At 43.8% G+C, this 133,652-nt stretch overlaps 1 protein-coding gene across 1 annotated transcript; it reads right to left on the bottom strand.

Annotated features, from left to right (window-relative positions):
• Positions 1 to 13,029: 13,029 nt before the first annotated feature.
• Positions 13,030 to 92,955, bottom strand: ZNRF2 (zinc and ring finger 2). The gene is made up of 5 exons (XM_081971636.1): positions 91,479 to 92,955; positions 55,402 to 55,497; positions 30,834 to 30,939; positions 29,093 to 29,167; positions 13,030 to 18,100 (listed from the first exon to the last, which is right to left on the bottom strand). The coding sequence occupies exons 1-4, from the start codon at positions 91,948 to 91,950 to the stop codon at positions 29,110 to 29,112; spliced, it is 732 nt and encodes a 243-aa protein (XP_081827762.1). The 5' UTR covers positions 91,951 to 92,955; the 3' UTR covers positions 13,030 to 18,100; positions 29,093 to 29,109.
• Between the last annotated feature and the right edge of the window lie 40,697 nt (positions 92,956 to 133,652).

Here is a 133,652-nt window from a genome sequence, read left to right as displayed (position 1 = left end):
TGGGAGAACCTCGATCTCCCCATGATTACCCGCGCGGCTGCATTCTGGACCAACTGCAGTCTCCGGGTGCACCTCAAGGGGAGCCCCATGTAGAGAGCATTACAGTAGTCCAGACGAGACGTCACCAGCGCGTGAGTGACTGTGCGCAGGCCCCCCCGGTCCAAAAGGGGACGCAATTGGCGCACCAGGCGAACCTGGTGGAACGTCCCCCTCGCCACGGCTGCCACATGATCTTCTATAGTCAGCCGGGCATCAAGGAGGACGCCCAAATTGCATGCCCGTTCCACCGGGGCTAATTGTTCATCCCCGATGGCCAGCGATGGAATGTGCTGGTTGTATCGTGGAGCCGGGAGCCACAGCCACTCTGTCTTGGAGGGGTTGAGCCTGAGCCTGTTGTCACCCATCCAGACCCGCACGGCTTCCAGACAACGGGACATCCCTTCGACGGCCTCGTTGGAGTGGTTTGGGGTGGAAATGTACAGCTGGGTATCATCAGCGTACAGGTGGTATCCCACCCCAAAACCACGGATGATCTCGCCCAGCGGTTTCATATATGTGTTGAACAGGAGAGGTGAGAGGATCGACCCCTGAGGGACCCCACAAGTAAGGGGCCTCGGGGTCGACCTCTGCTCCCCTGCCAACACACATTGCGTCCGGCCAGAGAGGTAGGAGCGGAACCACCGCAATACGGTGCCTCCGATCCCCAACCCCTCCAGACGGCGCAATAGGATACCATGGTCGATGGTATCGAAAGCCGCCGAGAGATCTAATAGGACAAGGATGGAGGAACAACCCCCATCCTTTGCCCTCCAGAGATCATCCACCAACGCGACCAAGGCCGTCTCAGTACTGTGACCCGGCCGGAAGCCGGACTGGCGCGGGTCTAGATAATCATCTTCCTCCAGGTGACGCGGGAACTGTTGAGCCACCACACTCTCAACAACCTTCGCTAGAAAAGGAAGGTTGGAGACAGGACGATAATTTGCTAGCTCCTCTGGGTCCAGGGAAGGCTTCTTGAGCAGGGGTCTCACCACCGCCTCTTTCAAGGCGGTTGGTAAAAGGCCCTCACCCAACGAAGCGTTCATCAGCCCCAGTAGCCAGCCTCATGTACCCTCCCAGGAAGCCAGTACCAACCAGGAGGGACACGGGTCCAATAAACATGTGGTGGCTCGCAGTCGCCCGCGCAACCTGTCCAAATCTTCGGTGACAACAGGGTCAAACTCCTCCCAGCGTGGAATCTCAAGACTAGCCTCGGACGCCCCCTCTGGAACACTGGGGTGGGTCCACTCCCTCCGGATCCGATCAATTTTATCCTGCAGGTATTCCCCAAACTCCTCTGCCCTGCCCTGCAACGGGGGATCCCGCTGTCCCTGCGACAGCATGGAGCGGGTCACCCAAAACAGGGCGGCAGGGCGGTTCTCTGCGGATGCTATAAGGGTGGCACAATACTGACGCTTGGCCACCCTTATTGCCACAAGGTAGGTCCTTAAGTAGGCTCTTACCTGTGTTCGATCGGATTCGGAGCGGGAGGATCTCCACTTGCTCTCTAGGCGTCTCCTATGGCATTTCATCGCCCTTAGCTCCCCATTAAACCAGGGGGCCCGGGTCGATCGTTGCCATCGGAGAGGCCGCAAAGGCGCAACCCGATCCAAGGCTCCGGCGGCCGCACTATTCCACTCGGCCACCAGGTCCTCTGCCCGGGAGCGGGACAGGTCTGCAGGAGGTGGCCCAAGCTCCGCCTGGAACCTATCTGGTTCCATCAGACGCCTGGGGCGGAACCATCTGGGACAATCTGGTTCCGCCTCCCCGCGGCGGGGAGTAGCGCCAGGGAAGTCCAGTTGGAGAAGTGAGTGATCTGACCATGACAGGGGCGTGATGACTAAATTCCCTATACCCAGATCACTCATCCACTGGTCGGAGACAAACACAAGATCCAGTATGTGGCCTCTTTCGTGTGTGGGGTCCCGAACTACTTGAGTCAGATCCATGGCTGTCATGGAAGCCATGAATTCCCGGGCTACCTCGGATGCCTCTCCCGTCGACGGCAGGTTGAAGTCCCCCATCACTAGTAGCTTGGGGGTCTCAACCGCCATCTCCGCGATCAGCTCGAGGAGTCCGGGCAGGGCCGTTGATGTATGGCGGGGAGCCAGGTATACTATCAACAGACCCAACTGTCTCCCTGGGCCCCATTTCACGCCCAGAGACTCACAACTGGATGTCTACGACACAGTGAATTCTCTTGGAGTCAAATCTTCCCGGATGATTATCGCTACCCCATCGCCCCTACCCTGGGCCCGTGGCTGATGGAACACCCGGTAACCTGGAGGGCACATTTCACCGAGGGGCAACCCCCCCTCCGGGCCCAACCAGGTTTCCGTTATTCCTGCGAGGTCCGGCTCCCCCTCTGAGATCAAGTCCCTGATGAGGGGGGCCTTATTAACCACGGACCTCGCATTACATAACATAACATTACTGTAATTGTCACCATTACTAGTTTTGTTGTTGCTCAGACTTCCTAAGGCCCATTTGACTTCACCTTCTAGGATGTCTGGCTCTAGGTCAGTGACTGTCCCATCATGATTATCAGAGATGTTAAGCTCATTTTTGTATAGTTCCTCTGTGTAATTTTGCCACCTCTTCTTAATCTCTTCTGCCTCTGTTAGGTCCCTGCCACTTTGTTCCTTTATCAGGCCCATTTTTGCATAAAATGTTCCCTTCATATCTCCAATTTTCTTGAAGACATCTCTGGTCCTCACTATTCTATTCTATTCTATTCTATTCTATTCTATTCTATTCTATTCTATTCTATTCTATTGTTTTCTTCTACTTCTTTGCACTATTCATTTCTGAAGGCATTGTTATCTCTTCTAGCTATTGTAGCAATTCTGCATTCAATTGGGTGTATCTTTCTCTTTCTCCCTTGCCTTTCATTTCCCTTCTTTCTCAGCTATTTGTAAAGCTTCCTCAGACAGCCATTTTGCTTTCTTGCATTTCTTTTTCTTTGGTTTTGGTTGCTACCTCTTGTACAATAGTTCTTCAGACACTCTGTCTATCAGATCTAATTCCTTAAATCCATTTGTCACCTCTACTGTACATTCACCAGGGATATGAGTTTATATTTGAGTGGCCTAGTGCTTTTCCCTATTTTCTTCAATTTAAGCCTAAATTTTGCATAAGAAGCTCATGATTTGAGCCACAGTCAGCTCCTGGTCTTGTTTTTACTGACTATAGAGCTTCTCCATCTTTGGCTGCAGAGCACATAGTCAGTCTGATTTCTATGTTCACCGTCTGCTGATGTCCATGTGTAGAGTCGTCTCTTGGGTTGTTGGAAAAGAGTGTTTGCTATGACCACCATATTCTCTTGACAAAATTCTATCAGCCTGTGCCCTGCTTCAATTTTGTACTCCAAAGCCAAACTTGCCTGTTATTCTGGTTATCTTTTGGCTTCCTATCCCATGATGATAAGGACATCAATTGCCTAAAGCAATACCTTTAGGCAATTGAGCCTTTGAAAATTAAAGGAAAGCTGTTCTTTTCGTTTTCTTTGTCTGCTAAATAGCAATGTGAACCTCAAGCCCATTAGACAAGGATGCCACATAATGTGACATAAATAATTGATATCAGGACATGACAAACTAGCACATTCACATCCTTAAAAACATTCAGTATGTTCTGGGTTATATTCTTGAAGGATACCAGGAATTTAGTTTTTTTGTAGGAAAATAATAGCAAAACCCATAATAGCAAATCTTCTGTCTCTCATTTAGGAGATAATGATGAAATGTTTGGAAGCCTGATTACAAAATGCATCCAATCATCCATCTATCAAGAGAGTATCTGGGACAGTTTGGTGGGGAGGGGTTCTTTTTTTTTTTTTACCATTTTCCTTTCCCCATTTCAAAGCAGGCACTAGAATTGCAGGCAAACTCAGAAATTCTAGACTTTCATGGTAATGTGGCACAAGTTCAACAAAGCAATCAGGAAAGTCCCTTGAACAAGTATATTTGCAAATCCAATGTTGAACACATATAGAACGATTTAAAGTCCAAACTAGTCAGTCAAACCATAATAGTACATACGTCCACTATATGCATTAATCTTTCCCAAATTAGTTTTGTGCAGATTAATCAGATATTGCTCCAGCCAGCTGGGATTCATACCCCAGAATATCTAGAAAACATTAAGCTGGACATAGATATTAAGTAGATAACGAGCAAAAGTGAACTGCTTTGGAGTATTCTAATTCAACTGTTAATTAACTGAATCATCAGCAACAGAACCATTTATCAAAGGTTCCTATTAAATGTAGAAGAGCTTGATTCTTTGAATTTAGATTAGATTCAAAACATTCAAATCAGCATTCACATGTTCCATAGTCAGGAAAGTGAGTCAAATTCTAATCACATACACTGTCCTGATCACATCCCCGTCAGGTTTTCAGGTATTAGAATTTGACGTCCTAATCAAGTCCCACACATTCTGACAATAAATTCTAATTATATGAATGAAATGTTAGACTCAAAACTATCTAGTAATAAAAATCCTGCTAGCGAAGAGCCTTTGAAAGTAAGTGTAGTCTTGGTACAAATTATGGCTTTTCTGCTGATTAGTTGATAACTTAATTGGCATACATTGCACCGTGCACAGTACCACTAAATACCACAAATTGAACTATATCACAGGAAGGAAGGAACTTAATTGCAGGCTTTGACATGACAAGTGAAATCAGTACATTACTTCATCTTTGGCGTCAGATTTTTTAAAAAAATCCAAATAGAAAGAAGTGTAAATACATAAATAGCATACATTGTTTTAACAAGGTATTTTCTTTCCAGTTTGATTTTGAGGTATGTATCTTTGGGAAGGTGATTGATACAGTAAAAGAAGAGGCATTTCAGCTACAGTAGCTTTATTAGATAACCTCTGAGGGGACATGGCATCAAGGAAAACAAACTATTCTCTTTTGCCCTCAAGTGAACTCTGTGGTCTCAAAAACTGAGAATGCAGGATTGCAAATAACCTTAAATGTTGAGGTTTCATTACTATCTGAAATAGACAAAAGTAGATGAGAGAGATTAAAAGGTCCAATCAGCTCCAAAATAATTACAATATGTGTGTATTATCAAGTTAAGAGAAGGGTAAAATTAAAGGCGGGGAAGGAGTTTTTCTCTTCTGGGTGATACTTTTCTTCTGCACCTGTGATCTCTCTTCATTGACTGGGCTTCTAAAAGGTGCTGTTTTGTTAATTTGTCAAATTGAAGTGTGAAGATTATGTCATGGGGCATCTTAGTTCTTTCAAAAAACACAGATGAAAATTCTGAGTGAAGTAGTGAGTTGCAATCCAATAATAACGCATTGCATTTTACAACTCAATCTGAACTACCGGTACTTCACAATCAACTATAATTTATATATTGAATTCATGCTGGACTTTAGATAATTCAATGGACACAGCTAGCTTCTTTCATATTGCACCCTAGTATATGACAGTAAGCTTTCTAAATTTCTAGAAATTCAGAAGTCAGAATAATCCAAGCCAAGGAAATACAAACTTGAGACATTGAGCAAAGAATGTAATCATGTAAGATCTTTGTATTAATATTTGTACCTTTTCCCATTGGTATGTGATAATGCAAACCTCTACCTTGAGCCAAGCATTGCTACTGAGCCTAGCAAGGCCTTAAGCAGCAAAGCTTTAAAAACAAAATGAGATATTTATAATACAAGACTAAGTAGTCTGTATTTTATCAATTAGGACAGAGTAGCCAAGATCTGAAATGCATGCTTAATCTAGATACTGAAATGGTATTTCAATTAGAGGTAGAAGATTCTAAGTGTGATACTTAGCTCTGATAATCAACTATTAAAAAGATAACAAAGATATGCTGTTCGGTACAAAGAATATACAGTCAAGTTTTATATTAAGTCTTAAACTAAGCTGCATTCAGAAATCATTAAATGAAGAGTGTTGGTCTAATAAGCCATCATGAATGTTAATAAGACTTTTGGGCAAAGAAAAAGGAGTATAAGAACCTATGTACAACTTATGGTTCTGAAACAAGCTAGGATTAAAAGCCAACTTTAAATTTAGATTTAAAAATGATTTATCAAACTGTATAGATGCAATATGCAATTGTTATCCCTTGAATGCTGTTTTCCCCCCAAGATGGTGGTGCGCGTAGATGCTGCAGCTTTAAGCTCCTGATATCACAGTGGAGTTTGTAGGCATAAACTAGTCTGTACCCACGGGGAATTACTGAAGATTGGATCTTCTAGTCAATTAGATATTATCAGTGACTTTCAGCAGTTCTCATAATATACTGAGTAACATAGTAAGATTGCCGGGCTCTCCATAGATCATTATTGGGCCTAGGAGGAGGCGAAGAGAGTGAAAGCAGAAGCGGGGATGCAGAGCTGGTTTGGTTATGGAAGCAGCCTCACAGATCAGCATTACCAAGCATTTTTCTAACCAACTCTGTTGTATTCGTAGTGAGGAGACTGAGGCAGCTGTCAGTTCAACAGGTTTATTGGTTTTAACAGGCTGACAGGAATGAACAAAACGCGAGCCGTCTGACAGCTATTTATACTTGCAGCTGTCAGACGGCGAACCAATAGAATTTAACTAATTCTCCCGCCGGCTGGAGCGCACGCCTGGACCAATCAGAGGGCTTCCCTGAACGCCCTCTGCTGGCCAGGCTCCACAGTATACAACACCCCTTTCCCCCGGATCGCGCATGCGTAATCTTTGAGGTAACCTGGGCGTCTGCGCACGCGCTAGGAACGCCTAGGCAAAGATGGCACATTGTCCGAGGTGGAAGGAGTGTCGGCTCCGCCTTTATGATGAACAGCTAGCGGAATGGCCCCGGTAGGCCCAACCCCCTGCAAGGAACCCAACGGAGCAGGTAAGGTTGCCAGCGCACCGGGAAGGTATTGCGCGGAGTCGGAGACAGGTCTTTTTGTATGGTCGGGCTAGCAGGTGGCGTTGCTAGGGCCTGGTTGTTTCGGTCCGGTGTTTGCGTTCGCAGATGTTTCTGCCGGTCGCCGCCGCCGCAGGTCTAAATGCCGCCGCCAATATCTCCCATCGTTGAGGAGGACCCTGTAACAACAGGGCCCTGTTACATCGGAAATTTGCCCCGGTACCCATTTTGGCTCCCCTGCAAAATTACGGGCAAATACTTCCTCCCCCACCAGAAAGGCCCTCGGGGGTACAGAGGGGTTTAAAGGAGTGGAAGAAAAGAGGGGGTGAAAGCAGTCTAAGGTAGACCTGAGGCGGCGGCCCATTAACAGTTCAGAGGGAGCTTTGCCAGTGGACGGGCAAGGGGTGGAGTGCTGGGAACGGAGGTATGTGTGGATGCGGGTGGGCCATGGAATGGCAGACATACGGGCGAAAGCATCCTTGGCAGATCGCACGGCCCGTTCTGCCAGGCCATTGCTGGCCGGGTGGTAAGGGGAGACGGGGGCGTGGCGGATACCGAGGGAAGCAAGGAAGGAGAGGAATTCAGCAGAAGAGAATTGGGGCCCGTTATCAGAAACAATAACATCGGGCAGCCCGTGGGTAGTAAAGAGGGAATTGAGAACGTGGATAGTGGCCGCGGAGGTGGTGCTGGACATTGGGAAGAGTTCAACCCATTTGGACCAGGCGTCCACAATGACGAGGAAGGAGTGACCGTCAAGAGGACCCATAAAGTCGATGTGTAAGCGACTCCATGGGGCCATAGGTCGCTCCCACTCTCGGGGAGGAGAAGTAGGAGGGGCAGCTTGCACTCGTTGACAGGCAGAGCAGTGCTGAACATAGGAAGTGATGTCCGCGTCCATGGACGGCCACCAGACGTATCCACGGCCAAGGCCCTTCATACGGACGATCCCTGGGTAGCCATCATGGAGGCGAGACAACACAGCGCTGCGCAGGGAGGAGGGAATGACTACGCGGGAGCCCCATAGAAGGCAATCCTGCAGGACAGAAAGCTCTAAGCGGCGGCGGAAGAATGGAAGCAGTAGGGGATCCGAGGCGCAGGCGGTCCAACCCCGAGTTACGGCGGCCATAGCGCGGGAGATAATGGGATTGGTGCGGGAAGCCTGCGCGATGTCCGAAACAGACATTGGAAGGCAGAGATCAGTGAGGAGGCAAATGGAATGAGTAGGAGCCGGGTCAGCAATGGGAAGAGGGAGGAGGCAACAGCTCAAGGCATCGGCATGAGCAATGTGACCGCCGGGCTTATAAGAAAGGGAATAGGAGTAGGAAGAAAGGAATTCCACCCAGCGGGTCATGCGGGGTGACAGAATGGGGGTGGGGTGGGGCGGTCCCCTGCAATGATGCCAAGAAGGGGCTTATGATCAGTCACAAAAGAGAAGTGGCGGCCGTAGAGGTAGTGATGAAAGCGTTTTACTCCCGCAACGGCGGCCAGCGCCTCCTTATCAAGCTGGCTATAATTACGCTCTGGCTTTGATAAGGTGCAGGAGTAAAAAGCTATGGGACGTTCAGAGCCATCAGGGTAGGAGTGGCTAAGGACAGCCCCAACCCCAAAGGGGGAAGCGTCACAAACTAAGACAAGAGGAAGCTTCTCATCGTATTGGGCGAGGACTGGAGGAGCAGTGAGGGAGCGTTTGACAGCCGCGAGCGCCTGTGCCTCGCGGCTTGTCCAACTCCATGGGGTTGCCGAGTCGAGAAGGCGGTGGAGGGGTTCAGCCAGGGTGGCTTTGTGGGGAATAAAAGAGGCATAAAAGTTTAGGAGCCCTAGAAAGGCTTGAAGCTCTGTCTTGCTGGTAGGGGGGGGTGCAGATAAGATAGCATCAAGTTTATCAGGATCGGGGTGGATACCGTTAGCGTCAATGTGGTAACCCAGAAATGTTACGGCAGGGACCCCCAATTGACATTTGGACGCTTTTAAGTGCAGGCCAGCAGCGCGGAAACGCTGTAGGACAGCGCACAACGTTTTAACGAGTCCCACAGAGTCGGGGGCTGCGATTAAAACGTCATCGAAATATGGTGTGACCCTGGGAATGGCATGGAGCAGACGTTCCATTAACCCTTGGAATATTCCCAGGGCTACACTTACTCCGAACTGCAAATGGCGGCATTTGAATGCGCCGCGGTGTGTTACTATGGTCTGCGCAAGCGCGGTGGGCTCGTCCACAGGCAGCTGCTGGTATGCCTGCGCAAGATCTAGCTTAGCAAAAATTCGGCCCTTGCCCAGTGAGTGCAATACATGTTGCACCACTGGGACAGGGTACGGGTGCGATTGTAAGGCCTTATTTAATGTTGACTTAAAGTCTGTGCAGATTCTTATGGATCCGTCAGACTTCAAGGGCACCACTATCGGCGTCTCCCATGGGGAGAAATCAACAGGCTCGAGAATGCCTTGGTTGATCAGCTTATCGAGCTCTGCGTCCACTTTTGCTTTAAGAGCAAGAGGCAGGCGGTGAGCCTTCAGGCGTATGGGAGCAACGGAGGGGTCGAGATTGAGTGAAATGGGGGATCCCGTGTAACAGCCGAGGGAGGAGTCAAAGACGGCAAATTCGGTGAGGAGGGAGGAGAGGGAAGTAGCGGAGGGAAGAGGAGAGGGAAGTAGAGAGTGGACCCCCGAGATTGACAGCCCCAGCGCCCTGAACCAATCCAACCCCAATAAGGAAGATAGATCCTTTGTCCACAAAACTGATGAACTAGAGCTATGATGGCAGCAAATAAGCTCATTCGCGACTGCTGTGTGATGATCATCACAGAGACCTGGCTTCATCCATTTGTACCGGACATGTCAGTGGAGCTAACTAACTGCACCACACACCGTTTCAACAGAAACAGCAACTCCAGTAAAAGCAAAGGTGGAGAACTTTGTATTTACACAAATAATAACAGGTGTACTAACAGTAGTGTTACTTATACATGCTGTTCTCCAGATGTGGAATTCTTAACTGTCATTTGTCAGCCATTTTATTTATCTAGAGATATTTCAGTTATAGTTATCACTGCTGTCTATATTCCACCTGATGCAAATGTTAGCACAGCACTCTCTAAGTTACATGACGCCATCGAGAGGTGGCAGCAAACGTACCCTGTGGGTGCTTTTGTTCTGGCTGGGAATTTTAATCAAGCCTGTCTAAAGTCTGTTCTAAGTTTGTGCAGTATTTGCAGTGTACCACCAGAAGTAAGAACACTCTAGACCATATGTGCTCAAACTTAAGACAGGCATATAGAACGATCGTCCTCTCCCTGGGTATGGGACATCTCCCTGGGACATCTGGGTATATCTGACCACATCTTTCTGCTACTGTGCCCAAAGTATCCTAAGTATCCTTAGGAAAAGGATACGGCCAGTCGTGGGGTCTGGAGGGCATCCAAATTCCTGTGGTCCATCCAGACCTCAAGGGATATCGCTCCCCCTTCTAGTAAATGCCGCCAGGTCAACAGGGCCCACTGAACCGCAAACACCTCCTTCTCTCAAATGGGCCAGTTGCGTTCGGACCCTGTCAACTTCCCCGAGGTGTAAGCACACGGCTATAGGACTACTTCATTGTTCTTTTGTAAAAGAACTGCAGCCACCACCACATCACTGCCTGAACCATAAATGGCTTAGTGGGCTCTGGATGGTTCAGTACTGGCTCCTGTGCAAAGAAGGACTTCAGACGCTCAAATGCTTGCTGACATGCTATTGTCCACACAACTGGGCTCCCCAGTCAAGGGTTTGTCGTGAGATATTTTGTGCATAAGAGGTTGGTTAGTGGAAGGGCCACTTGGGCAAAGGACGGGATGAACTGGCGATAGAAATTGGCAAACCCTAAAAAACTCTGCAACTGCTTGCAGGTTTGGGGAGCCTGCCAGTCCAACACCGCCTTTACCTTTGTGGGGCCCATCTCCACCCCTTTAGGTGAAATATGGAACCCAAAGTAATCCAGTTGCGTCCTGTGGAATTCACATTTAGACAATTTTATGTATAAATGTGCGTCCAGCAGCTTACAAAGGGGATGAGGTTATGAGGGGAATGAATGTGCGCACATGCAGGGTGCAGGTTATCCTAATTACCAAGTAACTATAAAAGGTAGTGGGGATCACTGGGTGGCAGCTCTGACAAACTGTCAGGTTCCGAAGGGTTAATGAAAACAGCCAAACACAGAAATGGTTGGTAAATGGAGTTTGTATTCTTCCTCCGACACAAACTGACCAACAAAGTACTAAGGCAATGAATAAATTGTCAGAGCTACCACCCGGTGCTCCATACCACCTTTTATAGTTACTTGGTAATTAGGATAACTTGCACCCCTCACGTGCACATGCTTATCCCCCTCGTAATCCAGAATGAAAACCAACCAGCAATTAATCATGGATTGTTTTCAATTAGTTATCAATAGCTTTGTAGATTACTCAGCTGCTTGTGGAGGAGGGAGACCTGGTGAGTCTTGGCAGCTGGCCCGGTTTTCTCCCCTGAATGGCAACTCCAGACCTCTGGGCTGGCCAGAGCTGACACAAGGATTTTTAACATCTTCCTGCAACAGGCTAGAGTCCCATCATGCTTGAAAGCAGCCACAATTATCCCAGTTCCGAAGAAAGCAGCCATAAACAGCCTGAATGACTATAGACCCATTGCACTGACGTCTTGGTGATGAAGTGCTTTGAGCATCTAGTCCTACAACACCTCATATGTCTTCCTCCAAATTTTGATCAACACCAGTTTGCTTATAGAAGCAACAAGTTGACAGGGGACACCATCGCCACTGGTCTACATATTGCACTGAGAAATCTGGGAATTATGTCATAATGCTTTTTATAGACTATAGCCTTTAAAACCATCTTACCAGGCATTCTCATTGAACAGCTGATTGACCTGAATTTCCCTCTGCTCACTTGTGACTGGATCAAAGACTTCTGTTAGATAATGTGAATGGATGAGACAGGACTCAGGCTTCAGTGACAAACAGTTCTTTATTAGACAATACAGCACTGGCCTGTCTGACAGCTAGCCCTTTTATACGGAGTTGTCAGACTTCTTGGCAAATTGACTTTGAGTATTTTCCCACCAGAATAGAGGACCTTGCTGGAGCCTACTATTTGGCTGTCAGTATCTAAACCCCTCCCCTCTTAGTTGGGCTAATCCAACTAGTGATGTAGTCACGCAAATAAGCGGGCACTCAGAAACCCTCTAAGACCTGCGCAATTCAGTTGGCACTGGTACTTCAGTCAGGTCGGACAGACCTGTTGACTCTCTGGCTGCTACTGATGGAAACTCCTGGAAACTTCCCCGGACTGTGGGTGGAGTTCTCAGAGCCAGTTCCCCTGGAACTCACCGTGTGCCTCCAACTTCCTTGGCTAAGTACTCCGGCTCTTTTGGGATTGAGGAGTCTGTGGAAGAAGTGTATGATTGCTCCTTTTGGGTAGGGCTTTGGATAACTCATGCAGGAGTTATCTCTGGTTGTCTAAGACTGGAATGGCTGAGTCAGCCTTGGAGTTGGTCAATGTGCCACCTCCAACTTCTACCTTCCTCGAGCTCTAAGAATAAGAGTGAGGGCTGGTGATTTCTACAATTGTGGCAGGAACCCAGAGAGTGCCCCCAGGGTAGTTGTGGGCATACACTCAATCCTCTATTCTAAATGACTGTAGTTGATAGGTCAAATCAATGGGCGGTTTCGGCAGAATAGTTTGGATGCAGCCGGTCTAAGGAAGACCTCAGCTGGTGACCCATTAGCAATTCAGAGGGGCTTCTGCCAGTCATGACATTTTGCGTGATGTGCTGTACAAGGAGGAATTGATCAATTCGGGTTTGCCAATCACCAGGCCTTACTCTTATCTAGACTAATTTTGAACACTGTGGACAATCCATTCAGTTCATTATTCCATGCCAGCACTGAATAGAAATAAGACTGAAGCATCACACATTTAAAATATACTGCATTGTTCATTACAAAAATGACAAACTCAATAAAATCCATAAGAACAAGAAATAAAATGTATCTTGAAGTTATTATAAGCTAGTTTTAATTACTGAGGTCAGTTTCCTGTATATGTTTAAATAAAATTCAAAACGATAGTTAGTCATAAAATATGCTTCAAATATTTATTAACATGTATATATTTTAAACAAATGGAATGTTACAGCCTAGATCAGTAAAATAGAAACCATGATGGTGTATTTCCAGACCACGTAGAAGATGTACCTTTAAAAAATTCTCAAGTAATTTTTACCAATCATATAGCTTATTTAAAAAAATTACAAACATATTTCACATTCAATGTTACTAATTACATTCTTTTATCAACAGAATAATGAAAGAAGCCTTCTTGCTTATTGTCATCACAATTATAAGGTTTTTCATTAAATTGTTCATCCACCAAGTTTCATTTCTCATTTTATGGAAATGGTTAATTTGAACTGCTGATTTTCAGTGGGTTCTTTCAAGCATTCAAATAGGTCCAGGGAGGATTAAAAAGTTCATATTCTTCATCAATCTAGTTATTCCTTGATTATCCTCTCTCATTTAAAAGTTAGACAATTTAGTTTCTTCAAATGTATATTCTGATATCTCTGTATTATTTCTCAAATTATTACTTTTTAAACCAAAATCATATTTCAAATTTATTTTGAGGAGTGTCTATATAAGTTCCAAGAATATAGTGGAAGCTTTTTAGGAGTTTCACAATGATCATAAAGATAAAAAGACAACTTTCCTATTTTAAAGATTGCTTACTGTTGTAAATCCTTTCTTACAATATATATTATCATTTAAGATCTGGCTATATCAGATCTTAAATAATAAGCATTATGCTATACTGAAATTTGTTTAATAATGTTTTTAAATTAAATATTTGGCTGGTCTCAAACATTACAATAATTCTTAAGCCATGGTGTGCAAATCACAATGTCTGAATTCACACAGCATGCAAATCCCAAACCAAAGAAATCATGCTGATTTAGTAGACTATAAACCACTTTCAGTTATACCAAAATCGTACAATGAAGTGGCCAATAGTTCACATGAATGAAGGACATATTCCCAAATTCTCCACAACCCAGTGGCTCATTGGCAAGCAATAAACAAGGTCAACATGGAAAAAGGTTATCTGAAAATCAGATCTGGAAACCACAGAATATGTAATTTCTCCAAAATCACCTTTGCTGTTTGTGTAAACCATTTGTTGAGGTTATTGCCAATATTTAAGAGTCAGGGTGTCAAAATATGGAAGTTTTGAATCAGGATGTAAACTGAACAACCAACTATTGATTGGCATTTTTAGATAAATTAATCTATGAAATCAATTAAAATGTTCTTAATTTCTGCCTTATTAACACCTCAATATAATTGCATTTAGGATATTGGAGGCAATCCATGTTATTCTACAATTTAATAAACAGTTCACAACTAAATAGAACAATTTTAATTTTTTATTCTTTAGGACATTCTAGAGTTTCAAAATTAAGCAAAGCTAACCTGCTGCACCAATTAATTAATGCCTCATTAAAGTCTCCACTGATCAATATTTTAGTTGATAAAGTAATTAAAATTCTATCATCTCAACTTTCCAGATTTAAAATAATCCTGCTAAAGCAATGCAAGCTCTATGATAGCTTAAAAAAGCCCATGGCTGTTAACTTCTGCAAACAATTATTGCACAGTATTAATGTTACCTCAGGGAATAACCTCTGTTATACATCTTCTTGTGTCAATGTTTCAAATTTACACACCAGGAGCCTAAATAAATACTGTTGCTTTGCATTTGTTCATAACAACCTTTCAGAACTTTATGGCTCCAAGAGTGCTGGAACAGCTATCATTGGTTGGGATAGTGGTTGAGATTTAGTGTTGCTCTCCAGATGTGATAGAAGTATATCAGGTTGAGGTAGAAGTTTAACTTTTAATACAAAGGCATTAACTAGCTTCCATGTAGATTTCAGTCTCCTTCCACATCATCATGCAGAGAAAAGAAAGCAGGCTAGCTCATGTATATCTCAACCAGAAAACAGTAAAATAACATAACCCAGTTTTGGAATAATGTTGCTGGTGCTGCCCTCTTATGGTTTTGCTTCTAATACCTTCCGGACCTCTATAGTATACCCCTCAGTGTACTGTTTATGAAGATTCTCCAGTATCCAGGTCATGGTTGTGTCAAAGATGCTTTTTCCAAAAGGCAACTGAACTTTTTTTTTCCTTTTGAAAATGTTTTGCTTCTGAAGAGGCTTCTTGGATGAGAAGTGAAATGTTTTCAAAAGAAAAACCAAGAAAGTCCAGTTGCCTTCTCAGTGCACTACTGCAGGAAAAGGAGCTGGCAGATATGTTTTCTGGTCCTCAAGTCCTACCAAGAATGTATGTGTATACATGTTTCTGTTTTAATGAATAGATGGGTAGTGTGTGAAGAAGTGATAAGAAAAGGAAAGCGGAAATAAAAGTAATGTCTACCACTTGGAATTTGGCATCAACTCAGCCAGATGTGACTTCTGACAACTTTCTCATGAAAAAATTGTCCCTTTTGATCACAGAGAAATTATCACTACAATTACCATAGTTCACCGAGTGAATTGTGCTTTACAGAAAGCCTGATCTTCTAACATGTGGTTTTATCCTAAGTCTGTAATATCAAATTCATTTTATTAGTGAATTAATTTAGAACAATGCCTTCTGACTTTTTAAGTCTAGTGAGCAGAGCAGTATATCTACTAGAAACTCTTAACTTTCACATTTCTTTGTAGGATTTGTTCAAAAAAACCAGAATATCTGAGGAAGGCTACCCCTACCAGATTTTAGAAAGTAGTGGCAATTCAAATAACTGTCAAACTCTTTTTCCCCATTGTTTTGGGGACCAGGTCAACTTGAGAGTTGCATAAAGAAAAAAGATGCCATAAAGATTTGAATCTTGATCCCATTTAAGGATTTTGTTTTAATTCTTTGCATATTGAAGAGATTGAGACCTTTGGACTTGCAAGATTCTACTGTATTCAACAGGTAAGTTTCTCTCTCCTTAAAAGACAGTAAAAATTGATTTTGAAGGTTTTAAAAATAATATTTTAGACTATGCAGCAAAAGTGTAAATATGAAGGGTTGAGATAATTACGCTAGAAAAAAATCTTCAGTTGAAAAAGCTAATTTTGATTCTTATTCTCAAAAGTATTTTGTATCCAAAACTTTGTTTTACTTCTAGTTACAGTCTTTTGTACTTGGCTCTGACTGATCTCGGTATTTTGCACCTGGTTCTTAAAAGTTGATCTAGTTAAAAATCAAAAACAAAAAAACAAATTAAGTCTCATAATTATGAAGTTCTTTTATCTCCACACTACACAGCCAATATTTTGTTTTAATTAAAGTTGTCTTAGATGTTCTGAATAAAAGAACATGGAGGGGGTGTACAAATTGAAACAAACTCTTTAGAGGAAAAGTGAATGGGAAAAGGCTCAGGTTCTTGTCACTTGCCGCTCATCTTTTTTTTTTTTTTTCCTGTAAATGCCTCTTCCTGGATTTTTTTTTTTTTTTGCACATTGCAAGCAAATGTGGTTTGGGAATTTCATGCTTGCTGAACATCAACTTCTGACCACTATGTAATATTGAACCAGAAAAGGAAAATACAGAATTTGTTTTCTTTCTGAATAAGGTAACGTTTGCTGGCTATAAAATTTAATACACTGCAAAAGACATTATTCATGAATTTAATATTTGGTCTAAAATTTTAACAGCTGTGAAAGTACAACAATGTACCAAATATTTCTATATGCATATGAATTATGCACAATGTAACAGCAGTAGTTAATAACAATAATAGTCAGCAGAAAATTGTAAAATGATCGTAGGGGAACAGAATTCATAAATATAATGAAATAATCTGATACATATCTTATTTTTAAGTTTTATGTTAAGTTTCCATCACCTTTATTAAATATTTTTTCATGTTATCAAACTTTACAAGATACTTTAATTGCTTCCAAAAACATCCTCAAATATATTAACAACTCATAATTTTACTTGATGAGCTTCTTCTCTACCCTATCAGAGAAAGCCCATTTTTACAATTTATGATAAGACACAATTGTGTAGCAAAGTATTACAGATTCAAGAATACAGGCAATGTTGTTAATCCTAATCCCAGAAAATATAAAGCCTGTTTTTATCAGACAAGAAGCACATATGTCTGGGTGTAGGATTACAGCTACTATATCAATGACTTTGTTGCAAATTACTATAATCTGCTATGACCAGCCATTGAGACACAGTAATCTCTAATATAAAAGTTTTAAAAAAGCCAGATATTATCCCAATGAAACATTCATCTTGGCTATCTTTGTGACCACTAAGGAAAAATGGCTTGGTAAATGTGATAGTATAAGAAAATAACTACCTGAAACATAAAAAATATAATACCCGTTAAATTAGATCAACTGGCAGCATTTTGAAAGATGTTATTTGCATGTCCCTATAAGGTTTTTTTAAAAAATATTGCATAGCTGCTAGATTATGCATTTTCAAAATTGCTGCATTGATATTTACAAGCAGAAAAAAATTATTATGCAGAAATGAGAAGAGATTATGGATTTCAATAACTCTAATTGGATCATAAATATTAATTCAGAATTAGCTTTGATTGCATTTGTTCTTTGGGCTAAACTGTGAGAAAGCTTTACTTATAAAATTTGCAAAGATTCAAAGAAAAACATTGCATTATTTTCCATAAAAAATGTGAACAGCATATTGGATGAAGAATCTCTGTATCTCATAGTTTGTCTTCTTTACTGTGATAAAAAGGAATAGGTGATTCCAACTTTAAAATGGCATCTTCCTTGTATAATGTTTCAGACTGATGTAGAGCATTCAGCTTCTGTTCAAGGAATTATGTCAAAAAATCTGTTTTTCTATATTGATTTGAAAAAAACTGAAAGTTAACTTTGGTCTGTAAATATAAAATATCTATGAAGTTTGTGGGAGAGGATTTTTCCAGGATGTGCAGCATTTTCACAATCCCTATGTTGTTTTTACATGTGCATTTGGTACACTGAGGATCCTGCTTTGCATCATGTCCCATGCTTGTTCCATCTTCTTCTTTCCCACTCCAAAACGAACATAAATTCACTTTCAGATTAACTTCTAATGATGGAACTTGACATCTATTACTTCTGATGAGCAGTTTAAGAAACTACAAAAGATTTACAAAAATACAATTATATTTCTTGAGAGTAAAATACATTTTCTAAATCACAGCAGTATCAATCAGGGCATCTGATATTCAGGTATTTAACATAATTATAATTAATTAATTCTCTTGAACGTATTCTTTAATATTAATAGTTTTGAGAAATAATTACTTTTACTTTAGCCTATGGCTAATATCTTTGAACACAGCTTCTTTATTTGTATGTGATCTATTCCCAAAGGCTCTGAACTGGACAGATAATGATCAAGATCAGTATAAGATAGCTCTACATGTAATATAAAGAAAATAAAGTCAACCCACTTTTTCTCAAACATGTTCTACTCCAATCTTAAATGAAATAACTAGATCTTTATTGTGCTTCTGTAACCAAGAAGAAAAGAGCAAACCTAGTCTCCATTGAGAGGAAATTCCTAAACATGAAGGTTAAAATAGGAAATGTCTACTTCTGAATTAATTACGGCTTTTTGCATTATAAATACTGGAACTCTATGGAGATATGTATATGCTTCAAGGTGGAATAGAAAGTTCTAGTAATTTGGTTGTTACAACCCTGTGAAGTACATTTGTTTATTTAGTCAAACTTATGGTTGTCTTAATTGCAAATGTAACCTTTGGCTCAGTAAAAGAAACTGACTGACTGAATATAACTCTATATGTTTAGATATCCATCATTTCTATATTTAAGGGTAGATAATTCTAATACTGGGAAAGATTGAGGGCAAAAGAAGGGGACTACAGAGAATAAAGTGGCTGGATGGAGTCACGGAAGCAATAGGCATGAGTTTAAATGGACTCCAGAGGATGGTAGAGGACAGGAAGGCCTGGAGGAATGTTGTCCATGGGGTCATGATGGGTCGGACACGACTTCACAACTAACAACAACAACAAATTCTACCAAAACTAGGTAAAGAACAGACATTGGTTACAGATAATCTGTCATATACTGGTTAGGAGTGCCATTGTATTTTTTTTAAATACACCACTAATACATTAGAATGTAGTAACAATACAAAATTTCTGTCAACTTGTAAAGAATTTCCATGACTATTATCAAGTTGACATAGAAAAGGGAGAAAAGTTGACATAGAAAAGGGAGAAAAGAGAGAATTCCATGCATACCTTTGGCCAGAGTCAGGTCTCATATTTCTACAACTACCCACGAGACTCAAAACCGAACTGCTAGCAGACCTCTGGTTCCGAAACAACCAACACATCTTGATAAAAAGAATGACCTTGCATGGAAGGGGACGAAACTCTATGACCCGGAATCCCTACGCACCTTAATTCTCCAGTGGAGCCACGATGCCAAACCGGCAGGCCACTTTGAGTTCCTAAAGACTTTACACTTAGCCCAGAGGCAATTCTGGTGGTCTGGCATAAAGAAAGATGTGGACAGTTTCGTGAAAAGTTGCACCATCTGCCCCACAATGAAGAGAAGATCGGGAACCCCCCCCTCCCGGACTGCTGCAAACAGTAGCAGAGCCAACGAGGCCGTGGGAGGAGATCGCAATGGACTTTATGGTAGAGTTGCTGAAAAGTGGGGGAAACATGGTGATTTGGACTGTAATAGACCTGTTCTCCAAACAGGCACACTTCATACTCTGCAGCGGACTTCCCTCGGCTCACAAGCTGGCTAAATTGTTTGTGAAGCATATCTATCGACTGCATGGAGTACCTCGAAGAATTATTTCAGACAGAGGGTTCCAGTTCATTGCTACGTTTTGGTGGGAGTTCCTGTGGTCCATTGGGTCATCTCAGGGTCTTACTTCAGCTTTTCATCCGAGCACCAATGGGGCAGCAGAGAGACTGAACACCATGATAGAGCAGTACCTGAGGTGCTACATGAACTATCAGCAGTCCAATTGAGCAGACCTTTTATCTTTTGCTGAGGTCGCGTACAATAATGCTGTTCACAATAGCACAGGACTCACGCCGTTCAAAGTTGTGAGCAGCATGGATTTTGTCCCAATGCCTGAGTATCCAAGGGATTCCCCCCCCTCCTCAGTCAGTTTGATTGATTGGATGTTGATGCTGAAAGCAACCTGGGAAAAAGTCAAAAAAGCACTGGCTAAAGCAGCACAAACCTATAAGAAACATGCAGATAAACACCGGGCTCCACAACGGCCATTCCAGGTGGGAGAGAAGGATTACCTCTCCACAAAATATTTGAGATTAAAACTGCCTTGCAAGAAACTGGGGCCAAAGTTGATGGGACCATTCCCCATAGTAAAGATCATCAACCCAGTCACAGTGCAATTGAAACTGCCTCGATTGCTGGGGAAGATACACCCGGTGTTTCATAGTAGCCTCTTAAAACCCATGATCGGATCCACTTTGAGACCACAACCCCGGGAGCCCCCGGGCCCTGTGGTCATAGGGAGACAAACCCATTATGAGGTTCAACAAGTCCTTGATTCGAGATGGCAACTCCAATACTTAATCAAGTAGAAGGGATACCCCTTATCAGAGGCATCTTGGGTAAAAAGTAGAAATATCCAGGCTGATCGCCTTATAGCAAAATTCCATGCAGAAAATTCAAGCAAGCCTGGGGGAGGGACGCATCCCTAAATTATATATCTGTACTCAATTTTTTTGTTTCACACAGGTCGCTTTCGGGAAGTGAGGGGAGCCAGATGTCAATTTCTAAAGCGTTTCCATGACTATTATCAAGTTGACATAGAAAAGGGAGAAAAGGGAGGAGAATTCCATGCATACCTTTGGCCAGAGTCAGGTCTCATATTTTTACAGCTGGTGTGTGAAATGCGCAAGTTCATAGCCAGCTGCAGTGTCTCATTGGTGGATGTGATTTATGACACAGACAGAAGGGAAGGGAGATACAGGGTAAAGTTCAGACACCATTAAGTGGAAATCAGATTTGGCTCCGCAGCAGAAGATAATGCCAAAATGTTGCTCCTAATAAATGACTGGTTTTCTTTTGAACTTTGTCTCGAGGCAAATTCACTTAGTGTCAGGCCTGTAATTCTGTTCCTTTTAGGATCTTTGGCCTGCCACATAATTAAAACATATATATTATGCTGTTTCATTGGTATAGTAGTTGGGAGGAGGGAATAGAAAGGAGTAGGATTGTGGAATGTATTGTTATGGATTTCTTAGAAGCTCAAGGTCGTCTTTTGTCTCCGCACCTCGACACCTGGCCGGAAGAAGAAGGGTGTACATGCCAGCGTGGAAGATGAAGATTGGACCATGTGATGAATTATGGGGTGTGGGGATAGATGATGAACTTTTAACTTGGGAAATTCACCGGATGTACCTTAGAGTTGAAATTTCAACAACATAATGCCAACATGCCTGTCTTATTAAATTGGAGTTTTAAGGACTACTTTGCCTTGGACAATGATTTAATTCTGCATGATATTTGGAACGCTGACATTATTTCAACTCTCCCTTAAAAAAATTTTCTTTCATCGGGGTACTGAATCCCAGCTCTGACCCAACCCTGGGCAGGACGAAATTTCAGTGAAGATGGAGGAAGGAAAGAATGCAGCAGAGAAAGCTAAGGATGATGGATCGCTTATTTTTGTCGAAACCATCTATGCACCTTCTAAAGAAATAGTTCAACAGGCAGAGGCGAAGCAAAGGGAGCTTCAGCAGGGCGCCCGGCGAAAGGAACCGAAACCAAGATTTCCCTCACAGACGGAGTTTGATCTGCGGGAGGAAGTTTCGGGATTTATTGCTTCTCAGGAATGCCTGCTGGAAGGAGGGGGGCCCCCCAAGGGAACTCTGACAGACGGCTGGAGCATGGGGAGAAGAGCAAATGAATGGAGATCTCAGTCGCTATCACGCAGCCAGTCTTTGATGGGCCTTCCGGACCAATTCCGACGCCTAAATGTGAGTGAACAAAAACCCCTGGGGCCCCCAGAACCACCCGGGTGGAGCCTAGCAAAGCCCACATTATCCTTTCCCAGCAGAGAAACTGCTGCGCAGTGGAGCGGAGACCTTGGGTCTTTCCACACAGCCATCAGCGAATCAGCACCCCCCCTCCTGGAGGAAAAAAAAATTGGGAAGTAAAACTTAACCAGCCGAAAGGGGCCTGGAACACTTTCACCTCCCCCCCTCTGCAAAGCGATGGCTCTGGACCCATCAATCAAGCCAATTCAGGTTGGGCTTTCTTCCCGGGTCATGGATGGGCTCAATGCCAGTGGACGCCTGCCCCTTCCCAACCAATGGCGCCACCCCAAATAGCTGCTCAGAGGCAGAGCCAGGGAATGGGACCACCACAGGGCCCAGCCCCCCCACCAATGCCTCAGCAGGCTTTTGCCCAACCGATGGGTGTGGCCCCACAAAGAAGCTTACCACCCCAAGCAGCAGGCCAACAGGTTGCTCCGGTTCAACCACCAGCACCCCCTCCTCCTCCCACACCCCCCCGGTTCCGTGCAACCTATGATGGCAGCCGAGACAAACTAGCTTACTTTATGAATCGAGTGTTGGCGTACGTTGACCAAGTAGGCCCACAATACCTGACGGATCGAGAACTGATCCAAGAAATAGCAGAGGGGATGAATGAAGGAGAGGCAGCACAATGGATAGCGGAACTCCATGAAGAAGCAGCTCCTGAGTTAGATGACATAACGGGGTTCATCCAACTGATGCGGGCCCGATTTTACGATGTGGCCCAACAGGTAGATGCTGAAGACCAGATCCAGGAATTACGACAGGGGGGTCGGCCGGTCAAAGAATTAGTTTGGGAATTCCGGAGAATAGCTGGAAGACTACGTTACTGGCCAGAGAGACTATTGGTCTATACGTTCAAAAAGGCCTTAGATCCCAAACTGAAACAAGCTTGTGCCGTAAGGGGGACCCCAGATCGTATCCAAGAATGGTACACCACTGCAATCATACTGGACCACGAGATTAACACCTATCCAAAGCCTGGTACCAGAACCCCTGAAAAAAAACCGTTAGCCCACCGAACGCAGAGGCAGCAAACTGAAAAGCTCCCGCCAACCCCTCGTTCCTGGGGCCCCAAAATAAAGTGCTACCGTTGTGGTCAGCTTGGCCACCGGGCATCTACATGCTGGGCTCCAGCCCCAGTTCCACAACCACGCCAACCACCTGCCAGCACAGTCAAGAAAACCCCCAGAAAACCACCAGAAAAAAGTCGTCTGGCACAACAGCCAGCAGGGGCAGAGAGCGGAGCCACTGAAAACGCCCGGGACACTTCAGAGGAGGAAGAGGAAGGAAACCCAGAAGACGACCCAATGGTGAGTGCACCTATCCGCCCCTTCCAAATAAAAGCCAAACTCCAAATACCGAAAAGGGGGGTAGAAGGGGAAGTTGGGGTGATTATAGATACCGGCTGCACCCGATGCTTAATCAGCATGTCAATAGTGGAGCAACTAGGTATACGCACCAGACCCCTGAAACAACCCATTCCGTTTGAGCAAGTGGATGGAACCCTAATTGGGGGAGCTCCGGCTACAAAGATCACTGAGTTAGTAAAACTGGTGATAGGCCGCCACTATGAGTTCCTCAGATTCATCGTGGCCCCTGGAATGCAGGAGTCAGTTATCCTAGGGCTTGCATGGTTGGACAAGTGGGAACCTACCATAAAGTGGGAGGATGGCGTTAGAAAGGTGACTATTGGACTTGGGCCGTTACCACCAGTGGAACCAAAGGGCCACCCAGGAACATTGGAACCTAACAGCCCAACCCATCCAGAACCTGCAGCAACCGCAGCAGACACTAAACTTCCGGGAATCCAACGAGTCCCAAAGATCTATTGGGATCTGGCGGAGGTGTTCAGTGAGGAAGACGGAAACTACCTTCCACCTCACCGCGCCACAGATTGTGCCATAGAGTTCAAACCTGGGGTAACCTTACCAAAGCCCAAAATGTACTCTATGACGCCTAAAGAGATGATAGAATTGAGGAAGTACATCGACACCAATTTGAAAAGAGGGTTTATTGAACCAGCAAAATCAAAAGTAGCGGCCCCAGTGCTCTTCAGGGAAAAGAAAGATGGGGGGGTTCGCCTCTGTGTGGACTTACGAGCTTTGAATGCGGTATGCGAAAAGAATACCTATCCCCTCCCTCTCATGAAAGATATGTTGAACCACTTGGCTAAGGGCAAGATTTTCACCAAGCTGGATTTGAGAGAGGCGTATTATCGTATACGAATCCGGAAAGGGGATGAGTGGAAGACCGCTTTTAATACTCCCTTAGGCAGCTTCCAATATAAAGTCATGCCTTTCGGACTACAAGGAGCACCCGCAGTATTCATGCAGTACATAAATGAAGTGCTACACGACCACCTGTACCGCGGAGTACTCGTTTATTTAGATGACATCTTGATCTTCTCTGAGACCATGGAAGAACATGTGAAACTGGTACGGCAAGTCCTGAAAAAACTTCTAGCTGCCAAACTTTATGCAAAATTGTCAAAGTGTGAATTCCACAAGACCTCGCTAGATTATCTGGGATATCGTATCTCCAATGAAGGAGTAGAAATGGACCCAGAAAAAGTGAAAGCGGTGTTAGATTGGAAACCTCCAAGCACTCGCAAACAATTACAAAGCTTCCTTGGATTTGCAAACTTTTATAGGCAGTTTATTCCAACCTTTGCTGAAATTGCCCTACCATTGACTGACCTATTAAGAACGGGGCCTTCCCCTACTAAACCAAAAGCAAACCAACCATTAAGATGGACAATTGACTGTCAAAAGGCTTTTGAGAAATTAAAACGGCTCTTTGCCCAAGAACCTATATTGCAACACCCCGATCCAGAGCGACCTTTCATAATCCAAACGGATGCCAGTGATGTCGCGATAGCCGCAGTGCTACTACAAAAGAATAAGGAAGGCCACCTCTTACCATGCGCTTACATCTCCAAAAAACTCACCACTACGGAAAGAAGGTGGCCCATTTGGGAGAAGGAGGCATTCGCGATCAGGTGGAGCATGCTCACCTGGAGGCATCTCCTGGAAGGGGGGGATATACCGTTCGAGGTATGGACTGATCATAAAAACCTCGAAACTCTCCTTGCCCATCGAAAGTTATCCCCCAAACAGGTCCGTTGGGCCCAATATTTCCAAAGGTTCAAATTTGAAATTAAACACATCCCCGCAGGGAAGAACTTGTTAGCAGATGCACTGTCGAGAAAACCCCAGTTTGACAGTAAGAAGGAAGAAATTTTCCACCCCATCATATCTTCTTCTCACCAAAAGGCAGTTCAAGTCACCAGTCGAAGCCAAGATAAACTGAGAACCGAACTGAAAGCAGCCCTCCAGACAGACCCATGGTTCAACAACAACAAAGACATCCTAACGATTAATGATGGCGTAGCCTGGAAGGGATCCAAACTGTACGTCCCTGCAGAAATGAGATTGCAAGTGCTACAGCGGAGTCATGATGCGAAACTAGGAGGTCATTTCGGATTCCTGAAAACTCTCCACCTCGCTAGACGTCAATTTTGGTGGCCAAAGATGAGGTCGGAGGTGGAAGATTATGTAAAAAGCTGTGCTACTTGTGCAACAATGAAAACCCGTCCGGGAAAGCCCCCTGGACTACTACAACAAGTGGCCAACCCTAGCCGACCATGGGAAGAGATAGCAATGGACTTCATTGTCGAACTTCCAGATAGCAGTGGTAATAAAGTAATCTGGACAGTTATTGATTTGTTTTCCAAGCAAGCACACTTTATCGCTTGTTCAAGCCTACCATCCGCAAAGAAATTAGCGAAAATGTTTGTGAAACACATTTATCGCCTACATGGAGTTCCAAAAAGGATCATTTCAGATCGCGGAGTTCAATTCACCGCCAAGTTCTGGAGAGAATTCCTAAAATCGATCGGGTCCACGCAGGGACTCAGCTCAGCATTTCATCCCAGCACAAATGGGGCAGCAGAGAGGGCCAATGCGATGGTGGAACAGTACATCCGGTGTTATGTGGACTATCAGCAAGACAATTGGTCGGACTTGCTACCTTTCGCTGAAGTAGCATATAATAATACGGTTCACAGCAGTACCGGATTAACTCCTTTCCAGATTACCAGTGGCATGGAATTCGTTCCCATGCCTGAACTATCTAAGGAACCTCCCTCATCCATGTCCCTGAATGAATGGCTGGAGGCACTAAAGAAGGGATGGGAGAATACCAAAAAGGCACTAACAGATGCGGCAGAAGCATACAAGAAGCAAGCTGATAAACATCGTTCCCTACAACCCCCCTTTCGAGTGGGGGACAAAGTTTTTTTGTCTACTAAATACATAAGATTAAAGATGCCTAGTAAGAAATTAGGTCCAAAATTTCTAGGTCCTTTCCCAATAGAAAAGATAATTAACCCAGTTACAGTTCGACTCAGCCTACCTAGACTCTTAGGGAAAATTTACCCGGTATTCCATTGTAGCTTATTGAAGCCGGTAAGGGAGTCTAGCACGAGACCATCCACCCAAACTCCACCTCCTCCCGTAGTGGTAGAAGGGGAAACACATTATGAAGTGAAAAAAATATTAGATTCCAGGCTGTATAGAGGTCGTTTACAATATTTAGTGCATTGGAAGGGATACCCTTTGTCAGAAGCTACGTGGGTGAAAAGTTGGGATCTGAAAGCAGATAAATTAGTGAAGCAATTCCATGAGAAATTCCCTGATAAGCCAAAGGGTCCCCCTGGGGGAGGAAGAGGTGGTTAAATTTTAATAGTTAACATTTATGTTACTCTCTTTTCAGGAAACGTTTTTCTCTTGAGGAGAGGCCGCCTGTCAGGCCTGTAATTCTGTTCCTTTTAGGATCTTTGGCCTGCCACATAATTAAAACATATATATTATGCTGTTTCATTGGTATAGTAGTTGGGAGGAGGGAATAGAAAGGAGTAGGATTGTGGAATGTATTGTTATGGATTTCTTAGAAGCTCAAGGTCGTCTTTTGTCTCCGCACCTCGACACCTGGCCGGAAGAAGAAGGGTGTACATGCCAGCGTGGAAGATGAAGATTGGACCATGTGATGAATTATGGGGTGTGGGGATAGATGATGAACTTTTAACTTGGGAAATTCACCGGATGTACCTTAGAGTTGAAATTTCAACAGCATAATGCCAACATGCCTGTCTTATTAAATTGGAGTTTTAAGGACTACTTTGCCTTGGACAATGATTTAATTCTGCATGATATTTGGAACGCTGACACTTAGGGCATATTTTGGAAACTTCACAATTTCATTAAAATATCAATAGTAGAACATTCTTTGAAGCTTATTTGTTTATTTCTCTCCTGCCTTTTTTATTTTTATAAATTAGTCAAGGTAGTAGACATACCTAATAAAACAATAAAAAATTCTTGGGGGGGGGGAGGTAGTAGATATACCTAATGTTCCCTTCTACTGTTTTACCCACAACCCTGTGAAATTTAGTTGGGCTAAGAGAGTGACTGGCTCAAAATCACCCCATACAGCTTTTGTGCTTAAGGTTCCTTGTTTCTATCTGATGCCTTAACCAGTAGACTAAATCAGTTGTTTTTTTGTGGCCGCATCAATAGTTAACATCTCAAACTATGTTTTTTGTTGCCACTGGATTTGAAAACTATATTAGTAAATAATATCAGTGAAACAAGAGGTTTTTTTCTCTTTTTCTTTTGACGAGACTTTGGAAAAAATGCAAAGAAAAACAATTAAGATAATTAAGAGACAAAAACATGTGAGAAAAGTAGCAGGAAAGGGTATGGCCAGTCTAGAGCAAAGAAGGACTAGGGGGTGACATGATAGCAGCATTCCAGTATTTGAGGGGCTGTCACAAAGAAGAGGAGGTCAACTTTTTTTCCAAAGCACTAGAAGACACAATAAGAAATAATGGATGGAAACTAATCAAGTAGAGAAGCAACCTGGAATTAAGGAAAAATTTGCCAACAATGAGAACAATTAACCAGTGGAACAGCTTCAGAAGTTGTAGGTGCTTTATCACTGGAGGTTTTTTAAAAAAGACTGCACAGCCACCTTTCTGAAATGATACAGAGTTGAACTAGAAGATCTCTAAGGTTCCTTCCAGTTCTATTTTGATTTTAAGAATAGAACCATGCCAATCAAAACGTCCATGTGATACATATGCGGTTTCTTTTATATACAATTACCTATCTAGGAGATGCACAATGTAATTAGAGCCTACAGTTAAAAGGGACGCTAAGCTAAAATAAATTTGTATTGTACCTGAACTGAAACTTTTTTTTTTACATAATTACTATACCAGAAACAGCAGCAGGCATTCAAAATAGAAATTTCTCATTTCAAATATACTCCTTTCTTCCTTCAGAGTGTAAGTTTTAAAATAAAAAAGAAGAAATTTGTTTTTCAATATGACAGTGATCCCAACAAGGAAAATAATTAAATTATGAAAAAGATCTTAGGGATTACAAATCAGTTCTGAATAGTCTAATTAATATAGCTCAGACAATATCTCTACTGTAAGACATTCTTTAAAAAAGCAACTGGCATAAGGAATTCATGACAATGAAATACAGTGTATCCCATTGTTTATATACACTTTGTATATTACAAACAGAACAATATACAGGTAATCCTCGACTTTAAAAAGTTCATTTATTTACTTTTCGAAGTTGCAACGACACGAAAAAAGTGACTTTTGACCATTTTTCACACTTACATTACAGGATTCCCATAGTCACGAGAACAAAATTCAGATGCTTGGGAACTGACTCATACTTATGGCGATTGCAGTGTCCCAGGATCATGTGTTCACCTTTTGTCACCTTTTGGCAAGCAAAGTCAATGGGAAATCCAGATTCACTTAACAATCATGTTATTAACTTAACAATTGGAGTGATTCTCTTAACAACTGTGGCAAGAAAGGTTATAAAATGGGGCAAAACTCATCTAACAAATGTTTAATTTAGCAACAGAAATTTTGAAGTTGTAAGTTGAGGACTACCTGTAAATCAAAAGAGAGCTAACAGTTGCTCAATTAGTAATCAACATTACATTAAAAAGAATAAGAAGGTAAATAACTCTTACGTTTAAAAACAGTGATTTTAATCTGAAGGATGCTCAGGACAAGATCTATTTACTTCAAACCATTCATCTATGCACCTAAGGAGTGATAAAAGGGAAAAAATTCAGGCTTAAATAGGAGGACATGTTACTTAGAATAAATTTTAAATTTTGTTAAAATTGACAATTGAAAGTGTCAATTATAAGACATTGATTTCCAAATGAATATTTTTGCTATCATTTTGTATCATTAGAAAAACTGTATAAATAAATCACTTTTCATAAATTATTTAAATTAATTTATTTATTAAAAATAAATAAAATAATATGTTGCTATATTTCATGAATTCATAAATAGCCATGTTTCATTGAACAAGTTTTGTGGGCCTTAATGCCTAATCAAATTCAAGTAGTCCTTAATTTACAACCACAATTGAGAATGGAAATTTGTTCCTAAATCATTGTAGGAATTAAATCAAGTTGTCACATGACCAAACAATGTTATGAACATTTTTATGATGATCTCTAACCAAATCACACAATTATTTATGTATTTATTTATATCCCATCTTCATTATTTTTAAAATAACTTAAGGTGGCGAACATATCCAATCATCCTCTTCCTCCTATTTTCATGTGGTCGTAAGTGCGTAGCAGTATTTTTGCCAGAAAATCGCCAAAAAAATAATCACAAAATGTAATCATGTGACTGCATATCAGTGCAACTGCAAGCTGGTTGCCAAACACCCAAAATGTTAACACATGATGGCATGGCAATCAGAAGCTTTTGAGTCTCTTGAAACTTTGAATGGCCATTAAGTGACCAGTCTTAAATTGAGGACTAAGTGCAAAGTGGGGCAAGGTGAGACCTGCAATCCACCCACCACCCCAGAACCCACTTTCTCTTGCAGTCCCATGAACTTCCCGAGATCACTTGCAGAAATTTAACAGCAAACAAAAGGCAGCACAGTTCCTGATGAGAAATAAAAAGATAGAAAAGCATCCCACACTGAATGCTTTTCAATGAAGTGATCCCTTCAATATTCTGTTCACTGTAATCCTTGGCCTAAGGACACAACTAAATACATCACTCAATGAGATGTGGCCCATGCTTCAGGCATATGTTGTATATGCAGCCATCAATATTTTAAGGCTACTACTGGAATGTAATAAGAAAGCAAGGGTCTTTTCCATTAAGACTTGTATTAACTATTTTTAAAAATCTTCAGTTGTGTGAGGGAGGAGGGGGAGAAGGAATGGGAAGAAGGGAGGGAGGAGAGAAAGAGAGGGGGGAAGGATAAAACTTCTGAATTGTTTCAAATATATAATGGGACAAATAAAAAATATTTTTAAAATAAATGTGTCAATATTTATATAGGTAAATCTTTACAACTTTTACTTTATAGTATCTTTCTGCATTATATTATCAGGTATCAAAAATGACATAATTATATTTGAACTGAAACATTAAATATACCAATGCAATAGATACTGAATGGTCATAATTGTAGGAGTTAATTTTGACAGTTTATTTAATGCAGGCATAGCTAGAAAAAATATACAGCCACAAACCAACAGAGCATTTAAACCTCCCTTCTACTCTTATCCTGAAGAATCTAGAGTTACTCCATAAATTATGGAGAAGGGAGAATATGGAAGCAGACAAAAGGAAAGACATGTTAGATATAGTAGATTCTGCCTCTAAACATAGTCAAAAATTAGTTCTTGATTCAAGAATCTTGAATTATATTTCGTATGCACTCACCCTTTATGATATATGCATAAACAAGGCAACCGTGCTATTGTATCTCCTTGCTGCAGTTCATCCAAGCATATTGCACATTCTCCAGCATCTTTACTCAGCACATCCTCTATAGAAACAGAAAAATTAATACAGACACAATGGTTATATTTTTTGTTAGGTAGCTTTGGCTACCGGGACCCCAGTTCAACCAGTTGTGTCCATCACTGGCCATTGAGGGCGAACAGCTGGCCCCCGTGGACCGGGCACGCAATTTGGGCGCCCTCCTGGATGCCCGGCTGTCAATGGATGACCATGTGACAGCCGTGGCAAGGGGGGCGTTTCACCAGGTTCGCCTGGTGCGCCAATTGCGTCCCCTATTGGATCGGAACGCCCTCTGCACAGTCACCCATGCGCTTGTGACGTCTCGACTGGACTACTGCAATGCTCTCTACATGGGGCTCTCCTTGAGATGCACCCGAAGGCTGCAGCTGGTTCAGAATGCGGCCGCGCGGACAATTGTGGGAGTCTCTAGATACTCCCACATAACACCACTGCTCCGCGGGCTGCACTGGCTACCTGTGGCTTTCCGGGTGCGTTTCAAGGTGTTGGTTATTATCTTTAAAGCGCTCCATGGCACAGGACCTAGCTATTTGCGGGATCGTATCCTGCCCCATACATCCCTTCGGCCGATTCGCTCTCACATAGAGGGACTCCTCCGGGTGCCGTCCACTAGGCAATGCCAGCCGGCGACGCCCAGGAGTAGGGCCTTCTCTGTGATGGGCCCGACCCTCTGGAATGACCTCCCCCGGATATCAGAACTACCACCGACCTCCGCTCCTTCCGTAAGAAGCTTAAAACCCACCTGTTCAATTTAGCCGGCCTGGCCTAATCCCAATTTTAGTCCCTCAAGTCTGCATCTTTAAATTTTTAGGGGTACGCTTTTTAGCTGATTTTAACTTTTATTATTCTGTACAGCTGAATTTAGGTTTAATTCGCTTTTAAGAGTATAGGGTATTTATCTTTTGTATCTGTTTTTAATGAGATGTCTGTACACCGCCCCGAGTCCCTTCGGGGAGAGGGGGCGGTCTATAAATTTTGAAAAATAAAATAAATAAATAAATAAATTTGTTTTTAAAAATTTGAAATGCTTCATATTTGAAACCTAATGATGTTATTCACACAGTTATACTGCAATTTAGTTTATAATAAATATAATACTTTGCATACTTACATCTATTAAAACAATAACAAAGACATTAGCAAGATGATTTTGTGAATGAACACTCTTGTGCAGCTAATCCACCATATGTTCTTCAAGGACATTCCATCCATTCCATTTCAGCAGCAAAAAACTGTTTGCATTCCATTGTCATGTGTACTGAGCTCTGTGGGACTCCACAAGGCAGTGGGTGAGGGCTGGATCTCTCCCCTCTTATCAACACTCACTGAGAACAGCCGCAGAGGAAGGAAGTGAACCAGAATAGCACAGGGCCTCCCGCTCCCATCCCCCAAAGCTGCTCCAGAAGAATACCATGGTCCATAGTATTGAAAGCCACCCAGAGGTCCAGTACAGCAAGCCTGGATGCACTACCCCCATCCTGTTCCTTCTAGACATCATCCAAAAGCGAAACCAATGCCGTTTCTGCCCATATCCAGGTCTGAATCCTGACTGATAGGGTTGTAGATAATCCGTTTCATCCAGAAACCTCTGGAGCTGACGCGCAATCACCTTCTCAATAACCTTCCCCAAAAAGGGAAGATTGCAGAAAGGTCGGAAATTATCCAACAGGGTAGAATCCAGCGATGGCTTCTTAAGAACAGCCTTGTTAAAGTGCTGGGGCACTACCCTCTCCTTAGGGAAGCATTAATCACCACCAGAGTCCACCCACCTGTTGCGTCCCGGGAAGCTTTCACAAGTCATGAGGGACATGGGTCTAAAACACAGATGCTTGCATGCATACTCCCCTAGGATCCTGTCTACTTCCCAGGAGCAACAGAGTCAAACCATTCCCAGATAACAGGGCAAGAACCTGCCTTAGGGGCTTCCAACAGACCAGCAACATGCTAGCATCTAACTGGGAACGAAGTCGAACGATTTTGTCTTCCAAAAAACCCGTAAATTCCTCAACATGCTCCTTCAGGTGGACCTCAATCGCCTCCTTTCCCAGGAAGAAGCAGCTCACCTTAAAGAGGGTCGCTGGACGACTATCTGCAGATGCAATTAGTGCAGATAAATATTTACACTTTGCCGCACAAATCACCACAAATTGGTACTTTATGGTAACCCATGTTCGATTGAGTTTCATCAGTTTCAGGTCATATAGGCACTGATCTGATAAGAACACTAAATCAGGTGTGTGACCATTATTCCTGGGACAGGCCCATGGAAGTCATGATTTCCATGAAATCTTGGGCTACCTCTGCCCCACCCCAGGCATGGCAGGTTGAAATCCCCCGGAACTATAAGCCTGGAGAACTCTACCACCAGCCCTGTAGTGAGGTCCAGGAGCTTGGGTAAGGAAGCTGCAATGCAGCAGGGAGGCTGGTATAGCAGCAACAATCCCACCTGATCCCTTGAGCCCCACCTAAGGAAAAGGTCTCACAGTCGAGCACTTGTGGAGCAGTGCCCCTGGAGGCTGCTAGAAATTCTCTGATAAGAGCCACATCCCCTCCCCAGCCCTGAAGTGTAGATTAGTGCCATGCTCAATAACCCACTGGGCACATTTCTAATTCTTGTATTAAAATTAGAGGTAATTTTACTCTTTTGTATTTTATCTATTGGTTCATCTTACATTAGTATAGTTTCTTCTCATCAAAGCTGATCTAGACTTGCAACAATAGAGAGTATGAGAAAACATCGTTACCATTGTTTGCAGAATTATAACAGTATGGGTAGTATTCAACTTACAACAGTTCACTTAGTGATCGTGCAAAGTTACAAGAGTGAACGATTACACATATAACCGTTGCAGCATCTCCATAGTCACATGGTTTACATTCAGATGCTTGGCAACTGGTTCATATTTATGATGGTTGCAGTGTTCCAGGGTCACGTGATTATCTTTTGCAACCTTCTGACAAGCAAAGTCAATGGGAAAGCCAGATTCACTTAACAATGGAGTTACTAACTTAACAACTATAGTGATTCACTTAACAAATGTGACAAGAAAAGTCATACAATGGGATAAAACTCATTTAACAAATTTCTAACTTAGCAACATAAATTTTGGGTTCAGTTGTGGTCATAAGTCAGACTTTTTTTATACCTGTATAAGAGAAATGGGGAGAATGGGAATAGAATTTAGGTTGAATTATGTGACTCAATAATAAAATCATGTATTTGTATTTATTAGTACAGCACAAGTACATGCAAACATTTAAATTTATATAACTTCTCCTGCGGCCTTTTATAAAGGAAACATGTTTGTCAGAATTATTTTACCTTTCATATAACTTGTATACCTAAACTGCAACTGTTAAGGAATATGTCAGTTCTGCTATTACATGGAAGATTACCAGCATCTCCCTTATGCTACTTTCAGTTCTACCAATTTTAATGTACATGTGTTCCTTTACTGCCCTATGTATACTTAAGCTATCTTTGATTAATCTTCAATATCAGGCCTGTCAAACTGGCAGCCCACAGGCCGGATGTGTCACGCCCACCCTGGCTCCACAAAGGCAAAAAATGTCATGATACAGCACGATACATCATATGACACGATCAACTTTGACCGCCCTGTTCTATATACTGTATTTTTCGAATTATAAGACTCACCAAGGTTTTGAAGAGGCAAATTTTAAAAAGAAGTAGGTACGTAGAGGGAGGGGGGAGGGAGGGAGGGAGGGAGGGAGAGAGAGAGAGAGAGAGAGAGAGAAATACAGTAGGTAGGTAGGGAGAGAGAGAGAGTAGGTAGGTAGGTAAAGGGAGAGGCGGAGAGGGAGAGAGGGGGAGAGAGAGAGAGAGAGAGAGAGAGAGAGAGAAATCAGTAGGTAGGGAGGGAGAGAGAGAGTAGGTAGGTAGGTGGAGAGAGAGAGAAATATAGTAGGTAGGGAGAGAGAGAGAGAAGGTAGGCAGATAGCGAGAGAAATACAGTAGGTAGGGAGAGAGAGAGAGAGAGAGAGAGAGAGAGAGAGAGAGAGAAATACAGTAGGTAGGTAGGGAGAGAGAGAATAGGTAGGTAGGGAGATGTTTCCAGGTGTATTTATCCATGTGCTGGAGAAGGAAATCGCTGACAATTTGCAGCACCTAAGACTTGTTTCTGCTGGCACAGCACTTGATCAATGGAATTCTCATCAATCACTCTAACTAAAGAGCTTTCTGAAAGGGGAAAAAAAAGTTTTTTCGCTCTGCAAACCTCCCAAAAATGGCCCCTTTTTCGCAAAATGGGCCTGTTTTTTTGCAAATAAGGCATGAATAGCCTTGCTCCTGGAGGAGGGGAGGACTAAAAGGAGCAAAAATGGTCCATTTTTTGCAAAAACTGGCCCTTTTTTGTAAAATAAAATTGCATGCATAGCCTTATAGAGTGCTGCTGGGGGTTGGGGGGACAAAAATGGCCCATTTTTTTGCTCATTTCTGCCCTCCCCAGCCCCCAGGAGCTCTCTGAAAACCTCCATAAGGGTATGCATGGCCATTTTTGTGAAGGGGCGGGGCTTCGGGAGGCAAAAAATGTTGTATTCCATGTATAAGACGCACCCAGATTTTCATCCTCTTTTTTGGAAAAAGGTGCGTCTTATACTCCGAAAAATACGATAAGGTGCGTCTTATACTCCGAAAAATACGATAATATCAATGTAGCATAACAATGTTTTTGTTTTTGGAAAAAGATCAATTATTTACTGTAATGTGCTAACTAATAATCTCTCCAGCTTGTTGGTTCCTTGGTGAATTAGTTCTGTCACAAAATATTTTAATATTTTCACTGTATTGTAATCACAAGCTAATTAAATTACCATAACACATGAAGAAAAATGAAGTGAAAAAGTTTTGTCCAACATAGTAGGAAACATAATGTGAGAAATCCAGATCACCTATAAATCTTCAGTTGACAAAACACTGTAAACATTTACATCTCATTACACATTATTCTAATTTACTTCCTTATAAAGATACATTCACACTTTACTATGTCTGCTCTACTGAAATAAGGAAAGACCATATGAACACATGCACATTAACCCATTTCTCCCAATCTCTTTTACATGTAACAATGTGGAATTTAATACATAGAAGACATAAGTAAAACTACAATTTATGCAGTTACGTAGGTAGTTCTCTACCTACAACCATTTGTTCAAAATTATGAGTGCTGAATGAAGGGATATTTGACCTGTATTTGAAGTTATTGTAACCTCCAGATAAAATTTTGGGCACCAGGCAATCTACCTGTCCTTATAACCAACTGCAGGAATGCTGGAGCTGACACTTATTGTTCTTCCCTTCTCTGTGCCCTGCCAGGTACCGGAGAATTTGACTTTCCTCCCTGCCCTAGCATATCTTTTCCAATTACTTCTTCCAAAAATAAACTTTTCTACAAAGATCAGCTCATATTTTCCTGAAAACAAGGGAAAACTGGAAGCAGGTGCCATTCTCACAATTTCTCAGAAGGGCATGATTTTTCAAATCATGGAAACATTTGGAAAAATGTACACTTCAGAGATTGAAAGAATAGCACTCATTTCCAGAATGGTCTGAGGGGGGTGGACTGTCTTTGTAGGAAGGCTATGCATTATATTGGCTGGGGACTTTTTCAATAAAGTGATCTTTGCAAGAGGTAAGTGGGGCAAGGAGTGATGGGATGGGGAGGCAACCCAAGGTTGTGAAATCTGGCAGGGCAGGAAGTAGCCCATGTCCTATAAGACCCAGTGGTGTGGAAAATAAGTAAGAGTGCCTCAGGGGGTGGAGGAAACTCTGAGAGGCCAGGCATAGGCCACATATGGGAGCTGGGGGGAATGCTTCAGTGCAGGCCCAGGCCTACAGCTGGGCCTCTCCTGCCTCAAGGCAATCCACTCTCTCTTAACAATCCTGCATTGGACTGTGGTTGTTGAATGAGGCAATTGTGTGGGCACCTCACTTAATAACCACAACACAACTGTAATTCTGAGCTTTACTGTGATCATAACTTGAGGACTACCTGTAAACTCTATTCAGCAAGACAAACCAAAGTCAGTTCATTGATTAAGAAATGGTTTCTACTATAGTAAACTTTGTTACTATATAAATCTAATAAAAATAATCATGTGAAATTCACATTAATGTTCCTGAAGAACATGCCATGCAGTAACATTAGTACAAGTTCCCTTTCAACATTGCTAACTTCCAGATATTTTGATTTCTGGAAACTCTATAATAGAAGTAAATACTAGTTAGTGAATTTTGTATTAGGTGACCTCAATATTAAAAGTACTCTTTAACTATCACTAGTACATCTTGTATAACAAAAGAATGTAAGTATTTATTAATATTTTACATGTGTAATGCAAGACACAGCTACTAATAAACAAAGGTTATGTTGTACTCTGGATAATTTTACATATATATTGCTTAACAGATTGACTATCAGGCAGTACATTGAAGTCAGAATTTCAATAACAATACTGTCTACTCCTCTGCATATAATTATAGAAAAAAAGCCTAGAAAAAACAGATGCAGAAAAAAACTAATGCAAAAAAATTGAAGCAAATTGAAGTTACTATAGCAGCCAGATCATTGCCTATTCTCAAGGAAGAAAAGAAAATAGTAGCATTTGCTAACTACCATAGCTATCCATGCTCTTAACTTTTGACCTGGTCTTGCTTAGCTCAACCTCAAATGTCAGCTGCTTGTTGTGATACAACTTGAGGTGTGTTACTTATTAGCCAAATAGTTAAATTCTGTTTACCATTAAAGTGAGACATTCTGAATAGCTAGGTGTATTAGGAGTTTCTGTAGATCATTTTATCAAGCCTTGAAGTGTCTGTTTCATTCTCCTCAACTGCAAAATAAATCCACAGTTTTCTACTAAAATGTCTATAATGTCAAGACGGCATAAAAAGCAAGTACCAAAACCAATCAAAGCAAAATCTGTCTTCCCAAAAACATTTAATGAAAGCACCCAAATGAGATACCCCACCTGTCTAGACTGTAGAACAGGGTCCCCAATCCCTGGTCCGTGGACTACCACTGGGTTATGACATGACAGCAACCGGGCTGTGCAAACAAGCAAAGTCCCATCCATGGGATGTAGGTAGCATACAAAACCACTTCCCCATAAAATCAGCAGAAAAACCTTTCTCCATGGAACCGGTCCCTGATGCCTCAAAGATTGGGGGCTACTGCTCTAGAATATCAAGAATGAACTGACTTATTTCAACACCACAGAAAATGGTTAATGTAAAATGCTTACAAGTATAGACAAGTAATCTTCTATTTAAAATGGCAATTGAGCCAGTAATTTCTATCAGTAAGTGATCTAGCCTTAAAGCACAATCACATTGCTTAGCAATGGCAATCCCTGTAGTCCCAGTGGCTATCAATAACTGAATGCCTTGGTTGTTAGGCAAGATAACTTTCTGTTAGCTTCCCTCAACCAAGTCAGTGTGGAAGCTAGCAGGAAGTTGTAGTCCCAGGTCTACAGGGAGGTATGGGAAGGGGAGGCAACAACAGGTGGAAGGGGATATGGGGAAGAGTTGGGGAAGGTGTATGAGAGGTACTGCAAGACACAGGTGCCAAGGGATGTCAGTTAGGTTGGAGAGAGTGCACAACAGGCACTGCATGAGAAAGATATGGGGATACATGTGAGTGGTGCAAGGAAGGTGAACAAGGATAGATGAAATGTATCATGTAATGTGGGTACAGTACATGGGTACATGTGTACAACAAAGTGCATGACATTCCATGCAAGTCAGGGAGGGTGTGTGACAGGATATGTGAGGCACTGTGTGGATTGAGGGCGCACAAGGGTATGTGCAGGAAGTGCCACACGGGTTGCGAATGGTGCAAGAGTGGCCAGCCAAGGATGACCACAAAGGGGTTGGAGAAGGGTACAGTGATGGGAGAAATTTATCCCAGTAACATTTCAACTTTCCTCCCAGTTTCCCCTTTGACTTTATGGGGAACCCAGCATAAAAGGTTGCATATGATGACCATGTGATTGTGGACCTTTTGGTAACTAGTTGTAAGAGTGAATGGGTTGCCAAGTATTCAGATCATAATCTAGTGATTCCAGGGGTGTTGGGGATGGGGTTGTTGTGGGTCATGTGGTTAGGACACTGAGTCAGAAAACTATTGAGAGGTTGATAGCTTGGCAATTGTAAACCTGAGGAGAGCAGTATGACTAAATGAATTTCTTTCAATTTGTACCAGCAATTTCCACCCTAGCAATTTGAAAGAATGTAAATGCAAGTAGATAAATACCGTGTTTCCCTGAAAATAACGCCCAATTAGAAAATATGCCCTAGCATAGTTTTTTTTAATCTGCACTTAATATAAATTCTATCCCCAAAATAAACCCGAGTTAAGATTTTCAATTCTAGTGGTGGGCTTGGGCATGGCTAGCACAGGAAGAGGCGAGCATGCACAGGGGGGCTTAATTTAATGCTTTTAATTTACAAGAAAACCTGATTACTAATACTATTCTTCTCCTTCTCTTTTTTCTTGGCCTCACTTTTTTCCTTCTCCTTTTCCTTGTCATCTTTCCTCTCCTTCTTCCTCTCCTCTTTCTTGGAATCTCTGTGGCAATCTTCTTGTTGATGAGCTTGTACAGCGCTGCTACTGAATGGATCAGGTGAGGCAGGAGGCGGGGATGGCACCTGTGTGCTCCGCCTCTGGCATCCAACGTTGTCCTCCAGCATTCCTCTAGTTTTGCCCATCTAAGCTTGTTTGCTCCAAAGCTGTCTGTTGCTGCGCCAAAAAGTCAACTTGGCGAGAGGGGATTTATTTTTCTGCAAACAGTTTAAGGAGGATGTGCTGAGTCCACTCAGGGAAGCAAATTGCTGCAGTACTACTACTGAACAGATTAGGTGAGGCATGGGCAGGAGTACACCACACCGCAGCCCCTGCACACTTGGGCCCCACCATCCAACGTCATCCACCAGCGCTGCTCGTACCAGTAAATTAAAAGCATTAAATTAAGCTCCCTCTGTGTACTTCCTGCCTCCTGTGATGGCCACCCCCACCTGCAAGACTGACAGTGGGGTAAGATGATAGTGCTGGCACGGCGGTGTTGGTGGCAGGAGTCCTGGCTACAGCCACGGCAACAAGCAGTGGAACTGGAGCAGTGGCAGGAGGCACCCGCTCAAGTGCCAGGGGGTTAGCTGGAGCCACTGAGGCTCCGGGTGGTTCAGAACCCCCTGGCACAGGGCTCCTTCCCCCTGTGGAATCCTCCAAGGCTTGGACACTGATAGTTGGACTAGGTCCGCAAACCATGGTCTCCTGGGCCAGTATGGGACGAGTAGGATGACGATTGCCCTTTCTGCCACTACCTTTCTGATGGTCCCCGGGATAAGGGGAGGAAAGGCGTAAAGGAGGCCTGTCGGCGAACGGCTCCTGAGGGCGTCCATGCCTCCGCTGTGGGAGTCCGGAAGCGAGAGAAGAATCTCGGCAGTTGAGCGTTGGTGGGAGAGGCAAAGAGGTCTAGGGGAGTGCCGAATTTCCGGCAGATCTTCCGGAACAGTTCTGGCGCCAACTGCCACTCGCCGTTGTCCAGGGTCGCCCGGCTCAACCAGTCCGCTTGGTGGTTGGACACCCCCGAGATGTGCTCCGCCGTTATCGAGGCCAAATGTCTCTCCGCCCACAAGCTCAATTTCTGCGCCTCCCGCCAGAGGGCTCGGGAGTGCGTGCCCCCTTGCCGGTTCACATGTGCTTTCATGGCGACGTTGTCCGTCAAAAGTAGGACACGTTGACCTCTTAGATGCCGGCTGAAGTGTCGAAGGGCCAGTCTCACAGCCCTTAGTTCCAGCCAGTTTATATTGTGGCTGAGATCTGAGGCTGTCCACCGTCCTTGGGCCATGTTGGAGCCCATCACGGCCCCCCAGCCGAAGAGACTCGCATCCGTCGTCACAGTCACTCTTTCCGGCTCCCAAAATGAGCCCCCTTGCTGCAGGGCTGGGGACAGCCACCACTGAAGTGATGACCTCACTTCCACCGGCAGGCGAATTGACCGTAGGGAGTTGCTCATCCTCTTCCTCTGGGCCGGAATCAGCACCCACTGAAGGGGACGTAGGTGTAAACGGGCCCAGGGGACTATCCTTATACAGGACACCATCTTGCCTAAGAGCTGGGACAAGGTCAGGATGGAAGCTGACCTTCTTTGTCTGACGGAGGTGACTAGCTGGCGAAGACTGGAAAGGCGGTCCGGGGACAGCTGTATCCTCCCCGTCACTGAATTTATGATTGTCCCTAAGTGGAGGATCCTCGTAGAAGGGGACAGGTGGCTCTTGGGGAAATTGACAGAGAACCTCAGGGACTGGAGCCACTGAATCATGAGACGGAGGTCTGATGTCACCCTGGGCAGGGAGCTCGCTTGAACTAGAACGTTGTCTAGGTAGCATTGGAGTCTCACCGGCTCCGAGCGCAGGTGAGCCGCCAATGCCGCCAGGACCTTTGTAAAGGTGCGTGGGGCAGAGGCCAGTCCGAAGGGAAGAGCTCTGTATTGATAGTGTTTTTCCCCATGGGAAAAACGCAGGAATTTGCGATGGGCCTTGAGTATGGGGATGTGGAGGTAGGCTTCTGTCAGATCTATCGAAGCCAGGTAATCCCCCCATCTGATCCCGAGAATGGACTTTAGGGAGGACATTTTGAACCTCCTGTAGACAAGGAACCGGTTCAGCCGTTTGAGGTCCAGAATGGCCCTCCAACCCCCCAAGTTTTTTGGAACCACGAATAGGTTTGAATAGTGGCGCCACACGCGTTCCGAAATCAGAACGGGTTCCACTGCCCGAATTTCCAGGAGGTGCGCCAAGGCGAGATCCATGAGGTGGCGCCTCTCCAGACTCCTGGAGGGGGGGGGAATCTTAAAGAACCTTGGGGGTTTGGAGAGAAATTCCAATCTCAATCCGTACCAAACGGTGGCCCTGACCCAGGCGTCTGTGGTGACTTCGTCCCACTAGTCTGCATACAGAGCTAGACGGCCAGCAATGGGAGGACTCGGGTTCAAGTCACTTCCCTCTGCGGAAGGGACAGCCGCCCCCTCCGCGAAAGGGCCATTTAGACTGGGGCTGGAACCAGGAGCGGTCCTGGTAGGAAGACCGCGGAAACTGTCTGTCCTGCCTGAATGACTGATACCGCTGCTGTTGGTCGTGATCGGGGGCCCTAAAGGAGGGCCTGCGATACGGTTGGTGGCGGGAGTCGTTCTTCTTGGCGGTGGACGGCATCACTTTCTTTTTATCGTCATTTTCTACCACTAAGGGGTCCAGGGCCGCCCCGAAGAGGTTGGGCCCCAAATAGGGAGCTGCAGCCAGATTCCACTTCACCTTGTTGTCCATCTACCAACTGCGTAGCCACAGGAGGCGACGGGAGGTGACAGAAGTGGCCAAGGCGCTGGGAGCAAATTTGACCACGTCCAGCGTTGCATCAGCGGAATACTGAGATGCGGCCATAATCTTGGTAATGTCCTGATGGAGACGATCGTCCTGGATCGGGATCCGATCCTGAAGCTGGCGGAGCCACATCGTTGTATGGTTAAAGTACGAGGCTGTGGCTGCTGCTCTAACCACCCACCCAGAAGCGTTAAAGTTCTTCCGCAGAGTCAACTCCGCCCGCTTGTCTTCCGGCTTCATCTTGTCTGCCGCATCTCCCGACACGACGGGGGAAGAGGAGACAAGGGCCGCTATCGAAGTGTCGACAGTGAGAAGCTGGAGGGCCTGAGTAAAATTCTGTTCCAGATTATAGGCGCGACGATTGTTGCTGCCTGGGGTGGAGAAGTTGGAAGGGCAGGCCCACTGATTTTTGACCACTTTCATGAATAATGGGGGTGCAGGGATCTCCTCCTTATTGGTAGCCGTGTTAGAGAACATGACCATGTCAGGATCCCTGGGAGGGGGGACTGTAGGGTCCCCTGTCCCGATCTTGGTGGCCTTCCTAGACTTGTGAAGCAATGGCTTGAACATGGCTGGAGGAAGAAGGCTCGAAGAAGATGGGGAGTCTGGGGGAGCAGCGTCTTCGTCTTCTGAAAAACCCATGTCATTTCGGTTGTCCTCCCCACTGGAGGAAACCTCACTAATTAAGGAAGGTGATGAGGGCCCGGATCGAGACCTATGGTAGGTGTGACCCCTGGCATGTGTTGTGGCCCTATCCCTCTGGGCAATGCCACGAAAGATGACTGCTGAGATGAGCCTCTTTATACTCTCTGGGTGGTGATCTAGATCAGCCTCCACATCCTGGAAAAGATTGTTACCTTGAGGGGCAGAGCCCCTGATATGGTGGAAACCACTAGAGGTCCCTTCTAGAGGATCCGCTGTTTCTGCCTCCACTCCTTCGGGGGACCCGGGGATGGAAGGTGACCCTGCCCCCCTAGTACTTCGGTATGATCTGGAAGGGGACACCGAAGGGGAAGAAGGGCTAAAACCCCTGCCAGGCGGGGAAGAAGGGCTTGGTTTTGGATCCCTGGGTGACCTGGATCTGGATTCGGGCCTGGATGACTGGGCCTGTTTCTCAGCCCTAGCAATGGTCTTCTCCAGAGCCCTGGATCGCCTGAGCTCATCCCTTTCAGTGGCTCTGGAAGGCCTATGTGAAGCCAGAGGCCTTGATGAGGAAGATCTGGCCTTGGGCTGTGCTGAGGAGCCCTCCCCGTCTTCCTGGGCCATAACAGGGGCGGCCTGAGCTGAATCCACCCGCGCTGCCATCGCCCCACTCACGTGCTCGATGCCAAGGCCCCTCTGTGCTTGCCGGGTCTGCTGGAAACTGAGGGCTGACTGCCAGCTGGTAGGGCTAGACCACTGGTCTCTGGAAGGCCCGCGGTGAGGTTGCTCAGGCCTCGGGCCCCGAATTCGCCGGCTCGTGCTGCTTTAAGTGCTCCCTGGGGCCTGTAGGCCTGTCGCACGTGGCGGCAAAACAAAATGCCCACCGGAGCCTCTTGCCCGATTTTCTTCAGGCGGCCGCTCGCTACTGACAGAACTGCTCGCCCCTGAGCCTCCCTGACCGCCGAAATTAAAATTTTAAAATCGCGCGGCCAAGGTAAGGGCTGGCGCGGCTGCAGGCAGACAGGCAAAGGCAGCAGAGCCTCGGCTTTTTCTTCGTGCGCTTCTCCGCGCGCCGCCCTGATCAACTTTTGCAATCTTCGGCCCTGTGGGCGAGACGCGGGCGGCTGAGGAAGGCTCCTGGAGCTGCAGGGGGTCGCCCAGCACGCCCGACAACCTGGGAATCGGTCGAGGCGCCCGCGGACAGGGAGAGGAGGATTCCCCAAGGGCTCTCCCTGCCTACAGAGAACAGGAATGAGCTGTCCCTCTGGGTGCAGCTACAATTTTAGAATTTAGTTTAGCCAATAGACAAATCTGAATTCTTTCTACTAATCTATCAAAAATTAATTTAAGACTCACTATCTAGGAACCAAACACAGTGCTTGGACCAGACTGAGAGGAAACTGGGAACTAACAAGAGAGACAGAAGGTTAAGAAGTTTTCTCTCAGTCTAATGGACCAATCAGGCTGTGTTATAACCCTCGCGTGACCCCTCCCTCTATTCTACTGGAAAACAGTCCATTTGTAATATATTTTCTAGATTTGAAAATAAAATGAAACTACATGTAGTCTTCAATGAACAACAGTTCATTTAGTGATTGTTGTGACATTGCAGCACCTCCATAATCATATGATAAAAATTCAGACACTTGACAAAGGACTCATATTTATGATGGCTGCAGTGACGTAGGGACACATGATTACCTTTTGTGATCTTCTAACAAGTGAAGTTAATTGAAAGCCATATTAATATCTATGTTACTTACTTAACAACTGAAGTGATTTACTTAACAACAACTAAAAGTCCTAAAATGGGATAAAGTTCACTTAACAGTCTCACCTGGCAACAGAAATTTTGCCCTCAATTATGGCTGTAAATTGAGGACTACCTATACCACAAGTGTCAAACTCGTGGTGTCATGTTTTGCGATGTTTTTCCCATTCACAGAGCTGAGTTGGGCATGGCCTGTGTGTGATGCATCCGGCCTGTGGGCCGTCAGGTTGACACCTCTGACCTAATACTATGAAATTATCAGTTATTTAGTTTAAAGTTTTTTTAAAAAATGGAAATATTTTCATTTAAATTTATAATAAGATTTCTACTTTAAAAAGTTCAAAATAATTAAATACACAATTATCAACAGAGTGAAAATTGGAAAATAATTTTAATGAGTAGTAAAGATCAAATTATCACACCAAACCAAGTAACCCTCCAGAATAAACAAAAAATAAATAAATAAAGAGAAAAGGGCATTTGGGAATATATAAAATTGCACTGTAAAGAAAATTCAAAATTTAAAACATAATTAATCTGTCTATCCCCTCAAATACATTTGTACTTTTGTGGGTAATCTTTTAAGAAATATTTTGGCTATCTTAAGATGTAGAATAGATTTTAATAATGATACTTAATATTCAATTCTTCAAAAATTTTACTTCAAAAATTTGTGGTAAAATGTTCTATTGGAAAATTTGGTGGAAGTTAGTATCACAACATTAAAGCAATTATTACATAATGTCTGTTCTAAGAATTTTTCCCAATTTCAAATTGACTTTGGACTTTTTATTTCACAATAATGGTGATATTTTCAACTTGAGCATGTTATAATTTATCAATATGGCCATACGCTTTGGTCATCTTAAAGACCAAATGGTGGCTGCTTCCTTACTTGACAAAATCCATAACAGAATTAAAACTATAAGATTTTTTAAATCAAAAGATCAATAATGTTTTTAAACTCAACATTTATGGGATATTTCAAATTTGGACTAAAGAAATGGAATCTTCAATAATAGCTGATCAATTGATTCACATCCTTAAAAAAATATAAAATGGTATCTAGCCCAATAAAGCTACTACTTTTCCATTTTATATAAAAACATTTAGCCAAAAAATGTTATTGTAACTATAAAAACAAGTATACAAACTTCTACTGAAATTCTATTTAAATAGTCCAAGAAGCATTTAATACAATAATTATTCAGTTTCAAAACACTATGAAGAAAGATTAATAAAGTTCCAAATTTTACAATAAAAGAGAACATACATTATTTAATATCTTGAAGTTAAGCAAATGGTTTGTCTAGATCAGTGTTTCTCAAACTTTTTTTAACCATCGCCCCCTTAAGACACAATTTGATTTGCCACCGCCCCCTAAAGATTATTTAATTGTATAATATACAAAATGTATTAAATTGCAAAATGTATTACATGTAAATAAATTTTTCACCGGTAGATCTATGAACATGATGTCATAGAAGTATTAGGAAATTCCATTGATAACTCTATGGCTTTTTCTTCATTCTCATCGATGAATCATAGAAAGGTGACTTTGCAAGCGCCTCCAGCTGCATGCAAATTTGCGAACGGCTTTGCAAGCGGATTGGAGGTTTATGTTACATTGCCAAAAGCAAGTGGTTGCATTTTTTACGTTTGCGTGTGGCTATGCAAGCAGTTGCAAGAAAAGACGTTTTATGTTACAGGAATGTTTGCAAGTGCTTGCTATATCCTAGTTTGCAAGCAGCTTAGCTTTTATGTTACGAGCGCCAGAAACAATAGGCCAGCTTTATGACTGAACTCTATTAATTTATAACAAGATATTGAAGCACGGATGTTGTAATCTTGTACATCGACTTATACGAAATATTTATTTAAATTCTATATCAATAACAATAGTTCTAACGGTTAGAACGACCATAGAGGTGGTCAAACACTCACCTTATCTTAGGATGGCTGATAGTACAATTAATTTGAAAATCCGTCGATTAACAACATCATCATCCCGGTGGAAAAAGCCATAGAGTTATCAATAGAATTTTACAATATTTCTATGGAAATCTATTCATAACTCTATGACTTTTTTCCACCGGGTATATGACTCAAATTTCTGAAAAATCCCAGTAAAAAAATATTCATAGAAATATCAATAGAATACCACAGAAATTTGATGAAATTCTATTCATAACTCTATGGTAGTAATTACTGGGCATCTCCGACGTCTGACACACAAATGACGATCTGTAACGTGATTGGCTGTTCAGACAGAAGGGAAGGACGTATCTGAAACTGGCATTTTCGCTCGTCAGATGTGCCAAGGACGCCTAAACTCTAAGGAAGACCCAGCAACCCCAACAGCACAGCCATAGAAATTTAAATAGAATACCATAGAAATGTGATCACCTTTCTATGAGATTCTATTGAAATTTCTATTCCTTGTGCTAATGGGGAAGCCTCCATTCCTGGCGCAGTGAAAGGAGGCTGACTCACACTGCGCGCGGCAAACACTAGACCCCCAGTAGCACAGCCATAGAAATTTGAATAGGATATCATAGAAATTTGATCAGCATTCTATGGGATTTTATTGAATTTTCTATTCCTTGCGCTACTGGGGACGCAATGTTAGACCCAAGACTGACTAAGGAAGTGCACATTCGCTCGTATGAAAGCCATGTTTCCAACAGCAACGATCGGTGTTGCAGGTTTGCCCACGTGCCGCGCGCAATGACTGCTGTGTGAGTCCGGCAGAACAAGTAATAAATAGAATTTGTTCAACGCCCCCTTCTGTACGTTCAACGCCCCCATGTAAGGCGGAACTTCCTACCGCCCCCTTGCACTTCTTTAACGCCCCCCAAGGGGGCGGTACGGACCACTTTGAGAAACACTGGTCTAGATCATTAATAGCAAAGAATTTGAAGTCAGTGAGTGATTTCTTCCACTTTGATATTTACATCTTGGCTATTCTTGCAATGAATTGAAGAATCAAAATGGAAGAATTTAGAATAATCTATTAACTAATGAATCCTTAAGATATACTTCAAATGTGCAGAATAATCAATCTCATAGGGCATGAGATGAAAGTTGATATGGTTCAAGACAATATTAAGTTCTTGGTTGTGTACACAATTTGATATGTATTTTTTTACATCTACTTTATCAAAGTACTCAAATATTGTGGCGAAAGCATACATACACATAAACACACTGCTAAAATGATTATTTCCAAGATATGCATTATAATTTGTTTTAAGCAAATAATCCTAGAGTTTTAAATTGACAAACCTCAATTTGTATGTTGCCATATTTGTCAATTAAACTGAAAGTAGGTGTTGAGACAGAATTGAAGGAGTCCATAATTCTGAGAACATATATTTTAATCATTTCTTAGTTACCTTGGTAAGTAATTTTCAAAGACTAATCATGATTCTTGAAAACAAAAACCTAATATAGAAGCAACTGAAGATAAAATTAGTTAAAATAAATAAAGTATCAGATAATTCAACATAAAGCTTAGATACAGATGAAACTCAAAAAATTAGAATATCGTGCAAAAGTTCATTTATTTCAGTAATGCAACTTAAAAGGTGAAAATATGAGATAAGACTCATTACATGCAAAGCAAGATAGTTCAAGCCGTGATTTGTCATAATTGTGATGATTATGGCGTACAGCTCATGAAAACCCCAAATCCACAATATCAGAAAATTAGAATATTACATGCAATCAATAAAACAAGAATTGTACATAGAACAATATCAGATCACTGAAAAGTATAAGCATGCATATGTACTCAGTATTTTGTTTGGGCCCCTTTTGCAGCAATTACTGCCTCAATGTGGTGTGGCATGGAAGCTATCAGCCTGTGGCACTGCTGAGATGTTATGGAAGACCAGGATGCTTCAATAGCGTCCTTCAGCTCTTCTGCATTGTTCGGTCTCATGTAATAATAATAATAATAATAAATTTATTTCTTAGCCGCACCCTCTCCCGAAGGACTCGGGGCGGCGTACAATAAAACACATAAAAAACAATATGGACAATACACACACAGAATAAACAAACACGCGTACATGGAGGAGGTATAAAAATAAGAAAAGACAGTTAAAACATAGTTTAAAATCCCCTAATAAAAGTCTAAAAGTCACAAAAATTAAAAAACCCGTCAGGAGCAGTGTGAACGAACTATGGTTGAGCCAGGCCAGCTACTTGAAATAGGTGCGTCTTGAGCTTTATCCGGAAGGCGCGGAGGTCAGAGGTAGTCCTAATATCTGGGGGAAGGTCATTCCACAGGGCTGGGCCCGCAACAGAGAAGGCTCTACTCCTAGACGCCGCCCCCCGACATTGTCTGGTGGACGGCACCTGGAGGAGTCCCTCTCTGTGCGAGCGAATTGGTCGCAGGGATGTATGGGGCAGGATACGATCCCGCAAGTAGCTAGGTCCTGAGCCATGGAGCGCTTTAAAGATCGTTATCAAGACCTTGAAACGCACCCGGTAGACCACAGGGAGCCAGTGCAGCTCGCGCAGGAAAGGTGTCACATGGGAGTACCTTGTACTCCCCATAATTACCTGCGCGGCCGCGTTCTGGACCAACTGTAGTCTACGAGTGCATTTCAAGGGAAGCCCCATGTAGAGAGCGTTACAGTAGTCCAGGCGAGACGTCACCAGCGCATGAGTGACTGTGCGCAAGGCATCCCGGTCCAATAGGGGGCGTAATTGGCGCACCAGGCGAACCTGGTGGAACGCCCCCCTTGCCACGGCTGTCACATGGTCATCCATGGACAGCCGAGCATCAAGGAGGACGCCCAAATTGCGCGCCCGCTCCACCGGGGCAAGTTGAACGCCCCCGATGGCCAGAGATGGAATTAACTGGTTGAACCGGGGGGCCGGAACCCACAGCCACTCCGTCTTGGAGGGGTTGAGCTTGAGTCGGTTGTCATCCATCTCTCATCTTTCTCTTGGCAATGCCCCATAGATTCTCTATGGGGTTCAGGTCAGGTGAGTTTGCTGGCCATTTGCGTTCTCTCGTGATGGGGAGACGGAAAGAAATCAGGTAAGGTCAACTCCGGACCTCGGTGGAAACAGCTATTGACCTTCAGTATGAATGTCGAGTCCAGTCTTAAGACAACTCAGTCTGGATGGAACATGCACAAGTCATGCCTGACTGAAAAAGCAGCCAAATCAGAAATATGTCTGGCTGAGGTTACAGCCACCAAAAACAGCGTTTTAAAGGACAACAGTTTCAAAGAAGTGGATCTCATAGGTTCAAAGGGCGCGGAAGTCAAAGCCTCTAGGACACGAGGCAAGTCCCAAGTCGGATATCTATGTATGGTAGGGGGATACAGGTTAGACGTTCCATGGAGAAATCTCCGGATCCAGACCTGAGAAGGTAGATGTTCAGATGCCAGGCCGTCCAGAACAGAGGCCAGAGCGGCCACCTGTCGGTGTAGCGTATTAGAGGTAAGTCCCTGATCAAGACCCATCTGTAGGAAGTCCAATATCTGCGGAATGGATGCCCAAAGTGGGTCAACATTCTGGTTGGAACACCACAGAGCAAAAGTATGCTACGTGGCGTTATAAATGCGGTTAGTAGAGCTTCTGCGTGATGCCTGAATGGTAGCAATGACGTTGAGGGAGATGTTATCGGCTGTTAAGGCTTGCCGCTCAATCACCATGCGGTTAATTGCAACCACTGGGGATCGGCATGACAAACTGACCCTTGGTGTAGAGATAGGAGAGACCATGGGATGTGCCATGGGGTGGAGATTGACAGAGTCACTAGGTCAGCATACCAAGGCCGGCGTGGTCAATTCGGCGCTAGCAGCAACAGTTCTGCCTTCTGCTCCAGCATTTTTTGAATTACCCTCTGAATGAGGAGAAGGGGAGGAAATGCATACGGGAGACTCCTGGGTCACTGGCATCTGAGAACATCTACTCCTGCCATGGGGTCCATGAACCTTGAGTAATACCTGGGTACCTGGTTGTTGTCTGCCGTCGCCAACAGGTCTAGGACTGGGAGGCTGAACCATAGTGTCAGGCGATAGAAGAGGTTCGGATGGATGCTCCACTCCGCCTGATCTCTCATTGTCTGGCTCAGCCAGTTTGCTTGGACATTGAAGACCCCTGAGATGTGTTTTGCCCTGAGAGATAACAGGTGAGATTCCGCCCACTGGCACAACAGGATGGACTCCTGTATCAGGGACCAGGAATGAGTTCCCCCCCCCCCCCGTCTGTTTATGTGTACCTTGGTCGTGGTATTGTCCATGAAGACTAATACTTTTTGAACTCTGTGGTGGAAGTGTCTGAGGACGAGGCGAATTGCCCGCAATTCTAGCCAAATTATCCTGTTTTGGCTCTCTTCGAGGGACCACTGACCCTGAGCCACTAGGTTCTGCATGTGTGCCCCCCATCCTGTCAGACTTGCGTCCATCATAAGTGTGAGACAGCACGGCTCCCTGAACAAATTCCCTTACAAAATCGCCAGGGACTACCGCCATTTGAGAGAGTGTAATACCTGTCTGGGAAGGGGGTCCCTGAGAGAAGAGCAGCCCCTGTCGGCCTTTTGATGTGGAAGCATGAACCATTGAAGGCTCCAGCTGTGAAACCTGGCCCACGGGACAATCCTGAAGCAGAATACCATCTTGCCCAAGACTTGGGAGAGAAGAAGAAGGGATGCCTTGCATAGACGTAGCACCTTCCTGACAAGTTCCCTCAGACTGAGAATGCAATAGTTTAATAGGAACACCCTCTCTGTCATGGTGTCTATCAAGACCCCGAGGTGGAGAAGGCGAGTGCTGGAACTGAGGTGACTCTTTTTGAGATTCACCCCGAACCCGTGATTCCGCAAGGTGTGAATGGTGAGGGCGAGATCTCTTTCTGCCTGAACTGGAGACTTGGACAACAAGAGAATGTCGTCCAGGTAACAGAGAATCCGAACTGGGGATGACCTGATGTGGGTGGCCAGTGCTGCCAGTACTTTTGTGAATACCCTGGGGCAGAGGATAGACCGAATGGAAGAGCTCGGTACTGGAAGTGCCTCCCCCCATAGGAGAAGCGGAGATATTTTTGGTGGTCTATGAAGATGGGGATATGAAGGTAAGCTTTGGTCAAGTCTATGGATGTGAGGAAGTCGCCTTTCCTGACCGCCTGGAGGATGGTGTGCAGAGAATGCATTTTGAATTGCCATTAGACAATGTGGCGGTTCAATGTTTTTAGATCTAAAATTGCGCTCCATCCCCCGGAATCCACAAACAGGCAGGAATAAAAACCCTGCCCTTCCTGATGGGGAGGAACCGGTTGGATGGTCCGGATCACCAACAGGTGCTGAATGGCCTGTTCCATCAGTGCCCTTTTGCGAGGACACCGAGAGACCGGGCATGGCACGAAGTGTTCTTGGTGGATGGAGAGGAATTCTAGCATGAGACCAAATTTGACAGCTTTGAGTACCCAGTTGTCTGTTGTGGTCTCCTCCCAGCGGTGGGCAAAGAATGTCAGGCGCCTCTGATTGGAAGAGAGTCCAGATAGTCATTTCCTACGTGAAAAATGGTGGTTGCCTCCTCCACGATAAGATTTCGTGGAGGAGAAACGCTGTGTGTTTCTATTGGACCTGTCCTGGTGAGATCCCTGCCTGGGAGTGTAGGATTGGCGTTGTGGATGGGGGAAGGAAGTTCCCAGTCTGCTGGTCAAAAGGACGACCTCCTATAGAAGAAGGGAGTGGGCCGACTGTCCTGTTTCTTGTAGATGGATGAAAGGACCTTGCTCTTGTCTTTAAATTCCGTGAGGTACGGGTCTAAGGGATTACCAAATAATTGGGTGCCACTGAATGGGGAGGCTGCTGAACTTGGTGAGGTCTGGTGCAATGTTGTAGAGAAGTTTGTCAAGGTTGGTCGGCTATATGCCCCTGCCTGGGGACTCCCACTGCTTCTGGATGACGTTCAATAATATCTTGGGAATAGGGATCACCTCTTTTTCCACCGTGGGTTCAGTGAATGGGGTACTGGGACCCTCAGTTGAAGCCGGTTCTGCCAGTTTATCCTGTGAAGTAGAAGCTGAAGCAGAAGATGGTAAGTTAGCCGCTTTAATGGCCTTAAGTAGAAGAGACTTGAAACAATCAGTTTTGAATAATCCAGTAAAGGCAGGGGTATCTGGGGTGACCATCTCATCATCAGACAGGTCTGAGTCCCGCAGGTTATCTTGCTCCCCGCCAATTGAGGCCTGAGAAGTAGAGGCAGAGGGATCAGGTTGCTGAGCTGCAGCAGAAGATTTATGCTTATGGCGATGTGATGGACCATGTTGGGGTTGCTGTTGTAGCCAGCAGCCATGACCTGTTTAATGGTTTAAGCAATGATGGTTGCCATATCAGCAGGAGAGGTGTACATGGTGGGGGGGGGGGCAGAGCCATGTGTAACCGGGAGGGAAGCCTGTTCAAAGGTGCGTTCCCTATTGAGAGGGATATCAAAGAAATTGCCTCTGTTGTCAGGTTCCATCAAAGACGAGGACTCTGAAATGAGGACTCTGAAGACAATTCCCCTTCTGAATAGGCCGGGGGGGGGGGCTGTCAGGGCCCATTGGAGGCAAGACAGGTGGAGCTGGGGATGCCACTTGGTGATCCTCGAAGGGAGGGAGGGAAGGCTGGGCAGTTAGACTGGCTGGGCCCTCTGAAATTCTTTTTCAAGGGCGTTCTGCCTGTGCTCATCTGCCCTGGTAGTCACTTTAGAGACCTTGGGGTTTACTCCTGAGGAAGCAGCCTCTTTGGCTTGTCTCTTCCTGCTGCTCCTTGTCCCCGATGGCCCTGCCTCTAGTCTTGCATTCGTATCCATAGCTGAATCAGCTATTTCCCCAAACATAAATCAACACCCCAATAAGATAGGCAACGGTCTCACTCGTTTGCTGGCCAGGCGCTCCTGATCCGGTCCACTTGGAGTGATCCCGCGTTGCTGGGCATTCCAAACGGCTGCTGTAGAGTTCGCGCCTTTTTTAAAGCGTCCAAAATGGCCGACTTTTTTTCTCTGAAGCTTTTCCGAGCCTCAAAATGGCCACCGCTATCTTTGCAGGCTTTTCCGACCGGCAAAATGGCTGCCGATACCAAGTGTGGCTAGGTGATCTGCAGAATGGCCACCGGACTCGCCTGAAACCGCTGTGCGTGAAACAGCCGGTCGTGCATTCCTCCAAGTGCCCAGAATGAAGGAGCGCCACGGGGAAGTAGCAATGGAGCTGTAGCTCGTGAGCTGGCTGATCTGATTGCAAGGCAGGCTTCCTGAGCGAACTCATGGCCGCAGGCAATCAGATGGCTGAGGAGAGGTAGCCAGAGATCAATTTCGAATTTCCCTCCAATTTGTAGAATAAAGGATTATTTAAAGAACCAATTTAAAGGAACAACAAAACTTTTTTGGAAAAATTCACCAATTAAAGATATAATTAAATAATTTGTAGGAGAGATCAATTCTCACAGCCAGTTCAGGTTGGACTGAGTCTGAAACTGGGGAGGAGCCACAAGGGCCCAATGACATAATAAGTGTGGACTTTGTCTGATTGGTTAATGGACGGAGCATACAGTGTCTGGCTGTTGTCTCTACGATAACAGGAAAATTTCCTGGTAGATGGTTGCGTTGATCCTGGACTTAATGAAGCACAGTGGACCAACACCAACAGATGACATGGCTCCCCAAATCAACACAGACTGTGGAAACTTCACTCTGAACTTCAAGCCTCTCCATTCTTCCCCCATACTCTGGGTTTCCAAATGAGATGCAAAAGTTGCTCTCATCAGAAAAGAGGACTTTGGACCACTGAGCAACAGACCAGGTCTGTTTTTCTTTAGCCCAGGTAAGATGCTTCTGACGTTGTTTGCTGTTCAGGAGTGGCTTGACAAGAGGAATACGACATTTGAAGCCCATGTCCAGGATCTGTCTGTGTGTGGTGGCTTTTGATTCACTGACTCCAGCCTCAGTCCAGTCCTTGTGAAAGTCCCAACACTTTTGAATGGCCTTTTCCTGACAATCCTCTCCAGGCTGCGGTCATCCCTGCTGCTTGTGCACCTTTTTCTTCCACACTTTTCCCTTCCACATAACTTTCTATTAATGTGCTTTGATACAGCACTTTGGGAACATCCAACTTTTTTTGCAATTACCTTTTGAGGCTTTCCCCCCTTATGGAGGGTGTCAATGATGGTTTTCTGCACAACTGTCAGGTCAGCAGTCTTTCCCATGATTGTGATTCTTACTGAATCAGACTGAGAGACTATTTAAAGGCTCAGGAAACCTTTGCAGGTGTTATGGCTTAATTAGCTGATTAGAGTGGGACACTTTTGAGTCTAGAATATTGCGCCTTTTCACAATATTCTAATTTTCTGAGATTGTGGATTTGGGGTTTTCATGAGCTGTAAGCCATAACCATCACAATTATGACAAATCACGGCTTGAACTATCTTGCTTTGCATGTAGTGAGTCTATCTCATATATTAGTTTCACCTTTTAAGTTGCGTTACTGAAATAAATGAATTTTTGCACGATATTCTAATTTTTCGAGTTTCACCTGTATGTTCTGTATTGATGTTAATTCTTGGAACCAGATCTTTACATTCAGAATCTAACCTGAAGAAGTACATTAAAATTGCAAAGTTTAATTATTAAACTCAATTATGAACTTTTATCCCTTACCATTATAGGTTACCCTTGGTTTTGTCAAACACATCACAAGATGTAAATCCATTTCCTCTGAAGATACAAACTTGGAACAAACTGGGCATTTGAATCCTGAAAAGAAAAAGAAAACATAAATAATCCCATTTTGCTTTATTAACTGTCTTTGTTGTTTTTTTTTCATAGGAGCTCAGTGATTTCAGTAGAGGCTTACTCACAGCTATAATAGGCCATATATCTAAGATAGATTATATACTGTTTGTATATGGAATTGAGAGTTTATACCATTGGCAAGCACAAACTTCATTCACAAAAACAAAAAACATAACATTCATAGGACTTCAATTCTAATTACTGTATTTTTCGGAGTAAAAGACGCACCTTTTTTCCACCAAAAAGAGGGTAAAAATCTGGGTGCATCTTATAATTCGAAGATAGGCTCATCCACCCGCTGGCCCCCACCTGCAAGTGGTCTGGGGAAGCATAGAGGTTGGGATGGTTAGCAAAGAGAGCACTGCACAGGAGGTTTAAGGCAAGGCGGCTAGCAGCTCTGCCTGCCCCTTTTCCAGATGACCCAAGTAGAGGGAAGTCGGCTTTTTCTCCTGGCCCAGGATGAAAGAGTTGAGTCCGTGGAGAAGGAGGGTGGTCAGCTCTGTGATGTGCAATGGGGAACCGGGGAGGAAAACATTTTCAGGTGGCAGTGCTGGCTGTATGTCCCATTTTTGGATTCGGGAAGGGGATCATAGTGCTGCTGCCCGAAAACGCTTTCCTCCCAAATTTGGGTGGAGGCCAAAAAAGTGGCTAATTGTAACTGGGAAAGAAAGCCACGCTTTTCAGGGGGCAGTTTTCAGCAGGTTCCAAGTGCAGCTCTCTTTCTCAGTTACTCAGAGGGTTTGGTTTAAGGTGGTGTTGCTTTACACTATTCCTCCTCCTCCTGCAAGCGACAGGTGCCTCAGAGATTCGGCAGGTAGCTCAGGGGAGACAATGGCCATGATGACTTCACTCCCCAGCAATGTGAGGAGCTGCTGCCGCCGCTTAACCCCTCCTGGGAGCCAAGCTGAGCAGGAGCCTTGAAAGCAAAATGTCTCTCCTTTCAAGCCACTGCTGCCCATTGGCCCAATTCCCCAATGCAATTCGTGGAGCCGCTTGCCCTCATGAAAATGCGGGTTTCGGCATGCGGAGACCAAAAAGGCAAGCCCCATCACCTGGAACTGTGTTTTTCAGGCAGTTAGCCACTTTTTTGGCCTCTGCCCAAATTGGGGAGGAAAGTGTTTTGGACAGCAGCACTGCAATCCCCTCCTCCAAAAACAAGGTGCACAGCCAGCGCTGTCACCTGAAAATGTTTTCCTCCCCGGTTCTCCTCTGCACATTACAGAGCCATGCACCGTCCTCCTTCTCCGCACTCACCTCTTTCCTCCTGGGCCAGGAGCAAAAGCCAACTGCCCTCCGCCTGGGTCATCTAGAAAAGGGGCAGGCAGAGCTGCTAGCCGCCTTGCCTTACACCTCATGCACAATGCCTGCTTCGCCAACCGAGTCCTGACCGCCATGCTTCCCCGGGCAACTTGTGGAATCAGGCTCCGACTGAGGCAGCAAAGGGATAGAGGGCTTGCTGGGAAGCCCAGCACCATGTTTACAAGATGACAGCGTCCAGGAGGACTGAAGCACTGCATCTCTATCGGGCCTTGCTGCGAGAAAGCCAGGCTTTCAATGGCTACGGCTATAGGTAGGAAGACAGGGGTGCCTCGGGAGCGGAGCAGAAGTCCCTCTTCTGCCCCCATGAAAATCATCCCCCATCACACTCACTCCAGTTAAATGTGCATAGGGTGATAGGGTTTGTTTTAAATGGATAAAAAGATCTGTGCTCCTTGTTATCAAAATCTGAGTGGAAGTGAGGACGCCGCTGATCCCAATGCTGGTAGGCAGAGGCAGAATTCTTTTTTTCTTCTCTTCCCCCCCCCTCAAAATTAAGGTACGTCGTATACTCCGGTGCGTTTTATACTCCAAAAAATACGGTACCTTAATTATTATTGGAAAAAAATAAGTCTTTGTGCTTAGATCAACATATTGGCTCTTTTTTGCTTGTCAAAAACAAGGATGCCATTCCAGGCAACAGGCAAAAAATCCAAGTCACAATCCTTTCATATCACAACAGCTTTCAAATAGGTTTCGTGGTCATTACCCCTCAAAAAAAAAGGAAGTAATTATATTCTGGGAAAGCACTGAGAAAGCAAGTTAGGAGGTGAGCCTTAAACAAAGTCACTAGTAATAATTAACAATGCACAGATTCAATCTTACCTCCTGACTCCCCAGATATGGTGATACATTTTGGAAAGAAATAATGAATTATTCTTGCTCTTAATTCCAGATTTTAAAGAGCTTTGTCTTATTATACACCCTTTCAAGTTGTTTTGTATTTTTATGCCACAGCTACCTATGAAGTTCAATAGCTATAATTATTCCTTTTATCACTAATACTCTACTGTTCAGAGATCTTATCTATTCTGTTATCTGTAACAGGAAACTTGCTCTCTGTACAGTCTTAATTTGGAGAATGTTAATTTATCTCTTTCTTTTAAATTCTGTAGAATTTTAAATGTTACTGTTATTTTTTTTTTCCTAATTTGTATACATAAATATGTTGACTGTTTTGTGAACGCAGCAGTTTTTGTCTGAAAATCAAATCAGCATCATTTGAAATATAAAGTTCATTTTGCATAAAATTCATTTTTATTATTGCAATAAATCCTTTTCCGACTTCTCCCATTGTTCAAGATCTCATTTTATTTCTTTCCATAACCTATATACTAAAACTTTCATTACTATAACATTTTAACTGCAAAACGGTGATCATAAGACAACCATTTTTGAACCAAAGTACCTCAATTGAGTTAAGAGAATGTGTACAAAATCTGAGACACGACTCCAAGTGACTTTAATGACTCGCTAAAAGAATGCAAATGACTGTCTGCAAGGAGTATAAATTGTTCCGTTCCCCACCATCCAGTCAGAGCTGAAGAAGTTTCTTGCAAAGCAAAATGTCTTCAAAGAAAAACCAGAACATCCTGTTACCTTTTGAAAAAGCAACTTTGGGACAACCATGACCTGAGTGATTGAGAATCTCCATAGACACTTTAATTGTTTGTATCAGCTACCGTATAGAATTTTATGGATACCTAATTATTAACAGTATATCATTTGCATAATACATCTTATATTCTTCTCTTTGAATTTTGATCTATTTGTCTTCTCACAACTTGTTTCAAAGAGATTACAAATAGTAAGAGAGAGACACATATGCCTTATACTTTTGCATATTGAGAAACTTGCAAAAAATAATCCATTCAATACAATCATTGTTGTTTGTTGCTTATATTTTAACTTCTCCAGATTTCATTTTGTTTAAACCTAGTAAAAGTAAAAAATTAAAATTTCAGAAAAACTTTTTCATGCCTTCCTTTTCTTAATATTGATACATTTTAAGATCCATGGTGGCTCAGTTGTTAGAATGCAGTACTGAAGGCTACTTCTGCTGACTGCAGGCTGCCAGCAGTTTGGCAGTTTGAGTCTCACTGGCTCAAGGTTGACTCAGCCTTCCAGCAAGGTGGGTGTGCGGTTTGTTGGGGGCAATATGCTAACAAGGTAAACCACTTAGAGCCGTGAGGTGGCACGCGGAGCCATTTGTTAGGCACGCGAGGCATTGCCCTGTCAGTTCCAGGCTGACTTCAGCCTTCTTTTAACACAGTTTTTCGTCCTCCAGAGGCTTCTCTGAAGCCTCCAGAGGGCAAAAAACGAACCTAACATTTATTTATTTATTTATTTATTTATTTATTTTACCATGCTTCTAGACCGCCCCCTCTCCCAAAAGGGACTCGGGGCGGTGTACAGTCCATGCAAAATATATCAAAATACAATAAAAAGTTGAATATGTACAGTTGGAATGGAGGAGGTTAAAAATGGAATTAAAAGAACTGTACAAAGCTAGTATATATAAATATAGGTTTTTAAACCCCTAAAACACACACAATAAATTAAAAACAATACCCCTAAAATAACCAGTTAATAGTACATTTGCCAGGAGGGACAGTTGTAATTATGCCAGGCCTGCTAATCGGAACAGGTGAGTCTTCAATTTTTGCCGGAAGGAGCGGAGGTCAGTAGTGGTTCTAATGTCGGGGGGGAGGTCATTCCAGAGGGTTGGGCCCATCACAGAGAAGGCCCTACTCCTTGGTGTCGCCCGTTGGCATTGCCTAGTGGACGGCACCAGGAGAAGTCCCTCTCTGTGTGAGCGAATTGGCCGCAACATGGAAACTGGAAGTTCGGGAATGGACTTCCAGTTTGCGCATTGAGCCATTTTCGCACTCTGGAGGCTTCAGGGAAGCCTCCTGGAGGCTCCGGAGGGCGAAAAATGGCCCTACAGGCAACCCGGGGGGGGGGGGGGGGTCACGCACATAGCATTTCGGGTGTGGGCACACTCACGCACAATCCCCCTATGCTCCCCCCACTTTTGGCACGTAATGGAAAAAAGGTTAGCCATAACTGGCTTAGAGGGAGCTATAAAGTACTGCAACGCAGTATATAACTCTAAGTGTTATTGCTAATGCATTTAAAATACTTCTACAGTACTATTGTCCATCACCTCTCTCTCTTAAAAATAGCCTATCTGATCTGTTTGTATCAATTTGGGAATGCACTTCCTTATACATTCAGCCAATATAATGGTAAATATATTATAAGCAACATTTAATAAAGACAGTGGATTGCCAGTTTGCTTCCAGGTTCAATTCAAGATGTTGATTAGCATGTTTTAAGCCCTTTATGATATGGTCCATGTTATCTGAAGAACCATGTGACTAGCCCATCCCACACATCTTGGCAGAAGGACCATGCAGCAGACCTCATTTGTCAAGGAATTCCTTTCCAGGAAAAGTCTTTTCTGCCAGAGCTCCCATTTGAGGAACATTGTACCCTTCAAGGTGAGATCCAAACCCACCCTTCTGAAAGGGCCTGAAGACCCAACTGGATTGGGGTCTCAATGGCAGCATGTCATTCTAGAGGTAGCTAATAGTTCAGACAAGAATCTTATCTCCTCCATTCCTCTCTATCTTGATCAATTTTAATTCAAAATTAAGTCTACTTTTTCATTTTTATATTAGTGTTTTTATTGCTAACCAGCTAGCCAGCTTTGGTTAAATGGGTAGCATATGAGATAGACCGACTGACTTTGGTCCTCCCACATACACACTATAGCTGTCCCTGACCTGACGTATTGCTTTTAAACCATATGTGTGGTCAATGTGGATCTTACACATGTACTGTGAGGTGGGAAAGTATTTTATTCCCTGCTGATTTTGTATGTTTGCCAACTGAGAGTCTGTTATTTTAATGGTAGGTTTATTTTAACAGTGAGAGATAGAATAACAACAACAAAAATCCAGAAAAATGCATTTCAAAAATATTATAAATTGATTTGCATTTTAATGAGTGAAATAAATATTTGACCCCTTCGCAAAACAGGACTTAGTACTTGGTGGCAAAAGTCTTGTTGGCAATCACAGAGGTCAGACATCTCTTATAGTTGACCACCAGGTTTGCACACATCTCAGGAGGTATTTTGTTCCACTCCTCTTTGCAAATCCTCTCCAAGTCATTAAGGCTTCAAGGTTGATGTTTGACAATCGAACCTTCCACTCCCTCCGCAGATTTGGGATTAAGGTCTGAGAAACTGGCTAGGCCACTCCAGGACCTTAATGTGCTTCTTATTGAGCCACTCCTTTGTTTCTTTGGCCATGTGTTTTGGATCATTGTCATGCTGGAATATCTATCCTCGACCCATTTTCAATGCCCTGGCTGAGGGAGGAAGGTTCTCACCCAAGGTATGATGGTACATGGCTCTGTCCATCATCCATTTGATGCCGTGAAGTTGTCCTGCCTCCTTAGCAGAAAAACACCCCCCAAAGCATAATCTTTCCACCTCCATGTTTGAGTGGGGATGGTGTTCTTGGGGTCATAGGCAATGGCGAGTTGAGTTGATGCCGAAGAGTCTCAGCTGACCACAACACTTTCACCCAATACTCCTCTGAATCATTCAGATATTCATTGGCAAACATCAGACAGGCCTGTATATGTGCTTTCTTGAGCGCGGGGACCTTGCGGGTGCTGCAGGATTTCAGTCCTTCACAGCGTAGTGTATTTACCAATTGTTTTTTTGGTGATTTGGTCCCAGATGCCTTGAGGTCATTGACAAGATCCTCCTGTGTAGTTCTGGGTTGATTCCTCACCATTCTCATGAACTTCCATGAGGTGAGATCTTGAATGGAGCCCCAGACCGAGGGAGATTGACAGTTATTTTGTGTTTCTTCCATTTGCGAATAATTGCACCAACTGTTGTCAATTTCTTACCAAGTTGCTTGGTGATAGTCTTATAGCCCAGCCCAGCATGGTGTAGTTCTATAATCTTGTCTCTGACATCCTTGGACAGCTCTTTGGTCTTGGCCATGGTGGAGAGTTTGGAATCTTGATTAATTGCTTCTGTGGACAGGTGTCTTTTATACAAACTCAGATTAGGAGCACTCCCTTTAAGAGAGTGCTCCTAATCTCAGCTCGTTACCTGTATAAAAGATGCATGGGAGATGGCAGAAATTTTGCTGATTTATAATGATTTTGAAATGCATTTTTCTGGATTTTTTTTTTGTTGTTATTCTGTCTCTCACTATTAAAATAAACCTACCATTAAAATTACAGACTGATCATTTCTTTATCAGTGGCCAAATGTACAAAATCAACAGGAGATCAAATATTTTTCCCCTCACTGTACATTACTACTGCAATTTGGACTTTGCTTTCATATTTAGATAAAATGTTATATATTGGGTATGAAGATAAAGGTTTTTTTTCAATTAGAAAAAAACAGTTAACCTACAGCAAGCTATCTCCTCACTCAATAATATATACCGAGTCTCTACAGAACTTCAAAATAAGTTTCTTTGTTTTTAGGGAGATGTATAACCAGATAAATTTACAGAAATGTTTGTAATCTTTAATACTTAAAAGCTGAGGTTTTTATTTAATAACTTCAGGTTTTTAAAAGATAATATATTAGTTTTAAATAAAAATCATATTCTTTTTCATAATTAAAACTAAGCTTGACAATCCAATTTAAAATGTTTGTTTAACCCTTTGATGTGAATACAATCACAACACCAGTATCTTTCATTTCATCTTTCAGCTAGAGGATAGATTAAGAATATATGATCACATGCCACCTATGTTGCCAGCCATGGATAAGCCAATTGTGAAAATTAAAACATACAAAAATATATGAAGAAAAGATTGGATTATCTGTAAGTGGTGCATTTTTCAGGGTATTTTGGTTAAAAATTTGAATGTTGAGTTACCCACAGTTGGGCTTCTACGAAGTATATATGGCATTTCAGTTATCATCTGGGAGGATTTCATAATTACTATTTTCATTTAAAAGCTACAAATTTTATACCAGCAAACTGAAAATAAAATAATTAAGATAAATTAAGAAATTAATGGACGTAAATTACATATAGGGAATAAAATCATCAAACCCTCAAGTAAAAACCTCCAGGACCTCATCTACACTTAAGAGCCATTTACAATAAATATATTTTGTATCTAATTGATACCACCATCAATAACCAAACCGAATATCATGAAATGACAACACATGCATACTAAATGGTAACATGCCACACTTTGTATGTAAGTAAAATTGTTTTGATTGATTGGAAGAAGGAGTGTTTCTTACTGAAGAAAATATATTGAATTAAAGACTAGGTATTGTGGGACTATATAAATGATGGAGTCATTGTTAAACATGGTGTCTTTGCATTTTATTTAGCAAAGATAAATGATGTTTGTCTTTGATATCCTAAAGATCCAATATGTGACAAAGCCAATCAAATGATTAAATAAGCTTAACAAAGAGCCAGATAATTTAATATGTAGTATCAGATGTCAATATATTCACAGAATTCTCCTAAGATTTAAGTTTCTTGAATTATTTTTATAGATAGGACAATAGTACATAAGGATTGCGCACCACTGTGAAACTAGCTCAAGGTTTTTATACCACAACACTGAAGTGAACCATCTTGTTTTTGACTCATGTGATATATCTGTAACCACAGTAAAAATAATCTTTAAACACTCTAGCTTTTTATGAGCAATTCATTTCTTTGTTTGTGAGAACTATTTTTATCCCAGTTCCTACCTTCTAGGTTTCAGTTGGTCTAGTAAGAGGAAAAGTGACTTAACAACTTTCTAACTCTTCCCCAATCTTTCTCTACATAAGGCAATTTGTCTGGTATTTTGCATCAACAAACAGATCTACAGAATACAAGATACAGATCTGTGTGAAGAAAGATTGTGGAACAGAAACAACCTGAAATAAATCACCAAAGCAAATTCTATGTAATTACTATCGTTATGCCAAGACACAGTATTGTCCAAATAAATGTCAAGTATAAATCTTTATTTGCCTCATAGAATCAGGACCCTGCCTCCCTTTAACCCATTTCTATTATCTTTTGAATTCTACATCTGTTACAAAACACAGGAAATGATTAGCAAGCTACACATGGATAAATAAGAGAAAGAGGTTAAGATCATAACATATACTTTGCTCTTGTAGAGAAGTAGTAAAAGGTTAAAGATAGGAATAGGCCAGGGTAATATTTTAAAGAGAAGAAATTTCGCAGGGATGGAGAGGATTCCAAACTTCATCTGGGATACAACTATTCTGTTGTTTTTCACTTTCTTCAGCACTTCTGCATCTAACCCTCTAAAGTCTTTTTTAATAATGATTAAGTAGTCTTTTTATCATAATTAATCAGATTTAAATAAAAAAGAAAGCTTAAGACCAAATCTGGTCTGTTTCTTCTTAAGTTTTCCGTTCACAGCTCACTTAATCAAATTTAAATGTTTGCATGTTTCCAAAACAGACACGCTTCAGAAAATGATTATCGCATTTTTCAGAGTATAAGACACTCCTAAGTATAAGATGCACCTAGCTTTTGGGGAGGAAAATAAGGGGGGAAAAATCTGCCTCTGCCTCCCAGCAATTTGCCTCCTTGCAACAAACAGCAAAAAGTACAAACAATATACAGTTTGTGGTGTATTTCTATGCATGTGTGCCTGACCCATAGAAATAGCAAAAAATTGGAGAAATGTACATTATGGCAGTATATTAATGCCAGAAAGTTTTTTTAAATGTAGTTACACTAACTCCTCCCAATTATTTAAATAGATCTACTCCAAACATGACTAAGTCAGGGTCTAATTAGACAACAGGACACTGTTACATTTCAGACTATACTTGTACAGAAGCTGTCAAAATTGATGTGGCTTTCTGGAAGTATGTGTTATTCTCTGCTATTTAATAGAAGATACAATAGCATTGGGCCTCTTCAGATCAAGCATTTATTTTAAAAAGTTTCTTCATTTTGTTAAGTTGTCTAGAACAAAAATAAAGCAGTCTTTAAAAAATAAGTCTAGTAATTGAATATTCTATAGGCATTTATAGTTATTTACTTACCTCCTTGCAGCTAACAGCCTGATTATCCCAAGAAAAAAAATCTGCCTCTGCCTCCCAGCAATTTGCCTCCTGCAGCAAACAGCAAGTTTCACTTTCAATTTCAGCATGGGCCTCCCAATCATCAGCTGTTTCAGACTGCAGGGATTGCATAGCCTATTGCTGCCTCCGCAAGCCTCATTTTCCCCATTTGCTGCAAAGGGTGGGGGCCAGCGGGTCGGTGTGGCTACATTCAGTGTATGATGCACCCACATTTTCATGCTCTTTGGGGGGGGGGAGGTGTATCTTATACTCCGAAAAATATGTTAAGTAAAATATCAAGGGGGAAGAAAGCAAATATATGGGAGGAGATAGCCTTTGAGGAAGCACTGCTAGCAATGGATAGTCCACAGGATCAGTTCCAGACTGGTGGTTCACCAACAACCAAGAACAATAAACATGTATGACCAATCCAATGGTATCACAATGTGTGAATTATCCTATAGCAATTTTTATGAATAAAAAGTAAAATGTAAACAACAGCATGATTTTGAAAAAGAAGCAATAAAAGTCATAATGTATCAATTACTATAAAAGTTCAATGCAAAAATAAACTTGAAGAGAAATGAATCTAAAGTCTAAATGTATAATCTGACCGGCTTCCCAATTTTTTGACTATTCTTTACTAATAAATAAACTCCACTCGACTTTGGATACAGAAAGTTCAATAGAAAGAAGTGGAAAGAGTCAGCATTTACTTTATTTCACTGTGTCAGGGTTCATTTTACTTTTTTGAAATTGCCTAGCAGAATTTCTGTTTAAGAAAAATTGTGTGCAAGCATTGCTTTGATTCTGTCATTCTGTTAATTACGACATGTATATGAAGGAGTGTATAAAATGAAAAATTAAAAGAAATGGACTGCAAAAAGAAAAAAAATGGTAGTACAGCAAATTTCCCTAAACCATAATATGCTTGAATGTTGTATGTGTATACTCTCCTCATTTTCTCAGCTAAATAAGAAAAGTTATAGCATTAATTCTAATTCTAGCTCTTACTGCTTTCTAACTTTGCTCTATCTCACACAGAAGCAATACATGAAATGGAAGGAAAGGGAATGGAATAGAATAATTTATTAATTGGCCAAGTATGATTAGACATACAAGAAATTTGTCTCTGATCCAGAAGCTCTCAGTGTACATACAAGGCAACATATGATCATCATCATCATCTCAATAAGAGGGAGGAGTAAGAAGAAGAATAAGGCTAAATAATAATGTTATAGCCATACTATCATTTCTCTGAAAATAAGACCTAAACAGAAAATAAGCTCTAGCCTGATTTTTAAGTATGTGCATAACATAAGCCATCCCCCCAAAATAAGCCCTAGTGAAGATCATCATCAGCCTGAGTGAATGGATGAGCATGGCCAGCACAGGAGGCAGTGAGCATGTGGGAGGGGGGCAACGATGTCCAGCAGCAGCCAAGGGCAAGCAAAGACACAGTGGGACGGAGTGGGAAGGCACAACAGATGTGTAAATTGACCAAACACAGTTCGACCCAATAAAAACACTGCAAAAAAAAACCCTAAAGGGAGAGTATTCTACCTCGCTTCTGGGTATATCAATTCAGAAGCCACAGGTGTGAGTTGAAGCTGTACCCCACCCAAGGAGGAGGAGCTGTACCCCACACCCAACCATGTGTCTCCTCACAATCATTGACAGTGATCCCTGAGGCAGTGCTTAGAACAGTGGCTCCTTCCCTTCCCTGGTCATCTCATGGAGGCTTGGACTCTTTCTGCTCCACCAGCACGACTCCAGCAGCCAGCCTTGGTGCTAAGCGCCATCTGCGGGTGGGGGGGCATGCGGCACAACCTGGCAAAGTGGCGGGATCAGCAACGTGGGTAAAGCGCCACCCCAAGCTCAGCCTGGATCTAACTTGTCCCCTTAATCGCAGTCCTGCAGATCAGCAGAACCAACAAGAGCCAGGAGCTGCCTCTTGTTCCACCTCTCCAGCACCTAGAGTTGTTTCTCCGTGCACTCTCGCCAGCTCTGGCGCTACTTATTTTACCAGGCAGCCTCATCACTGAGGGCCGCTCTCTACTGCAGCTCACCTTGTGGCTCTGCAGTAGGCAGCGACTACAGTCTGTGCTTCACCAGGCCTGGATTTGGGGTCTTGCACAGGCTGCAGCTACAGTATCTCATCAGTGAGTACTGCCATTCATCAATGTCCTGGTTCTTCTTCAGTTGTAGTGGCACTGCCCCCAGGCCTGTCTATGCAGCAACATGCTAATTGCTTCCCCCACCTCTTTCCTCTCGTGCTCTGAGGGAAGCAGGTCCTTGTCCTTGTAATCTCCTTCTTGGTAGGTGGCCACCTATCCACTCTTGGCTGCTCCTGTCTGTCGCAGGGTGAGTCAGCCCAGATTTACAATTCCGGAACGCTCTCCTACTGCTAGTTTGCCAGAGCCCACACCAGCATCTGCTGGTGGACCGACGCTGCCTGAATCTCCTCACCCGCCATTGCCTTTGGGCTGCTGAGCATCAGCCTACTGAGTACTGCAGATGTCGGCTATGGGCTGAGCCTGGCGTTCTTTGGGCCCTGGCCCTGGTGGATGCTGCAGCTCTTGTGCCGGCTGTGCGAGGTGGGTGTGCGGCTTGTCCTGGCTGCCTTCTACCTGTACCTTACTGATGAAACTCTACCTCTGGCTTCTGTCCGTCTTGGCCTGTCCAGTGGACTGCCGCCACAAGATGATGAAAGGCAGGTAGTGGTGAAGCTGCCTCTCCCCACCTGCCAGACACCCACCGAAGCTGCACAGGGCAGGGGCAATGGAGGAGTGCACTGCCCAGCTTGCGGCAGCTCCAGTAGGAAGTATGGAGGCTAGAGTTGCAGCTGGGGTTTGACGATGGGCATGAAAGGCAAGGGTGAAAGGTGAGGGGGTGGCAGCAGCCAGCAGCAGAGCAGCCACAGGTGAGCTAGAGGCTGATGGTGGCCAGAAGCAGCCCCATGCCCACCTTGTTAGCTGATCTGAGGGCTGCAGCACCTGCCAGGTCCCAAAGTGTGCTGGGCTTATTCTGTAACCCAGGGCCTGCAGCAACAAGTAGGTAATAAGACATCCACCCAAAATAAGCCCTAATTTTTTTTAGAGCAAAAATAAATATAAGACTGGGTCCTACACACACACACACACACACACACACTTCCTATCTACTGCATTTCTCTCTTTCTATTTTTCTCTATATATACCTCTACCTATCTACCTACCTACTCTCTCTCTCCCTACCTTCTCTCTCTCTCTCTCTCTCTCTCTCTCCACCTACCTACCTTCTCTCTCTCTCCCTACCTATCTACTGTATTTCTCTCTATCTCTTTCTATTTCTCTATCTCTATCCCTCTACCTACCTACCTACTCTCACTCTCTACCTATCTACTGTATTTCTCTCTTTCTTTCTCTCCCTCGCTATCCCTTTATCTACCTACCTACTTTTTTAAAATTTGCCTCTTCAAAACCTTGGTGCGTCTTATACTCAGGTGCGTCTTATACTCTGAAAAATACGGTAATTCACAGCCTTTGTAATAAAAAGAGGGTTTTGGACCTAATCATGTGCTTTTTATTGTATCAGGAAGCTTAGGTCAGAATAGCAACATGCTCTACCTGAAGCTATCTTTGAAACTGCCCCAGAAGATGCAATTCATCCAGTATGCAGTGGTTAAGAAAACAATGGGTATACTTCAATATGTCTATGTAATGGAGGCTGCATTGGCTCCCTATTGCAAGCTACATTCTACCTATAAGCTTCCAAGTGAAATTCAATTCATCACTTGTATAGCCACCATATACAGGGACAGGATATTAGCATTGCCTATTTCCAATTACCTCTGGTTGTCCCATGGCATCTGGCAGAATGGGCATACTTTGAATCCTGTCTACAAAATAACTAGTAGGACCCAAGAGGCATACCTTCTCTATCACAATGCCTGTGTTAGGGAATGAGGTTCAGACGTCCCCTGCCCTAATCTGTTGGTCTTATGTTAGGACATGAAAATCTGATTCTTCCCTGGGCATTGGGTTATGCTATAGAATCATCTAAAATACCTTGAAATGTTGTCAGCCTTGATTTTTCTATTTTTTTCTGTTCTAGGAGTTTGTTATATTTTATATCAAGTACTTTCTTTACAGGTTTCTAGTCAATTATAGGATATCCCAGAATCACTTTTGCAAATTGGGCAGCTATACAAGTTGATCAAATAAATACAGGTAGTCAGAATTGAGCTTAAAATTTCTATTGCTAAGCAAGACAATTATTAAATGAATTTTGCCCCATTTTATTATCTTTCTTGCTGAAGTTGTTAAGTAAATCATCACAGTTTGTTAAATTAGTAACACGGTTAAGTGAATCTGGCTTCCCCATTGATTTTGCTATACTTTTAATACTATTTTAAACATTTATTAAGTTATACTATATGTGTGTGCAGCTGCAAATACATGGAACTTAAAGAAACAGTCGTTCTGTGATGCTTTAAATTAAAAATTTATACTGTGAGTGAATGTCTTTGAAGGGGTTGATATTATATTTGATTTTAATGTGTTGCTTTGCATCTTTTAAATATATAAAGGAAGCAAAGTTTTATGAATAGTGATCAATCTCTTTACACTGATACTTTCTATACAAGCATTTTTTTAAAAAAAAGGATATATTTGAAACACCGCAGAAAAAAGGGCAGGTAAAGCTAGAAAACAACAAAGCGAAAAGGAAATGGAAAATTTTATGTCATATAATATTTAATAAAAGCTTTTGAACTATCATTGGGTGTTTCATAAAAAAGTGATTGCATATCAATTTACTACCTTAAAAGCTTTACTCAAATAAAAAGAACTAATACAGTAATATCATCAATTAATAATTAGCAAACATTTCTATATAATCTGAAAAGATATTTTTAATTTTAAAGAATCAGACAAGATCTAATACTGTAAAAATTTATGTTTCGAGAAACCCAAATTTCAGAGACAGAATAAATCTATTTGAAGGATTCTAATCCATAATGGTTCATAATTAAATATACCTTATGAACTATTGATGATAAACAATTACTGGTATAAATAATACTATTCTGGGAATTGAAATAGTAGAATTAATCTGAAAATGATTTATTTAGATATAAAGTTGATTGTATAATATTTCTCTAAAATTCAAATTTAATTATATTATTAATATATTTTAAATTCACTATAAAGCTTTTAGATTTTTATAAAATATTTACATTTCAATCTGGTAATTGATTTATATAAATATTATCTCTCTACATTTCAATAAAATGTGAACCACATTTTCCCCCAATTTCATAGATTATATGTGAAAATAGTTTATAATATTGTAAACACATATAAAGAATATTACAGCACACATCTTTTCTAATAAAAAGAAAATATCTTCTAAATAGCTACAGATATTCTATATTTCTATAATATTGCTTAATTACAAAACCGTCAACCTACTGGGTATTTCAAGGTTCGTATGTCACCTCCTTTTGAATAGTAACGTTCATTTATATAATGTCTTCCAGCAAAAAGGTTTGGAATGAAGTGTATAAGCCTAAGGGCTAAAATAAATTACTGCTAAGTTTTTTTTTAGAATCCCTTTTACCATTGCTACTGCCAAGTACTTCACAGATCTACCTGACTTCACACTACTTTAAAGAGCCCTGAATATTTTGAATTAAGTCTTTTCTGCCCTAAAGATAGATTAACTCACAAGGAATGTGGCTATTCCTGATTTTTTTTCAGATATAATCTTCCACTTGCAATAAACATTAAAACAAATATCTATATGCAGGGAATATATATATGAATTACAGATGAAACTCTGATCCACTCTATATTTTCAGGATAGTGACTGAAGCATCTAGCTATTGTACTTTTACAAATATAACAGAATGTTGTGGTGACAACCTATATTTTCAAATACTTAGTACAAACTCCTGAGTATTTTCATTCTTCCATTTATTTTCAACCCCTGGTACAGAATAGAAATACATACATATGGGACCATATAGATTATAGAATATGTTCTTACCTTTGTTTAGCCAATGCCAAATAACTTTTGTCTTTTTTATTTTGAGCAAACCTTGTAAAAATATTTTTAAGCACAGAACATTTATATTTACACAACTTGTACCACAATAGAGATTACTATTGTTTAAAATTAAAATTATCCTTTCACAAAATCATTAAAGTGGAAATTCCAGGTTATACTTAAGGCAATCACAAGTACCATATTTTTCGGAGTATATGACGCACCAAAATTTTGAAGAGGCAGATAAAAAAAAAGTTTTTGCACTCTGCAGACTTCCCAAAAATGGTCCGTTCTTCTCGAAAAAGGGCCCATTTTTTGTCCAAAAAAAGGGGCATGCATAGCCTTTAGGAGGCTTATAGAGTGCTCCTGGAGGCTGGGGGAGGGAGGAAATGAGCAAAAAATGGCCCATTTTTCTCAAAAACGTTTTTTGGCAAAAAAGGGGGGATATGCATAGCCTTTATGAGGCTTATAGAGTGCTCCTGTGGGCTGGGGCAGCAAAAAACAGCCTGTTTTTCACTCATCTTTGCCCTCCCCAGCCCCCAGGAGCAAACTGGAAGCTTCCTAAAGGCTATGCAAGGCCATTTTTGCAAAGGGGGCAGGGTTTCAGGAAGCAAAAAATGCTATATTCAGCGTATAAGACCCAGATTTTCAGCCTCTTTTTGAGGGAAAAAGGTGCATCTTATACTCTGAAAAATACAGTAGGTCTAATTAAGGTGTCATGTCTGGAAGTAGCACACACAAATTTATAAAAAGGCTGGGCAGCTATTATAGCAACACAGATATTCTATTAAGACTATTGGTAATTGATATTAATTTTCCATTAGCAAAAATTGAAAAGCACCAACCCACTCACCTCACCACTATAAACAAATCAAATAACAAACTGGCAGTATCGTGAGTCAATTTCATTCATGCTCACTCTCAAAATTGCCAAAATTGTAACTTAGTCAAAATTATAAGTTAGGAAGCATAAGCTCAGAGAAAATCGAAAAAACCTGAATCATAATAGACAGCAATGCCTATTCAAATAAGTAAGATCGCCAATTAGATACTATTTTTAGGATAACACTACCCTCCCAATTTTGTATGACAATTTCAGATTATTAAAGTACTATACTTAATACTATAATATACATCTCCATATAACACGCTGAAGTTACTAAGAAAGCCGAAGTATGATTCTACAAGATAAATGTTTCAAAAATTCCATTACAATGTGTTTGTGTACTTACAAAAACAATTATTCTCTTCCCCCTATTAAATTCCTATTATATTACATGTTTTAAGAAAATATTTTTTCTACATATTTTAGGGAACTAGAACTATTTTCTTAGGCTTCTATATATTTGGGTTTCTCCAACAGAGTAATTCATCGTATTCTGAAAACTGGGGAAAATCAAGGAAGAATGCCCTATTTCTTATACTTTCATAATCCCACGAAAGAGCAAAAATACTAGATACCAGGACTATGCAGCACTTTAAATCTGAATACCCAAAGTGTATTTGCCCATCCTGGGAACACAGGACAATATTTAACATGTAGCATGGGTGCCATATTCATATCCCTATGCATTCCAAGCAGTGACTGGAGAACATATCCATGCTAAAAACTGAAATTAGATTATTATAATTAGGGAGTGATGCAGTGGTGGGTTTCAACATTTTTTAGAACCTATTCTGTAGGTGTGGCCTGTTTTATAGGAGTGGCTTGGTGATCATGTGACTGGGTGGGAGTGGCCAAGTCGATGTCACTGAATTCTTTGCCCCCAAAAATGACCTACAAAAAGAAGATATAAAAAAAGGAAATTTATTATTTTGTGAACTTACTGCTTAAATAATAAATACACAAAACAATAAAACAACTACTTATAGAGGAAATATGGCTGTCCTTGCCAGTCTTCAACTGACCACCTTATACACACACTTCCAGCCCCTCTGCCTCTTCCCTCTTCCTGGATTCACTCAAAGTTTTAAAAACTCTCAGTTTGTGCGCATGCACACACTTCCACACACAAACTGCCTCTTCCTGGATTCACTTTTTTAAAAGAGTGGAAGAGTGTGTGCATGTGCACAGGCTGTGAGTTTTAAAAATGTCTGAGTGAATCCAGGAAGAGGGAAGAGGAAAGGCTGGAAGTGTGTGTGCTGTGCACTAGCTGAGTTTTCAAAATGTCTGAGTGAATCCAGGAAGAGGGAAGAGGCAGAGGGGCTGGAAGCGTGTGTTCCTATAGTATCTTCCAACCCCTCTGCCTCGTCCCTCTTCCTAGATTCACTCAGACGTTTTTTAAAACCCACAGCCTGTGCTCATGCACACACTCTTCTAGTAGCCCCTCTGCCTCTTCCCCAACATCCTTCCCACCCCCCACCTCAGCCACTCACCAGTTCTTTCTTCTTCTGGTTCTTCTTCTGAGAACTTTTCGATAGCGTGGTGAGGATGGGCAGGGTGAGTGAAAGAGCGAACCAGGGGAGGGAGCATTCCGGTACGAGGCTTCCTGACCAATGGGTATGGGAAAGCACACTAAATTTCACCATCTGGTACGGCCATACCCACAGGCCTCGCAGAAAAGAGCTCTCAGAAGACCTACAATCAAGAATTGTTGACTTGCATGAAGCTGGAAAGGGTTACAAAAGTATCTCCATGACTACAAGAGCACAGCGCAGAATGCTTCATGAGGTAAAGAAGAATCCTAGAGTGTCAGCTAAAGACCTACAGAAATCTCTGGCACATGCTAACATTTTTGTTGACACATCTACAATAAGGAAAACATTAAACAAGAATAGAGTACATGGGAGGAGACCACGGAGGAAGCCATTACTGTCCAAAAAAAATATTGCAGCATGTTTGAAGTTTGCAAAAGAGCACCTGTATGTTCCACAGCACTACTGGCAAAATATACTATGGACAGATGAAACCAAAATTGAGTTGTTTGGGAAAAACACACAACACTGTGTGGAGAAAAAAAAGGCACAGCACACCAACATCAAAACCTTATCTCCACTGTAAAACATGGCGGAGGGAGCATCATGGTTTGGGGCTGCTTTGCTGCCTCAGGGCCTGAACGGATTGTTGCATTGATGGGAAAATGAATTCCAGAGTTTATCAAGACATTTTGCAGGAAAACGTACGACCATCTGTCCGCCAACTGAAGCTCCGCAGAGGATGGGTGATGCAACAGGACAATGACCCAAAGCATACAAGTAATTCAACAAAAAAAATGGCTTCAATAGCACAGAATACACCTTCTAGAGTGGCCCAGTCAGAATCCTGACCTCAACCCGATTGAAATGCTGTGGCATGACCTTAAGAGAGCGATTCACACCAGACATCCCAATAATATTGCTACACTGAAACAGTTTTGTGAAGAGGAGTCCAAAATTACTCCAGATCATTGTGCAGGTCTGATCTGCAACTACAGGAAACGTTTGGTTGAGATTATTGCTGCCAAAGCAATTGGAGACAAATGAAATCAAAAGTAAATGCAAGCAAGAAATACAGAATTTGGCTTAGATCGCTAGAGCCAATCCTGCTGCCTGGAAAGCAAGTGGATACCCCCCCAGCATGACGTTCTTCTGGGATAACGCGGAGTAAATCCGAGCTGAGGATGAGACAATCACAAGTAGCCACAGCAACCTCATGCCAAGTCAAAATGGCTATGCTGAGAACCATATGATTCTTGTTCCAAAGAACTTGCTTTCCAGGATTCTCTTCTGCTGCCTACAAATTCTACCCCCTCACCACTTCTCCTTCCTCCCAGCCCTGCCAGTCTAGTCAGAAAAGCCCCCCCCCACCTTCCACTCCATGCTGCAAAGTTCAACAGCCCCCTAAACGCTGTAGAGCTCCACTTTGTGGCATATTGCAAAGCTCAACCTTTCTTTCTCCCCTCCACCGCCACTGCTCGCCACACTTGGCAAGGCAATCAGCAGAAAATTCAGCTTTCTTCCTCCAGGTTAGGGAGGGGGGAAAACTTCCACTCAGGTGGTTCGTGCCCTGTTGAAAGCTCCTGCGCAAGTGAACATGCCGAGCAGTTACATCTGATTGCCCTCGCAGATGTAAACTAAACCTCCAGCTGCTCCGCTCACATCTTCAACCTCATTTCCAAAACTTCCCCATTGATAAAATATTCTCTCCTCTCTTCCATTAAGCCCTACAGAGGCTCAGTGCAACAATGCTGTCACTAATAACTTGGTTCTATGGAGTGTAACTATCTTCCTGAAGGCTCCGGAGAGAGAAATAAGACCCCAATGTACAAACCGGAAGTCAGTTCCTGAACTTCCAGTTTGTGTGTTGGGTTATTTTTTGCCCTCCAGAGCTTCAGGGAAGCCTCCGCAGAGCAAAAAGGAAAGCTAAAATCAGCTGGCCAGCGCGCACATGCGCACTGGTGCTGTAAGGGCAATGCCTCAATGCCCTAAGAAATGGATCCACGTGCCACCTCTGGCACACGTGCCACCTCTGGCACACATGCCATAGGTTCGCCATCACGGCACTATAGTATAGTATCCAAGTCTCTACTATTTAAGGCATATGAAAAGTACAGGTCCCTATTAGAATACTGAAAACAGAAAAATAGGATTGAAATGCACCTTGGAGGTTTTCTAGTGCAGCCCTTAATCAAGCAAGAGACCCTGGAAATGTGCATTGTAAACAAGTAGCTGTCCAGTCTCTTCTTGAAAGCCAACAGTGATGGAGCACTCACAACATATGAAGGCAAGCTTTTCCATTAATTGTTCTCACTGTTGATGTGTCTACTAAATTTTCAATTCACACTGTGCATGCATTATTAACAACACTAAAACTCAATCACATTTGTCCCATAAAAATCTGGAGAGACCTTATTGTTTCTTCAGAGACTACTGTTCATGATATCTTCGTTTTGCATTTTGTACTCAAAAGCTATTTAAATACATCAAATCGCATGAGAACACAACATTCCAAAAGTATAGTTTATCAGAGAATGCACCTGAGGCTGAAAGTTAATAGTGCTCTGAAGTACACAGCATCATAAAACTAAAAGATAAATGCTTTCTGTTTAGCCAACTGGTGTGTACCAACAAGCTTAAACTGGAACTTTCACTGATTAAGTCCTATTTATGAGTTCTTACATCGTTCAAACTTGTCCACTTAACAGTACATATACTTAAGTATACCTGAGCCAGGACATAGGAAATGTTACATAAGATTCTACTTCCGGTTTCTGTGGATGACGGACATGTTGTCTGCCGCTCGACGTCCTGGTGGGCCCACCCCTGACTCACGGAGGGGCACAGGAAGCCTTGTAGGGGCGTCCTGCCGAGGGGGCGGCTTGCTGGAGCCCCCTGGAGCGGCAGCGGCCGCAGGGGGGCTGCCAGCTTTGCCCTAGGCATCGGGAGGTTTTGGGGGGTGCCATGTGCACCTTCGTCCTGAGGAGATAGGAAGAAAACGCTCCATGTGAAGGCAACAGCAGAAATGCGGTGAGCTGGGGATTCCCCAGGGGTCTTTTTCCTACCCCTTTGAACAACTGAGTAAACAAGGATTAGCAGCTCTCTTAAGACTCCTTGATCTTGGCAAAGTGTTGAGATTGGAGAGGGGGGGTTTCTCCCCCCCTCTCGGAAAAGCGGCTTTAAACGATTTCTCACTCTCTCGGAGGAGAGAGAGAAAACTGGGGAAAAACTCTTTGATATTCACTTCTTTCAAGCAATGGGCTAATGGCTTTCCTGAACAATTGCGAAAGAAAGTGAATTGACCTAATAAACTATGAATGGGAACTTTTTGAACGATTATCCTCCGATCTCCTGAGAGAGCTGAGCCAAAATGGCGTTTCTCCCCCCGTTTTTGCTGCCGTTACAAATGAACTGTTGTCTTTGAAAAATCTCCTGGGTCAGAATTATAAAACCCTGGTGAACCCTAGAGGAATCTCTTTATACAATCTTCCTTGGATTGGGGAAAATTGACTACAACTAGAGGGGAGCTGTATTGAAGACTGATATCCCATGCTGGATTTTGTGTGCCTTTAGACCCCGCCCGACAGCGCGCTCCTGTAGACGCCATCTTTTCTGTCCAGACTTATAAACTTTCTCTGAACTTCACAATGCCTGCGAAAAAGGCTCCTATTCTTAAACCAGCATCGGCTCCATCTTCTTCTGTTTCAAGTCCTGTTCCACAACAAACACAGCTATCTTCCTTTTTACAACCAAGGGCCCCCGAGGGGGAACAGCAATCTCAAGATATGTTCCAACAAATGTTCCAGTCAATCTTAAAGGGACAGGACGAAATTAAAAAAAAAACAGCTGGCTGACTTAAGGGAAGAACTCAGAGAGAATAAACAACAGACTTTACAAAATAGCCAGAAAATAGAGGCTCTGGAGGAGGGGGCTGTGGGGGTGGGAGAAGAAATGAAGGCTTTACAAAAATAAATGTTGGAATTGAGAATTATATGGAAAAAATGGAATTTGAAAGAATGTCTCTTTTTCTTAGATTTCAAAACATACCTGAAATGGAGGGTGAAGACTTAAGGGAGATTATGATAACAATGCTAGCCGATTATATTAAAAGAGATAAGCCACAGCTAGGGTGGGATATGGATTTGATATACAGAATCAATTCAGCATATGCTAGAACGCACAATGTTCCAAGGGAAGTTCATGTTAATTTTTTTAGAAAGACTACAAGAGATGAGATTCTAGGAGTTCAAAGGGGGGAACCTTTAAGATATAAGGACAAAGAAATAACCATTCTGAAACAGATACCAAAAAGAATAAGAGATAAGAGGAAGAAATTCGTCTTTCTAACTAAAAAATATATGAAAAAAATATCTGGTTTAGGTGGCTAATTCCAGAAGGCTTGTTGATTTTCTGGGAGGGGGGGTAGAGTGAGAATTAATACAGTAATGGAGGCAGAAGCCTTTATGGAAAAACATAAGAACCTCCTAGATGAAACAAGAGACACTGCACAAGACAGGAAGGGGGAAGGAGCCATGGCTCAGCCAACAGACAGGGAAGAAGAGACAGCAATGAGACTTAGGTCACAGAAATGATTTAAAAACACATCGCAATTGTTAATATAATGAAATAGTTAGAAGTGATATAAAGTATGGTTGAAGATGTCAAAGAATTTGAAGTTAAACTGCTAATATGTATGTAATAATTATATATATATATATATATATATATATATATATATATATATATATATATATATATATATATATATATATATATATATATATATATATATATATATATATATATATATATATATATATATATATATATATATATATATATGAGAGAGAGATGTAAGACTCAGGGGAGGTCAAAAATTTTCTCCACATTTATGTACCCTTTTCCCAAAAATATTTGAAAAAACCAATAAAACTTTTTTATAAAAAAAAAGAAATGTTACATATATGATATGTATAGTATAAAATAATATAAAATTATTGTAAGAAGTATACCTTTTCCAATGCAGCAATAGCTCAGGGAAAATTATTCAATTTTACAGCAAACAAAACAAATACAACCATGAAACAAACAGTTGAAGTTGTTTTTATAAGAAAGTATTAGAAAAACTAATTGATGAGATTGTGACACTCACAACTATTCTGCAAATCTGCACTGGATAATGGAAAAAGGGTGTTGGTACTTACCTGATACACCTCTTCTCAAAGTGAGGGAGGAGTATCCAGGATGGGTTGACCTTGTCCTCTCTTGATTGGACTGAGTCAGATAAGCTCTTTTACCGATGCCTTGGTCACCAGGCTCCACCCAGTTATCGGCGAAGAACTCTATCCGACTTGCTGTGTCATCCACTCTAATTTTTAGTTTCAAACCTTTATTTATTACTTCAACAGAACAGTTCAACAAACAACATAACAATTTTGCAACATACCCATATTCGGGAGGTGCTGGATACTCCTCCCCCACTATGAAAAGAGGCATATCAGGTAAGTACCAATGCCCTTTCTCCATAGTGAGGGAGGAGTATTCAGGATGGGACGTACCAAAGCCTACACGTCCTATGGAGGGTTACACATTTGAGTATATGCCCAAGCTTATGCCTGGTGAGGCGTGTCCCCCGCCCTGTGAACAGCCTGCAACATCCTACATCCGAATGAGGCTTCCGCAGAAGCAAAGGAGTCCTACTTGTAATTCCTCACGAATGGTGAGGGGGAAGATCCCGTGGCTGCCCTACAGATCTCAGATAGTGAGGCCTGCATGGCCCAGGCTGCCGAAGTGGCCGCGGTTCATGTAGAATGCGCTGTGATAGACTCGGTGTTTGCAGACCCCGTGCCTGAGAGGCAGAAGCAATACAGGTTCTTAACCACCTGCCTATTGTGGTGGTGGTCACCTAATTCCCCAGGGACCCCAGCTGGAAGGAAACAAATGGGGCTTCTGACTTCCTGTTCGGCCTGGTTCTTCTGAGGTAAATCCTCAGAGCCCTCCTTGTGTCCAAGGTGTGCCACTTCCTCTCTAATGGGTGGGAAGGGTCCAGGCAGAAATGGGCAATATCACCTCCTGCGAGCGATGGAAGCAATGACACACCTTGGGTATGAAGTGGGGGGGGTCCAACCTTAGCACTACCCTGTCCTGGTGGAACACGCAGAGATCTTCCCTGGTAGACAGAGCCTGCAGTTCAGATATCCTCCTGGCGGAGGTGATGTCCACCAAAAAGGCCATCTTAGGTGTCAGGAACTTCAGAGAGAGTACGTAATGGTTCAAACCGAGGGCCTGTCAGAGCATCCAACACCTTCTGTAAGTCCCAGGAAGGGTACCTGTGCACTGTGGGCGGTTTAAGATTGGAGGCCCCCTTGAGTAACCGCCTGACCATCAGATGGTGAGTTAGTGTCTAAGATCTACCACCCAGGAGAACTGATGAAATGGTCGAGACCTGTCTCCTAATCGTGTTGGGAGCCAACCCTCTGTCCAGCCCTGCCTGAAGGAAGTCCAGAACTTGTGCAACAGTGGCCTGGACCAGATCACGGCCCCTAAAGATGCACCCTGTTGAAAAGGCCTGCCATGTAGCGCCATAAATGCGCTCTGTGGAGAATCTCCTAGCTGCCTGCATAGTCTGTATAACCCTGGGGGAGGAGAGATCCACCCTCAGGGAGCTCTGCTCAAGCGCCAAGCGGTTAGCTGGAGCCACTGAGGATCTGGGTGTTCCAGCGACCCCTGACTGAGGGACATCCTCTCATGGGGGGTTCTCCAGGGCCCGTTCACCAAGAGGAATTGGAGATCGGCAAACCAAGGCCTCTAGGGCCAGTATGGGGCAATCAGTACCACCTCCGCCCCCTCCCACAAAATTTTTTGTATGACCCTGGGGATCACTGGGGTGGATAGGCATAGAGGGGCTCCCGGGGCCAAGGGCCGCGGAGAGCATTTACCCCCTCCGCCCCCCGTGTCCAGTACCTGGAGTAAAACCTCGGGAGCTGAGCATTGAGAGGGGTGGCAAATAGGTCGACCTCTGGGCATCTGAAGCGCTCTGCCATCTCCTCGAAGATTGCTGGCTGCAGCTTCCATTCTGAATTGTCCACCTCAGTCCAGCTGAGCCAGTCGGCTCTGATGTTCTCCACCCCTGCTATATGTTCCGCCCTCAGCGAATGCTGTCTACGATCATAGGCTATCTGAGGTGTTTCTGCGATTTCTCATAGTCGAACATCCCATTCTGAGTTTGTGGTAGGTTCCGGCATGGGGACCAGCCTGTCTGACCCTTTTGCCATGGCTAGAAGGGTGCTATGATTCTATGACTAAGATTAGCTCAATTTTTTAAAAAAATTATTTATTTGTTTGTTTGTTTGTTTGTTCAATCCACTTGTCGGCCTCTAGGGTGGATCCCAGACTTAGTGGATGCAGGCGCAGTTCATGTATCAGCCACTAGACTGCATTGCAAAACTTTGTAGATGCAGAGCAGTTCACTGGTCAGCCACTAGAGTGCGTGTAAAGATGAAGTGAGGAAAGCTAAGGCTTACAATGGAGAAAGGCTTGCCACAAAGGTAAAAAAATAACGGAAAAATGCTTCTTCCAACATGTTAAAAATCAGAAAACAGTTAGGGAAACAATTGGTCCATTGCTGGGAGAGAGTGACCAGAAGGTGACAAGCAACAGGGAGAAAGCAGAACTATTTAACTCATGATTGGCATTGGTCTTTACACAAAGGGATAAAACAGTCCAACCTATTAAAAACAGCACTACAAAACTCAGATTAGGAACACAAGTTGAAATAGGGAAGAAAATGGTAAGTGAGCACCTGTCTGCCCTAGACGAGTTCCAATCACCAGGACCGGATGGATTACACCCCAGGGTTCTGAAGGACCTGGCAGACAAGATCACGAACCATTGAATTATATATTTCAGAGCTCCTGGAGCACCGGGGACCTACCAGAGGACTTGCTGATGTGATTCCCGTCTTCAGAAAAGAAAGGAGGAGGAGGAGGAGGAGGAGGAGGAGGAAAAAAAAAACAGATCCAGAAAACTATAGACTTATCAGTCTGACCTCAATACTAGGAAGATTATGGAAAGGATAATCAAGCAACGAATTAGCCAAAAGCCAACCTAGGTTTGTCAAAAACAGATCATGCCAGACTATCTTATTGCATTCTTTGATAATTGGACAAAATTAGTGGACCAGAGGAATGCCGTCGACATAGTTTACTTGGACTTCAGTAAGGCCTCTGATAAGGTAGACCATAACCTACTACTAGATAAAGTAGAAGAATGTGGGGTAGACAGCATCACGCCAGATGGATTTGTAACTGGTTGACCAACCGCCCTCAACGTGTAGTCCTCAATGGAACTGCATCTTCATGGAGGGAAGTATGCAGTGGGGTACCCCAAGGCTCTGTTTTGGGCCCAGACTCTTCAACATCTTCATCAATGAATTGGATGAGGGTGTTAGGTATGTAAGCTAACAGTTGGGTTAGCAATATATAAGCCATGATAGTAGTACTGTTTCTTAAGTACCGCTGTAAATGTGATTGGATGCTGTTACCTCAAGCAGCCAGATGGAGCTTGGGCCACCTCCTGTAGCCCTGACCCGCCCCCGGGTAGAGGACCTGGTGGTCGCGTGGAATAATGCGACTACCGGGGACTTGAACCGGGTGGCGCCTTTGCGGCCTCTCCGGCGGCAAGATCCACCCTGGCCCCTTGGTTTACCGAGGAGCTAAGGGTGATGAAGCGCTGCAAGAGATGCCTAGAGAGTCGTTGGAGATCCTCCCATTCCGAATTTGACCGAACACAGGTATGAACCCATTTAAGGACGTACCTTGTGGCATTGAGCGGCCAAACGTCAATATTGTGCCACTCTCATTGCATCCGCAGAGAACCGCCCTGCCGCCCTGTTTCGGGTATCCCGCTCCCTCCTGTTTCAGAGGCCGCGGGAGGCCCCTTTACAGGGTAGGGCAGAGGAATTTGGGAAATATCTGTAGGATAAAATCGCTCAAATCCGGAAGGATTGGGTCCCTTTCAGTGGTCTAGTGGAGATGTCCACGGCGAGTCTTGAGAGACCAGTCTGGAAGGAGTTTGACTTGGTTGCCATCGAGGATTTGGACAGAATGCGTATCCTGTTGCACCGACTGGAGGGGTTGGGGGTTCGGGGCACCGTTTTACGGTGGTTCGGCTCCTACCTTTCCGGTCGGACGCAACGTGTGTTGGCAGGGGAGCAGAGGTCGACCCTGAGCCCCCTTACTTGTGGGGTGCCACAGGGGTCGGTCCTCTCGCCACTCCTGTTCAACACATATATGAAGCCGCTGGGTGAGATCATTCGTGGTTTCGGGGTGGGATATCATCTGTACGCTGATGATACTCAGCTGTACATTTCCACCCCGAACCACCCCAACGAGGCCGTCGAAGTGATGTCCCGGTGTGTGGAAGCCATACGGGTCTGGATGGATGACAACCGACTCAAGCTCAACCCCTCCAAGACGGAGTGGCTGTGGGTTCCGGCCCCCCGGTTCAACCAGTTAATTCCATCTCTGGCCATCGGGGGTGTACAACTGGCTCCCGTGGAGCGGGCGCGCAATTTGGGCGTCCTCCTGGATGCCCGGCTGTCCATGGATGACCATGTGACAGCCGTGGCAAGGGGGGCGTTCCACCAGGTTCGCCTGGTGCGCCAATTGCGCCCCCTATTGGACCGGGATGCCTTACGCACAGTCACTCATGCGCTGGTGACGTCTCGCCTCGACTACTGCAACGCTCTCTACATGGGGCTTCCCTTGAAATGCACTCGGAAACTACAGTTGGTCCAGAATGCGGCCGCGCGGGTGATTATGGGGAGTACAAGGTACTCCCATGTGACACCTCTCCTGCGTGAGCTGCACTGGCTTCCTGTGGTCTATCGGGTGCGTTTCAAGGTTTTGATAACGATCTTTAAAGCGCTCCATGGCACAGGACCTAGCTACTTGCGGGATCGTATCCTGCCCCATACATCCCTGCGACCAATTCGCTCGCACAGAGAGGGACTTCTCCAGGTGCCGTCCACCAGACAGTGTCGGGGGGTGGCGCCTAGGAGCAGAGCCTTCTCTGTGGCGGGCCCAGCTCTGTGGAATGACCTCCCCCCGGATATCAGGACTACCTCTGACCTCCGCTCCTTCCGTGCAAAGCTCAAGACCCACCTTTTCCAAGTAGCTGGCCTGGCTCAACCATAGTTTGATCATATCGCTCCTGACGGGTTTTTAATCTTGTAATTTTACTTAGGGGATTTTAAATTGCAATCTTAATTCTATTTCCATTTATCTGTCTACCTCCTCCACGTATACGTCTATATTTATGTGTATGTACTGTCTATATTTGTATTTTATGTGTTTTATTGTACGCCACCCCGAGTCCTTCTGGAGAGGGTGCGGCTAACAAATAAATATTATTATTATTATTATTATTATTATTATTATTATTATTATTATTATTATTATTATTATTATTATTATTATTATTATTATTATTATTATTATTATTATTATTATTATTATTATTAGCTGGCGTCGGTGGTTACTGTCACCCAGTGGGGTTCCCTGAACAAGAATCCTTTCGCTATGGCCTGTGACGCCCACCAGGTCGGAGAGTTGCAGACCTTCTGAGGTAAGAGAATCTTTGCTGATGAACAGCTGCTGTTGTCTTACTGGAGTGGTCTACTGTGAAGTCTGGACCAGGGCACTATTGCAAAGTAAGACACCATCTTGCCTAATAACTGAGACAGCCGGAGAAGTTGGACTTGATGCTGTCTCGTTATTTGTAGAGGTAATTTCCTGAGGCTCTGCTGACGCTCTCTGGATAGGAAGACCACGCGCAACCGGGTGCCTATGAGGGCGCCTAGATGGACAATGCATGTGGTCGGAATGAGGTGGCTCTTTGTCAGATTTATCGAGAAGCCGTGGATTCTGAGGACGTTTAAGGTTTCCTCCAGATCCTGGCGGGCCTGACTGAGAGACCTGGACAACAGTCCAGGTAGCACATTATTCGTATGGGGCACGCGCTCAGGTGGGCTGCTATTTCTGCTAACAGCTTGGTGAATACTCTGGGCGCTGACGAGAGACCGAATGGGAGGGCCTGATACTGATAATGATTCCCGATAGCAAAATCTAAGGAACCGCTGGTGTTCGAGAAGGATTGGGACGTGAAGGTAAGCCTCCGTCAGATCTATTGAGGTGAGGAAATCGTCCCTCCGGACACCCTCTAAGATGGTCTTTAGAGAGTGCATCTTGAACCGCCGGTAGACAATGTGGCAGTTCAAGGCTTTGAGGTCAAGGATCACTCTCCAGCACTCAAGGCCTTTGGGATGATAAATAGAAGGAAGTAGAACCCCTGTCCCTTTTGCTCCTCTGGAACGGGCTGAATGGTGTGTATGTCCAAGAGGTGCTGAATGGTCTGGTCTACAGGTGCCCCTTTTCTCAGTCCCGCAATACGGGGCAGAGGAGGAAACGCCTCAGGGGGTAAGAGAGAAACTCTAGGGAGAAGCCTAATTTCACCGTCTCCCTGACCCAGGTGTCTGTTGTTACATCCTCCCACTGGTTAGCAAAGAAGGTCAATCGACCGCCGATGGGAAGGTTCTCCATGCAGTCACTTTTGTCTGCGGAAGCGACGCGACTTTCCTGCACTTCTGTAGGATTTTCTAGATGGAGGGAAGTGTTGGTAGCCCCTACCTGACTTGTGCTGCTGTTGCGGTCCCTGTCTACCTGAGTAGTGTCTGGCCGGATGAGAACTCATATCCCCCATCCGGGTTCCGAAAGGACGACCTGCAACGATAGAGAGTGGTGCTGTTCTCTGTCCTGCAGAAGACAGAAGGAAGAATTGTCCTTTTATCCTTCGATTCAAAAAGCCTAGGCTATAAGGGGGCCCTGAACAGTTTGTCCGCCACAAATGGTTCAGAAGCTAGGCGCAATTTATTTTTGGCATCTGCCCGCTATGGGCGCAGCCAAACTAAGCGCTTGGCCGCTATGGAGGACCCAATAGACTTGGCCATGAACCTGGCCGCATTAAGAGAGGCATCCACTGAGAATTGAAGTGCTGCCTTCAACTTGTTGAGGTCCTGGTGGGACTCGAATCACTGAATGGGGTCTTGTCACATAGCTGTTGAAGCCACAGGAGGGCGGTAAAAAGGAGGACACAGTGGATGCCCTAATCGTCCAGGTGGCTGATTGGTGGCTCTTAATGAGGATGTGTTCCAATCTTTTGTCCTCTGCCTTTAAGGCATCCTCCGGGTTGCTTGGGACTAAGTTGGGAGATGACAGCACTGCTATCGGAGTGTCCACAGTAGGAACTTCCAGGGCTTTGGCCAAACCAGGCCCTATATTGTAGAAGGGCTTGTCCTAGGTGAATGAGAATGGGCCCGAACCCGGGGACTTCCACTGATGTTGGACTAGTCTAGGAACAGGGGAGGGGAAGAGACCACCTCCTTCTGAATGTTAGACTCAGTGAAAACTAGACCCGCCAAGTCTCTATTCTTGGCTGTCAGGGATTTAGTGGCCTGGGCCACCTCTAGATTGGCTATCTTTTGGGCTTTGATCAAGAGACCCAAACATAGATGGCTTGAACAGACTAGCCAATGTAGATTGATCAAGATCAGATTCCTCATCCTCAGAGAGTTCGAAGTCCCTGATAGTATTGTCCTCCTCACCCTACGAAGAGGAAAAACTATCCGATGACACAAGGTTCCATTCCTCTTGAACAGGGGGCTCCCTAGTTTGTTCTCTAGAGGCTGACTTCTCCTTACGTTTCTTGTGCTTTTTGGAACTAGAGGAAGACTTTTGTTGCAGGCCTGCCGCAATTCCCTGCCTAATGGCCTATGATATTATGGCCACCATATCAGGTGCAGATGAACCCCTAGGCAGGCCGGCAGTGATTCATACCGGGGGAGATGGCAGAACCTGCAGTGCCCGGGCTGTCCGTCCATTCTGGAACAGAGGGCTGCTGGGCCTTTTTCATGTCCTGGTCCCCTATCTCAGAACCTTCGCTGTCAGGTGATAGATCCCCTTCTGAATCGGAGATCTTGGCCTGGGTAGGAATCTCAGAAGGAGAGGGTTCTGCCACCACCTGGGCCATGGCTCTGATTGTCTTTGTGCCTCTTTTGGGGCTTTGGCAAACTGTCTAGGGCCTTTTTCCTTCTGAGTTCTGCTCTCTGCGTGGCCTTTGACTTTCCCTTGGTTCTTCCCCCCTTTTGGGGGGGAGGGGATTTCTGCCTGCTGCTCAGGTGAAGGGTGGACAGCCCTTCAAGAGGGTCATCCGATAAAGGGGATGAGACTTCTGTCACCTCCTTCCATAATGGATGCCAGCTATCTGCCTGCAGTTACAATCCAAGAAGAGCTATTGAGGATCAAGACTATGGAGGTGGTTGACCTAATTAAAGGGCACACCAGGGTCCGGGTTCTGGGTAGAGGAGAGCAGAAGCATAGGCCCTCTAGATAGGCACACCTGGGCCTGTCTCTTACCCACACCAGCTGACCCCACTGGGTCCCTGTGCTAAAAGTCTAGTTGGTGGCAAAGCGAGGCTTGGGCTGGCTTGTCCCCTGCTCCCTAGGGAAGTTGTCTAGTCCTCCTGGGATGTCCTAATCCTGGTGGTCTGGGGAAGTTGTTCCTAAAGAGAAGGGGCCCTGTTTGAAGAGGAACTGAACTATCTCCCAAAATGGAGGCTGCACTATCTGAATTCAAAATGGCGGCCGCTACTTTTCACCTTCAAATTGCGGTCTCCAGAGCTCCGAAACACCACAAAACCACCACCACCCCAGCTAGCCACGCTCTCTGTGACCTCGCTGAGACTTACAAGGGCACTTGCAGTCGCAGATGCCCTCCAGAGGCCATCGCCGCAACCGCTGTAGGAGCCGGCGCTGTGCGGCGCTGCTCAATGAGCAGCAAAACTCAGGAAGGGGCTGGGAAGTGAATCAAAGCAAATGAAAGAAAACCTAGGGAACGAAGGAAATGAGAGTAAGGAGAAGAAAGAGCTTAAATAAGGAGCAACAAAACCAAGAAAAGAATCAATTATCCTAAGAGAGTTCAATAGCATGTCTGTTTCAGTAGGTAGCTGTCACAAAAGCTGGGTATGGCAGCAGGAAGAGGAGGGATTTAAACTTTGCAGACTCAGTTCTATTGAATGGTACATGAGTATAACCCACACACATGGATGCTGTCTCCACTGACTTAGGAGAATGTGATCATGAATCAGGCACGTACTACCATATGTGGTGGTTGTGCCAAAAAACAAAAGAATATTGGCAGAAATTCAAAGGTGGCTGATAGAGATAACCAAAGAGGAAATAATTTACACCAGAACTATTTCTTTGGGGAATCATAAACAATAAATATAACAAGGGGATAATTTACCTAACAATTCATATTATTACGGCAGAAAGAATGGTCTTTCCCCAAAACTGGAAAAACAGAAAAATTCCACAAGAGGAAGTAATTAGGAAAATTCTGACTTGTGCTGAAATGGATAAATTGATGTGGGAATTGAAGAATAAAGATGAATCAGAATATTATAAGATCTGGGACAAATTTTATCGATGGTTGGAACAAAAAAGGAAAGACCCAAAGACGATATTTTTATATTTGTAAATACTGAATAGATCAAATGTAAATAAGCATGGTGATTATAATGTATAACTTTATATCTTAGTATGTATGGCAAAGACTTTGCAGGACAGTTACACTGTGTCCTATGTTTTGTGTTCAATAAAAAAACTTTATAAAAAAACCAGCCCTTTACTCTTTATAGAGATAAACTTTAGTAACATACCAATTGCTTCAAGATCAAATATAAGCAAATGCTCTAATAAACTGTTACCAAATTTATTTGAAAACACAGTATAAGATCCAACACTAGAGAAGTGCTTTTCCACACAAAGCTGATGGCATTTTGAAAATTACTATTTGGTTACAGGCTCTTATGAGCTATATAGATGCAAAAGGGAAAAGTCAGTATAAGCTCCATAAAAATTAGCAGATTGCTCAGAACAAAAGCAATTTATTAATTTTGATTACTATAGATGGAATGAGATTTGTACATGAGAATTTCGCTTATGGCTAATGGTTTTCCATTTCCAGTTATGTTGACTCTAGGGGTGGTGTTCATCTCTGTTTCTGTTTCTAAGCCAAAGGAGCTAAATGTTTGAAGAGATTTCTGTGGTCATATGGTTAGCTGTTACCTTCCCACCAAAGTGGTATCTATTTATTTATTCGCACTTGCGTGCTTTCGAACTGCTAGGTGGGTAGGAACTGAGCAAGTAACCAAAGCTCACCCCTTCATGCAGCATCTGGTCACAAATCTGGGCTGTCAGCTTTCCAGCTGTCTTTAACTGCTGAGCCATCCCACTCCCCTTGGCTAATGTACATATATATATTTATATTGAGCTTCCACTGTGTATGTTGAAACATTTTAAAGACTTCCAATTTTAGATCAAAGTAGTGCTATAAATGTAGAGATTCTCACATAAAAATTTAAATGTATAAAAAGAAGGCAACAGTCTCAAATCTAACATTTTGATTACTTAAATCTAGAAAGGTTATAGGCACTAATACAATAATTATTGAAATAGCCAATCTTTAGGAAGTTTTGCTTCTAATAAACAATATTGGAGAAAAATATTAGTTAAGTTTATATATTATTCTAACCCATGGTTTAACTGTTATTAACCCACAGCTGGCTCAATTCATACAAGAAAGCATTATTTGTAATCCAAATGCACAACTCAGAATCAAGTTAACTACTTTATTGCTTAATATAATGTGTAAACCCAAACATTAGGTAATACATATTAGATGCAGAAAGAATAGATTTTCAGTCCAGACATTGCACAATACTATTATATTAGGAATAACCAATCACTATACTAGATATTTTATTTTTGAAAATGTAAGCACATACTGACTTGGTAATAGCAGTACACTGAGACCTAAATCAAGGGTTCCCAACATCTGAGTCACTGCCCACTACTGAACTGTGGCCTGTTCAGAACTGGGCTGCGCAAGGAATGGGCTGGGGGGCATACACACAGTCAACTAATGCAAGTGGTGGACCAGCCTGCACACATGTACATGTGCTGACTGGGCTGGTCCCCTCCTCCCCTTCCCACCAGGCCACCAAGCCATAAAGAATGGGGCCCACTGACCTAAGTGGATTTAAGATATTTCCTAAAATGCAATTGCAGTGCTCATTCAATAAAGTATTTTTCCCAAACGTTCACAGAAAGACTTTATTCATTTCATCTCACCACCTTGCTAGAAAAAATATGAGGAAGCATCTCACACAATCTTTTTCCAAGATTGTAGCTATGACCATAGGTCAGATCATAGACAAGACTATTGTACTCAACTCAGCCAAAGACCTCATATCAGCAATCTCTATTAAGATCAATAGAAACCACCAGAAAAGCTAAAAAATATTTAAAATAAAGTTATTACAAAATTCAATATTTTTCCATAATAAAAATTCCAAATCAATATTACAAATTCTATTCCATTTTTTAAAAGTGTTGAACTCCAGTACACTTAGAATGTATCTACTGATTCTAGTGGAATACTGGATTATTTATAAAAGTTATATATAATTATATATTTTATATACTGCCCAAAACAATTTCTCTTCATTCAATTCAACAATTTCTTTTCACTCAATGCAGCCCGGGCAAACCAAAAGGTAGGCTACCCATGCTCTATATCAGTGATGGTTAACCTTTTCAGCACTGAGTGCTGAAACTTGAGCGTGCGCCAGAGCACTGGAACCTGAAAGACAGCAGCTGGCTGGCACATTTGCACACACCGGAACCCAGAAGAGCAGCTGGTGACAGCACGCTGTGTGCCACCTCTGGCATAGGTTTGCCATTATGGCTCTATACTTTGTATACTACTATGGTTGTTCTTATGTCATCTGAATGCATTTGCTTATTGCTTTTATTTTACACTAATAAAATTAACACTTAAGTTAAAAACCAGAATGAAAATTCATTAACCACATTCCAAGTTTTATGTTATGTTTTTATGTTTTTAAAGTCTTTTCAGATTTAAAATGCATGCTTACACAAAAAATATGTTCATTTAAAGAATTACTAAAATGCTTTAATTATTATCAGGCAAGATATTTCATAAACCAAAAATTATTAGGGCAGACACTTGTATTAACTGAGATACTACAGATTTGACTTCTTTGAATTCCTTTTAAAATAAAAGTTTTAAAAACTAATTCAAATCCCTCAATCTGGAATATTCTTAGTAATTCTTTCCTGAAGAACAGAATAAAAAAATACAAGTAAATCAAGTTATATCATCGTTAATATTGCATCCTGTGTGATTTTTGATCCATAAATTAATGTCCTACACACACATACCAATGTTTCAATATTCTTAATATATTAGCAATTAAAATCCGGGCTTTGCCACTTTAAGAAAAAAATGTTTACAAATAAATAGGACTCCTTAGCCCAAAAGCACTTGTTGATCGTTTACATCCCAATAATGTAAGTAGTTTCTATCAGGTATTATAATGAACCACTTAGGAAATGGTCCACTGTAGCATATGCAATGGTAATCCAGCCAACTCTAAATTGCATGTATAAAGGCTACCAGCTTTAATAATGTAACTCCAAGTCTGTGTGTGTTCAGACTATTTGGGAGTAACTCCCGTTTGAGTGCACTCTTACTTTGAACAGATTTGCATACAGTATAAACCTATGTAGCTATTCAGTACTTAAACAGGAGACTTAATCTTCTGAACACAGTGTATCTTAGCTTTGTTAAACTGTGCGGCTTAACCAATAGTATTAGAGTTCGACTGTCCACAAGGAAAACTTTGCTGTTATCTCTCACGTGGAATATCGCTCTTCCACTTGGGGGAGATTGGGAGTCCCAAAGATCAAACTTTTCAAGTGTCTGGTCCCATCCTAAATCTATTTATCCTCTATAAAGATTTTACCCACCCAACATTAGGAGAATTAACAATGAAAAATTTCCCCATTCCTTCTCCCTACATTTTTCTAATGACCCCCGAGCACTATAATCCTCCACTCCCACACTATGGCCGGGCAAGAATCCTTACCTCCAAAAAGATGAGGCGAAAGATGCGCGGGCAGCGAGCCGATAATTAGCCGGGGTCCTCCGCTTCTCTCGCCGGGTCCTTCTGCGCCTCCACTAGCCGTGGCTCGTGCCCGTCCCCCTTCCTCGGGAGTGCTGCTGACCGAGTCTTGAGAGCCATAGAGGCCGCTACTATTGGGGATGTTGAAGGCAGAGTGAGCCGTTCGAGTACCGGAGGCGGTTGGCCCGCCCAGAGACCTGCTCCTGGAGGCTACCAAAGGGGGAGCCGCCGCCGCCGCCGTCGCCGCCACACTACTCGTAGAGGAGCCGGAGGCCGCGTGGTGCGCGCCAGGCGCCAGGTGTGTGTATCTCATCGCTCCGCCTACCGCCCGCCCGCCCGTCCCGTTAACGCCGCCGCTGCTCGACGGCAAGTCTCCCCCGGAATAAGCCCGCGTTCGGCCGTTGGTGGCCGCCGGGCCGCTCTGTTTAGCGCCCATGGTCCTTCCTCCGCTACCACCTTCTCTTTCTTCCTTCTTCTACCGCGGCACCTTTCAGTGGGATCCGCCGGCGAGACGGAGTAGAGAACGAAATGTCCACGGCAAAGAAGCACCAGGAAGCGGTAGTTCAGTTAGCGGCCCCGGGGCTGCGAAGGTCCTTCCACCTCTGCGGGATCTTAGAAGCAGTGAGGGGAAAGGCTCCAGCAGCTATAACCGCGGTGCAGAATGACGGCGCCGCTGAAGCTGCGGCTTGAGAACTCAGCCCCACAGTTTCCGCCATCCTTCCGCCTTCTCCCTTCCCGCAAACAGGAGAGTGAGGAAAGCGGCCGCAGCCGGCCACTCGCCCGTGAGGCCGCTTCCCCGCCTCGGCCCGATTCCCCCGCGCTCGCTCAAGTGCGAGGCAAGGGGGCGGCACCGCTGCGCAAGCGCTCGCTCGCTCTTTTTGTACTCCCTTGTCGCCGTAATGGCGGGAGGGCGGGAGGGAGGCGGGGAAACTCCGGTCGCCTTCTGTTCCGCCCTCTGCCAGTCCCGGAGGTAACGCACTCAACCCTTTCCGAAGGGTGGTGTAAGAAGGCAGGTTCGCACTCGCTTCGGCCCGTGGGATGAGGCGAGTGTCCCCCTCCCCTCCCCGGCCTTATGCTGTTAAATCGCTGCCGGCCGATCAGCAAGCTAAGCTTTTCTCGGTGCAGAACAGGGCTAGTTCAGCTTCTGCCTAGTCGTTACGGCGGGGGGAGGGGGGAGAAACCGAAATCTGTACTGTGTTCTACCTGAAGCATGTTAGAGAGAGGAAAGAAACTATCAATCGCCTTTTCACCCGCGAGTCTTGAGGTGTCAATCGTATCCGCTCAGACTCCTTCAAACGGATTAGTTTTGGGCGCCTGAGTGGGAGGGGAAAGGATACAGCACGTAACTTCTGTCCCGAAAAACATATCCATGGTTCTAAATTGGAAAATTTAGAGGGCGCTCGTATTTACTTTATTTATATGGGGCTCTACCTGGCCTGGTGATTTTCTAAAATGATCGGACTACAATTCCCACAATTCCAAAGCATATTAACATGCGCCTGGGAAGTTAGGATTAGAATATTTCTGGAGGATCCCAGAGGGAAAAAAGCTGTTGAGAAGTACCGTATTCTACCAATTGGAAACTTCTCATTTTTTAAAAAAAATAAATTTATTGAAAGCAGCGAAAGCAAGAATGTGTGGGATAATGACGTCACTCTCACTAATTTCCTTTGGTGCAGGGGATGGCTGTTCTTTTACAGTCCTGATTTTATTTTGTATTGAAACTTGGCTATATAATATCTAAAGGTCTTAATTGTATAGCATCAGAGAGAAAGTAAGTGAAATTCAGAATTTGCAATGTCCTGAATACCAAGTACTGATAAAAAAAATGTACTGCACCTACCTCTGCAGGAAATTAATATGATTCTGTATACTAACACTGAGGATTGAAGAGACTGTGTTAGATTATAGCTGTTATTTAGGCAATTTATAATTAACCTACAGTGTGTCCTTTTTAGTCATACATAATTATAGTATTAAGTTACTTTAAACTTTTAGTAGGTAGAGTTTTTATAAATTTACAGCAAATAAATTGATCTTTGAATTTCTCAAAAGCATAACAAATAAAGCTGCTGCAAAATTATCCTAATGAGGGTATGATTTTTTAGTTTTACCACTTGTGAATGTGTCTTGAATCATTGTAAAAGTTATTTCATATGTTAATTACAAATTAAAAGCCACACTTCTTTATTACCTAGCTACACTGCAAAATCCAAGTGATAAATTCTAAAATGGAAACATCAGCACTGATGGAAACTAGATTGCCTTTTGTTCATTCTGATTTTCCAAACAAATTGTGTGGACATCACAGTATATGAAAAATGACGATAATTAAGCCATTATAAACCTTTTTCTATGAGAAGGAGATTCCCCCTCAACTGTCTGTCTCAAAAAATATGCTACAATGAAAAAAGAGTAACAGCTGCACTGTTCCCATGATACTTGATAGGGGCTTCCAATTGGGTTTCCAGGTCTTAAAAAGATATACTAGTGTTGGAAGAAATGTCCTTCTGGGTTCAGCTCCAAGTGGGGAAAAAGAAACTGGAGACATGGAGGCTGCTTGGAAAGATAGTTTTAATGGTGGACAGGACCACATGGCCTGAGTCCTGAACAGAAAAAGTGATCACATGCTTCAATGCTGGGAAGAAGAAGAGAAGGGAAGGGGCTGAGATGCTGAGTCCCTAGTTTTATGCCCTCTCTGGCCTTTGATCTTGCTCTTGTCTTCTAATTGGTTGTCAGACTCCCATGGGGCCATGCAGGGGCAACTCTCTAGGTTGCGTTTTGAATCCAGGTTTGGTTGAGTTCTCAGATGCCATGTGGTGAGTTGGGTAAAGGGCCAATATTATCATGCCTTAATCCCATCACTCTGGAGTTGGAGGGGAGACCTCTTTATTATGTAAAGTGAAGTAGCTCAGGCTTTAATCGCTCATTGACAAAGGGGGATGGGCAGGAAGCTGCACGCAGCTATTCTGTCTTTTAAAACATGTTTGTTCCTTTTCACATCCAGATAAATATTCTGCCTTTTCAATATTTCCTAGGATATTTCATTTTTCTGGGAGAGGGCTGGGTGATAACTTCCTACACTAGCTTTCTTGCAATATTTCCTTATCTCTGTAATAAACTATCCGCTATCCATTGTTTGCCTTTCATCCTATGAACTTTATTTGAGAAGAATTAAGAGGCTAAAAAAATCCCAATAAGACCCTAGCTTTGTCCCTATTATAGCTATCTTTATTAAGCTAACATCACAATGAAACAATTTTTCTAAAATGTATGAACTGAATATGCATATGTTGTTTAAGGCATATGAAAGTTTAAAGAGGTAACTATTTTTGTATAAAAATGCTAAAAAATATGAGTTACTACATGAGTGAGATTAGCAGCATAGAAAGTTAATAAATAAAGAAAATAAAAAATGAACAATTGTAAATCTATTGTAGGAAGTTAAAACCCATCCCTCTCCTAGAAAATGAAATATCCTAGTGTGGAAAGTTATCACCCAGCCCTCTCCCAGAAAAATGAAATATCCTAGGAAATATTGAAAAGGCAGAATATTACATTTCCCTGGATGTGAATAGGAAGAAACACGTTTAAAGAGAGAATAGCTCCTTGTAGCTTCCTGCCCTCACCCACTTTGTCAATGGGCCATTAAGGTGGCCAAGCCAGTCCCTTTACATAATAAAGACTTCTCCCCTTCAGCTCCAGAGTGATGGGATTAAGGCATGATACCCAACTCACCACATGGCACCTGAGAACTCAACCAAACCTGGATTCAAAACGCAGCCTAGAGAGTTGCCCCTGCATGGCCCCATTGAAGTCTGACAACCAATCAGAAAACAAGCTCAAGCTCAAAGGCCAGAGAGGGCATAAAACCTGGGACTCAGCATCTCAGTCCTTCCTTCTCCTCCCCAACATTGAAGCATGTGATCACCTTTTCTGTTCAGGACTCAAGCCATGTGGTCCTGTCCACCATTCAACCATCTTTCCAAGCATCCGCCCCGAGTCCCTTTTGGGAGAGGGGGCGGTCTAGAAGCATTAAATTACAAATTACAAATTACATCCTCCATGTCTCCAGTGTCTTTTTCCCCACTTGGAGCTGAACCCAGAAGGACATTTCTTTCAACACTATCCTGTATAGTTTTTTTATAATTAACAGCAAAGCATAAGTGATAGAATACCACTTCTTAAACTACGCCATTAAGAGTAGTCAGCTTTGGCTTTTTGATCACAACAGTTTATGTAGTTTAAATATATGCTAGTGTCATAAAATGCCATAATAGATAATAGAAATAAACAGGAGAAAGACTATGTTCAACTCAACAATACTGTTTGTTAATTTAATACAAATCACTACCAATAGCCTGTTTTTTTTAAAAAAAACATTCATTTCTGATGACAAACTTATGACAATTTTTAATTCTTGTTACAGGATGACTTGGTAAAACTATGTTATTTGCAAAATATGAAATTTTTTTAAATTAATGCAGAGATAGATAACTAAGAAGATTTGCAAACAAAGCATTTCTGTTCTGAAATTGATTCATTTGCTTTAGGAGAACTGGGTGAGATAGCTGAAATCATCAAAATGATCTTTCTGATTGGTCAAGGGCTTCAATTTGGTTTTCTACTTTCAAATCTTTTAAGAGAAACAACAAAATGAAACAGTGGTTCCAAACCTAGCTATGTTTATAGATCATGCTGATTTATGGATTGATCATTATTTTTTATTTACACACAAGTTCATTATACATCAGTGTTATATGTGAAACCATATTATTATGGTTTGTTCAAAAGTCAGAGTTTAAAAATCCTGGGTTAGCAATGTGTGTGAATATTGCCAGGCTTGAGTAGAAACAAAATAATGAGAACTGAGGTTTGTTTTGGATGGATAGCAATCTCTTGATGCCAGAAAAACACAGAAGCTTCTAAGACAGTTAATGCATACAGTAGTAGAATCTCAGCAAAATTTTAAACCAAAAGTTTGTAAAAGTAGAATCTATTATATTGGAAGGATATATAATCTTAACAAGTGTTTATTTGTCACAACATTTATCACAATAATTTTGAAAAATATATAGGCTCAGGCTATAACGATTATGGACCATTATATAAAATTAGTCCATTTTGCAACTGCCTCTATTCCCCTCTCCTTCCTATCCATCCATATGTACTATTTTTTTCCTAGGAATATGGAACCCTTTAGAAATAATAATAATAACAGCACCGAGACAGCCTTGGTCGCGTTGGTCGATGATCTCTGGAGGGCCAGAGATAGGGGTTGCTCCTCTATCCTGGTCCTATTAGACCTCTCGGCGGCTTTTGATACCATCGACCATGGTATCCTATTGCGCCGGTTGGAGGGGATGGGAGTCGGAGGCACCGTTTTGCGGTGGTTCGGCTCCTACCTCTCCGACCGGAAGCAATGTGTGTTGACAGGGGGACAGAGGTCGTCCCTGAGGCCACTCACTTGTGGGGTGCCACAGGGGTCGGTCCTCTCGCCTCTCCTGTTCAACGCATATGTGAAGCCGCTGGGTGAGATCATCCGTGGTTTTGGGGTTGAGTACCATCTCTACGCTGATGATACTCAGCTGTATATTTCAACCCCAAACCACCCCAACGAGGCTGTCGAAGTGATGTCCCGGTGTTTGGAAGCCGTCGGGGTCTGGATGGGGGACAACAGACTCAGACTCAACCCCTCCAAGACCGAGTGGCTGTGGTTGCCGGCACCTCGGTTCAGCCAGCTGACTCCATCGCTGGCCATAGGGGGCGAACAGTTGCCCCCTGTGGAGCGGGCGCGCAATTTGGGTGTCCTCCTTGATGCCCGGCTGTCAATGGAGGACCATGTGGCAGCCGTGGCAAGGGGGGCATTCCACCAGGTTCGCCTGGTGCGCCAATTGCGCCCCCTACTGGACCGGAGTGCCCTGCGCACGGTCACTCATGCGCTGGTGACGTCTCGCCTGGACTACTGCAATGCCCTCTACATGGGGCTTCCCTTGGGACGCATCCGGAGACTGCAGCTAGTTCAGAACGCAGCCGCGCGGGTTATTATGGGAAGTACCCGTTACTCCCACGTAACACCTCTCCTGCGCGAGCTGCACTGGCTACCTGTGGCCTTTCGGGTGCGTTTCAAGGTATTGATCACCATCTTTAAAGCGCTCCATGGCAGAGGACCTAGTTATCTGCAGGATCGCATCCTACCACACACGTCCCTGCGACCTATCCGCTCACACAGGGAGGGGCTCCTCCTGGTGCCGTCTGCTAGGCAATGCCAGCGGGCGACACCTAGGAGTAGATCCTTCTCTGTGATGGGCCCAGCCCTCTGGAATGACCTCCCCCCAGACATTCGAACTACCACCGACCTCCGTTCCTTCCGGCAAAAGTTAAAGACTCACCTATTTCAATCAGCTGGCCTGGCACTTTCTTAGTTTTACCTCCCGGGATTCATTTATTTTAATTGGGTTTGGGGTTTTAATAGGCTTTTAACGTATTATATTTATTATTCTATTACAGTCTCACAACCTCCTTCACCTACGTATTTAATTATTTAACTGTTTATGTATGTATTTTACAACGTATTTTAGTGACTGTACACCGCCCCGAGTCCTCTTCGGGAGAGGGGGCGGTCTATAAGTGTGAATAATAAATAAATAAATAAATAATATATTTTGAAAGGATGTCTCTCTATAAGGAATAAGTCATTTTTTTTCTCCTCAAAATCTTTTTATTCCATCTTTACACTCATGTGAGCCACATATGTTAACATGCAATGCTTTTCCATGTACCACATCTTTCAAAAATCCTGGAGCACCGAGAAACTACCAGAGGACTGGAAAAGAGCTGATGTGGTTCTAATCTTCAAAAAACAAAAAGAGAAAGGGGGGACCAGATCCAGGAAACTACAGATCAATCAGCCTGGGAAGATACTGAAAAAGATAACAAAAAAACATCTAGAAACATCTAGAAATTAGTAAAGTAATTACAAAACATTTTGTTAAAAACATCATGCCAAACCAATCTTATTTCCTTCTTGCAACATAGTAACAAAATTAGTAGACCAGCGAAATACTGTGGGCATAATAGACTTCAGCAAGGCATCTGATAGAGTAGACCACAACCTACCATATTTTTTGGAGTATAAAATGCACTGGAGTATAAGATACACCAAGGTTGTGAAGAGGCAAATTTAAAAAAAAAAGTTTTTGCACTCTATAGACCTCCCAAAAATGGCGCGTTTTTCACGAAAATGGGCCCATTTTTTTAAAAAAAGGGCATGAATAGCCTTTAGGAGGCTTGTAGAGTGCTCCTGGGGAGTGCCTCCCAAAAAACAAGCAAGAAATGTCCCGTTCTCGAAAACAGGCCCGTTTTCTGTCAACAAAGGGCATAAATAGCCTTTAGGAGACTTATAGAGTGCTCCTGGGGCTGGGGAGCAGAATTGAGCAAAAAAGGCCCATTTTTCGCTCATTTCTGCCCTCCCCACCCCCCAGGAGTACTCTGCAAGGCTCCTAAAGCCTCTGCACAGCCATTTTGGTGAAGGGGCGGGGTTTCAGGAGGCAAAAAATGCTGTATTCAGTGTATAAGACACCCAGATTTTCAGCATCTTTTTTGAGGGAAAAAGGTGTGTCTTATACTCCAAAAAATAGGGTACTTCTTGGTAAGCTAGAAAAAAGTGGGATAGATAGCATCACCACCAGATGGATTTGTAACTGACTGGCAAACTGTACTCAATGAGTAGTCCTTACTGGGTCTATGTTTACATGGAGGGAAGTAAGCTGTCAGCCTCTGCTTTGTTACTTGCTTTCGGCTACCATTAAAACTGGGAGGGGGATGATGTGGTATTTGGGAGGGGAAACTTTTAGTGCAGGAGTGAGTGGAAAAGGGAGGTTTGTTCTCCCCATATACTGCGCATGCTGCAGATAGTGGATTTGCCGCCAAGGCCAACCGTCCGGCACACCAACCTGATGATGCTTTTTGAAGATGAAACCCACATGACACCGGTGTGTGTGTGCGGATTGGACTGTGGGATGGGGTTGCCAGGGGGAGGGTGTTGGGTCACATATTGATATCTATGATTACGTGCGCTTTTGCCTCAGATCTTGCTTTGGTTAGGTGCTATCTACTCATAACCAGTAAAAGTACTCTTAATTCTAAAAAAGTGGAGTTGAGAAGGGGTGGAGCCTATTGCACAGTTCCGTCCTCCTCCAGGTGAAGAGGAACCATCATCCTCATCGGAGGAAAGCGAAACCAAATCTGACAACGAACGTCTGGTAAGTTCCCGATCGGACCCATGACTATTCCAGTAGAACTTAAAGTGCCCTCTACTGGAGCGCAAGAAAAAATGCTGGCCCTTTTAGGTTCGGGTTGCACACATTGCATCAGTAGCCCTGAGGTAGTGGAAAAATTGGGCCTAAAACTGAGAACTTTAAAAGTCCCCATTGCTTTTTGCCAGCTGGAGAGCTCAATAGCTGGGGGGAGCCCTGCCCATTTTGTGACTGAACCAATAGACATGTGGATGGGAACTCACCAAGAGACAATAAGTTTTATTGTCACACCAGGAATGGATCGGCCTCTCATATTGGGCTTACCCTGGTTACGTAAATGGAACCCACACATCAATTGGAAGAAAGGGTGGTTGCGCATCCGATCTGCTACACCCCCTGAGGGAGGGGGCGATCCCAAGCCTGCTGACGCTGAAGCTAACCTGGCAGCCACAGGGCAAGAGAAAATTGAGGGGGAGGAGAAAATCCCAAAAGAATATTGGACCTAAGGGATGTTTTCAGTGAAAAATCCTCTGATAAATTACCCTCTCACTGTGCAACAGACTGCACCATTGATATCCTCCCTGGGGTAAAACTTCCAAAACCCCAAATATATTCAATGATCCCACATTACAAAGGGGGTTTATTGAATCTGCTAGGCCCTGAATGGCTGCTTCAGTGTTGTTTAGAGAAAAGAAAGATGGCTCCTTTCATCTCTGTGTTAATTGCAAAAACTTAAATGCTGTGTGTATACAAAATGTTTACTGTTGTGTATTATAGTTTTCCCTCTGGTTCGTTCCACCAGAGGGCGCTGTGCTCGAAGCTGATTGGCTCCCGCTCTGACAGCCCGGCATATATAAAGGCTGTCAGAGCAGGGCACAGCTGTTGCCTGTTAGCTACGCGCGCGCTATGACAAGCCACGCTGGCAACCATTGTTAATCAATAAAGCTGTTAGCTGCTTTGAAGTCCTGGCTCGCCTCTCTCTGTCACCCAGGTTCCACCAGACTGGAACATTGGCGACGAGGGTGGGATGTACAGAAGAGGAGCCCAGGCAGAGCTGTTGAATTCACTGAGCTGAGCTGAGTCAAAGAGCTGAATTTTTCCCTCAGGGGAAACACTCGACGAGAGGTTGAGTGAGTCACTGATTGAAGCGGGCCGCAGATTACCCCCACAGGAAGAAGACTTTTCCTCAGAATGGCATCAATGAACACTCTGGCTGTGTTTAATGGGGCCACAGAGACTTGGGACTCTTTCATCTCCCGATTCGAATGGTTTTTAGAAGCCAACGACTATACCAATTTAACTGAACAGAGGAAAAAGTCGTGCTTCCCAAATTTATGTGGAACTGAAATGTTCAATTTGGCAGGGAATTTAGTCGCCCCTCATACGCTTCAAACAGTGTCCTGGGATGAGCTAATGGAGAAATTGAAAGGCCATTACTCCCCCACTCCATCTCGCACAACGAGGAGGTTTGCCTTCTACAGGCGTTTTCAATGTGAGGGAGAGTCTATAAATGATTACGTGGCTGCGTTAAGGGCCGCTGCTCTCCACTGTAAATTTAAAGATTTGGATGAGGTATTGACAGACCAAATTGTGGGGGGGGGGGTTAGAGACCTTCGCATCCAGCGTCGCCTGCTAGCCAAACCTGAGCTAGATCTACAGACGGCCCTGGATGAGGCTCGGGCAGTGGAACTGTCAACTAAATCCACTGACGAGCTTCAGGGTCTCTCTAAGCTTCCTACGGCCGATAAAAACGCAGAGGTCCATCACGAAGACTTTCTCGACAACGACGGGGCAGATGGCAACGATGACATCCATCGTTTGAGAACAGAGCAAGCCAGAGGTCGGCAGGGTAAGAGCAACCCCCAAATTAACTGCCCCGGGTGCGCAGGGAGGCATGATAGAACGGAGTGCCGTTTTAAAAACGCTACCTGCCTCCGCTGTGGGAAGAGAGGTCATTTGGCTAGGGTCTGCAGGGCTGCGGCGCCTTGCGCAAGCGCTCTTGAAGGCAGCTCGCAAAATAGTAGCCAAAGTGTTAAAAAACCTTTCAGGTCAGGAAAGCCTCAGAGTCACAGGAAAAAGGACTCCTGTTTCTCAGTGCAGGATGACAGGGAAGAAGCTGCATGTGGACATGATTGTCCATAGCCCAAGGGGTAAGATTTTCCTGACAGTAAGACTGGAGGGCAGCCCCTGCAAAATGGAGATTGACACGGGGTCAGCCGTCTCCATTGTTTCTTGGGCCACCATCAAACGACTGGTGCCCTATATTTCCAAAGCTAGCCTCAAGCCCTGTCAGCTGAGATTAAGGGATTTCCAAGGGAAATCCATCCCAGTCCTGGGAAAATTCAATTGTCAGGTCTCCTTTAAACAGTACCATAAGCAGCTGCCTCTCATAGTGGTCAATGGACCATGGCCAAGCTTGCTAGGGTTGGAATGGTTTGAGGCCCTTGGATTAGCCATTACTGGCATAAATCAGATCCAGAGCAATCCTCATCTGGATATGCTGATCAAAGAATTTCCTGATGTATTTGGTGAGGGTCTGGGGAAGTACACCGGTACCCCCATTTCATTTAATTTAGACCCCCAGGTTCCCCCACGTCGGCTGAAGCCGCTTAGAGTGCCTTTTGCACTAAAACCAAAGGTAGATGCGGAGATAGATAAGTTGCTGGCCCAAGGGGTATTAGAGCCCATAGACCATGCTAAGTGGGAGACCCCAATAGTCATTCCAGTTAAGGGGGACGGATCTGTGAGGATCTGTGGGGACTTTAAGTGCACTCTCAATCGCGCCCTACAACAGAGCGCATACCCCATGCCCGTGGTCCAGCACTTACTGCATTCTTTAGGTCAGGGCACCATCTTTGCAAAATTGGACCTTGCTCAAGCTTATCAGCAGTTGCCTGTGGATGAGGCAACTGCTGAAGCTCAAACAATTGTCACGGATAGAGGGGCATTTAAGTGCAACCAACTCCAATTTGGAGTCAGTGTGGCACCGGGGTTATTCCAAAATTTAATGGAAAGGCTATTACAGGGCATACCAGGCGTCGTGCCATACTTTGACGACGTCCTGGTCTCTGCCCGTTCCCTGACTAACCTCTTGGCCCGTTTACGCTCCGTGCTTCATCATTTCCAAAGCGTAGGATTAAAACTAAAAACCACAAAATGCAAAATTGCGGTGACCCAAGTAGAATTTCTGGGTTTCCTAATTGATGGCAAAGGAATTCATCCGGCCCCAGAAAAAGTGATGGCCATTAAACAGGCTCCAACGCCTACCTCAAAAGCCGAATTACAAGCTTTTCTTGGACTTTTAAATTTTTACAACATTTTCCTGCCACACAAGGCATCCGTTGTGGAGCCTCTCCACAGATTACTTGACCGCTCAGCCAAATGGATCTGGGGTAAAAGGGAAGCCTCTGCTTTTGAGACTGTTAAGAAATTGCTAACCTCTGACAGAGTCCTCCACCAATTCAACGAGGCGCTTCCTGTAATCTTAACTTGCAACGCCTCTCCCTACGGAGTCGGGGCTGTGTTGAGCCACCAACTGCCCTCTGGTAGGGAGGCCCCAGTTGCTTTCTTTTCCTGCACGCTGTCTTCTCCCGAGAGAAACTATAGCCAGCTTGATCGGGAAGCTTTGGCTATAGTTGCAGGGGTGAAGCGTTTTCACGCCTATCTTTATGGCCACCACTTTCACATAGTGACTGACCACAAGCCCCTGCTGGGAATCATCGCCGGGGATAAGCAGACTCCCCAGATTCTTTCCCCAAGGTTCACGAGGTGGACGGTGTTCCTGGCGGCGTACAACTATACTTTGCTCCACCAGCCAGGAAAGCACATCTGCCACGCCAACGCCTTAAGCCGATGTCCCCTGCCCATCACGCTGACCGACCCTGCTCCTGCTGCCGAGGTCCTGCTCATCGACGAGATGAACCTGCCGATAACAGCAGCTGATGTGGCCGCTCACACGTGTCAGGACAAGCTTCTCTCCACGGTGCTGAACTGGACCTTGCGGGGATGGCCACCTAAGCCAGTGGGCACTGAGTGGCAACCTTTCTCAACGCGTCAATACAAACTCTCTGCACTTCAAGGCTGCCTACTGTGGGGCAGCTGAGTCGTCATCCCTGCGTCCTTAAGAGAAGCGGTGCTCACCACCCTCCACAACGGCCACCCAGGCATAGTTCGAATGAAGTCGCTGGGCCGGAGCTATGCTTGGTGGCCGGGAATGGACCAGGACATTGTGCGGTGGGTCTCTGGCTGCTCACGATGCCAGGAGTCCCGTCCAGCAGGGCCCAGAGCGCCCATCCAGAACTGGGAGCAACCTAAGGCTCCATGGTCACGTGTGCATATGGACTTGGCTGGCCCTGTTAAGGGTCAAATGTTTCTTGTAATTGTAGATGCATATTCAAAATGGATTGATATTGCATTATTGTCTTCTACAACTGCTAATGCTATTGTAAAGGTATTGAGAGGGCTATTTGCTACCCATGGGATACCTGATCTTGTCATCTCTGACAATGGGCCCCAATTTACATCAGCCTTCCTGAGCTCGTTTCTCACTCAGCTAGGGGTCCGGCATGCATTTGTAGCCCCCTTCAATCCCGCGGCCAATGGTATGGCAGAACGCGCGGTACAAACGGCTAAGGAAGCATTAGCCAGGTTTGGCCCCCAGAACTGGCAGGAGGACATTGACAAGTTCCTCCTATGGCAACATGCTACTCCTTGCTCCACCACCAATAAAAGACCGGCGGAGCTATTAATGGGTCGGCGCATCAGGACCACCCTAGACCGGCTGCACCCTGACTATGCCCCTGAGCGTCCCCTAGACTCCCACAGCACAATAAAGGGTTTTGATATCGGCACTCCCATATATGCAAGGAATTACGCAGGCCACCCCCTTTGGGTTCCAGGGGTAATCAAACAAGTCACGGGCCCCTGCTCTTATACAATAGAGCTGGAGGATGGCTGGGTGTGGAAACGGCATCTGAACCAGCTAAGGAGCTGGCAGGAAGCAGCAACGAAAACAAATAGGCAGGGCCTACCCCTGCAAACGTCAAACAATGATGAGCCTAGGCCTCGGTCTGTCTCCCCGGCTCAATCCACAAATAGTAATAACTCTAACCAAAGGGCCTTACCTGTTCTTCCCCAAGTATCTCCAGCGTTGTCAAGGAGGGAGGAGGAAAGGTCTGGGTCCAGAAGGTCAGTAAGTCCAGAAACTGGGGCAGAAGTTCTCCCCAGAAGGTCCGGGCGCATTAGACACCGCCCGAGGTATTTACGCGACTACGCATGCGCGTTCTAAGTGTGAAGGAGTGTTGTGTATTATAGTTTTCCCTCTGGTCCGTTCCACCAGAGGGCGCTGTGCTCGAAGCTGATTGGCTCCCGCTCTGACAGCCTGGCATATATAAAGGCTGTCAGAGCAGGGCACAGCTGTTGTCTGTTAGCTACGTGCGCGCTATGACAAGCCACGCTGGCAACCATTGTTAATCAATAAAGCTGTTAGCTGCTTTGAAGTCCTGGCTCGCCTCTCTCTGTCACCCAGGTTCCACCAGACTGGAACATTTACCCCCTCCCAATTGGGCAAAGGAAAGATTTTCACGAAATTGGACCTAAGAGAAGCCTATTACAGAGTCAGGATTAAAAAGGGAGATGAATGGAAAACTGCTTTCAACTGCCCACTTGGTTGTTTCCAATTCCGAGTATTCCCATTTGGCCTACAGGGGGCACCAGCAGTTTTCATGCAACTAATGAATAAAGTTTTGCATGATCACCTGTACAAGGGCGTGATGGTCTATCTTGATGACATCCTTATTTACACAGAAACACGTGAAGAACATGTGACATTGGTGCGTTCCGTTCTCAAAAAATTCCAGGCCGCGGAACTCTACGCCAAAATATCTAAATGTGAATTTCATCAGAGAAAAATTGACTACCTTTGTTATCGCATCTCCCACAATGGCATCGAGATGGACCCAGCAAAAGTGGGCGCCCCCCCGCAAGCAATTACAAAGTTTTTTGGGATTTGCGAATTTTTATCGTCAATTTATTCCCTCGTTCGCTAGCATTGCGCTACCCATTACAAATCTCCTAAAATCAAAAGGGGAGGCCAAACCCAAATCGGGGAAGCCATTAAAATGGACAATGGAATATCAAGCTGCATTCGGAAAACTGAAGCGAGTCTTTGTAACTGAACCCATTTTGAAACACCCAGACATGGATGCACCATTTATCGTTCAAGCTGACGCTAGTGATGTAGCGGTGGGGGCAGTATTATTTCAAACAAACACTGACAGGAACCTGCAGCCTTGCGCTTATACCTCCTGAAAACTAACAGAGACAGAGAGACGATGGGCTATATGGGAAAAGGAAGCTTTTGCTGTCAGGTGGGCTTTGATGACCTGGCGACATTTCCTTGAGGGGGCTAAACACCCTTTTGAGGTATGGACTGATCACAAAAATTTGGAAGCATTAAAGACCCCTCGAAAGCTATCTCCTAAACATGCGGTGGGCGCAACATTTCAACCGGTTCAATTTCACCCTAAAGTACATCCCGGGAGGGAAGAACTTTATGGCTGCTGCTTTATCCAGACTCCCATAATACAACAGTTCAAAGCTAAGCGTAGTTCATCCAGTCATCCCAGCGAAGAGTCTTACTGCCCCAATGGTTACCAGAAGCCAAAGCAACTCTAATTTGGAGGTCACAACAGACCTCATCTGCAAATTTAAGGAAGGCCTTGAGACCGATGATTTGTTTAAGGATCATTCAAATGAATGAACCCTGAAAGATGGACTAGCTTGGATAGGGGGTAAATTGTATGTTCCTGTGAACATAAAAACTTTTGTGCTTTAACGAGCCCATGATTCCCGTATGGCAGGCCATTTTGGTTTTGTAAAGACTCTGCATCTCGTTAAAAGACAATTTTGGTGGCCTTCTTTGAAAAAAGACATTGAGTCCTATGTGGCCAGTTGCCCCATATGTGCTGCCGCTAAGCGGTCACCAGGAAAACCCTAGGGCTTGCTCCAAGGTGTGGCCTGTCCTGAAGCCCTGTGGAAGGAGATATCAATGGATTTCATTGTTGAATTACCTGAAAGTCAAGGGAATACCGTTATTTGGGTCGTCACGGACCTGTTTTCTAAACAAGTTCATTTTGTGCCTTGTTCCAAGATCCCTTCAGCTAAATCGTTAGCTAAATTGTTCATTACACATATATACCGCTTACACAGAGTACCGGAATGCATAATTTCAGATAGGGAGGTCCAGTTCACCCCTCTCTTCTGGAAGGAATTTTTGAAGTTAATTGGCTCCGCTCAAGGGTTAAGCTCCCCCATCATCCTCAGACTAACGGGGCTTGTGAAAGGACTAATTCTGTTTTGGAACAGTACCTCCGGTGTTTCATCAATTATCAGCAGGATAATTGGGCTGAGCTCTTACCACATGCTGAAGTGGCATACAACAACTCTGTACACAGCAGCACCGGTTTCACCACTTTTAGGGTTGTGTTTGGACAGGACTTTGTACCTATTCCAGAATTACCCCATGAAAAACCACAAGTTTTGTTCCTCTCCGAATGGAGTGACCAGTTCCAACAAATCTGGCTCATGACCCGCAAGACACTGGAAGCTGCTCATCAGGCACACAAGAAACAGGCCGACAAAAAGAGGGTGAAGCAAAGGGAGTACAAAATTGGGGATCGAGTATTTTTGTCTACCAAATTTATCCAAACCACCCAGAAGTCAATGAAATTGGGGCCTAAGTACGTTAGTCCGTTTCCTATTGTGAAAGTCATTAATCCTGTTTCTGTACGATTGGAACTACCAAAGCATCTCAACCGTATTTACCCGGTGTTTCATGTAAACCTTTTGAAACCAGTGCAAACATCCTCTTTCCAGACACCCCTACCTGAACCACCTGCCCCTCTACTCATTGAAGGAGAGCAACATTTTGAGATTAAGGAAATTTTGGACTCCAGAAAAAGTAGGAATCGGATTCAATATCTAGTCTCCTGGAAACATTTTCCCCCCTCCCAAGCTGAATGGGTTGATAGATCCCATGTTAGGGCTCCTAGACTTTTGTGAAAATTCTACTCTACCTACCCTGATAAATCCTAACCCGGTTGACTTATACATTCCTAAATTGTCTTGTTCCTGTTTTTGTTGTGTGTTTGTTTTTCTTACAGGGATGACTTCCTTTCCTGATGGAGGGCCTCTGCTTTGTTACTTGCTTTCGGCTGCCATTGAAACGGGGAGGGGGTGGTGTGGTATTTGGGAGGGGAAGCTTTTAGTGCAGGAGTGAGTAGAAAAAGGAGGTTTGTTCTCACCATCTACTGTGCATGCTGCAAATAGTGGATTTGCTGCCAAGGCCAACTGTCCGGCATACCAACCTGATGATGCTTTTTGAAGATGAAACCCACATGACACCGGGAGGGGGGTGCGGATTGGACTGTGGGATGGGGTTGCCAGGGGGAGGGTGTTGGGTCACATATTGATATCTATGATTTTGTGTGCTTTTGCCTCAGATCTTGATTTGCTTAGCTGCTATCTACTCATAACCAGTAAAAGTACTCTTAATTCTAAAAAAATGGAACTGAGTGGTTTCTTTCTTGGCTACTGAGGGAGGCTGCCCTTGACATAAGCAGTGGGGTACCACAAGGTACTGTCTTAGGCCCAGTATTCTTCAATATCTTTATAAATGACATAGATGAGGGAATAGAAGGGGAATTTACCAAGTTTGCAGACGATACTAAGCTGGCAAGAATAGCTAACACCCTAGATCAGAGGTATCAAACTCAAAGCCCGTGGGCGGATCTGTCCCACGATGTGGTTGGATCCGGCCCATGACTTGGTCAGATCCAGCCCGTGATGTGGTCGAATGCAGCACGTGTGGCTGTCCTGGAAATTGTAAGGGGTCAGCCCGGGTCACTTCTGCCTGGCCCATATCCCAGCATGCACATGAATGCATGGGAGGAAGTGGATGCAAGCCCACACAGGCCTGGCCCACCTCATCCTGGCATGCACAGGAGGAGGTGGGCCAATGTTGTCTTGTCTATAGCTTGCCCATTGGCTGGGACCACCACCACCTCCTCTTCCTTGTGGATCAGGGGACATAGCCATTACTGTCATCAGCAGGATGCCCCGCCTCTCTTGTGCCCCCTAGCCTGCTCTCCATCCAGCAGTGGAGGCCACTGCAACTGCAGCCTCAGGATTTCCTTCTTGCAGTCTCCATTGTGCCAGCCTTTTACCTGGATGGCCAGCAAGAAGTTCTATTCTCCAGCCTCTGCCCTGCAATTCTCGCACTCCCCCAACTTCCTCTCCACTGGACAGCAGAGGCCGCTCCAGCCGCAGCCTTGTGGTTGCCTTCTCGCCACCTCATTGTGCCAGCCCTTCACCTGGATGGCCAGCCGGAAGTTCCATTCTCCAGCCGCTGCCCTGTGATTCTCGCACTCCCTGGCTTGCTCCCCCAATGGTCGCAGTGCATCCCACCTGCCATCACTGCCGGGCACAGAGCAGGCTGGGAGAATGGAACTTCCAGCCAGCCAGCCAGGTGAAGGGCTAGTGCAGAGCGGGTGGTGAGAAGGCAATCCCAATCCTACGGCTGGAGTGGCTTCCGCTGCTGAGTGAAAAGCAGGCTGGGGGAGAGGCCATGAGAATCACGGGGCAGTGGCTGGAGGATGGAACTTTAGACCGGCCATCCAGGTAAAGGGCTGGCATGAAGCAGGTGGTGAGAAGGCAACCCTGAGGCTGCGGCTGGAGTGGCCTCTGCTATCGGGCGGAGAGCAGGCGGGGGGATACAAGAATTGTGGGGCAGAAGCTTGAGAATGGGACTTCTGGCCAACCAGGTGAAGGGCTGGTGCAGTGGGGGCAGCAAGGGAGGGGGTGGCTGCCAAGGCCTTTCAGGGGCCTTTCATCTTTGTGTGTGCACAGGGGGAGAAAATGTCCAGCAGCAGGGGCTCTGCAACTGGCCCTTTAGGAACTTCAGCCTGGCCCACACCATCCAGATTTCTTCCTTCAGAATATATATATATATATTTAATTCCATGAATGTTTCTGTCGCAAAAGTTGAACAGATCTGTCACCATCTATATTTGGTTGGTTAATGGTCGCTGGAGGTTCACTCAAGCAGCCAAATGTTTAATTGTGCCGTCAACTCCATCGCAAGGTAATTTGGTGAAACAAAATCACATGGGGAAACATTCATGGAATTAAATATATATACATTCTGAAGGAAGAAATCGAAGAATGCAGGATGCTGCAAGAAGAAAGATGGAAAGTTAGCAGCACAATAGTTGGCACAAAAGATCAATACCAGTTTGTGCCAGTTGATTCAAATTCGATTTCTGTCAGCTAAGTTTCAAATGACACAATTAACTTTGTAGCCAAAATGTCCAATACCTTTGATCTGAATTTAAAATTGTCTGACATATTTCCTGGTTGTTATGTTGTCTGCATTTATGACAAAAAGTGGTAGGTGAGCAATGTCATGAAAATTTCGATCGAACAAAATGATGCATTGGTAACATTTATGCATCCGTGAGGCCCTGATAATTCATTTTATTGGCCTGAATGACAAGTTGTTTGTTGGGTTCCAGAACCACATCTTATTTGTGTGCTTCCAGTACCTTCAGTTACATTGTCAGGTCAACAATATCAATTCCCAGAAGCAACACTAAAGAATAAACAACAATCGCTTATTCAATAATAAATAAGCCATTGTTGAAATTTGGCAGTTCTTACGAACAGTACGGATTTTGGCTTGGGAACCATTTAAGATACCCATTTTAGGATTGAGAACTGGACAGATCCCAAACAAGACTTTGGAACATCGAGGAAGAACCAAACTACAGGCTTGGGATCCTGAACCAAGAAACTCATCTGTGGCTGGTATTGCACAGCTATCAGGCCCCTATACCAATGGAGATTCTGGGTCAAGTGCCTGAACTAGTAGTGATAATGTCACCATGGACCAACGCAATATAATAGTAGTAATGATATCAATATATAACAAACAAGGCCCAAACAATAATGGAATGCATGTGACGTTGCCATACAACATCCTCAACTTTGTCCCTTTTTAGGGTTTTCTACATCAGTGATGAAAAACCAAAGCTACTTTGTTAGGGGGTTTGAAACGTACTCTTTCTAATGAGAATGATTTAAAAGAGTTTCCAGAAGGTCTTTTTTTTTTGTAAAAGCGGGCTGAAAATACCCTATTTTTTGGCATTTTTACAAAAAACGTCAAATTTACACTCAATTTGTGAACTATTGGAAAGCAGTAGGAGAATGACATTTTGTATTTGAAAACCTTGTGTTGCTAAGTTATTATGCACAGTTTCACATTCCTCATACCTTTCCTTCCAGAGATATAAAAAAGCAAACTTTAACCTTTTTTCGAGTTGCAATCATTTTTCGGCCAACTTTGCTCCAAATTATCTAGATGGAAATTGCTCATGAGAATGTTTTTATTATTTTATTATTGTTTTATTATTTTGTTGAATAGAGCACAAAAAGTTGCTCTCAACAAAGTTGTTGAAACCTCAGAGTCATACTGTAGAAGGCTGCGGTATGGGGTCAAACAAATGACTATATCTCCAAAAGTATTGCATCGGCGAACGTACCAATTTTCATTGGGGACATGTGTGCATGTTCACACAGAATTTCATCAAAATCTGTGAGGGCCGAGCAGGGCACTGAAATCAGACCACTTGACATGGAATGAGGTGAAAGAGGTGAGAAACAGAATCAGGTGGAAAATTCCTGATTCTTGTCTGGCCAGAATTAAAAACAACAGAATAAAATGCAGAAATAGAACCTCCTCCCCTTCTATCACTGATTCAAAATCATACAGGAATATACCAAAACTAACCTTTTTATATTGCCATATCTTGCTCATGCAGTCTTTAAGTTGTCTTTTAGATATAAAAGACAACTTAAGGACCAAGCCTCACACTCCTGTTCATGAAGCTTAGTAATTTTCAATTTTATATAAGCTGGGTCCCTATGATATCAATAATAATAATAATAATGAGTGATTTAAATTACAATTTGTGAACAGGCCAAATGTGGTTTCAACTTGCTTGTTCTCATTAATAACAAGGTCAGTATATTATATTGCTACACATGAGGATGCAAAAAGTATGAATGTTGCTCCTTTATATCTTGTGTAATTAATTGCTTGTACAAACTCCATTTTGCTGAGAGAAATCAGGAAGCTAATAAAAAGGGGGAAAGCTAAATATAGGTAACAAACAAGGGAGACTCAGAAAACACATGCAACATCATTTAGTTCCTCTTTCTTGATTTGTTAGACTTCACTGGCAAACATCTCATAGGAGATTTTTATACAGCCATTTCCATTTACTCCCTCTTTCTCCAATGCCTTTAGTTAAACATCCTAGTTTCAAGAAAATAGTGTCACACTGTAGATGCTGTCATTAAGTTGGCAACCTTCTGGGGTTCACAAAGAAAAAGCAATAGAGAGACAGTATTGTTGTGGTCCAGCAGGATCCGGTTGAGCTGCTGATGGACTCGGATAGCAAGGAACCATATGAGTCTGCCCTGGACGATGTGGAGGACACTGTGCAGGGTTCAGACTCAGAGCAGGGAGGCTGGTTGGCCACCAGGAGGAGCCTGAGGCATGGAGCAGTGGGGAGGATCAAAGGCAGTTTGTCCCTGATGCTAGATTGAGAAGGGCTGAGAAACAGAAGCAGCAACTCCGTAGGCAGACTCACAGAAGATGATTAAGCACAGGTGGTTGTAGATTGGCCTCTCCCAAGAGAGATTATAGGTGAGGCATTGGGAGGGGACATTTGCAGGAAACAACCATTCAAATTAGTAGTTAAGAAAATCTATCTGTGTATTCTAGCCGTGTCTGCTCGTTTGGACTATCTGGGTTGCTTCATTTGAATTATCTAGGTTGCTCTATTGAACGTGAGTTGTCTGGGCCCTCAGCCAAAGGATTCGTTATCTCAGTAATTAAACAGTGGCAAACAGCCAAGCCTGTGTTCAGGTTTATTCACAGATGTGGAGAGGGGGGTCAGAACAAATATGTTTGATGAAATACTTAATATCTCCCTCTAGCAAACCAAGTGAAACTGGCACTAAATGACAAATGTATAGATGAAAGCAAAACCAAGTCAGTTCTAAACGGTTAACCCTACCACCATATATATTTACATTACTCTGCCCAGGCCCACCTACAGGCACCAGCCCCTTCCTTCCCCCAATGATGCCATCACCTCATAGAAACCATAATTACATTTAATCAGGAAGACACGCAGATGAAATCTACAAGCAGTCTTATACCCCCGCCCACCACAACAAAGAGCCTTGTTAATTGCAGCCAATCAAGTCCCAGAATGTATAGTCTTTGAAACATCCAGGAGGTGTATTGGGAGCGGCATCAAGGCAGAGCGGCGGCAGCTGGCCTACACTGCTGTAAGCAGGATCCCCATGAATGGCAGCCCGAGGGCTGACATGAGTATTCCCAGAGATGTGCACAAAATAAAGAGAATACCAATAACGTTTATTGAAACTACTATTTAGTGGGGGAACCTTCCCTACTTTATAGTTACATTAACAATTTTTTGATTATTTTTTTATTTTCAAAACAAACACAACACATAAGATCTTCCTTCTTTACATACTGTAGAGAGTGTATCAGTTGGTTACAAAAGGCTTTCCTGCATCTCTTCCACAGTCAACAAACATAATTCATATTAACTCAAGTATTTTAAATCAGATATTTATACATGTTACCATCATCATACCTCCATTTACATTTGACTATAATTGTTTAAACGTCCTTCATCATTAAATATACCAAGATTTAATACATAAGCAAATACTAGCATTTCGTTTACTATTTCTAAAATCCTCCAATAACACTGAATCTTTATGTCCTATTCTAGCTAAACATCCATAACAAAATTTTCTACTCCTTCTTTCCAAATCATTATTTGCAATTTACATCCAATGTTCTTATGTTGTACCCATGCCTATATATACCTTGTTATCATTATCCCTCCTTTATTTAACTATATCCTGTATCATAACATTTTCCCCCTAATATTCAAAACTTACCTATATCTGACTTAGTTCTTTTTTTTAATTAATCTTTATATAATCCAAGAGGGTTTCTAATCTTCCTTTCATGGGTACCATTCAATATTCATATCCTATTATTGCTTATCATGACACTACACATTGTATACATTATTATCATTATCAAGTATTTGTTTAACTATATCTATTATCACTAAATTTCACTAAGTTTAGCTAGTTTTAAGTTGAAGATGAAATGATAATTGTGAATTGAACTCTAACCTTTGCTAAAAAAATTTAAGCTAGAATAGCAGTGTTTATTATTTGGAAACAATGGTGCAATTCCAGCAGGAGAAAGAGGCTTTAAGTCTGCAAAAGATATTCTCAGAAATACAGAAATTATCAAATACACGTGAGAGGATTGAGAAGAAGTTGAATGACTTAGTGCATTTAACAGCAAAATATGATGGAGAAGTTGAAGATGTTCATCAAATGGATAAAATGGCAGTTAAAATTCAAAAAACCGAAGAGGAAAATGAATATAAAGAAACTAAAACTGCTGATATTTATGGTGATTGGTTTGTCTTTGAAAATGGAAAGAGTGGAATATTGAAAGAGGAATTAAATGGAGGGGAAACTTACCCCAGATGGCAAGAAGAAAAAATAAAAGAATTTATGGATCTAAAGAGAGAAATTTTATTAGCAATAGTTTTGATAATACCACCAACAATTAAAGATAAGCGGATTAAGGAAACAGAAGAAGGGCATCGAAATTACATGAGAGATTCTATAAGCAAAGAGTTGCTAAGAGGAGTCCATACAAAATTGATTAAAGAGAAGATAAGAGGACCAATACCACAAACAGCAGAAGATATGAGACTGTTTTGTTACTGGAAAGATACAGGTTGATAGATGGAAGAGTATAACTTAAAACATTAACAGTTTTATACACTTAATGTATAACACGAACTCCAATCATACGGATTCTAGACACTTGTTTAAACCCTCCAGTGATGGAGTGCCCACAATTTCTGGATGCAAGCTGTTCCACTGGTTAATTATCCTCACTGTTTGGAAGTTTCTCCTTAATTCCAGGTTGCTTCTCTCTGATTAATTTCCAACCATTTTTTTTGTCTTGCCTTCTAGTATTTTGGAGAATAATTTGTGGCAGCCCTCAAGTACTGGAATACTACTATCATGTCACCCCTAATTCTTCTTTTCTTTAGACTAGCCAAACACAAATCTTACAGCTGTTCTTCATATGTTTTAGTCTCCAGGCCTTTGATCATTTTTGTTGCTCTTCTCTGAACTTTTTCCAAAGTCTCAACATCTTTTTTGTAGTATGTGACCAAAATTAGTTGATTGCAGTATTCCAGGTGTGGTCTTACTGGGGTTTTATAAAGCGGTACTAATACTTCACATCAGTATTAGTACCACTTGATTCTATGCCTCTGTTTATACAACTCAGGATTGTATTAGCTTTTTTTGGCTGCTGCACACTGCTGGCTCATATTAAATGATCATCCACTAGGACTCCAGGTTCCCTCTCACAGATACTGTTTTTGAGCTAGGACTCACTAATCTGCACTTATACCTTTGATTTTTCCTGCCTAAATGAAAACTTTGCTTTTTTCCATATTGAAATTCATTTTGTTGGATAGGGCCCATTGTTCAAGATATTTTTGAAGCTTGTCTTCTGGGGTGTTAGCTATTCTATATAAATATGTTAATATAAGTTACATATAAGTTAAAACATAAAAAGTTAAAAGCAGATATTAAAATCAAGAACACACGGTGAGAGTGGGATGGGAGGGAGGTGGAATCTGTTATTAATCAACCACCTCTATTGCATTATTCCTTCACTGGGGCCCCAAGTTGACTGGCAAAGCCATGTCGTTTGGCCATTATGAAAAGATAGGAGGACTGGGGCCAACCTCCCTTCGGGGAGCAAGATATTCCCGAGGGCAGGAACAACAGCGGAGAAGGCCCTTCTCCTGGACCAGCTGGAATAATTGGGCTGATGGGACCCACAGGGTGCCTCCTTTGTTGGCATGAATGATATGGACCAATCCCAGGAAAGTGAGACAGTCCCTCAAGTAACCTAGACCCATGCCATGAAGGATTTTAAAGGTGATCACCAATACCTTGAATTGCACCGATTGGTAACCAATGCAGCTTGTGTAGCAGTGGTGTTATAGGGGCCATTCTTGGATCCCCCAAAACTAGCTGTGCTGCAGCATTCCACACCAGCTATAGCTCTAAATGCTCTTCAAGGGTAGCCCTATGTAGAGCGCATTACAATAATTGAACAATGAAATTACTAGGGACTGAATGACTGAGAGCAGGGAATCCTAGTCCAGGAAAGGATGCAACTGGAGAGCACAACACAAAGTTGTGAAAAGGCTCTCATAGCTGTGACTCCCACCTATTCCTCAAACTGGAATTATGAGTCCAGGAACACCCAAATTGCAGATGGGGTCTTTCTGGGGCAGTACCACCCCTATTCAGTTTGGCTGAATAGGTATTAAAATCTGGCATACCTTTCCAAACTGGTAGTGATGGCAGCCTGACCACGCCCCTGAACCGGTTCTCCCAGTGGCGCCATAGATGGCACCATCTTGGGTTTTGCTTCTGCGCATGCACAGAGCAATTTTTATTGCACTGGTTGGCCACGGCCACCTGCTCCAACATTTGCCCTGTCTCACCTTCACCATGTGGATCCACAGAACTGCCTCCTCCTGGCCCCTGCCTACAGGTAAGCAACATTCGCGCTAGCCTAGCTTTTTAAACCTTTTTTCCAAGCTCGTCTGCCTGAACGGGCAGGGAAAAAAGGCTTTAAACAGTAAATAAAATAGTCTCTGACAATCATGGGGCTCAGCTCTGAGGCAAGCGATTGTCTGAAGCTTTAAAAAAAAAACTTTTTAAAGCCTTTTTTCCCTGCTGGTTCAGGCAAGGGGAAAAAAGCCTTTAAAAAGTAAAAGAGAGAGAAAAGGGGAGGGGAGAGAGGGAGGGAGGGAAGGGAGAAAGAAAGAGAAAAGAAAGAGAGAGAGAGAGAGAGAGAGAGAGAGAGAGAGAGAGAGAGAGAGGGAGGGAGGGAGGTGTTAGAAGGAAACTCACTTTTCAGCTGGGAGATTCAGCAAAGGAAAAAAACAAATGCTGTCACTTTAAATGGAGTCTCCAACTGTGCATGGCTGGCTGTGGAATTCTGGGACTTAAAGTCCACAAGTCTTAATGCTGCAAACTTTGGAGACCCCTGTTTTAAATTGAAAAGCTGCTCAGAAGGAGGTTTTAATTGCAGAAGTAAAGTGACATTCAGCAGTTCGTTTCTGGGTCTATAGAACAACAAATTGGATAAAAGGAAAGATTCTTATATGGTTCTATGTTTTTGAAGTTTTGTGGTTCATGTAATGTGGGCTTTGTGTCTAAAAGGGTTTGGATGATTCCCATTGTGGCTAAATGATTTTTGTCCTTGAGTGTGGGGCTGCTTACTCTGATTCTATTACTCTGTTTTATTAGATGCCAAATATTGCCATGGGAAATTTCAAAATATCCTTCTTGAATGGATTTTCTACAAATCTGTATGCCTACTTGTGTGAATGGAGCTAAACTTTCTATAGGCTCATTATCTCATTATCTATATCTGACAGGAATGTGGAACGAGCCTCAGGCAGGTTTCTTTGTTAGCAGCTTGATTTTTCCTTGCTTTTCTAGGAGCCTTTTCTTATAAGTGATATTTTATTTGGGGGAGGGGGGTTTCTTCCCACAGAGGGAAGGGAGAAAGAAAGAAAGAAGGAAGGGAGGGAGGGAGACAGAAAGATGGACAGAGGGACAGATGGACAGCACAGCAATTTATGGCTAGAAGGCTATTCAGAGGTCATCTAGTCCAACCCTCTGCTGCAGCAGGAAACCTTACATTGTCTGAATTACTTTGGTGCCTCTAACAGAGGGGAAAATTGCCAGAAAGGAGAAGGAGCTTACTATGACAAGGCAGCCACGCCCACAGAACCAGTAGTAAACTCACCCCCATACCACCCCATCCAGAGTCAAAATGCTTACCATTTGGTCTTACCCAGATTCAGTTGAAGCCTGTTGTCCCCCATTCAGGTCCCCACAGTCTGCAGGCACCGCTAAAGGGTGGCCAGTGCAACACTTAGGTCACCAAAAGTGGATATATAGAGTTGGGAGTCATCAGCATGCAGTATATATGTCATTGTGACATGATCTAACCCAGAGGTTTCATATAGATGTTGGAAAGTTTTATATTCTTGACAGAGAATGAGGCGTCAGGACTCAAGGTACATGCAACAACTTTTATTAGAACACAACAACTAGAACGCAAGGTAACACCAACTTCAGCACCTTGCTCTGCTTGACACCTATTTATACGGGAGCTGTCAAGCAGAGCAATCAATAGGGCCATTGCAAAAGCCCGCTTCCACCCAGGCGCATCTTAACCAATAAGTGCAAGCCGGGCTGTCAGACGTAAGTTGAGGACTTGCAGCTGGTTGTAAGTCAAGGACTTAAGACTGGTCGCAAGTCGAGGAATGTACATTCCTTTCCCCCCAAGCGGGTGCCTGCGCAGCACCATACGTGCATAATCAGCTAAATAGGTGGGGCACCCCCGGACCTCCCCAGATCTCCTCACTTGTCAATGGACATGGTAGGATGTTCCCGTTGCAGCTCTGCCCCAGCTGGGGAGGAGCTTCAGATGATGACATGCAGTTCCAAACCTGAAGGCAGACCCGGCTCCTCAGGTAAGTCCTGCGGCAGTAGCATGGTGGATTGAGTCAGAGTCCGTGTGGGCTGCCGGAAGGTTGTGGCTGGTTGAGAGTCTTCATAGGAGAGGCCTGGGGGAAGGCTTCAGTTGGAAGGCGGCGGTTCAATTGATTGATGTGGCCCTGCCATTCTCACCCATCTTGCAAGACGACCCTGTAGGAACAGAGACCCATTAAGTGTGTAATGGTGGCTGGCACCCACCTGGGTTCCCCTGCAAAGTTCCTGGCAAAAACAGGTCCTCCTCCCAGAACTACCATGTGGGTGTCCCCAAGTTTTTGGGCCTTAGGTTGCTGTATTGTGGGTGCAGCCTGTCCAGGATTGTTCGCAAGTTCCAGCCCCTCAGCAGCTCCGCGGCGCTTTTATTAGTGATGAGGTATGGAGTGGAATGTTGCCACAAGAAGTAGGATTCCACCTTGTCTGGCAACCCTCCCAGGCCCATCGAGACCAGTGCTTCCTTTCCTGAGTGGATGGCCTGTTCCACTCAGCCATTGCAAGAAGGGTGGTGCGGAACCATGAGGGCATGGCGGATTCCTAAGCTGTCTAGGAACCAAGGTATCTGGCAATGCGTGGTTGACAAAAATGCACCGCAAACCTCTTATAGTGGCCTCAGTGGTGGTGGATGGCATAAAGAGTAATTCTACCAATTTAGAGTAAGTGTCCACCACCACTAAAAAGTTCTGGCCATGGAATGGGCCTGCATAGTCTACTTGGCCCCTGGACCAGGGTCCCCTGGGCAGTTCCCATTCCCTGACTGGTGCAGCGGGAGGCACCAGCTGGGATTCCTGGCAGAGGCAGCAGCTAACCACCAATGCCATGATGGCCTCATCCATCTTGGGCCACCAGACAGCTGCGTGCAAGGGCCTTCATGCAAGCTATGCCAGGGTGGCCCAAGTGGAGGTGGTCAAGCACCTGGATCTGCAGGGTGGTGGGATCCATCACTCTGTCTCCCCAAAGGAGGCACCCGCCCTGGATTGAGAGTTCCAGCTGGTGAGTCTTGTAGGGCCAGAACTCTTTGCCCAAGGGCCACCCCCTGCACACCCAGTTAAGAACCTGGGACATTAGTGGGTCAGCCCAGGAGTGGTGGATGACATCTGATGCAAAGGTGGGGAGATCCAGATCCAGGATGGAAAGGATCCTGGAAGCCGGATCAGGGTCTTGGTCTACCAAAGGGAGGGGGCAGTGGCTCAGGGCATCAGCATGCCCTAGCTGCTTCCCAGGGCAGTACTGTAGCGTATAGTGATAGGAAGCCAGAAATTCTGTCGACCACAACATGCGTGGTGACAGAATGGGGGCGGGGGGGTAGGCTGATCACCGGCCAGAAGCCCAAGCAGAGGCTTATAGACAGTGAACAGGGTGAAATGGCGACCATAGATATATTCATGGAACCTTTTAATCCCGAAAACTGCAGCCACAGCCTCCTTGGCTGTAGTTTCTCTCAGTTGCGGAGAGAGTCTGGGAATAAAAGGCTATGGGGGCCTCGATGCCAATGGGGAGGACATGGCAGAGGACAGCCCCCACTCCATACAGGGAGGCGTCACATGCTAACGTGAGCAGCAGCCTGTCACTATACTGAACTAGGGCAGTCGGTGACATAAGCATGGATTTGACAGACGCAAGCGCATGCGCTTTGCTGCTGCCCCAATGCCAGGGAGCTGCTCTGTCGAGAAGATGATGGAGCGGCTTGGCTAGTGACGCATTGTGAAGGATGAATGGGGAATGGAAATTTAAAAGGCCAAGGAACGCCTGCAGCTCAGCTTGCAGGCAGGAGTGGTGGCATTCCGCACAGCCTGAATTTCGGAAGAGGTGGGGCGAAGTCCTCGGGTATCAATGAGGAACCCCAAGAACTCCACCTGGGGCACCCCTATGCAGCATTTGCTGCACTTCAATTTCAAGCTGGTTTCCCTAAACTGGAAGAGGACTTTTCGGAGCATTGCAATGAGTTCTGATCGGTGCCAGCAGCGATCAGAACATCATCAAAATATGGAACGACGCCAGGAAGATCCTAGAGCAATCATTCCATCAGGCTCTGGAAAAGGCCCAGAGCCACAGAAATGCCTAATTGTAAGCAGTAGCAGCGGAAAGTGCCCCAGTAAGGGACGATGGTCTGGACAGCCATGGCCTCATCATTCACCAGGAGCTGCTGGTAGGCCTGGGCCATATCCAGTTTTGCAAATATGCAGCCCTGCCCCAAAGAGTGGAGCAGGTGTTGCACCACCGGAACTGGTTAGGGGTTTGCCTGGAGACCTTTGTTGATGTTCAACTTATAGTAGGCACAAATCCTGATGGACCCATCGGCCTTAATGGTGATGACTATAGGGGTCTCCCATTTAGAATGGTTGATGGGTTCTAGGACTCCTTGTGCCAGGAGCTTATCCAGCTCCACATCAACTTTAGGTCTCAAGGCAAATGCTACCCTGCAAGCCTTCAGGCTTATGGGGGCTACCTGGGGGTCCAGATTTAAACTAATAGGGGAACCCTTGTATTCACCTAACGAGCATTCAAAGACGTCTGCGAATTTCTTAATGACGTTTTCGAATGAGGCAGCGGTAGGGTAGCTAGCATGGGTACCTGCTAGGGAGAGACCAAGGTGAGGGAACCAGTCTAACCCAAGGAGAGCAGGCAGGGGTTTGGCCACCACAATCACTGGTTGGTGACCATGGAAATTTGCATAGTCCACCAACACAGAGAGACAACCTAAGACAGGGATTGAGTGTCCCTGATAGTCACGCAAGGCAGTGGTTTGTTCCTTCAGGTGGGCTCTGGTGATGGTTGGAATCGTCTGAGAGTGTCCTATGAAAGGATGGACCATGAAGACCCTGAGTCCACCTCCATGGTGTACAGTGCCCCCTCAATCTGTAGGGAGATATGGATCTTCCCGCCGTCCTCCACACGAGACGAGGTGCTGCTCACAGAAGTGGCTGGGCAGTTGATTTTGAAGCAGTCATCTCGGAGCAAGAAGGTGTATCACTCCTGGCAACCGGTCAGAGGTCGGAAAGGAGGCTGGGAGGCTGAGGGTAGAGTGACCCTGCAGACATGGGCCAAGTGTCCCTTTTTATTACAGTGGCGGCAGGTAGCTGCCTTGAAGGGCAAGCCATGCAAGGGTGGGTTCTGCCACAGCCTAGACAGCCATCTGGAGAGGCTCTGGCCAGAGCAGTTGGTCACTTGGTTTGTAGAGCCTTCAGGCAGTCCACCTGGTCATCGTCTGCGAAAACTTATTCAAGTGGAGCGAGGTCATCAATTAGGTAGTTTTAAGGAGCTGGAGAGGAAGACTGCTAGTTCAGTTGGATTTCAGCCATGGACCTGTCAGACATCTCTGCTGCTTTGGCTTCTTCCACAGCTGCTTGCAGAGTAACTTCAGTGTGGGCCAGCAGTTGTCATTTTAATCGAATGTCCCAGACCCCACAGATGAACTGCTCCACAAGCGAATCATCTAAATCTTGGAATTCGCATTGAATAGTCGCGATGCGTAAAGAAGCAAGGAATTGGCTGACAGATTCGCCTTCTTGCTGAACTCATCACCTGAAAGAATAGCATTGGGTGATGTGAGAGGGAGTTGGGGCATAATGATTAACTGAGTTTAGAGAGTAAATTGTCCCAAGTGACCGAGTGGACCGGCAGGGGAGTGGCTAGGGCTCCAGCCATTGCAAACATCTCTGGTCCACATAAGCTGAGGAAAACTGGAGTTTTTTTGTCAGCTGGTAGGCTGTGGTAATTATTAGCGATGAGAAAGCACTCAAAGTGTTCTAGGAAGCTGTCCCAAGACTCCGCTCTAGACCTGAAAGGAGTGAAGTTGGGAAAAGCAGCCACGGCACTGTTTGCAAAAAATTGTGAGGAATTCTTTTTTTCCTTTTCTTCCTAGAAGTTGTTTAAGCACCTTGAGATCCCACCTTTGTCACCAGTTTTATATTCTTGATAGAGAATGAGGTGTCAGGACTCGTTAAGGTATGTGCAACAACTTTTATTGGAACACAACAACTAGAACACAACGTAACAACAACTTCAGCATCTTGCTCTGCATGACAGCTATTTATACAAGAGCTGTCAAGCAGAACAACCAATAGCGGCATTGCAAAAGCCCACTTCCAGCACGGCACGTCTTAGCCAATAGACGTGAGTCTTTGGTTGCTGGGCTGTCAGCCGTAAGTTGAGGACTTGCAGACGGTCGTAAGTCAAGGACTTAAGACTGGTCGCAAGTTGAGGACTTTACAGAAAGGAATGGAGAAAGTACCGAGCCCTGCGCTACACCATCTCTCACTCCCCATCAATACCGATTGGGACCTGTCACAAAGAAAGATATCGAACCAGAAAAATATATAATAGTTTATAATTTAAAAATTATAAATAATAGTTTAAGAGTATTTAACCTTGGTTAAGTAAGATGTGTATCATTGGTTTTGTCTCACCCTGATGTTTGCAGCTGGCAATCCTCCAAAATGTAAATAAATCTGCAGACCATTTCTGAAGATCTATATAAAGCCCAAAGGGTACTTCCTCATTTGTTTTATGAAATATGAACTTCTTGTCAAGTTCTTCAGGATCTAATTGTTAATGTGCATGCAAAAACTATGCTAATATTGGGCAGTGTAATACACAAATAGATAAGTAAGTGCAGCTATAGTTGAACTCTTTGGCACTAAAATGAAAAACCAACTAGGAAAGATTTATTTGGAGAATATGATGAAAAAAAGATTTTAAAATCTTCCTTATATTGTTCCACATTCATTTACATAGAATTAAAGCAGTGGTGAAATTCAATTTTTTTTACTTCCAATTCTGTGGTTGTTGCTTGGTGGACATGGCAGTGGAAGGATACTGCAAAATCCCCATCCCCCCCCCCGCCACTCCTGAGGGAAGGATATTGCAAAATCTCCATTCCTATTCCATTCTGGGGCTAGTCAGATGTGGTATTTGCCGGTTCTCCGAACTACTCAAAATTTCTACTACCAATTCTCCAGAACCTGTCAGAACCTGCTGAATTTTACCCCTGAATTTAAGGACTATTCCAACATCCTTCTTATAAAGCCTGAAGGGATTTGTTGGAAGAAATGTCCTTCTGAGTTCAGTTCCAAGTGGGGAAAAAGACACTGGAGACATGGAGGCTGCTTGAAAAGATGGTTTAATGGTAGACAGGACCACATAGTTTTAGGTCCTGGGGAAAAAGGTGATCACGTGCTTCCAGATGTTGGGTGAAGAAGAAAAAGAGGCAGAGATGACGAAAGTCCCTAGTTTTATGCCCTCTCTGGGCTTTGAACCTGAGCTTGTATTCTGATTGGTTGCCAGACTCCCATGGGGCCATGCAGGAGCAACTCTGTAGGCTGTGTTTTGAATCCAAGTTTGGTTGAGCATTGCTTCTTCCCAGGTGCCCTGTGGTGAGATGGGTAAAGGGCTAATACTATCATGCCTTAATCCCATCACCCTGGATCTGAAGGGGGATCTTTGTTATGTAGAATAGACTAGCTCAGGCCTTTTAATGGCCCATTGACAAAGGTGGGAGCTATTAAGAGTGAGTCTGTTTCCTGCCTAAAACATGTTTCTCCGTTTCTTATTCAGGGAAATATTCTGCCTTTTCAATATTTCCCTGGATATTTCGTTTTTTCTAGGAGAGGGGTGGGTTTTAGCTTCCTACAGATTCATTCACTATTTGCAATCAGAAGTCTGGAAATTTTTATGAGGTGCATCACTAAACTAATTGCATCACTCCATCACCCCAATGGAGTTTTTGTTATGAAGAAATTACTATTTGTAGTATGATATTTATGCATTGCCAACAAAGGCACCAATTAGCATTGAATATATACAGATATACAGATGCCATCATAAACCTCATCAGAGGTACAGTATTATAGATTTTTAAAAAGACATCTTTATATTGTATTCATACTCAATCTTGCCAGAAAGCAAAGTGTAAAATTAGAGCATCAGCAGATAGTCAGGAGGGAAGGCATCCATGCTTCCGAAATGGAGTATGTTTGGAAAATGGCTGTGTTCTGACTAACTCCCAATGAGAGAGAGAAAAAGAGGGGAGAGGAAGGGAGGGAGGGAGAGGAAGGGAGAGAGAGAGAGAAAAAGAGAGAGATTAATTGAGGGGTTCTTGGTGCTCGCTGAGCTTGCTTGTTTTCTGGCAGATGTTTCATTACCGTAGCTAGGTAACCACATCAATGCTAAGGATTGCTATTTGCTGTCAGTTTATATTCTAGTGTCTTGTCTGTCTGGTTGGGTAGTCTTAGAGATTCTTTGTTTGGGCTGTTTACTGATGGCTCTTTGGCAGTTTCTTGATTGGGGCATTGCTTAATTGACTGTTGGTCTAAAGTTGACTTTGGAGTTAATCTATGCTAATCTGAGTGCTGATTACTGGGGGAGAGCTGCTGGAGCCTTTTTCTCTTTTGGGCTTGTTGATTTTCTCTTTTGCATACTCTATAGATGTTGTTAATGTCTATGTGTCTATTGATGGCTGATTTGTCAGAGTGCCAGGCTTCTAGAAATTCCCTGGCATTTTTTGACTTAGCCTGTCTAGGATTATAGACCAATCTTGGCAATTTGAAGATGTGGATATTCCAACTCACACTGGCTGAGGAATTCAGGGACATGTCAAACACAAATAATTGCTGTTAAATTGCGTATTGAGAAGGCAGACACAGGCTTATCACAACAACAGCTCTTTATTAACAAGGAACAAGCATGAACAATCCAGCAGCGTTTAGTCTGACAGCAGCCCTTTTATAGGGAGCTGTCAGATCTCTCAACCAATAGGCTTAAACCTCTGTTCCCGCCGGAACAGTGGACCTTGGTGGAAACCACAGTAGACAGTGTGAATATCTAACACCCCTCCCCTCTTAGATGGGATAATTCTATTGGCCACATAATCATGCAGGTAGGCCGGCTTTTGTTTTATTCTACCTGACCTGCGCAGTTCATTAGGAAGAGTTTCTTTGGGCAGGTCGGACGGACCTGTTTGCTCAACAGCTCCGCTTGGTAGAATCTCCTGGAACTTTTCCCAGGCCGCGGCTGGAGCTTCTGGGATTGGCTCGTTTGGAGCTCGCTATGGGCCTGCAACAAAATTAGATAAGTTCCCCGGTACCCGTAGGGTTGAGCTGCCTGTAGAAGGAGTGAGCGTTTGCTCCGTTTGGATAGGGCTTTGGCTAACTCGTGCAGGAGTTACTTCTGGTGATCTAAGTGTGGAGTTGGAGAGGCGGCCACCAAGTTGGTCAACATGCCTTCTTCAATTTCTACCATCCTTGAGCTCTAACAGATAAGAGTGAAGCCCGGTGATGCTATCACCGTGGCAGGAACCCAGAGTGCCCTCGGCATAGTTGTGGGCGTATACCGAGTCCCCTATGCTAAAATTCTGAATCTTACTTGTGGAGTCAGGGGGTGATGTGGCAGAATAGTTTGGGTGTAGCTGGTCTAAGTGAGACCTTAGCCGGAGACCCATGAGAAGCTCGGAGGGGCTTCTCCCGGTAGTTGCACTTGGCGTGATGTGTTGAATTAATAAGTAGAGATCAACCCATGTTTGCCAATCCTGTGGGCCCATCCTAGCGAGGGCCTCTTTTGCAGATTGCACCATTCTCTCCGCCTGACCATTGGAAGTCAGATGGAATGGAGCAACCAGGGCATGCCTGATTCCCTGACTTGCTAAGAAGGTCTTGAATAGTATGGCCATGAATTGAGGCCCATTGTCAGAGATCAAGACGTCGGACAGCCGTGCATGGAGAAAAGTCTCTGTAGCACCTTGATGACCGCTTCTGCTATGGTGGAGGTCATCAGGACTACCTCTAACCACTTCGAATAAGTGTCCACAAGTACGAGGAAAGTCTGGCCATGAACTGGGCCAGCAAAGTCAATGTGCACCCTAGACAAGGGTGCTTGAGGTCACTCCCACTCCTAAGCGGGCGCCTCTGGGGGAGCTGGTCTGGACTCCTGGCACGGTGTGCAGGTAGCCACCCATTCTTCGATCTCCCTGTCCATGTTAGGCCACCACATGTAACTCCTAGCCAAAGACTTCATCCTGACAATTCCAGGATGCCCCACATGTAAAGCCTCCAATACTGCAGCGTGCAGTTTGTTTGGAACAACCACCCGGTCCCCCCACAGTAAACAGCCGTTAATTACCGACAACTCATTGCGTTTTGTAAAGTACATTTTAAAATCATCCCCAACAGGCCCCTTGGGCCACCCCCTCCATCCCCAGTTCAAAATTTGTTTGATGGTGGATTCCTTTGCATAATGATGGGCAACATCGGTCGGTGGATTAGGCGGTAGGAGTAGGCAGCCAAGAAAACAGTCCACCTGGTCATGCAAGGCGATAATGACACCAGGGTAGGTCGGTCCCAAGCCAGTAAGCCCAGCAACGGCTTGTGGTCAGTCACCAGTTCGAAGTCCTGGCCATAAAGGTATTCGTGGAACCTTTTTACTCCCACCACTGTAGCCAAAGCCTCATGGTCCATCTGGTTGTAGTTCCGTTCTGCAGCGGACAAGGTCCTAGAGTAAAATGCAATAGGGGCTTCTGTGCCATTGGGCATGCGGTGGCTGAGGACAGCGCCAACACCGAATGGAGATGCGTCACAGGTCAACACCAACGGCAGGGTTTAGCTGGACTAGGAGGGGCAGCTGTCAGGAGTTGTTTAACCATGGCAAATGCGGCAGCCTTGGCCAGGACCACTTCATGTTCTTGGCCAGGAGACGGTGTAATGGTTCAGCAATGGTGGGTTTCTGTTTAAGAAAGATGCTGTAGAAATTAAAGAGCCTGAGGAATGCCTGCAGCTCAGTTTGAGTGCAGGGTGTGGGGCGTCCTGAATTGCTTTTATTTTTTGTGATGTCGGGTGAATCCCACAAAATTGTTTGAAGCTCACCCTGAAGGTGCCTTGACCCACGGTGGGGACCTGGTAATCTCGCAGGCGGATGTCAGGGGTGCGAAGGTGCTGCTTCTGCAGGCTTGGAATGACTTGCTTCAGGGTCGACCACGGCATGATCATTAGTGACGACCCCGTCTCAATCTCCATCTCACATGGAGCATCCTCTAGGAAGACAGTGACCTTCAGCTTTTTGGGCTGCTTGGTGTGGACTTGTCATATCGATGTGTGATAGGTAACTCTGTTTTCTCTCTCTGGGCGCCCTTGTTGTTTCTGCCAGGTCCCTGGGTTGGGCCGCTGTTGGCGGCTTGGTGTAGGTTTAGGCTGCCAGGTGGTGGCAGGGAATTCACTCCGGCACGCTTTGGCAATGTGCCCCTTTCACTCACAATGCTGACAGATTGCATTGCGGAAATGGCAAGTAGATCAGGCATGGTCCCCTCTGCAGCTAGCACAAGGTGGCAAACACGAGTTGAATTTTCATGCTGGCTTGGTGCGGCTACTGCGCGAGCGGTAGTTGTCACCTTCACTGTTAGAGCGCTCAGGCTCCGCGGCCTCGTGGTGGATGCACGTTTGTTTCTGCGCTTCTTGTGGTACTGTTCTTTGTTGGCCCTGCAGGGTCTCAGTCGACTTGTCGGCTGATTCGGATGCTCTGGCCTCATTAAATGTGATCTGCAGAGTAAGATTGGATCTGGCAAGCAATCTTCTCTGCAGAGTAATGTCCCGCACACCGTAGATTATGCGGTCCAATATCAGGTCGTCCAGGTCACGGAATTTGCAATATGCGGCCGCCTTACGAAGCACCGCCATGTATTCATTAATTGATTCCCCCTCTTTCTGGTTCCTAATATTGAATTAGTGGTGGCGAATGTGCTTCAATTTTTTTGGCGCATAGTGGGTCTTCAGCGTTTGTTGCAATGCAGCCCAGGGGACCGCCTGGAGCGGTGTTGGCTCTGACAGGTTTTTTGCTGTTTCAAATACTTCTCGGCCACAGTACCCGAGGAATAGGTTCTTCTTCCGGCCTTTGGGGATGCCCATGAGGTCGTTCGCCTCAAGGAAACATTTGAAACGTAACATGTACGATTCCCAGTGCTTGGCCACTGGGTCATATGGAGTTGGCGGGGCGCACATAGCCATTCTGCGTGCTGAGAGCGATTCAAGTTTTGCCGCTTAAAATGGTCGCTTGATGCTGCGCTGAAACTCCGGGCTGGATCTACTTGCTGGATTTCGCTGCTCTTTTTTCCACCTAGTTGCCTTCCAATGCCACCTTCATCGCTAGTGTTAGATTGGGTATTGAGAAGGCAGACACAGACTTATCGCAACAACAGCTCTTTATTAAAAAGGATCAAGCATGAACAATCCAGCAGCGTTTGGTCTGACAGCAGCCCTTTTATAGGGAGCTGTCAGACCTCTCAACCAATAGGCTTAAGCCTCTGTTTCTGCCGGAACAGAGGACCTTGGTGGAAACCACAGTAGACAGGGTGAATATCTAACAATTGCCAAGACTGAAAAACTAATTTAGCCCTTTATATATTTCATTTCTAAACAACGTGTTATTTGTTTATGCCTTATTTTTGCTGCCATGTTGAAATTTTGGGTAGGCTATTGGCCTTTATACACAAAAAAGTATGGCTCCTAATGTCTCATAAGATAAAGGACATTGAAGGATTGTACAATGTGGTATATTTGCATGCCAAAAATCTGTGTGCAAAAATATTCGTACCTACAACTACCATACTATTAATAGGAATGATATAACAACAACAACAACAACAACAACAACAACACAATCATCTTAGGGTTTATGGCTTTACTCAAGTGACTTGATTTTTAGCATTAACATTAGTAGTATTCAAACTGCTTATAGCAATGCTTATAAAACAAAATGCTTAATTCATCATTGCTAACAAAGAACTACAGTCTGAGTTTAATGTCTTGAATTTGTACGTGCTCATTTTGAAATTAAATCGTTCACACACCACGGAGTCCCGCTGGTTGTGTTGCTTATAAGTGTTGCTCAGTGAAATATCAATGCAATCTGTGCATCCACCAGTTGTTGCAGATGTCATGACCCATCAAGTGATAGTGCAGAGTGTCCTTTTAAGCCGATTGTTTAAAATCTCAAATCCTGTGTATTGAACAGATTCCAGCTGTTAAGTCAAATAGCACTGGAAAAATCTGGAGGCAACTGTTAAGCAGGACACAGATGAACAGAATTTTACTATGAATACATTAGCATTGAGGCCTTCTTTGTATAACATTCATTGCACATTCTTGGATCATTTCATAACTGTTTCTATGACAGCACAACATAATTTCCCCATAAAAATAGGTCTTTGGTATCCAAGCAGGCTTACATGTCACAGTGATTGCTGGTATTTAGTAAACTGGCCCCATGTTAAGGATATTGTTTGAACAGATTGCTTATTTTGAATAAGTTGGAACCAGATTTAGTCACAATTAAAGTCTGAAATCAATGGGACTTAAAACTTTTGAGATGCAGATAGAGGGCAGATAACATTTTTAGCTTCCATCCATTTTGTCTCTGGAACTTTAAATCTCTAATGAGGGCACAGGATCACACATTGTAATTGTGTATAGACATTTGTTCATTCATTCATTTTTAAGATTTATAAGGTACCCAACTCAAACAGTGTGAGGTACACAGTATCAAACAAAAATAAAAAATAAAAACAATATAACTATAAACAGATAATACAGTAGATAAATACAAAATATAAAATGGTGACCAAGTTAACAGTAACAGAGTTGGAAGAGATCTTGAAGGTCATCTAGTCCAACCCCCTGCTCATGCAGGAGATAACAAGCCAACCATGAGGGGATACCAAAATCAATCAGTCCCAAATGCCTGAAGGAATAACAACAGCTTTCCTAAAGGTGAGAAAATTTGGGGCTTGCTGTTCTGGCATAAGATGTTTTATATTACACACTAAGTCAAAACCATAGAAACCTCATCCAGCTAAACATATATGAGCCAGGCCAATGGGAACTGAAGACAAAAATGAAAGCAGGAAAGCTGGAATAATACTAAATTGGTAAGAAATGTACTGCCTAGCAGGTCAAGTAGTCCTTGCTTAACAATTGTTCAACAACTGTTTAAAGCTGTGATAGAATTAAAAAATGTAACTTTACAACTAGTCCTTGCACTTAACAACTACCATATCTGGGTTTATGCCATCATAATTCAGGAGCTTTGTAGACATTTATGATAATTGTGGGGTCCATTGTTACATTATTGTTATTTGGCCACTTCATAGCTGGCTTCCAATAAGTGAAGTCAACAGGATCTAGCAGTACAAACACCCAAATTGGAGTCACTTGATCTTTCACTTAATGAAGCATGGGTAATTTGATTAACGATTGTAGGGGGAGTGATGCCATAGGTCTGATGTGGTCACATATTTTGCTTAATGATTGCATCACTTAGGTCGCAATTACCATTGGCAAGTGAGGACTATGTCTATTTCTATAAAACTGATTCCTGCAGGAACATGGAAAAGCCTTTATCTGAGGGATATTTGAAATCTAGAAGTATAGCAATTCAAAAACCCTGCCACATTTTTAGCATGACAAACAGGAAAACTTGTAACTGCTTTAATCTCTATGTATTTGTTTCACTAAACTTTTGTTCCACTGAATTATATTGTTTCGTATGCCAATTATGTCCAATAAGAGCCGTAACTGCAATTACACTGCAAAGAGAGTAATTGTTTTGTACTTCACAAGCAGCATTCTTTGAAAATTTGATGTCTTGCTAGTTGTCTTTTCAAGGGACAAGCTTACTGTTATGTGTATATACCCTCAAAGAACTCCTCTAAATTTCATTTTTATATTGCATATGTTCTTCTTTTTGGTCCTTGCAATAAAGTATACTTTGCTTAACCATGGTTTATTACAAGTGCCATAATTACTCACATGGTGTATTGGTGCACTTAGCCAAATCTCCAAATACCAAACATGTTAAGCCTCTTGCTTGCCAGTAGTCAATATTATCATCAGGTATTCAATAAATCCCTCTCCATGGCCCTGTTGAATTCCATAGTGAATATTTTCGTCAGGTATCTCTTTTAGTCTTCAAGGTGCTCCATAAGTTTCTAGATGGTATAAGGTATGCTAATATTCTGGGAGGACACAAGAGTTAGAATCAATACACCCATAGAGGCACAGGCCTTTATGGAAAAAAATAAAGCACTCCTAGATAAACCAGATGATCTTACAACAGACACACAGGACACGGGAGGGGCCGAAGCTCTGCTGGCAGGGGGAGAAGGGGCAACACCAAGGAAACTCAGATCACAAAAATGAATAAGAAAATCTGCTTGACATAAATTGATCGAAATTATTAATTGAACTTATATGCTGACTATATATTGCTATTTAGTAATGAACTTTGTGTAAATGTATACTATGAGTATGGAGGGAGGGGGCACCTGCCGCACTTCGCAACTGCCAAAATTTGTAACCTTTCCACTACCTTTTTCCTTGTTATTTTTTTAAAAAAACCAATAAAACTTTGTTTTAAAAAAAGTTTCTAGATGTGAAACCTGTTAGATATCCACACAAGCTGCTGTGGTTTCCACTCCAGTCCTCTGTTTAGGCGGGAACAGAGGTTTAACCTGATTGGTTGAGAGGTCTGACAGCTCCCTATAAAAGGAGAGCTGTCAGACCTCACAGTTGCTGGATTGTACATACTTGTCTGTGAATAAAGAGCTGTTGTTGCCTTGAGCCTGAGTCTGTCTTCTCATTGCCCTGATCTAACAAAACCTGTCCCTAAACCTGGGCTCAAAAGAGCAGTTGGGAGTGTTGCCGCTGTATCAGCCTCCCAACTGTGTAGCAAACTCCCTGCCTCAGCTGATAGAAGCCATTTCAGTGCTCATGGTCCTGGGGGACTTCAAACTACCTACCCTGGACTTAGCCTCGAGGCAGCCCAGGAATTGTTGGTCACAATGGCAGTCATGGGCCTATCCCAGATCATCCAAGGCTTGACTCCGAATAGTGACCATACTCCTAATATGATTTTCTTGTCAGAGCAGTAGCAATGTAATTTGGTGGAAAATCCGTCATTATCCTCGCCATGGTCAGACCATGTCCTAGTGGCTGTGAGATTTCTCAGTGCAACCCCCTCTCTCCTGCAATGAGGCAGACCTATTCAAATTAGTCATCCTTGGTGACTAATGGACCTACTCAGGTTTCAGAAGGAGCTGGGGGATATCCCTGGAACTGGGGGATATCCCAGGCACAGCTGCTGCATGGCCCTGTGGAGGCTTTCGCCAGAATCTAGAATCAGAAAGAGGCCAAGACTCTTGACAGGATCGTGCCTGTGTGCCTTCTCCGGGTTCATTGTCCTAAAGCTCTGCATGGTTTATGGAGAAATTAAGGTTGCCATAAGACACCAAAGCACCACTGGAGAAAAACTAAGAATGAATTCAACTGGACATGGGTCAGAGCCACAATTAAGGCCTATCTTGTGGCAGTAAAAACTGTCACCGGACAGTTCTGTTCAAGTTCACTTGCTCCCTCCTTGGGAAGGAGGATTTGGATGATCATTTACAGAGGAATTTATTGAATACCTGACAATAATATTGACTATGGAATTCAAATAACTTGGTTAATATCTAATAAGAATTGAACATATGCCTTAAATATATGTTTATATCTTTTGAAGTGGAGTGGATACATAGGAATTCTCTGCCAACCAAGAGGTGGCAAGCAACAGGCTTAACCTGTTTGATGTTCAGAGATTTGGCTTAGTACTCCAATATACCATATGAGTAATTGAATGCCTGATGAATAAAATCTGCTGGAATCTGTTTCAGTTTGAAACTGAGCATGGAGCAGATCCATTGGATATGCCTTGAGAATGAACTTGCCAGATTATCTGGGAACAGTTTGATCCTGTTGGACCTGAGGAAATATCAGAATCCCTGAGACGGTTAAGATAGCTACTTATTTATTAGATCCTTGTTCCTCTGAATGGTGAAAGTTCCAGGATATTGACTTGCAAATAGGCCCATGTGGTGATTAACACAGAGCTGCAGGAAGAGTGTTTCTGGCATCATTTAAGGAGGCCTTAATGTGTCCTCTCCTCATGAAGCTATCATTGGACCCAAGCTCTCTAGACAATTTCTATCCAGTTTCTCACCTCCCCTTCCTAGGAAAGATGGTGAAAAAGTGATTGCCTTGCAGCTCCAGTGGGTCTTGAATGAAACAGCTCA

The sequence above is a fragment of the Natrix helvetica genome (assembly GCF_964273705.1).
Source record: "Natrix helvetica genome assembly, chromosome: Z".
Classification (NCBI taxonomy): Eukaryota; Metazoa; Chordata; class Lepidosauria; order Squamata; family Natricidae; genus Natrix; species Natrix helvetica.
Note: the sequence above shows the minus strand (reverse complement) of the source record. Positions and strands in the feature narration are given on the sequence as shown.

What these genes read in the sequence shown, in the direction of transcription:
- ZNRF2 (XM_081971636.1), bottom strand. Translation starts at nt 91,950, where the DNA reads ATGGGCGCTAAACAGAGCGGCCCGGCGGCCACCAACGGCCGAACGCGG. An exon ending in ACCAAGGGTAACCTATAATG is followed by an intron (nt 30,940 to 55,401) that starts GTAAGGGATAAA and finishes CTGTTTCTATAG; the next exon opens with AGGATGTGCTGAGTAAAGAT. An exon ending in TTATGCATATATCATAAAGG is followed by an intron (nt 29,168 to 30,833) that starts GTGAGTGCATAC and finishes ATCACTCCTTAG; the next exon opens with GTGCATAGATGAATGGTTTG.